The 144179-nt window shown below is 47.4% G+C and overlaps 1 protein-coding gene across 2 annotated transcripts; it reads left to right on the top strand.

Annotated features, from left to right (window-relative positions):
- Positions 1-5320: 5320 nt before the first annotated feature.
- On the top strand, positions 5321-80037 carry LOC142246079 (LITAF domain-containing protein-like). 2 transcript variants are annotated; one of them, XM_075319099.1, is made up of 5 exons: positions 5321-5398; positions 58141-58202; positions 69758-69817; positions 75047-75209; positions 79305-80037. In XM_075319099.1, the coding sequence occupies exons 2-5, from the start codon at positions 58157-58159 to the stop codon at positions 79411-79413; spliced, it is 378 nt and encodes a 125-aa protein (XP_075175214.1). In that variant the 5' UTR covers positions 5321-5398; positions 58141-58156; the 3' UTR covers positions 79414-80037. The 2 variants fall into 2 exon arrangements, with proteins under 2 accessions (XP_075175214.1, XP_075175215.1); XM_075319100.1 differs by lacking the exon at positions 5321-5398 and adding an exon at positions 16325-16345.
- The last annotated feature ends 64142 nt before the right edge of the window (positions 80038-144179 follow it).

The following is a 144179-nucleotide window of genomic DNA, read 5'->3' on the forward strand; positions in this document are numbered from 1 at the left end:
AAAAAATCTAAAAAAGTTAAGGCTCTTGGAATAAGGGGAGGGAAATACGAAAGTGCAACAACTAAAATTTGCTTAGTTCTTCTGGGGTTAAAGTAACACCTGCAATGACACTAATGTAACGCCCCTGGACTATCGGGTCGTCACAGGGTACTGCACAGTGCAGTATCCACCTCCTTCTTGATTTTGGGTCCCTAACTACATGGTGTTGCCTACATCAGCTAATCAAATCCTAGATACACCCTGCACCACACCCACCAAACACACCAGTTGACAGCTTGAGTGGAATAGAGTCGCCCACCTGGGGGGTTGGAGAGGAGAGGTCAGGAGTGTCTGAAGGGAAGAGTTGGGTCTGAGAAGTGAAAGTGAGAGGAGGTAAGGAGCAGGGCTCCTGGGAAGTAATCTAGGTAGCAGACGAATCTAGGATTCGAGCAGGACCCACTTACCTGGGTGACGTGCGCCTTAGAAGTCAAAACCGCGAGTCAAAAGTCCCGTTTCCTGCCATTTCCGCTATCTTCCGCCATCTTTTGGCACCAAAACGCCATCTTCTCCACAAAAGGGAGTTACCCCGGAACCGGAAGTTCCCAGAGAGCCACAGCACCAAAGTGAGTGGTGGGCGAAAACCGAGGGGTCGTGACGGCATGTAGTAGCGGAAGAGAAGCAGGGACGCCAGGACTCTGCCATAACGTTCCTGGATCCTGAAGAGGAAAGATGGTGGCTGAGCGGAGCTGGTCACCGGAATGTGCTGTTCCCGGGGTCGCGACCTGGATTGAGGAAGAGACGGAGCAGCTTTGCAGAAGGATGCGGACACAGTTCCTGTTCATACTTGACCACTGGAGGGAAGAGATGAGGAGCCTGGCGGTGGTGGTGCGAGCCCGTGAGATCGAAATCCCACATGAAGAGAGGGTAAGCGGTTACCCAGTCCCTGTTGATTATCCTAATCCGGCCAATGCAGCTGTGGGATCCGGACCGCCCCCGCTCCCGGCAAGCACTCCGCTGCCACCAACCCCGTCCTTGGCTGATGCCGAGCTGCCTGCTCCCATCATGGCAGCGGAACCTTCAGTCCCCGGTTATGAAGAATTATCTGCAGAGCCCCCGATTCCGTCACCCGACCAGGTCACGACAGCGGTCACCCCAACACTGGCCCGACTAGACCCAGCCGCATCACCGTGCCCGTCCTTGGAGGCGGAGGACCCGGATTCCGCAACCCCGGCTGTGGAGCAGTCGGTTCCTTTACTCATAATTGCGGAGGTGGAGCCTGGAGAGCTGCCGGTTCCGCCACCGCGCATCATTCCAACGGCTGTTGGGGCCGCAAGAGTACTACTAAAGCCTATGCCAGCTAGAGACCTGAGGCCGGACGCTGACGCGGAGAACGGAGTCTTCAAGAGCCGTTCCCACCCGCTCCAAAATCGGGGCATTAGCGCAATGAGGGGGATAGGACTTTCCATCCAAAATGGTCCAGAAAATCCCAAGTGTGAGCCCTGAGAGCAAGGTCCCACACTTAGCCATAGTGGGGAGCGGGACCCGGCAACTTTCACACTACCGGGACCACCAAAGAAGTAAACTTAGTGCCAGGAGGCAGGTCACGGATCACCAGGCAGCACCATTGGGGACGGGACCCGAACTAAGCTCCCTTCAGCGGCAGCGGTGTCCAGAGACTTGTTTGACCAGTTGTCGGTGTCAGCTTAATGGACTGAGTGAGTACAACAGTGACCCCTTGCATCCAACGGCACTCCCCCTACCATCACCGAGCCTCGGGGTATTCCCCTTACCCGTGGAGGGTCACAACACCTGGCTGCCCCATTCCATCATCCCCAGTTACTCCCAACTGCAGCGGTGGTACTCCTAATTACCACATACCACGGGTGGCGTCACAAACTCTAATACATCCCTTGTAAATAACCCCCTTCATTGAGTGGCCACACGACCCCCGGGTCCGGAGACCCTTGAGTCACTGAGAAACCTGGATCCGAGCAGCTCGGCTGCTGGCACACTAACATTTTTAGCTTCATGTTTGTGCAGTTCATTTATTTATTTAACTTGTTTATGTAGCACCCAGGGAGCAGGGGGAATCAGACACGAGGTGTCTCATACCTGCGTTACTCATCACTTGGGCTGGTGTGATGATCTGGGATGTCGCGGTGGCCTGCCCGGCTTCGTGCCCTGAGGTGTACACCAATAAGGAAGGTAGATGATGGGGGTAGTAGTAGGACGAATGTCGGGATGCCACCTGTGGTATGTGGCCAGGGATTTAGCCACCACTGGTGTTGCTATCCTCCGGGGCGGATGGTAGTAGCAGCCAGAGATGGTATCGCTCCCCACAGGAGGATGATGAGAGGCGTAGTGATGGCATTTGAGAGCAGAGGCGCGAGGCGGCGGCGGACAGTAATCAAGAGTCAGAGTCAGTGGCTGCGGTTCTAGGTGTCAAAAAGAAAAGGCAAGGTGGTGTGCAAAATGAGGGATACACCTTTAAGTACAAATATTGGTCTTTATTATAAACAAAGTGGACACAAACACATTAAAATCACTTAAAAAGGCATAAAAAAGCCTCCAATTTCCTTGTTTGATCCCTGTAAGGGACAAACACCCCCCTGGCTGTATACAGAGGTCACACTATACAGGTAAATTTAAACGGGGCTATGTTAATATGTATACAACCAGAAGTCACCCAATAATAACTGGATCATAGGCATGAGTATAAACTTTACATCAAACATAGAGAAATAACAATTACCACATACCCATAGATCATTAGCAGCACATATAAATAACAATCATATATGCAGTCCAGATAATAGAGAGATCCCTGAAAACAAAGCCCAGATACTACCAGCCTTAGCTGGATTTACCAAATAGTAGGATAACAGGTTCCCCACGCGTATCGCTGTCACATGGGACAGCTTTGTCAGGGGTTTCTACATTAACCCCCTCCTTACCCGAGGCGAATATCACACCTAAAGTAAGGTGCAATACTCTGTGGCGACTAAAGCTTCAGGGGCACCTCATTTATATAGCGCCATCATATTCTGCAGCACAATCAGAGACACCAAAAGCATGAGAAAAAACAAGTTACAATTGATTTACTTTTTATATCTGCTGTGACTCTCCTGTAATGGGAGCTTTTATATTTATAGTATACAGCAGGTTGAGAATGTGCAGTAGTTATAATTCAGGACAGTAGTTAATTCTTAAGATCCCAGTTCCCATAGACTACCTACCATTATATGTGGCACTCGAGTCTAACACGTCCGAGTGTCCAACCTGCTCGTTTTGAGTACTGAGCACCCGAACATGGTAGTGCTCGCTCATCACTACTCTAAACTGCTCTAGAGAGAACTTGAGTATACCTCTTTAATGAATCAGGAGCTTTGTACAAGTTATGACTGGAGTAAGACTTCTGGTATGACACATCTGGTAATTAACTAGATGGGTGGGCATTATTACGAGGGGCTGCTGATAAGTCTTTGGCTTTGTGATCTTTTTTTGTTTCTATGACAACGAATGTTACATCATATGAAAGCCTTATGTGTCTAATATATGTTTTCAAAATTTTGTGTCTTTTGCTTAGGGCAACAGTGTTCTACGCACGCGGGAAAACAAAATGGTCTAATGAGTTTTTCACAGCAACTGGGAGCAGAGAAGTGATAAAATTCTTGTTTCTGCAAGGAAAGTTTGCGAAGGATATTCATGGTGATATGTCGCAGACATTGGGGTATCAATGCCCTTCATATTCCACAGTTAAGAACTGGGTTGCCAAATTTAAAACAGGCCACTTCAGCACCAATGATGAGGACCATCCTGGTCGGCCAAGAGTGGTTGTTATTCCGAAAATTGTTGATGCTGTGCACAATCTCATACTGGAGAATCGACGAATTTCAGCTAAAGCAATAGCAGACATCATGGGGATTTCCCGTGAATGTGTTTGTGTCATTATCCATGAACATTTGGACATGAGGAATCTATCTGCAAACTGGCTCCCCAAATTTTTGACAACAGATCAGAGAAGCATATGAGTGAAAACGTCCCGATCCATTTGTCAGCATTTCCAGACTGATAAGAACTCCCTGAATCGACTGGTCACTATGGATGATACCTGGATTCATTTGTGTGATCCTAAAAACAAGGAGCAGTCAAAAGAGTGGAGGCACAGTGGTTCTCCTCATCCAAAGAAGTTCAGGGTGCAAAAATCAGCCACTAACTTTTATGGTATCTGTGTTTTGGGATAAGGAGGGCGTGCTGCTAGTAGACTACCTTTAAAAGGGTTCCACCATCAATGCAAGGTATTACACTAAACGTTTGGACCAATTGAAGGCAGCGCTGAAGGCCAAAAGGTACGGCAAGCTGCCGAAAGGAATCTTGTTCCTGTAATACAACACCTCCACTCACACTGCACAAACGACCATGGCAAAACTGTCTGAGCTGGGCTTCCAGCTGGTTGACCACACACCTTATTCACCAGATCTACCTCCCTGCGACAATCATCTGTTTCCAAACATGAAGAAACACCCCAAGGGTACCAAATTTCACACTATTTCTGATTTCATGGCTGCTATGGAGGCCTGGTTTGAGGCACAACCGAAATCCTTCTTTTTGCTAGGCTTAAGGAACTTGGAATACCGATGTAAGAAGTGTGTTGACATCAGTTTTATCATCCTATCTCGTTTCTTTCTGGGTAAAACCAAAGACTTATCAGCAGCCCCTCGTATGCCCCTCTCCTCTCCTAGTTCCTCCTCATCTCCACCCATTTTGTTAGAGATGGCTGAGACTATCGTAAAAATGCCAAAAGTCGTTATTTGTAAAAAGTGTTTTATGTCAGAAATCTGCCTTAAAAATATTGCTGTATTAGCCCTATAGTGTTTTTAGGGCCAGCTGAGCCAAATATTGGCTGGTTTAGCTCAGTAAATTCCTCGCATCTGATGTTGTATCCTGGAATCTCATAATTTGTTATTGTTTTTTTGTTTTATTTTCTAGTTTTTCAAGATTATCATACCGCAAGGTAACGCTGTCTAAAACGTAGGACTAGAATGTCTGCCTCATGAATGATCTGCCTGCACTCAGTTTAGGTACCTCAGTTGTCGCAGGTTTTGGTTTCACTGCCCTAATATATAGTTCCTCATTTATCTGTTGGATAAAGCAGGTGAATTCCGTACAGTTCGATTTTTCAGTTTTGAAGAAGTAGTTGTTTGTTTTTCCTTAGAAATAATCATGGGGTTGCCGGTACGGTCATGTGAATAGATAGATCATATTCTCAGGACTGCGTGCTATGACTGTAGACGTTACAGAGTTCACTGTGGGCTGTGGTCCAATTTGTGACATCACATTACAATTACAGGACACTTCCCCTCCATTCTTGTTAGTTGCTCTCCAATCTTTCCTGAGCTGCAGTCTCAAGCGTCTGTGGGTGAGTTGCTCTCTTATGTTGTAGACTTATTATTTTATTTATACTGAATGAGCTTTACTTTTTATTTCTCTTAATATATCTTTTTTAGCACGTTCCAGTGGTATAATTGCAGCTACTGTATGTTTGTGTGTAGTCACAGTGCACGGTTATCATTATAGCACACAGTTTTGTTATCGTGTAATCATATTAGTACTTGTGGATTCTAATGGAAGGTCGCGAGAGATCATCATGAATTTACCTAGCTTAAAGGGATAAGCAGAAGAATAAAAAACACTATTTTGCTTTAAAACACGGAGCACATATCCTTTACCAGATGGCAGATTATGGAAATCTGTATTACACATCGTTACGATGAATTTATTATGCAAATATCTATGTGTCGTGTACGTTCCATATGTAATGATTAATGTTTACAAACAATGGTACCTGTGTTTTCCAAAATAAGCTAAAAGAGCTTGACCAGGTTTGGGATGAAAGTCTGAAGTTACTCTGTGACTATAGACTTCTGTATCCCCACAGAGCACATACACTTTGATCCCAAGCCTGGACAACCCCATTAATGGTAATTGCAAGGATTTTAGAACGTGACTTATAATTAGCTATTTATTACTAGTTGACTTTTTATTAAGAAAAAAACAAAAGGATCTAAATAAAAGGATCTAATAGAGAGGGATATATATATTATTATGGCTTCAGCTTTATTTGGCCACCCAGCAGCAACGATGGGGCAGGGAAGGCAGTTGTGCAACTTATCTACAGAAATCTCCAGAAAAGGATTTATCAGTATGACTATGTAAAGGAAGGGCATCCGGTAAAGGACACATTTAGACATTGCTGGAAGAACCGCATGGCAAAGAAGCAGAATTCTCTTTTTTTTATATATTTACTGTTATAAATTTATAATATATATATATATATATATATATATATATATATTTATATTTATATCTGGCTGTGAGTGTGGAACGCCCAGGAAAAACTCTGCAATTAGATATAAAATCATGTGCGTTTTTGTCGTATTAGACGATTTACTGTAGAGGGATCCAAAAAGGATTTTGCCTTTAAAGGAAGGGAATCTCTCAGCAGGTTTTATGCTATTGTGTCGCCCTGGAAAATACAGGTAGTCACACAATAGGCCCCTGCATAACACCATCCCTCACCTAGGTCACACACAGCCGACCTGAAACCCTAGTCACCCCCCTCAGGGCAAGACAGGCACACCAGAGGGCGGGACCAGGCGGTTAGGAAATGCCCACCTAGGGGTCTAGACAGCCCGGGGCGGGAAAAACAGTAGTTCTGAGTAGAGTTCAAGTTGAGAGGAGTGGAGGCTGGAGCTAGGTGTAGCTCCAGCAGAGGAGTGAGTTCAAGTTGAACGGTGCCAGGGTTGGAGCCCTGGTACCTTGGCTAGGTGGCAGACGGTGGTCTCCGTCAGCAGGAGATGGGAAGATGGCTCGGCAGAACCAAGGTGGACCGGGCCAGGGTTGGAGCCCGCCGGTACCTACACTGGACACCCGACCGGAAACCATGCACAGAGGGGGTACTCGGACCCTGAAGCCAGGACCGGAACCAACGGTCTAGCTAATCAACCGATTGAGGGCAGGATTATAGGTCCTGTCCCAACCAAAGTCCCAAAAGCAGACAACCACCCACAGAGAGGGATAGGGAAACCGCCAGGGCCCATAGATCCCACGGGTCAGCGTCAGCGGGCATGGCTCCTCAGGCACACAACACAGCCCGGAGCGGACTCCCGTGTTCCATACCGGGAAGTCTAAAACACAAACACAGTCAGTGCAGAGGAGAAGATGGCGACCATCAGCCTGGGTGAGGGACCACAGTACAATGGGCCACGGCGGCCGGCCACCAGCACCTTGGTTTACCAAAATACTCGTGTGGTTCATTTACTCGTGAGTAACCCAGCATCCCCCGGACCATTCGGGCGCGCGAGCCCCAGCCATCGTCATACCCTGACAGAGACATTGGGCCCTGGGGCAACCATCCCTACCCACGGAGGGGTTAACATCCGGCTGCCATCACATCTTCCCCCGGGGTGTCCCGTAACAGCAGCGGTGGTGTCTCACTTCACCACACACCGTGGGTGGCGTCACGGACAATCTCCCTTTTTAAACAACCCCCTTTTTCACTTGTGGGCGGCAAACCGCTGCTCGGGCCCGGGTCTGGCTCCCGCTCGAGCCACAGCCAAAAGCCCCGGATCCGAGCACCCCCGAGCAGCCCCGTAGCTGCGGTCTGGCCCCCGCCCGCAACACTATGTCATCTGAAAGCAGCATAATATAGGCAAAGAGACCCTGATTCTAATGATGTCTAACTTAGATCAGTGTTCACCAGCTGCAGTCCTCCAGGCCCACCAACAGTGCATGTTTTCAGGATTTTCTTCGTATTGTTGGAATCATCACCTGTGCAGGTGATTAAATTATCACTGGGCAATACTAAGGAAATCCTGAAAACATGCACTGTTGGTGGGCCTGGAGGACTGGAGGTGGGGAACACGGACTTAGATTACTGGCTGCAGTGGTTGTGACACATCAGAGTTCTTAGATGTAGCATATAGCAGTGCTCAGAAAGCTAACCCCGCCCACACTACAGCTCTCTATGTACATTGTCTGTTGACCCTGATGAGGAGGGGTGTGGTCGGACTATTGCTCAAGAGCCCTGAAGTCCTAGCAGTGATAATCACCTGGTGATAAAACCTTCATTGTAATTAAACAACATCACACAGCCTGATAAGTGACACATCACTGAATTCAGTGTTTTAACCCCTACATCATTCTATCCTCAAATTACACAACAAAAACCTGCTGATAGGTCCACTTTAACAACCCACCTGTTCTCTTTACGAGCACAACACTATTGGCTTTAAAGCACAAATAACTTTTAATAGCAGTTAATATTTGACATAAAAAAGTGCATATTAATGTATGACCCAAGTTGACATTTTTAGAGATTTGTTTTAAGTCCCCACTATACAGTGATATGCATGTGGATTTCTGTATTGTGATATAGTGCTTTATGTTGCGCGCTAATGCTGCTATCTTGTAAAAAATGAACTTATATTCTTCAGCTATGGATGTAAGGAGGCATTAGTCTGAAGGGCGTGTCTTCCCCTAAGACAAGACCTTTACAGAGTCGTGTAATCACCCCCCTATGGGCATGATTGACAGCCTGCTCACAGTACTCATCATGGCAGAACCTTTGGAAATCTTGCTCATGTGTGTGAGTGCCAGTGATCCTGGTATATCCAGTATTGCATGCAGACTGTCAGTCTGAGGAGAGAGTTTTGGAGAATATATTTTCTTCTGTACTAGCGCTGCGTCATATGCGAAGCTGCAGAATAAAAAAATAATTTTACAAGATGGTGACTTTAGTGTAAATACTTTATTATAATATACAAGTTCACATCCATAATGCTATATTAGAGCTTTGGAACAGTCAGAGACCTGAGTAGGTTCCCTTTAAGATGTGTTTTTAAAAATCTTATTAAGTACAGGGTGCGGTAAAGAGTAGGTTTATATGGCCGATTGTTCCTTTTTCCTATTAAACTCACGTGAAATCCATTGTAATGGTTGGCCCTAATATCTCTGCCTCAGATTTACAGTGTAAACTGGCGCAGGATTAATGTCTCTGTGGCTTCTAGCCATGGTCCTGTAGAGGAAGTGACAGTAAGTGACATGTCACTACATCGGTCAGTACTGTTGGTGGTCATTTTGTGGGTGTTTTTCACAAAATACATGATGAAATTTGTGTGAAAAAATACTGTTACAGTTATAACCTGCTGCTTACAGTTATTTACCATTAAATAGCCTAATTTTCATATGTTTGGAGCATGTGAGAAGGGGTGTAATACTCTACTATAAGCTGTTTATTGTTCCATTTACTCAGTATTAAGGAGGGACAAAGAAGTCCATCTCTGTTTCACCAATAAACTTGTCATGCTGGGAAGTATTGTGAAATGTTAGCTTCTTTGTGCTCATTAAAAATATAATAGCTTTTATTACGTGTTCCCGTACAAAGCATGTTAGTTGAAATGTTTTATGTGCTGGAGCTTGGCAGGCTGGCTTTGTGTTTGTTGTTACATTTCATCTGCTACTAGGAAGGAACTGAACACTGGAACGGTATAAAAATAATATTTGTCCATCACTCAAGGAGCATTGAGTTACTTATTAAACATAAAACTGAGAACATGAAGAACATGATGGCAAAATGTATATTGTATTTGCATACAGTAGGGTACCCAAAAGTTCCTGATCCACAGAACCACACAACACGCCGTGTGCCCTGTACTCCATATTCTCCCAGAAAATAAAAAATGGGGAAAATGCTGAAACCAGCCCTAGATATGATAGTCACCCATACAGGTAGAAGACTTTTCTTTTGAGCCACATTCAGCAAAGTGGCCACATTTTGGTCTAAAGGCCCCGTCACACGCAACAACATATCTAACGATATATCGCCGGGGTCACGGATTCCGTGACGCACATCCGGCATCGTTAGCGACGTCGTTGCATGTGACACCAACGAGCGACCGTTAACGATCAAAAATACTCACCTTATTGTTGATCGTTGACACGTCGTTCATTTTCAAAAAATCGTTGATTGTTGAGGTCACAGGTTGTTCGTCGTTCCCGAGGCAGCACACATCGCTACGTGTGACACCTCGGGAACGACGAACTATAGCTTACCTGCGGCCGCCGGCAATGAGGAAAGGAAGGAGGTGGGTCGGATTTTATGGCCGCTCATCTCCGCCCCTCCGCTTTTATTGGGCGGCCGCTTAGTGACGCCGCTGTGACGCCGCACGAACCGCCCCCCCTTAGAGTGGAGGCGGTTCGCTGGCAACAGCGACGTCGCTAGGCAGGTAGGTCCGTGTGATGGCTCCGAATGATATCGTGCGCCATGGGCAGCGATTTGCCCGTAACGTAGAAATGACGGGGGCGGGTACGCTCGCAAGCGATATCGCTAGCGATATCGCTGCGTGTGACGGGGTCTTAAGTCTTCCCATCAACAATCCAAACAATAAAGTTCCTACTGGCAAGCACAGAGGCAACTTTTTTTCCACTTTAGGAATCGTTAAACTGATTTAAGCCATGTGCACACAGTGTGTTTTTGATGCTTTTTTGATACGATTTTTGGTGCAAATTTTTCACAAACTTGCGTGCCTATCCTTGAGCCAGCAAAGTCAATGAGAATTCTGAAGTGCTTTGCACATGTTGCTTATTTTTCCCTTGCAGATTTGGTGCAGAAAATAATCTGCAACATGTCAATTCTTGGTGCGTTTTTCCCTGTGTTTTTCATTATGAACAATGCATGGAAAAAAAGCTCAAAAAATGCACCAAAAATGCACTGCATTTTTGTGTGTTTTTCTGTCAGAAGATGCAGATTTGGTGTAGAAAATTTCTGCACCAAATACTCAATGTGCGCACATACCCTATAAGTACCACTCCAGCATTTTTATTTTTTCAGCACTGGAGCTGTGCTTTTAATATAAAGCTCCTGCCCGTACTCTTATCTATTATTTTCACTTGTTATTGGCACTGCTCCGGTCCCGTGGCATCATCCTGTAACTAGAGATGAGTGAACCCGATCTGTAAAGTTCAGCATTCGTACTGAACATAGACTTTCCAAAAGAACAGTAGTTGAGTTCGGAGTTCGGGTGCTGTACGCATGCTAACCCCTTGATCCAGCATTAGGGAGCTCGGCTACACTTGATGCTCGGCCCAGTGCGACCCACTTCCAGTCTCTAAATGGCTTTCATTGGGGGTAAAAGAAATATTTTCAAATGTAGTGTGTACAAAAAAATAAATTTAAAAACCTCTGCTTTTATCTCCACCTCCACAACTTCTAACTGTGATAGAAATTGTTGTAAGGGGGCAAAGTTAGTAGCAGTGAGTGACACCAGTGCCAGGCGAAAGAGACAGAATTCTGTCCTTTGGCCTAGGGTGTAGAAATGTGTATGTGACGCCCTTGTGGCGCCCGTAAGGCTTCCGTTGCCACAGAGGTACTGCACCTCATCCAGAGGTGTGGTATCCCATCCGGGTAAGAATGGGGTCATCTACCGGTTCACAGACAAAACCTACACACACCAATTAGTAGACATACACCGGGTCAGGGATTGAGGCAGTAACCCTCATTGATGATCCGGTCATGGGGCCGTAAGTCCCTTCCACTGTCCCAACGGTGAGGGGTAGGGCCTAGCCAGGGAAGGGTGTGGGAGGAGTCAGGGAGTAGAAAGGGGAACTAGTAAGTTCAAGTACAGGCAGTGAGTGAGAAGGAGTAGAGGAGTGAGGAGGTGGGCTGTCAGGAGAGGGACAGCGGAAAGGAAGGACAAAGACAGAAGGAGGTTCCTGGTGGAGATCCTGGTGTCTTGTTAGGCCCAGGTGACACCGATAGAAGGGATTCCAGGGTGCCATGGAAGTATGAACGTCCCGTGGCCCTGTTCCACTAGAATACCGGGTGGAGGGATCCGGCTGCAATACAGGGACGGTCCCTACACTCAAAGAAGAAAGACATTACTTTTAGTGAAACCGTAGACCTGGGAGATCATTGCAGGCACCCAAGGCCACAACACGCCACAGACCACCGGTGAAGGGGAGCAAGATACGACTGACGTCAGCCACCTTTGTACAGGCCCTGTGGTGGAGGCGCAAGACAGTCCAGTACAGTTTAGCGCTAAAGAGACAGCCAGAAAGGACACACAGAGGGGTGCACCGGTACTGACCCTTGAACTATCCGGGATCGGCGGAGGTCCCTGACAGCGGATCCTGGCATTCCGTGGGTAACCGGTCAGCTGCAGCATTGAAACTGAACAGTGAGTATACAGTTAGGTCCAGAAATATTTGGACAGTGACACAAGTTTTGTTATTTTAGCTGTTTACAAAAACATGTTCAGAAATACAATTATATATATAATATGGGCTGAAAGTGCACACTCCCAGCTGCAATATGAGAGTTTTCACATCCAAATCGGAGAAAGGGTTTAGGAATCATAGCTCTGTAATGCATAGCCTCCTCTTTTTAAAGGGACCAAAAGTAATTGGACAAGGGACTCTAAGGGCTGCAATTAACTCTGAAGGCTTCTCCCTCGTTAACCTGTAATCAATGAAGTAGTTAAAAGGTCTGGGGTTGATTACAGGTGTGTGGTTTTGCATTCGGATGCTGTTGCTGTGACCAGACAACATGCGGTCTAAGGAACTCTCAATTGAGGTGAAGCAGCACATCCTGAGGCTGAAAAAAAAGAAAAAAATCCATCAGAGAGATAGCAGACATGCTTGGAGTAGCAAAATCAACAGTCGGGTACATTCTGAGAAAAAAGTAATTGACTGGTGAGCTTGGGAACTCAAAAAGGCCTTAGCGTCCACGGATGACAGCAGTGGTGGATGATCGCCGCATACTTTCTTTGGTGAAGAAGAACCCGTTCACAACATCAACTGAAGTCCAGAACACTCTCAGTGAAGTAGGTGTATCTGTCTCTAAGTCAACAGTAAAGAGAAGACTCCATGAAAGTAAATACAAAGGGTTCACATCTAGATGCAAACCATTCATCAATTCCAAAAATAGACAGGCCAGAGTTAAATTTGCTGAAAAACACCTCATGAAGCCAGCTCAGTTCTGGAAAAGTATTGTATGGACAGATGAGACAAAGATCAACCTGTACCAGAATGATGGGAAGAAAAAAGTTTGGAGAAGAAAGGGAACGGCACATGATCCAAGGCACACCACATCCTCTGTAAAACATGGTGGAGGCAACGTGATGGCATGGGCATGCATGGCTTTCAATGGCACTGGGTCACTTGTGTTTATTGATGACATAACAGCAGACAAGAGTAGCCGGATGAATTCTGAAGTGTGCCGGGATATACTTTCAGCCCAGATTCAGCCAAATGCCGCAAAGTTGATCGGACGGCGCTTCATAGTACAGATGGACAATGACCCCAAGCATACAGCCAAAGCTACCCAGTTCATGAGTGCAAAAAAGTGGAATATTCTGCAATGGCCAAGTCAATCACCAGATCTTAACCCAATTGAGCATGCATTTCACTTGCTCAAATCCAGACTTAAGACGGAAAGACCCACAAACAAGCAAGACCTGAAGGCTGCGGCTGTAAAGGCCTGGCAAAGCATTAAGAAGGAGGAAACCCAGCGTTTGGTGATGTCCATGGGTTCCAGACTTAAGGCAGTGATTGCCTCCAAAGGATTCGCAACAAAATATTGAAAATAAAAATATGTTGTTTGGGTTTGGTTTATTTGTCCAATTACTTTTGACCTCCTAAAATGTGGAGTGTTTGTAAAGAAATGTGTACAATTCCTACAATTTCTATCAGATATTTTTGTTCAAACCTTCAAATTAAACGTTACAATCTGCACTTGAATTCTGTTGTAGAGGTTTCATTTCAAATCCAATGTGGTGGCATGCAGAGCCCAACTCGCGATAATTGTGTCACTGTCCAAATATTTCTGGACCTAACTGTACCTCTTAACTGCAAGCCCTGTGTCGTCTGCTTTATCCTGCACCACATCAATAGATACCATAGACTTTAGCAAGCACCAAAGGTTGCCCCGGGGTACCCGCTCTACCTGTGGAGAGCAAGAAACACCTCAGCTGCCATAACATCAGCCCCGGAGGTCCCTTCCAGCAGCTGCGGCTCAATAGCTGCAAATTACCACAGGTGGCGTCACGAATCTTATATAAACTTTATTATCATCTACCCCCATACCGTCACATTTTAATTGACTCCACCAGGGTCACGGAGTCGGGCCCCACCACAGCTGACTACCCCGGACTAGTCCGGCCCGACACCGAGTCACCTAAGGCCCTGGGGCGGACGAGTCACCCTAGCAAAACCAGGTAGTCACAAATGTGTACATCCTCCTTGCTACCACCAGAAACCCACACTCAGGTACAACACATAGCCATTAAAGCCTAGCCACCCCCTCATGATAACTAGAACACAACAGTGGACGGGATCAGGCGGATGAGAACGCCCACCTAGGGGTCTTGAGGAGTCAGGGGCCGGAACACGTCAGTTCAGTGGAAGTGAGAGTTGAGTTAAGTTGGAGTGAGTGAAGTTCAAGTGGAGTCAAGTGCAGACTGTGAAGTGTAGTCAGGGGTAGGGGCCCCTGGACTACCCGGTTAGGTGGCATACAGTGAGCAGGGCCATAGGCGATAGAGATCTGGTCGCGGGAGACCTAAAGTGGACAGGGGCAGGGTAGTGGCCCACCGGTATCGACAGCGGGAATCCGGTCCAGAGGCCGTGCACAGTCGGGGTACCTGGACCCTAGGGTGAGGACGGTTGCAAGCCCCCTTGTTAATTAACCAGCTGGGGCAAGGTTTAGGCCTTGTTCCAGAGAAGCCCATAGAGCGAAACAGCAGCTCAACACGGGGGATAGGGTGTCCGCCAGAACCCACAGAATTCCCAAGGGTCAGATTTCGCGGGCACATCTCCCAAATACATATAGAACCGGGAGTGTACTTCTCCGTTCCATGCAAAGTCGTCCAACAGCAGAGACAAACACAGCGTGCAGGAGGAAGGGACACCTGTTCACTAACTTGGGTGTAGAACGCGAATACACCCTTCAACAGCAGCCGGTCACTGGCAACTTGGTTTACCACTGGACTTGTGTGAAATTACTGAACTGTGAGTACACCATTGTCCCCCGGTCCAACCCGGCACGCCACCTCCAGCAGCCATTACTCCCGTGTTCAGACCGCGGGCCCCGGGACTACACCTCCCCTACCTGTGGACAGGATCCCATCTTGCTGCCCCGCTCCATCAGCCCCGGTCGCCCCATCACCAGGCAGCGGTGGTGCTACCATCCCTCACCGCAACCCACGTGTGGCGTCCCAGACAAATATTCCCTGTAAATACCCCCCTTTCTGACGGTTGTGAGGACGGACGGCCGTGCGAGCCCGGGTCCGGTCACCACTCGAGCCGCAGCAGTAACCCGCATCCGAGCGGCCCCAGAAGCGTCAGCGGCCCCCGCCCGCAACATGTAAATCCAGTCCTGGATATGCCCTACATTATTATTGTAAAAATGGAGGCTCCTCCCCTACAGTATTCATGGACCTCCTTAGTGGAGAGACACACTTAAATGGGTTTTCCAGTCTGTGTGCTGAGAGGATTCGTTGGTGTCTGCTCTGGGAACCGCAGTCAAGTATGTGATATGCATACTCCCAGCCAAAACCCAAATAATGGCCGCAGCCTCGCTTGCTGCACTTGAACCTCTCACATACAATACCTCTACTTCTCTACTATCTGCTTTCTACTACTAAGAAACTGCTCTACCACTCAAAACGCTACAAAATATGTTGGTCATCAAGAGAAATATTCCTTCCCAGGGAAATAGAGGAACGGGTGAGAGCCTTGAAGTAGTGGAGATGGGGGACATTAGATTTGTGATCCCTCCTAAATTAGGGAGAGGAGAGATACCCATATGATAAGGCTATCACAGTATGATCATAAGACTGCATGTGAGACTGATGTAGAGAATAAAAGTAGTTACAGACTATGCATGCATTACTAAGTGAAGCAATCTAAGTTAACCATTTCCACACAATTTAAGAAAAAGACAAAAAACGGAAAACCCTTGTAATTGTTGAATTATCTGTATTTTCTATTATTTATGCATGAGAAGCAGAGAATAAACCCCCATGCAATTTTGGGAGCTTATAGGGTATTTTCACTTCTAATCAATTTTTTAATTGTGCTAATAAAAATTTCTCTGAATAGTGTCGACATTTTCTCTTAATATTTTTTTTAGCTCATAGTCTTCTAAACAGAGATTTACTCATTAGTTCCTACTCCAGTGCCAGCTCTCCTCCTCTTCTCCTGGTAATTGTTAACTGGATGCAGCAGTCATGTGGACTGTATTTGCAACATCACTTCTGGAACCTGTGAGCAATTACCGGGATCACAGGTGGAGAGCCTGTGCTGGAGTAAGGTGAGTAGACCCATAGAAGCTATAAGGATAAAAAAATATATATATAAAAGGAAAGCTCCTTTAAATTTGTTATTGTTTTGTGTATCCTGCTATAGTAAAGACCTACCGTATGTGTTAAATAATATTATCAAACCCCGAGATTCATCTGATTTTCCTGTTATGTGTACTCTTTTCTTTCTAACTCTTTTTTTGGCAATATACATTACAATGATTTGGCAGATAGAAGCGATTTAACATTATTGCAACATCAACACATACAGCGGGTTAAATATAATAATGAGAACTGACACAGAATAAAAGTATTGAACTTATTAAGAAAGAGAGATGTAAAAAGCCATGGAAAGTTATGACACCAGCTGAAATCTATCAGTAATTGGAAAGTGAAAAGCAATCCTTTCACTTAGCTAAAAAACTAATATCAGCTAGTTCAACTCATGGCTTATAAAAAGATGTCTCATTACCATGTTGCCAAACAAGAAACATCTCATGATGGGTAAAACCAGTGAGCTGTCTCAAGACAACTTTATTGCTGCAAAACAAACTGATAGCATTGGTTACAGAAAAATTTCTAAACTACTGAAGGTTCCAGTGAGCACTGTTGGGGCCATAGGGTGGAAATGGAAAGAACATAATTATACCATAAGCCAGCCACAATCAAATGCTCACTGCAAGATTTTAGTCAGAGGAGTGACAAGAATTATCAGAAGAGTTGTCCAAGATCCAAGGACCATATTTGGAGAGCTACATAAAAATCTGGAATCAGCAGATACAATTGTTTCAAAGAAAACAATAAGTAATGATTTACCGGCCTAGCAGAATAGGAGCTTGAACGTAAGATATCATTTTTATTAGAAATGTCTAAAACAAGAACTTAAAGTGTTCAATAAGGACACCACTAGTTATAAGTGCACACCTAAAAGTGAAATATGCATCTGAGTAGACGTATTTACCAGAGGACTGATATGCAATGGTAACAATAAAGCAGCCACCTTCAGAATATCTGCGATTCAATCGTGTTTGCATTGATACTGGATCATTTGGTATTTTATCCCCATGGTCAGGGTCAAGGAAAAGAATTGGTAGTGTGCCACAATAATCCTATCCAGGAATAACTGGGATTCCTGAGCAATGTGATTTAGATCCAAGATGTTAGAGGATACCTATTGTTTGAGGGACAACCTGTCAGAATTCAGGTAGATTTCAGCAGCATAACTGGGTCCTAGTGAGTTGGTTATTCCTATAGTTAATGTGCAGTCAATTAGATTAGTGGGGTAGGTAACCCTATTGAGAAGTCTTTGCGCTGCACTAGATAGGCGTGCACTAGTTAGTGCTGGCAGTTGTTGTTTGCCAGGATCAGCCGTATCAGTTGCTGGCAGCAGAGGCCAAGTGAGCTATTGATATCGATAAGCCTAATTCAGCAGCAGGTTATGGAAACCTGCCAGCACTCCAGTATGCTTTGTGGGGCTTACTGATTAATGTTGGAGGCATCTATAAAAATGCCACCTCAATATTTGGTTTGTTTTTAGATCCTGCTAGGTAAATATCATTCAGCATTAAAGTGATCTACAGTATGTGCTAATGTGAACCTAAAGTGCTGGTTCCCTACGCGTTTCGTCTGCATATTATTGTTGCCCAGATTCACCAGGGGTAAATGGCAACCTGTCATTATATAGAAATGATGATAGGTGCGGCATGTGTAACAATACCATGCCGGCATGATAGCTGGACGCATGGAGCGACTCTTGGGTGCTCCCTATATGGACTTTGAGTTCTCTCCCCTAGCGGCCACAGTGCTGAGCATGCACCAATAAGCTTCGATGATAAACTGTGATGGGGGTGAGCTGTGATGTGCAATTTAGAGCAAAGTGAAGCCACTACTGGGTTGATCGGCACTGGCCAATCAATATCAGGCAGAGTGTCATGTCTCCACCAGAGTCTGTGGCTGTGATTTGTGCTTTGGCCACCAGGCGCCACCGGATTCCCACGGTTGGCGGTGGTGGTGATAGAGGCAGAGTCAGTACTAGTAGCTCAGGGTTTCAGGGTTCTCGGGATCCTGCTGAGTGGGCAGCTAGCCTCTAGTCTGTCTGTGACAGCCATCCAGAGACTATGGTCCCGGGCAGACATTAAGAAATTACACAGAGTAATGTCAATGACATGTATTGCCAGCAGATTCCAGGCTGGCAAACTAAATGTCAGGCAAAGTTGCTGCATGTATGTAAAATAACTGTATATGGAATGAGCTGCCGCTATATTAAGAGGAGTCTGGACAACAATAATATGCAGACAAAACTATATGTACATTAACTATAGGAATAACCAACTCATTAGGACCCAGTTATGCTGCTGAGAGCTATTCTGAATTCTGACAGTTTGTCCCTCAAACAATAGGTATCCTCTAACATCTGGGATCTAAATCACATTATTCAGGAATCCCAGTTATTCCTGGATAGGATTATTGTGGCACACTACCAATTCTTTCCCTTGACTCTGAAGATGGGGATAAAATACCAAATGGTCCGGTATCAATGCAACAACGAGTGAATCGCAGAGATTCTGACAGTGGCTGCTTTACTGTTACCATTGCATATCAGTCCTCTGGTGAATACGTCTACTCAGATGCACATTTCACTTTTAGGGGTGAACTTATAACTAGTGGTGTCCTTATTGAACACTTTAAGTTCTTGTTTTTGACGTTTCTAATAAAAGCTGTATTTTATGTTCAAGCTCCTATTCCGCTAGGCTGGTGAATTAATTTAATTTTTAGAATCTCTTGCTGACTAGCATATACTGTGAAATAAAAAACAATAAATAATGCATTCAACCATTATGGCCTGTAGGCACGTTCACCATACAAGTCTCCATTGCTGAAAAAAAGCATCTTCAAGTCCGTTTATTGTTTGCTTAAAAACATTTAGACAAGCCTAAGAAATGCTGGGAGAATATAGTCTGGTCAGATGAGGCCAAAGTGGAAGTTTTTGGATGTCATAATACATACCATGTTAGGAGGCCAAAAGGCACTGTATATCATCCCAAAAACATAATACCAACCAGTAAAGTTTGGAAGTGGGAAGTTGGAACATCGTGGTGTGGGGCTGTTTTTTAGCATACGGCACTGGCAAATATCATATAGTTGAAGGATGAATGGACAAATGTACCAAGACATTCTTGATAAAAATTTGTTGTTGTCTACCAGGATGATGAATATTAAATGAGGGTGGACATTTCAGTAATACAATGATACACACAACCAAGCAAACTCTCAGTTGGTTTCATAGAAAGAAAATAAAGCTGCTAGAATGGCCCAGCCAATCACCTGACCTGAATCCAATAGAAAATGTATGGAAGGAACTAAAGCTCAGAGTTCATAGAAAGAGTACATAGAATTCACAGGATTTGAAGAGTGCTTGTTTAGAGGAATGGTCCAAAATAACACCTGAGCAATGCATGTGACTAGTTTCTCCATACAGGAGGCATCTTGAAGCTGTCATCACCAACAAGGTCTTTTGTACAAAATATTAAATACATTTTAGTAAGTGTGTTGAATACTTTTTCCCTGTGTCATTTTTCATTATTACACATCACTAAACTTATGGACATCTATGGTTTGTTTTTTTTGCCTGTGTGGATGAATTGTTAGTAACCAACATCTGGTGCGAAATTCATGTCAATAGCACCTTTAGAAATATATGTACTTAAAAAATTGGTGACGAGTTCAATACTTATTTAAGCAGCTGCACTGTTTCATAAGGGCTAAATCGTTGAATATAGGCAATAAAAATGATACTGTAGGTTGCATGTAACCTTTAGGATACACTGCAGATTTTTAAAGAATGAACGTGACATGTTCGTGGCTTTTTTTTTATAGTAATTTTGTGTTTTTTGGGGGGTGAAAAACATTTTGGCGAGATGGTTGTATTGAAATATAAAATGCGCTACATACAATGGGGCATAATGATTAATACTGGCTAATTCTTATACAGTATAGGCTTAGATTAGATAATGGAGTTAGTGTGAATCTTTTCCAGTGACTCGTCAGTAATCTGTGGCTGCTGGACAGAAGCCCATTGAGCGGCTTCCTATCTGAGGGCGTCCCTTACTTATCTTTTGATTAGCCAGCCTGGCGCAATGTCAGGCTGGCTAATCTAATAATGACATGTGATGTTGCACCAGGCCAGCTAATCAAAAGGACCGCCGTGGACCTTGGCAGTTAGGAGTTTGCTGGGCTCCCATCTGGCAGCCACAGATTTCTAATGTGGCCCTTGGACTGGGACCTGTGAATAAATTTACACCATCTTTACTATGTAATAATAAAATGTGCCAAATTTATCATTGTTTCATGGTGTTTGAGAAAGCTACCATATTATAAGACTGCCTAGTCTAAAGGCCGCTTTACACGCTACGATTTATCTGACGATCTCAGTAGCGATGTGACACGCCCAGATCGTAGTTACGATTTGCCGAGATCGCTCATAAGTCGTTTATTAGTGGTCACATGTAACAATCTCACAAGCAACACAAAATCGTTCAACGATATATTGTTTGACCAAGGCGGTCGTGTGGATGTCGTTCGTCGCTTGCAGGGTGTCAAACATACCAATATTTGTGCTGCGTTTCAAACGATGGACAATATTTTGAAAGTGAACGACGTGTCAACGATTAACGATTTTCAACCTATTTGCGGTCGTTCGGAGTCGCTCGTAGGTGTCAGATGCAACGACGTCGCTAACGATGCCGGATGTGCGTCACGGAATCCGTGACCCCGATGACATATCGTCAGATAAATCGTAGCATGTAACGCCGCCTTAAGTTTACACCACCAATTAGTTGGCTTACTTTATACCAGAAATTTGCACCTAAATTTTAGCTTTGCACATGGTGTCACACATTAGCTTATGCCCATTCCTCACTAACCACTTCCCTGCACAGTCGGTCATACCCTTTTATGAGAAGAAATGTATCTTAAACACTTAAAGGTGTTATCCCACAAACAAATTATATTTTAATGATTATATCTTGATACAAAAATAAGATAAAATGTAATATAAAAGCAAAATGAGCAAATACCCTGTAGAAAGTAAACGAATAAATAGTAATAGTACCTGTAAATAACTTGGGGTACTTATAACTAGAGATGAGCGAGCCTCTGAAGGCTCGAGTTCGGTTCGGTTCGTCGAACGGAGGCCCCGTTCAAGAACCGTTCGACGAACCGTTTGATGAACCTCTCGAACCCCATTGAAAACAATGGGAGGCAAACACAAACACATAAAAACACATTATACATGTACACATACAGTTAATAAACATTGCGATAACACTTACAGGTCCCCACGACGCGTCCTGCACTCTGTCTCCCACCGCTTTTCCTTCCGATAATCGCTGCGTCCTCCCGGTAACCAGCACTGATAATAGGACCTATCGTGACGTCAAAATAGCATGTATATAAGGTAAAGTCTGGCTCACTTATCAAAAAGTAGGTGCCTCCGAGGAAATATCACAATACAGTAAAGAACAAATAACTCGGGCACACAAAAAGTTAAGAGTCTGAGGCAGAGTAGTACTTGAATTACAGTTTGCTTGTTTATTGATGCAAAGGATCCAAAAATAAAAGTTCCAACGTTTCGGCCTTCACATACAGGCCTTCGTCAGAGAAAGTCTATGATATAGATATACAGAAAGAAAAAATTGAATTAATTGTTATATAAACTAAATACAATGCACATACCAAACAAACAAATTGATACACATACCAAATATGCTTAGTATCGAGGTACATCATTGAGAGCAAAGAACACAAAACAATATCAACAAGCTTTTTATACTGATAATTATTCTATGATGGACAAGGAGAATCCAATAATGTATCGTAATGCTCTGTCTTTGAAAAAATGTCCTCTAGAGGAGGTAACGGAACAAATGACCGCTATACAGGAAAACCACCCTAAACAGGGTTATCAGCAAAAATGAGACATACCTATATGATTGTAGGGAAAACGGTGCGTATACAATATACGAAATCGCCGTATACAAGAAAAGGATACCTAGAAATAGAGGGTAGTCAAATAACTGATCCGGCTGGACAATTTAGAAAAAATCTATACCAGAGAGTACAGTCAAAATATGAAAAATGGTAAATGATTAGGGAAGGATCATATGAGCTGCAAAGAGATGATGCAAGAAGAAGAAGGAAGAAGCAAGAAGCAAGGAAGAGAAACAAATGAAGAACAGTGTATAATTCTGAAGGTAAAGATAAGTAGGGGATACCTCTGTTGACATCAATGGTACAACTGATAGCAAACAAATGATGTAAAAGTCACGTTAGAGACGTGGAGTCCACTATAAGACACTATGAAAAGGGAAAATGACAAGCCATAATATCTGTAGTGCATAATATTATGAAGGAATGTATCTAAAGAATAAATTAAATCAGTGTGTACCTACCCAGTTGCCGTACATATAATGCAGTAAAAACTCTTAAGAGTAACCAGAAATTAGTCATCAAACCGGCCGATAAAGGCGGTGCTATTGTAGTAATGGACAAATCCTATTATGTATCTGAGATACAGGGGCAATTGAATGATTACACCACTTATAAGCCCATTGCACACGATCCGACATCAAGGATCAGGGATCTCATTAGACACCTTATTACTGAACATATACAACTTGGTACCATTGATAAAAAACTATCCGAATTCCTCATGAAAGATTTTCCCATTACACCGGTGTTTTACACTCTGCCCAAAATTCACAAAAACTTAAATCAACCACCTGGACGTCCCATTGTGGCTTCCACGGATTCCATCTTATCACCTTTGGCGATTACACTTGAGAGGATTCTGAACCCCCTGGTACCAACCATTCAATCATATATTAAGGATACTAATGATTTCCTCCTTTTTCTCAGGACATCTAGTAATATCTCCGGTGATGACATTCTGGTTACTCTAGATGTGACAAGTCTCTACACAAGCATTAATCATCAGCAGGGTATTGACGCTGTTGATTTATTTTTGGATAAACATGGTGGACTATCCCCCTATCAAAAGAAGTTGGTCATTGACCTTTTGACAATAGTGTTGCATAATAATTTCTCATATGATCCTTCCCTAATCATTTACCATTTTTCATATTTTGACTGTACTCTCTGGTATAGATTTTTTCTAAATTGTCCAGCCGGATCAGTTATTTGACTACCCTCTATTTCTAGGTATCCTTTTCTTGTATACGGCGATTTCGTATATTGTATATGCACCGTTTTCCCTACAATCATATAGGTATGTCTCATTTTTCCTGATAACCCTGTTTAGGGTGGTTTTCCTGTATAGCGGTCATTTGTTCCGTTACCTCCTCTAGAGGACATTTTTTCAAAGACAGAGCATTACGATACATTATTGGATTCTCCTTGTCCATCATAGAATAATTATCAGTATAAAAAGCTTGTTGATATTGTTTTGTGTTCTTTGCTCTCAATGATGTACCTCGATACTAAGCATATTTGGTATGTGTATCAATTTGTTTGTTTGGTATGTGCATTGTATTTAGTTTATATAACAATTAATTCAATTTTTTCTTTCTGTATATCTATATCATAGACTTTCTCTGACGAAGGCCTGTATGTGAAGGCCGAAACGTTGGAACTTTTATTTTTGGATCCTTTGCATTAATGCATCAATAAACAAGCAAACTGTAATTCAAGTACTACTCTGCCTCAGACTCTTAACTTTTTGTGTGCCCGAGTTATTTGTTCTTTACTGTCAAAATAGCATGTGACCAGTCACATGTCTATTATCTCATTGGCTACAGACTGGTCACATGGCTAGACGTCATTGCTAGGTCCTGTCAGTGCATCTCTCCGGTACCGGCGAAATGCTCTGGCACATGTTCGACTCCCCGTTCCTGCATGTGTGCGCTCTTTACAGAGTCAGCCCACATACAGGCACTAGCTGTCACAGCCGGTAAATAGCGGCACCGGGAATCACGTGATCGGAGCACTGTTGCTGTGGTAACTCGTCTGTCAGCGCTGACGTCACCGTGTACAGCTTGCAGCTGCTGCTCACTCACTGAGTGAATAGACTGCACGGGAAACAGCAGCGTCTTCCTCCCATGCAGTGCTGTCTGATGTAGCAGAGCTGCATGGATTGAAGGGGAAAGAAGACAGAAGAGCAGGATCGTGGAGGGCTGACAGGGAGTAATAAACATGGAGTCTCTAATGTGTCTGTGTATTTATTTCTATTAAAGTATTTTTCTCTGTGTGGTGTCTTTTTTTTAACCCTTTATTGGAGATTCTTAACGGCTGGGTCAAACTTGCCTGACATTAAGAATCTCTGGCTTAATACTAGCTAGTAAAACAAAGCTAGTATTAACTCATTATTACCCAGCAAGCCACCCGGCTTCAGGGCTGCTGGAAGAGTTGGATACAGTACCAGATGATGGCGCTTCTATGAAAGCGCCATTTTCTGGGGTGGCTGCGGACTGCAATTCGAAGCAGAGGCGCCCAGAAAGCTCGGGCCAACCTGTGCTGAAGATTCCAATCCCCAGCTGCCTAGTTGTACCTGGCTGGACACAAAAATGGGGCGAAGCCTATGTCGATTTTTTTTTTTAATTATTTCATGAAATTCATGAAATAATTTTTTTTAATTATTCCCTATTTTTTTTAGTTCCCAGGCATTTCTAGCTTTTCTTCATTAGTGATGCACAAACAACCTTGTCTAGTCTGGCTAACAGTCTGGCTTAAAGGGAACCTGTCACCACTTTTTTTGGCTATAAGCTGCGGCCACCACCACAGGGCTCTTCTATACAGCATTCTAACATGCTGTATATAAGAGCCCAGACCGCTGTGACAACATAAAAAACACTTTATAATACTTACCTAACGGTCGCGCTGCAGTGGACTTGGGTCACGGAGGCGTCTCTGTTCTCCGGTGCCGGTGCCTCCCCTTTCGGCCATCTTCGTCCTCTTTCTGAAGCCTGTGTGCATGATGCGTCTATGTCATACACACTCGCCGGTCCTACGCAGGCGCACTACAATACTACACTTACAATACTGCTTAGGACCTGAATGCGGGCGAGTGTGGATGACGTCGTACGCGTCATACACCGTGGCTTCAGAAGAAGGAGAACAAAGATGGCCGAAAGAGGCGGCGCCGGCACCGGACAACGGAGACGCCTCCGTGACCCAATTCCACCGCAGCGCGACCATTAAGTAAGTATTATAAAGTGTTTTTTATGTTGTCACAGCGGCCTGGGCTCTTAAATACAGCATGTCAGAATGTTGTATATAAGAGCCCTGTGGTAGTGGCCGCAGCTTATAGCCAAAAAAAGTGGTGACAGGTTCACTTTAACCTCCAATTCAGCGATCACAGATTACTGATCTGGTCGTTGACCCATTCTGAAACTGCTCAGCGCCCGCACTGAGAGGCCCTAATGCTGAGCCGGCTGTCAATCAGTGTTGAGAGAGAGGTTATAGCTGCTGCTCAGTATACACAGAGCAATGACTGAAATCATGCTGGCCCGCCCCTATGACTAAAAGCCTGGATGAATAAAATTAATCTCCTACCAGAAACAGGGCTCTCAGTGTGAGCAGCGGTCAGCTTCAGAATGCTATTAACCTGTAGATTAACCCCATATCTGCAGGTTAATAGCATTTTTTTATATGACCCTTTAAATGATTAAACATTGAAAAAAATTGTATTAAAGACATTATTGCACTTATTAAAGGTGTTTTTATGACAAGTGAACACACCCTTATGTATAATCTAGTAATTCAATAAAGCAAAAGTCATTACGATCATTGTTTTAGCCAGAGCGTTATAAATGCTGGAAATTCTTGGCATTTACAATAATTGCTCCATGTAGATTGGACACAGCTATTAACACACTAAGACCAATTAGCCTGGGCATGTGAAAGGAAATGATAATTACTGTTCATTTCCGATTTGCAACGGTTGAATCTAATGTACCAGTGAATCTTTCAGTGAGACAGCTCCATTTTACTTTTGACATCTAACAGATGTCAGGAAAAAAACATAAATAAGTTAAAGCATTAAGTCACTATATCAATTGCAGCTCCATGACGCCAGCTGACCAGATCCTCTACTAGCCACTTTCACTCAGTGTCCCTGTGTTATATCCTTACCTGATCCTATTCCAGCAACATTTGCCTTTTTCACCAGGCACTACTGTGTTTACTTTGTGGGCAGTACTGGTCATGTAGTTGGCTATATTACTGACATCACTAGAGGCAGTGTGGTACTGAGTCGTGGTACCACCCAACCAGGAGAGTGTATGTGTGTGCTGTGGTAAGTGGGGTATTACCACATTCTCTTTAAACTCCCAGCAATCTGTCAGGAAATATTGATTGCTTTACCTTATACATCTCTGATATTTGTCTGCTAATCTCCTGTTCCTGACCCAACTTGATTCTGACCTCTAAAGGCCACTTTACACGCTGCGATATCGGTATCGATATCGCTAGCGAGTGTACCCGCCCCCGTCGGTTGTGCGTCACGGGCAAATCGCTGCCCATGGCGCACAACATCGCTTACACCCGTCACACGGACTTACCTTCCCTGCGACGACGCTGTGGCCGGCGAACCGCCTCCTTTCTAAGGGGGCGGTTTGTGCGGCGTCACAATGACGTCACACGGTAGCCGTCCAATAGAAGCGGAGTGGCGGAGCTGAAAGGGCGGAATATCCCGCCCACCTCCTTCCTTCCTCATTGCCGGCGGCTGCAGGTACGATGTAGTTCCTTGTTCCTGAGGTGTCACACACAGCGATGTGTGCTGCCGCAGGAACGATGAACAACCTGCGTCCTGCAACAGCAAAGATAGTCGGGAAAGGAACGACGCATCAACAATCAACGATAAGGTAGGTGAGTAATTTTGATCGTTAACGGTCATTCCTGCGTTTTACATGCAACGACGTCGCTAACGAGGCCGGATGTGCGTCACAAATTCCGTGACCCCAATGACATCTCGTTAGCAATGTCATTGAGTGTAAAGCAGCCTTAAGGCTATGTGCACATGCTGCATCTTTGTGGTGACCACAAAGATGCACGTTTTTGGTCCCAAAAAAATGTACCCATGGCATGTATCTTACTGTGTTTTTCACCGCGTTTTTGCCCAGTGCATTCTTAAGTCAAATCTATTTATTGGAAGGGCTCAAATACGCTGGCAAAAACGCAGAAAGAATTGACATGCTGCATCTTTGTGGTCACCACAAAGACGCAGCCAAAAAAAAAGCTGCAACGTGCAGACAGAAAAACCGAAATCTCATAGACTTTGCTGGGGAAAGAAATGCATGCAATTTTGGGACCAAAACTGCACCCAAAAACGTGCAAAAATGCGGCAAAAAAAGCAGCGTGCGCCCATAATCCCAACTGACTTTGACTCTGGCTTGCATGATTTTGATCTTGACTGACCTCCTTATATCTGATCCCAGCTACTCCTCTCACTACAGTTTTACTGTATGTACTTATTCTGTCCCTATTTCTATCCCTCCAGCAGGGCTGTATTTTGCCTTCATGCTGCCCTAGGCACTTTAAGTGGTCGCGCCCCTTAGTGACAACGTAAAACTGAGTTTTCGCACACGACATCTGTTTAAGGCAGATCTACTCTGTAGCACACTTTAAAAAGTATCAATAAGAAACTAACCCCCCCCCAATGGGAATCACCACAGGCACATCAAAACATAGCATGAGTATAAAATATTCCCACCACACCGTCCCCACTTATATACTGTGACTGTGACACTGCCCCTAATAAACTAAAACACCACTCTGCCCTCCCTTATAAACTACTGTATATGCACCACACCTTCCTCGATTATGAAATATGATCTGTACATTGTGAGGAGGGAGCAGCATGATGTGAGGACAATGTCCCATGCATGCTGCCCCCTCCTCACAATGTCCCATGCATGCTGCCCCTCCTCACAATGTCCCATGCATGCTGCTCCCTCCTCACAATGTCCCATGCATGCTGCTCCCTCGTCACAATGTCCCATGCATGCTGCCCCCTCCTCACAATGTCCCATGCATGCTGCTCCCTCCTCACAATGTCCCATGCATGCTGCTCCCTCCTCACAATGTCCCATGCATGCTGCTCCCTCGTCACAATGTCCCATGCATGCTGCCCCCTCCTCACAATGTCCCATGCATGCTGCTCCCTCCTCACAATGTCCCATGCATGCTGCTCCCTCGTCACAATGTCCCATGCATGCTGCTCCCTCCTCACAATGTCCCATGCATGCTGCTCTCTCCTCACAATGTCCCATGCATGCTGCCCCCTCTTCACAATGTCCCATGCATGCTGCTCCCTCCTCACAATGTCTCATGCATGCTGCTCCCTCCTCACAATGTCTCATGCATGCTGCTCCCGCCTTACAATGTCCCATGCATGATGCTCCCTCCTCACAATGTCCCATGCATGCTGCTCCCTCCTCACAATGTCCCATGCATGCTGCTCCCTCCTCACAATGTCTCATGCATGCTGCTCCCTCCTCACAATGTCTCATGCATGCTGCTCCCTCCTCACAATGTCTCATGCATGCTGCTCCCGCCTTACAATGTCCCATGCATGATGCTCCCTCCTCACAATGTCCCATGCATGCTGCTCCCTCCTCACAATGTCTCATGCTTGATGCTCCCTCCTCACAATGTCCCATGCATGCTGCTCCCTCCTCACAATGTCCCATGCATGCTGCCCCCTCTTCACAATGTCCCATGCATGCTGCTCCCTCCTCACAATGTCTCATGCATGCTGCTCCCTCCTCACAATGTCTCATGCATGCTGCTCCCGCCTTACAATGTCCCATGCATGATGCTCCCTCCTCACAATGTCCCATGCATGCTGCTCCCTCCTCACAATGTCCCATGCATGCTGCTCCCTCCTCACAATGTCTCATGCATGCTGCTCCCTCCTCACAATGTCTCATGCATGCTGCTCCCTCCTCACAATGTCTCATGCATGCTGCTCCCGCCTTACAATGTCCCATGCATGATGCTCCCTCCTCACAATGTCCCATGCATGCTGCTCCCTCCTCACAATGTCTCATGCTTGATGCTCCCTCCTCACAATGTCCCATGCATGCTGCTCCCTCCTCACAATGTCCCATGCATGCTGCTCCCTCCTCACAATGTCTCATGCATGCTGCTCCCGCCTCACAATGTCCCATGCATGCTGCTCCCTCCTCACAATGTCCCATGCATGCTGCTCCCTCCTCACAATGTCTCATGCTTGATGCCCCCTCCTCACAATGTCCCATGCATGCTGCTCCCTCCTCACAATGTCCCATGCATGCTGCTCCCTCCTCACAGTGTCTCATGCATGCTGCTCCCTCCTCACAATGTCCCATGCATGCTGCTCCCTCCTCACAATGTCCCATGCATGCTGCTCCCTCCTCACAATGTCTCATGCATGCTGCTCCCTCCTCACAATGTCTCATGCATGCTGCTCCCGCCTCACAATGTCCCATGCATGCTGCTCCCTCTTCACAATGTCCCATGCATGCTGCTCCCTCCTCACAATGTCTCATGCTTGATGCTCCCTCCTCACAATGTCCCATGCATGCTGCTCCCTCCTCACAATGTCCCATGCATGCTGCTCCCTCCTCACAATGTCTCATGCATGCTGCTCCCTCCTCACAATGTCTCATGCATGCTGCTCCCTCCTCACAATGTCCCATGCATGCTGCTCCCTCCTCACAATGTCCCATGCATGCTGCTCCCTCCTCACAATGTCCCATGCATGCTGCCCCCTCCTCACAGTGTCCCATGCATGCTGCCCCCTCCTCACAGTGTCCCATGCATGCTGCCCCCTCCTCACAGTGTCCCATGCATGCTGCCCCCTCCTCACAGTGTCCCATGCATGCTGCCCCCTCCTCAGTGTCCCATGCATGCTGCCCCCTTCTCACAATGTCCCATGCATGCTGTCCCTCTCCATGAGCTCCTAATGCTGCCTTCCTCTTTTCCATAATGAGACCTTCATGTTGCCCCACTCATGCTAAGACCGCCACACTAACGCTTATGCTGAGACCCCACCCCCCACACACACTACCCCACTCTTGATATTGACTCCCCTACATTGCTCCACTCCATACTGATCCCACACATGCTGCCCCTTCTTCACAATGAGCTCCCAATGCTGCCCCCTCTTGTTCTGAGTCCTTACACTCCCCCCACCCATTCTATTTTGTTATTGCACTATCCCTCATCCCTTGTCCTCTGTCTCTAGCATTAGCCCCTCTCTCACACTCCCCCAGCATCAGCCTCTCTCCCCCAGCATCAGCCTCTATCTTCCCTCAGCATCAGCCTCTCTCCCCCAGTCTCAGCCTTTGCCTCCCCCCAGCCTCAGCCTGCCCCAGTCTCCGCCTCAGCCTCCCTCCAGCCTCCCTCCAGTCTCAGCCTCCCTCAAGTCTCAGCCTCCCTCCAGTCTCAGCCTCAGCCTCCCTCCAGCCTCCCCTCAGTCTCCCTCCAGCCTCCCCTAAGTCTCAGCCTCCCTCCAGTCTCAGCTTCTGCCTCCCTCCAGCCTCCCCCCAGTCTCAGCCTCCCTCCAGCCTCCCCCCAGTCTCAGCCTCCCTCCAGCCTCCCTCCAGTCTCAGCCTCCCTCCAGCCTCACCCCAGTCTCAGCCTCCCTCCAGCCTCACCCCAGTCTCAGCCTTCCTCCAGCCTCCCCTCAGTCCCAGCCTCTGCCTCCCTCCAGCCTCCCCCAAGTCTCAGCCTCTGCCTCCCTCCAGACTCCCCCCAGTCTCTGCCTCTGCCTCCCTCCAGCCTCCCCCCAGTCTCTGCCTCTGCCTCCCTCCAGCCTTCCCCCAGTCTCTGCCTCTGCCTCCCTCCAGCCTTCCCCCAGTCTCTGCCTCTGCCTACCTCCAGCCTCCCCCCAGTCTCTGCCTCTGCCTCCCTCCAGCCTCCCCCCAGCCTCTGCCTCTGCCTCCCCCCAGTCTCTGCCTCTGCCTCCCTCCAGCCTCCCCCAAGTCTCTGCCTCTGCCTCCCTCCAGCCTCCCCCCAGTCTCAGCCTCTGCCTCCCTCCAGCCTCCCCCCAGTCTCTGCCTCTGCCTCCCTCAGCCTCCCCCCAGTCTCTGCCTCTGCCTCCCTCCAGCCTCCCCCCAGTCTCTGCCTCCCTCCAGCCTCCCCCCAGTCTCTGCCTCTGCTTCCCTCCAGCCTCCCCCAAGTCTCTGCCTCTGCCTCCCTCCAGCCTCCCCCCAGTCTCTGCCTCTGCCTCCCTCCAGCCCCCCCCAGTCTCTGCCTCTGCCTCCCTCAGCCTCCCCCCAGTCTCTGCCTCTGCCTCCCTCCAGCCTCCCCACAGTCTCTGCCTCTGTCTCCCTCCAGCCTCCCCCCAGTCTCGGCCTCTGCCTCCCTCCAGCCTCCCCCCAGTCTCAGCCTCTGCCTCCCTCCAGCCTCCCCCCAGTCTCAGCCTCTGCCTCCCTCCAGTATCAGCCTTTGCCGCCTCCCCCCCCCCGCATGCGCAGATCTCGGGTCTGCATTAGAGACACTCCCATGCTCCTTATGAATCCACTTACCTGCTCCAGTGCCCGCCGCCATCTTCCTGGCTCACGTGAGTATCCTCTTCTGACACCGGCTTCCATCACGGCGTCATCCGCGGCGTCCTGCTGTGAGCTCTGCATGTGACGTCCACACAGCAGTGGATGCAGCGCAGAGGAAGGAGCTGATTGGCGCGCGCCTGTGACCCCGGAAGTGCAGGCGCCGGCAGTTCCGGGGTCAATCAGCTCCCTGTGCTCAGCAGCCACAAAAAAAAAATGTAAAAAAAAAAAAAAAAATTTTTTTTTTTTTTTGCTGCCAGAAGGTGCCGCCCCTCACAATCTGCCGCCCTAGGCACCGGACCACGGGTGCCTAATGGTAAATACGGCCCTGCCCTCCAGTAACTGACCCAGCTAACTTGACCATTCTTGCCCTAGTCTTGCTCTTTCAGCCAGCAGCTACTCTGCAGATGCAACCGAGGGGGTCATGTTCTAAGTCCAAATACCTTTGTAATGGTCAAAGGGTGAAAGACCGAGGTTCTTCTGGGAACTGTCACATGAAGTGACTAATTAATATGTATTCAGTGAAGACAGTGCTTCCTATTCCTGAGATAGGAGATGGAAGTTGGTGTTTATAAAAGTGTATGGAGGAAAAGGAGGGAGAACACAGACAACAATTACATTTTAACCATTTGTTGGTCAATGATGCTATTTCTCTGGAGGGCAGAGTTATGTGTAGGTACATGCATAATACTAAGGAAGTACAACCAATATGTTAGTGTTCATCTAGACTTCTAATTGTAGTGTATGAATAATTCAATACCTTCTGATGAAATAGTTTGTACTAAGTTTTAAATTTGTCCCTTATACATACCTGATTGCTAGGGTCAGACCACAAAACTCTGCAGAGACCAATCTAAATGTGGACAAGTGATATTTTTAAAGGGAATCTGTCAGCAGGTTTATGCTTTGAAAGCTGAAGCCAGCATGCTGCAAGGGTTAAAACATTGAATTCAGGGATGCCTGTCTTGTCAAGGTCCCATCTGTTGCTTATTTGCTATGTTTTTTTCAGCAGCAAGACACAAGCAGGAGTTATCATTGCTGGGACTACAGTGTCAAACGCACAGCCGTCTGGCATGCCACCTTCTCTGATTGACACCTCACTGTCAATGTACAATATATAGAGCCTGATGGGGGGACAGTTCTTAGCTATGCTACATATAAATCTAAGAATTTTGATTGTGTCACAATGACTGCACCCAGTGATCCAAGTGACATATTGTTGGATTCAGGGTCTCTTTGTCTACATCATTCTGCTCTCAGATTAGGTAGCAAAAACTTGCTGACAGATTTCCTTTAAAACATGATAGAAACTCTTTAAGTCAGTGTGAAGGCAATATCTTGATTTGAGTGTCCTCTTTGGAACTAGCTGAGTTTCAGACCACCCCTTGGTAATTTAGATGTAATGTCAGTCCTCTGTTTCCAAAACATGATTCTTTTCTTCTTCTCTTCATTGCTATGTTGCCATCATTTATGTATTTATTTGGGCTAGGGGTTTTACAGTTGACATGGTATTTAAGTTGTAATTTTTATAATCATGCTAAAAGGATATTTTACAGCTTTATTGTGTACTTACTGTATGTTGTAAAACACATACCAGAGATCATGAGCGCTTGAGTCACAGAAAGAAAAGTGGGAGGGTGTCAGCATCCGTGTGGCAGATCTAGAGGTGAATGCATGAAGAATGGCCTCATTCTTATAAAACGTTATCAAAGGAAAAACAAATAGCACCCGTCCAATTGAAATGATTTGCTTCCTGTTCAAACCAAACTGGTTTCCAGTATTTCATCAGAACTTGCGTAATCCCTACATAATCCTGTCCAGATTTTATAGGGCAGGATTTAAAAATAGGTTATTAAACCCTGATATTTTATGCAAAAATGTCCAGATTTATTTAAATGGACGTTTCATCCCGGAACAACTTTTTTAATCTGACAGTCCCAGTCATGTTGTAGTTAGATCACATTGTCCCTTACATTTAGCCACATTGTGGTAAAGAGTTATTATTACTTATTTATAGAGCACCATTGATTCCATGGTGCTGTACATGAGAAGGGGTTGCATACAAAATTCATATAGAAGTTACAATAGACAGACTGGTACAAAGGGAAGAGCATCCTGCCTCTGCGGGCTTACATTCTACAGGATAATGGGAGGAGATAGTGAAGGGGTGGTGGTGAGGCGGCAGCTCCGGTGGTGGTGAGGCAGTGGGGTCATTGGAGACTGTAGGGATGCTTGAACAGATAGGTTTTAAAGTTCCGTTTGAATCTTGCAAGTGTAGCAAGTGTAGTTGAGGCAACGAATTCCAGAGGACAGAAGAGGCGGTCCAGAAGACAGGGGATACACGGGAGAAGTCATGGAGGTGGTCCAGAAGACAGGGGATACTCGGGAGAAGTCTTAGAGGTAGTTGGATTAGGAACAGATAAGTGTGGAGCAGAGAACGAGATCTTGGGAGGACCGGAGATTACGTTTTGGAGTATATCGGGAGAGTTAAGTTGACACGACTTTTATTATTAGAATAATAGGTTAAAAATATTTATTATGTTAAATAGTATATATTTTTCTAAAGGTAAGATCATTTTTTTTACAATAACATTATCCTTTCTATAAAAAAAGGAAAAACTTTTTTCTTATAAAAGACATCTCCAGGTGTGGGTCATAGCTGGGGATGATGGCGTCCCTTGTGATTATTGTGAGGGGGGTTATCAGTGTCAGTAGCAACAATATTATAATAATAATAATAATATTGTTCTTTTTGTTGTTAATAATAGTAACAACAGCAAAAAAATATTAAAGGGGTTGTCCACTACTAGGACCCCCCTTCTGATTCCACTTGTTTCCCCCAATTAAAATAAAAGACCCTGTACTCATCACTCATTCTGGCGCTGTTAATCATGGTTTGGGGCTCACATGACATTCTGACGTCTAATCACCGCCTGCTCCTCTCACCCCGCCCACGGGACAAATTAGTTGATTAATAGGAAGTGATACTGCGGCTGCCACTCACTTCCTGTTGATTGCTAATTCAGTCTGAAGGTTTTAGTGGCGATTTAACTGGAGGAAACAAGTTTTGCATGTAATGCAATACATATCTATCTTAGTACATAGTGTAACCAATAAAACAATCGAAAGTTCAAGCCTTTTAAAAAAATAAAGCAAAAATAAAAAAGAATAAAAAAATATAAAAGTTTCAAATGCTTTCCTTTTTCAGTTCAATAATAAAAAACAAAAAAAATTATCTTTTTGTCAATAAAAGTCCGATCTGTGAAAAGATTAAATTATTTAAGTCAGACATAAACACACAAAATAAAATTAAAAGCCAGAATTGTCGTTTTTCAATCACTGCACAGTTCAACAAAAATCTGGCGACAGGTTCCCTTTAATGCATGACACGTCGACAAGAGACAAAAAATGTGATAAAACTCATGTTAAAAAATGCACTTAAAAACTCAATGAGAAAATGAATGTATCCTAATTTAAATAATAGATGCAGAAATGGTGCTGAAATTCTGCAACATCAAAAACTTACAAAAGCTCATTGTGGGAACGTAGCCAAAGGAGTGCAGACTGCACAATTGTTTTATAAGTGATCAATTTATGACATTAGCTTTTAAAAAACTTTTATCTTCTAAACTACTTATTGAGGAAATGAGCACAGCTTTGTTATGCATATTCTTAATTAATTTTTAATGAATTGCCTTTAAGTTATTTTTCCAACTTTACTGTATAATCAGTAAACCTCATATTCCGGAGCTGCATTCAAAATGTACCTACTGTAGTAAGTAGAAAAAAAATAGTTGACAAGCTTGTAAAGAAGGACACAGCAGAAATTTAGAATATCTCCGTTTATAGAATGCAGTGAGGCAGTTTTCCTACAAGTGTAGACTGTACGTCTGAGAATGGAATTCACCAGTAAAACGGCCAGCTCTGAAGACTACAGAATTGTAAAAACTGTAAGTGAGGATCAGAAATATATGAAAAGCAATTTATCTGCTGGGTTACAATTTATGTACATAATAGAGATGAATTCATCTTTTGAATTTACAATTCACCAACTTTGACAAATTTCTCCCAAAAATGTAATTCACTGTGAATCGCTAATCCTGCAAAGCATACAAATATCCATGAAAAGATGTGTTTAACAATGTGAGATATCCTAATATTGTATCTAACCCCTCTTTTTTTAACTCAAAAACAGTCATATTTTTGAGATAGGGGTCTCAAACTTATTTGTTTTACTCTACACCTTTGGATCACTGTTTTTGAACATTTTTTGCCTGTTTATTAAAGCAAACATGCACTTTTTTGTTTAAAAAAGAAATAAATTAAAAAAATAAATAATATATACATATATATACAGTTAGGTCCAGAAATATTTGGACAGTGACACAATTTTCGCGAGTTGGGCTCTGCATGCCACCACATTGGATTTGAAATGAAACCTCTACAACAGAATTCAAGTGCAGATTGTAACGTTTAATTTGAAGGTTTGAACAAAAATATCTGATAGAAATTGTAGGAATTGTACACATTTCTTTACAAACACTCCACATTTTAGGAGGTCAAAAGTAATTGGACAAATAAACCAAACCCAAACAAAATATTGTTATTTTCAATATTTTGTTGCGAATCCTTTGGAGGCAATCACTGCCTTAAGTCTGGAACCCATGGACATCACCAAACGCTGGGTTTCCTCCTTCTTAATGCTTTGCCAGGCCTTTATAGCCGCAGCCTTCAGGTCTTGCTTGTTTGTGGGTCTTTCCGTCTTAAGTCTGGATTTGAGCAAGTGAAATGCATGCTCAATTGGGTTAAGATCTGGTGATTGACTTGGCCGTTGCAGAATGTTCCACTTTTTTGCACTCATGAACTCCTAGGTAGCTTTGGCTGTATGCTTGGGGTCATTGTCCATCTGTACTATGAAGCGCCGTCCGATCAACTGTGCGGCATTTGGCTGAATCTGGGCTGAAAGTATATCCCGGTACACTTCAGAATTCATCCGGCTACTCTTGTCTGCTGTTATATCATCAATAAACACAAGTGACCCAGTGCCATTGAAAGCCATGCATGTCCATGCCATCACGTTGCCTCCACCATGTTTTACAGAGGATGTGGTGTGCCTTGGATCATGTGCCGTTCCCTTTCTTCTCCAAACTTTTTTCTTCCCATCATTCTGGTACAGGTTGATCTTTGTCTCATCTGTCCATAGAATACTTTTCCAGAACTGAGCTGGCTTCATGAGGTGTTTTTCAGCAAATTTAACTCTGGCCTGTCTATTTTTGGAATTGATGAATGGTTTGCATCTAGATGTGAACCCTTTGTATTTACTTTCATGGAGTCTTCTCTTTACTGTTGACTTAGAGACAGATACACCTACTTCACTGAGAGTGTTCTGGACTTCAGTTGATGTTGTGAACGAGTTCTTCTTCACCAAAGAAAGTATGCGGCGATCATCCACCACTGTTGTCATCCGTGGACGCCCAGGCCTTTTTGAGTTCCCAAGCTCACCAGTCAATTCCTTTTTTCTCAGAATGTACCCGACTGTTGATTTTGCTACTCTAAGCATGTCTGCTATCTTTCTGATGGATTTTTTCTTTTTTTTCAGCCTCAGGATGTTCTGCTTCACCTCAATTGAGAGTTCCTTAGACCGCATGTTGTCTGGTCACAGCAACAGCTTCCAAATGCAAAACCACACACCTGTAATCAACCCCAGACCTTTTAACTACTTCATTGATTACAGGTTAATGAGGGAGACGCCTTCAGAGTTAATTGCAGCCCTTAGAGTCCCTTGTCCAAATACTTTTGGTCCCTTTAAAAAGAGGAGGCTATGCATTACAGAGCTATGATTCCTAAACCCTTTCTCCGATTTGGATGTGAAAACTCTCAAATTGCAGCTGGGAGTGTGCACTTTCAGCCCATATTATATATATAATTGTATTTCTGAACATGTTTTTGTAAACAGCTAAAATAACAAAACTTGTGTCACTGTCCAAATATTTCTGGACCTAACTGTATATATATATATATATATATATATATATATATTCTTTGTTTACATTTAATTCCTTTCTTGTAAGTAATATAGTTTTACAATCAGCACCATATAGTAATTTTGGCCACATCTTTTAGTAATGTCCCCCATCCTTTTCCCCTTCTTGAAGTAATCTTCCCATCCTAGTCCCCATCCTGTAGTAATGTGCCTATCCTTTGTCACGCTGTACTCTAAGATGTACAATAGCAGTACAGCGCAGTAATGTGGGACTGAGAGGATTCCTGAAACTATCTGAGAAGGTAGTTAGCTGGTAAACCACTAGGGGGCATAAAAGTGGAGGAAACATATGAGCAGGGAATTCCCTAGCAGAGGTAATACTAGTCAAGCCCACCAGATGGCAGTAGAATCGTCAGAAAGCCGTGTCACAACATGAGGTCTTGTAAGACCACAAGGGCAAAGTCTAAACGTAGTCAGAGGGAAGCAAATAGTCAGTAGCCGGGAAATCAGAGCCTAGAAGCGAGGGGGAGTGGGAAGACAAGACAGAATAAAGGTAAACAGATAAGGAACGAACAGGGAGACAGCGGGAGAGACACTGATGGAAACAGACAACAGAGGAGGTTAACAGGTCAGGTGAACACGGAGGTCAGGAGGGGGCAGGGCAGACAACAGGTCACTCAAGAGCAGAACACAGCAGAGCCAGAAGTATCACTGGTGAAGTCCAAGAGAAACAGTGCCCTAATAAAGCAGCCTGACCTCCAGAACGAGGCAGAAAGGATTAACCCCTAACGTGACTTGCATCAGAAGTGAAACTAAAAAAAAGGCTCAGCTCCAGCTGAGCCAGTAGTCAATCATGACATCCTTGTCCCCATCCTGTAGTAATTTGTCTATTCTTTTCCCCATCCTGTAGTAATGTGCCTATCCTTGCCCCCATTCTGTAGTAATGTGCCCATCCTTGTTCCCTTTTAGAAATGTGCCCCAGCCTTGCCCCCATCCTGTAGTAATGTCACCCAGTTTTGTTCCCTTTATCAAATCTGCCCCATCCTTGTCACCATGCTGTAGTAATGTGCCCATCCTTGTCCTCTTTTACTAATGTGCCCATGCAGGTCTTTTTCTTGTAGGAATGTCCTGGTCCCCTATTGTGCCGTTACACACACACACACACACACACACACACATTACCAATGTCCCATCCTGGTTCCCTATATATTCTACACACACACTAGCAATTTCCCATACTGGTCCCCTATTGTGCCATTCTACACACACAAATACACACACTAGCAATGTCCCATCCTGGTTTCCTATTATTCCATTCTACACACACACCGACATGCACACACACGCACACACATACATTGTTCTCACACATCCTTCTCACTTGTCCTCCGTTACTTTGGCGTCCTCTTCTCTGCAGGCATGAGCCCCCTTGACAATCACAGCCACTGTCAGTGCTTCATCTAAAATTCAGATGAACGTTTTGCTACTGCCATGCAGAGTCAAGCTCTTTTTGCTCCATTCCAATGGCAGCTGCCATGAAATCAGAGGCAAGCAGGTGATGTCATACGCATCAGCTGCTTGCCTCAGATTGTCCAACGGCTGCCATTGGAATAGTGCAGAGAGAGCTTGACTCTACGCAGCACCAATAAAACGGTCATCTGAAATAAAGCAGTGATGGCTGCAACCCCTACATCGGCTGCAATTGTCAAGGGGGCATGTGCTTGCGGGCCACTAGAAGCAGCCTCAGGGGCCGCATGTGGTCCTTGGGCTGCGTGTTTGAGACCTCTGGTATAGACAGATTTTAACTAGTAGTAATTAACAGCCTGTTAATAACACAGCGCATTGACAGAAATTTAATGGTTTTTTTTTACAAATGGTCCAAAAATGAACCCTCCTAGGCCTCAATTCATCATGGTGTTTACTCTCGAATTCTGGCATAAAACACTTTCAAATGTCACAGAATATTTGTTAAACACAAAAAAATTGCGATCTTTGGCATTTAACAAATTTATTAACAGTAGTAGCGAGAGGAGCAACATTTTTAGCTACTGTTAAGTTTCACATAATTCATTAAGCTACTAATATAATAAACTTCTTAATGAATTCAGTGAATCTTACTCCTGCACGCACATCATTAAAGGGGTTTTCCCACAAAGTTATTTTAAAGTTCATTTTAATTAGTAGCTCTTGGAATAATAAGTTCCTGTGCTGAGATAATCTTATAAATGTGCCCCTGCTATGTGCTGTGTAATGGCTGTGTCTGACCGTACAGGGACATGGTCCGATCATACCACAGCTCCTGGGCAGGGGAGAAAGCTAAAGAGTATAAATGCCAGCACAACATTGACAGTTGATTCTTTTGATGAGTTAAAAAATGGCTTAAAAATTTGCCTGGTTTAAAAAATATTTTACCTCAAAGATAGAATTATTTATGATCTTGTGCTGTAGTCTGTATACTTTTTTACTTCTACACCAGCCCAGTAGCTATGGTGTGATCACACCGTGTTCCTGTGCAGTCAGACACGGCCATTACACAGTACATAGCAGGGACACATATATAAGATTATCTCAGCACAGGAACATTTTTCTTAAACACATCCAATTATGAAAATTATTGTTATGCCGAGTTCTATTGATTAAAATGAACTTTGTTTTGGGGAAAAAACACTTTGAGACCCGCACACAAAAGTTGGGTTTATAAATCGGGTCACAGTCTTTTGTGATCGGGGAAACCATACTTATTAACCAAGAGTCCAGGAGAATAATTGATTTCTTACATAGGAGACAACTAAAAAGTGCCTACCCCTGTGGTCATTGTAATATCTGATTTGACTCGTGCAGGCAGGGGCCAGGATTTGACTGTTCTATCAACTTGTTTTCTGTATCTAGTTATCTGCCAAGACCACAGGAAACATAGGGTTTCATTTCTGTCTAAATTACTCCATCCAATCATGTGAGTTAGTGACGAATTAAACTACAACCACATTGTATAGTCCCACACTTAGCTTGAGATCTAATCATGCACAGGGATCCACCAGGGGAAATCACACCAGCTGAAGCACAAAATTAAATTTTTACAAAGAATGAGGATGATAGTGAAGAAAAATGTAGTCATGGATTTTATTTTGAAAATGTTTTCGCCCTTTGTGTCCAGCACTGCCCAGTATCATACAAGGGAAATTCATCCTAGTGGACTTCCAGAAGATACTTCTTTTTACAAAATATGAGAATGATTGTAAAGAGAATAGTATTTAGGGACACACATTATTTTTATTTTTTTTAAAAATGTTTTTCTTTTGGGCCAATCTTGCCCAGAGTCCTGCGAGAAAAATACAGACCAATCAAAAGTCTTACATTCTCCCAAAATAAGGATTATAAATAATTATCATGGATGCATTGTCCTATTTTTTAAGCAGTGACAAAACAATTTTTTGTCCTTGCCCATCACATGCCCAATGAAAGCCTGAAGAAGCTTTTGACAATGTCTATAAACCAATATGGAAGAGCAGAGGTTGGCTTATACACTGTGAAAAATCAATGAGGACAACTATAGGCGCTAAACAGACCCAGGGCGGCGGCTCTGAAAGTTTGGAAATTGCTCTTCTTCCTCCATCCCTTATTATAACTTTGTCAGCATTTTTAAAAATATAATTCTGAGGGAAATGACATCCCTGATGCCACAACTGTCTCTTCTAACATATTTTCGAGCCTCTTCAAAGGGTCTCAGTTAGCATCACATGTTCACCATTTTCAACATATGCAACACTGAATCCCATCACATTGCAATGTCGCAAATCATGTGGGACCACAGTCATACCGCACTGTTGCTAAAAATTCTGGTGGCTGCTCTTGGCCACTAAGAAAAGGTGAATTGCCCACAAACTATTCTGGCAATAAGCACCACCTTGTTTAAGACACTGTCGCTTACTAAGTTGCCCAGTTGTAGTTGACGAGGAACCATCAAGAATCACTACACCCAAGATAGCCACACAGAGGACTGATATAAAAAAGAGCTTTCAGGCACTGTTTAGCCTTCTCCACTAACAGCAGTTATGTCATTACCTGCTCCCAACCTGACTTTAGAAGAAACAGATTTGCCCCTGGAAAATCTTTTGTACAGATGTTGACTCTGCTCTTTATTGCCCACACCTGCAATGCCATAATCTGATGGTATCACTTTCTCCTCACTTTGATCCGGTTCCCGGGTCCTGATATTTGTTTTAGCATTGGAAATGTCCGGAGTGCCATGTTTCCCTTCCTGATTTCCACCGCTAGAGTTCCCTGATTCAGAGGTCAACTACCTGAGCAGCTAGTCCCGCTACCTTCATGGTGAACAGAGCCACCAAAAACAGCTAAGCATTTGAATAATGTCCTACAGTTCATCCAAGTCCAAATGCTGACTGTTTATCTACTCTAATAAATAAACTGGAAAAAGTTGCAGTGTAAATTTCTTCCTTAAGCTCCAGAGTGCTCTGGGTTTAGACATAGAGATGTCATTAATGGAACTGAAAGTTCAGAATGTAAAGATTAGCTGAGGAGGCAGAGAACTGTGCAGAACTCTGAAACTGCTGCTGTGACTGAGACCAGTAATGTGCCATATCTTCCATAATGTCCTCAGCTTCTTCCCCACTAATACACTGGAGGCAAAGGAAGCCAGTTGGGACTTATGGTTGGTGGTACTAGTGCCCAAACAACTGTTACCAGTGGTGGTGGTGGTGTTACTGTCTCATGCAGCTCTTACAGTCTTACTGCCACATACCATGGTATGAGGTTTTTTTTCTTTTACATTAGGTCCATTGCCAATTTTTTTCTTTTATCACATATTTTTTTACTATACTATAGTTTATTTATGTTACTGTTTTCAACTCCAATTAAATCCCCCTCCCCATAAAAGACTGGACAAGAAGTGCCAAGTAGATACCAGTCCAAAAGAAATCAGCAAGAGCAACAGACTGCAGAATTTGTGTGGAGTATATGGATGTCAAATTTGACTATCAGGCCCTGTGCGCACTGGAAAACGGAATTTTCTTAAGAAAACTCCGCAGGGTCTTAAAGATTACCACACCCACGGTAAAAAAACGTGGCAAACCGCACCCGAAAACCGCATGCGGTTTGCTGCGGTTTTACCGCGGTATTGTTCGCGGTATTGCCACGGTTTTGCCGCATGCGGGTTGGTACAGTTAGGTCCAGAAATATTTGGACAGTGACACAAGTTTTGTTATTTTAGCTGTTTACAAAAACATGTTCAGAAATACAATTATATATATAATATGGGCTGAAAGTGCACACTCCCAGCTGCAATATGAGAGTTTTCACATCCAAATCGGAGAAAGGGTTTAGGAATCATAGCTCTGTAATGCATAGCCTCCTCTTTTTCAAGGGACCAAAAGTAATTGGACAAGGGACTCTAAGGGCTGCAATTAACTCTGAAGGCGTCTCCCTCGTTAACCTGTAATCAATGAAGTAGTTAAAAGGTCTGGGGTTGATTACAGGTGTGTGGTTTTGCATTTGGAAGCTGTTGCTGTGACCAGACAACATGCGGTCTTAGGAACTCTCAATTGAGGTGAAGCAGAACATCCTGAGGCTGAAAAAAAAGAAAAAATCCATCAGAGAGATAGCAGACATGCTTGGAGTAGCAAAATCAACAGTCGTGTACATTCTGAGAAAAAAGGAATTGACTAGTGAGCTTGGGAACTCAAAAAGGCCTGGGCGTCCACGGATGACAACAGTGGTGGATGATCGCCGCATACTTTCTTTGGTGAAGAAGAACCCGTTCACAACATCAACTGAAGTCCAGAACACTCTCAGTGAAGTAAGTGTATCTGTCTCTAAGTCAACAGTAAAGAGAAGACTCCATGAAAGTAAATACAAAGGGTTCACATCTAGATGCAAACCATTCATCAATTCCAAAAATAGACAGGCCAGAGTTAAATTTGCTGAAAAACACCTCATGAAGCCAGCTCAGTTCTGGAAAAGTATTCTATGGACAGATGAGACAAAGATCAACCTGTACCAGAATGATGGGAAGAAAAAAGTTTGGAGAAGAAAGGGAACGGCACATGATCCAAGGCACACCACATCCTCTGTAAAACATGGTGGAGGCAACGTGATGGCATGGGCATGCATGGCTTTCAATAGCACTGGGTCACTTGTGTTTATTGATGACATAACAGCAGACAAGAGTAGCCGGATGAATTCTGAAGTGTACCGGGATATACTTTCAGCCCAGATTCAGCCAAATGCCGCAAAGTTGATCGGACGGCGCTTCATAGTACAGATGGACAATGACCCCAAGCATACAGCCAAAGCTACCCAGGAGTTCATGAGTGCAAAAAAGTGGAACATTCTGCAATGGCCAAGTCAATCACCAGATCTTAACCCAATTGAGCATGCATTTCACTTGCTCAAATCCAGACTTAAGACGGAAAGACCCACAAACAAGCAAGACCTGAAGGCTGCAGCTGTAAAGGCCTGGCAAAGCATTAAGAAGGAGGAAACCCAGGGTTTGGTGATGTCCATGGGTTCCAGACTTAAGGCAGTGATTGCCTCCAAAGGATTCGCAACAAAATATTGAAATTAAAAATATTTTGTTTGGGTTTGGTTTATTTGTCCAATTACTTTTGACCTCCTAAAATGTGGAGTGTTTGTAAAGAAATGTGTACAATTCCTACAATTGCTATCAGATATTTTTGTTCAAACCTTCAAATTAAACGTTACAATCTGCACTTGAATTCTGTTGTAGAGGTCTCATTTCAAATCCAATGTGGTGGCATGCAGAGCCCAACTCGCGAAAATTGTGTCACTGTCCAAATATTTCTGGACCTAACTGTACATGTGCTTTAATGCATTCAATGCAATAAAGCACATTGAAAAAAAACAAAAAAGTAATTTCCTTCTGAGATAGATAGCAGACAGATAAATAGACAGATAGAAGAATAGAAGACAGATAGAAGAATAGATAGAAGGATAGATAGAGGGATAGATAGATAGAGTCACTGTGAGCACACACTGCATTTCTCCCGAGCGGTAATGTGTGTTCACATTACCGGCCGTGGGAAATGCCCTGTGGTTACCTCTGCTGTCTCGTTGCAAGGCTGCATTCAGCACTGCGTGTCAGTCGCGGCTGGATGCAAGCATCGCAGGACGTGGATTACGCCGGAGCTGTGTGTTTCGGGGGGGTAATAAAGGGGTGAACCAGGGGCTTTTTTGTGTTTTATTTAAAATAAAGGATTTTTCGGTGTGTGTTTTTTCACTTTGCTTACGGGTTGATCATGTCAGCTGTCTCATAGACGCTGCCATGATCAAGCCTGGACTTAGTGGCGGCGATCCGCCACCATTAACTCCTTATATTACCCTGATTTGCCACCGCATCACGGCAACAGGAAGAGCCGGGGACACTCTGGGACTGCCGCATAATGGATGCGACAGTCCCGGGGCAGCTGCGGGCTGATATTCTCGGCTGCGGGAGGGGGGGACATTAACCCTGTCCCTCGCCCTCCCCAGCCTGAGAATACCGGGCCACCGCTATGTGCTTACCTCGGCTGGACGGTAAAAATACGGCAGAGCTCACGTGTTTTTTTTTCTATATGTCCGTTTGCTTTCTATGTGTACTCTATATGTCTGTGTCTGTGTGTGAGTGTGATCTGTGTATTCTATGTCTGTGTGTGAGTGTGATTTGTGTGTTCTATGTCTGTCTGATGTGTGTGTGTGTGTGTTTACTCTCTGCTCCGCTTCCTCTTCCTGTCATAATGACATCACTTCCCTGCAAACTGCAGGGCAGCAATGTACATTACCGCAGGTAAACCGTGAAATACCGGAGGGAATAACGCAGGAAAACACAATGAACCGCACAGAATTTGCTGCCTGCGTTATTCCCTGTGGGATTTCACGATTACATTGCAGTCAATGGAGTGAAATCCCGCAGCGACGTGCGGAAAAGAAGTGACATGCAATTGTTTTTGCTGCGGGAATACCGCAGCAAAACATGCAGCTCTCAAAATCCGCATAGTGTGCACAGCATTATTTTTCCCATAAATTTTGCTGGTGAATCACTGCAGAGATGTTATGAACATTTTCTGCAGCGAAACATGCAGCAAAACCGCAGGAAATCCGCGGCAAAAACCGGCAAGTGCGCACAGGGCCTTAGACGGGTTCTAAGACAAAAGTATCCTGACACATAGATTTTGTGAGGTAGATAGGTGCAGTTCAACATAAGGATCTTGGTTAATCTTCTTTTGGATATTTTTTAGCACAATTTTTCCCCACATCCCAAAACTGATTGAACACAAAATACAAAAACTCAATACAGTCGCTTGTGACAAACACACTTTCTCTGACAGACAGTGTTGGGTTGCTGCATTCTTGTGCATAAAGAATGAGAAAAAGTAACTGAAATTCAGCAGGACAGCTGCCAAGTACAATATATTACTGTGTGATTAATGACACAGGGATTGCTGCTGCCAAATCTCCTATCTCTCCCACTATCAAATGAATTTCTGTATTATTTGCAGACTTTTGTATTATTTGGCCACAGTTTTTTGGATTACTCTCTTGATTTCTATTTCTGTTGGTTATCAAGATTCCCCTTTAAAATGGCTGCTACAGTCCCTGCTTTGGCTTTTATACAGGCTATAATAATTCCTTGAGATTGGTTGTGCTATACCACATGAAATTATATCTACAAGGTATCATGGAGAAGCCCAAACCGTTGCATCTGAGGTCATTTGAGCCTTCTCTGCTGGATTTAATCTTCTGCTTTGTGCAAAATGGTGGCAGGATTTGTTTTAGGTGATTTGTGCAAACCAAATTACAAATTGTTAGAATTTACCATATCTAGTGAATTTCCTAAAATGTTAAACTATAACAGGTCATATTGAATAGATTCACTCATATCTAATAGATAGAATATAAATACACTGTATGTACACTTCAACAATTGTTCAGAAGTGAACATACACTTTAATATTTACCCTATCCGGTTTTTCAGCCATATTTTGTGCACCTTATTCATTTTTGATGTGTGAGAATAGAACAGGAATGACTTTGTTCTAATTCAATGATTTTCACCTACATGCAAATGTTCCATAAATTCTGGCCTTTGTTGACTTTTTATCTGAGTATACACACCATTGTACAAAATGCTGAGCCACGCCATAACTCCACATGAAACTTCCTCTTTCTGTAGTTTGTAATCTCATATTGAGAATTTAGAAGGTCACACCTAGGAATTAGAGTCACAAAGGAAACAATAGTATGAGAATAGAATACAATTGTACGATTGCTAAAAACATGACCCTTTATATCAAACTATGATCATATACAGTAAAGTTCTCCAGCATCGAGTGAAACAAAATCAAGAAGCCGATGGCCATCACAGTTGGGTGGGGTCTTGGCCGCAGAGCCATATATACCGACTTATGTGACAGTGAGGTGCCTGTACATATTAGATAAATATCAACTTTCACCAATTTCACTCAGCATATTTTTGGGGTCACGAAAATCTTACCTGACAGTGGATGCTGGCATAAAGAGTTGTCCAATACGTTGGCATCTCAGGTTAGAAGCCACTTACAAAGAATGTCTCTCTCCGTATTGAAAAAAACATATCCAAAAGCTGAGAGGGGGTCACAAGAGTAGTTTTGATGTAGATATTGGAAGTTAAAACCAGAAGTGGATCCAACAGAAGGAAGAAATTTATTTTTTTTCTTTGTTCTCCCTTTTTATCCACTTTATGCTTTAACTCAAAAACTGTTTTCTGATTTCTGTGAAACTAATCTAACTTGTGCTCCATGTGATTACAAAAAAGGTCTGCTTTATCGCCAGAAATAGTTTTGGCAATGGCTGTATTTAGCATTATAGCTTAGCTCCATTGAACTGGATCCAGCTGGCCACACAGCCCACTGACAAATGTGGTTTGATTTTGAGTAGAATTCCGAATTCAGACTTTACACAAAATGTATTCACATTTTTAAAACCAATAATCTATTAACCCTTGCTTTTCAATATTGCTTGTTTTAATTTTTGGTGTTTTTAGCACACATAACAGGTTTACTTGTGGCTAAATTAACTGGTCTATTAGGTTATATTCAAATGTTCATGAAACACGGACCGAGTAAGGACTGTCTGTGACATCCGGACCAGCCACAGGTATCCTAACCAAACTCACCAGCCTCATGAGTATATATAAGAGGCGGTTGAGTTTGGGTCAAAAGACCCATGGCTGGTCAATACATTACAGTCCGTACTTGAACAGTCATGGCTCTCTGAATTTGGCCTAGTTTATTTAATGAAAGAAATAATAATCTCTATTTTTATATAGCACTAACATATTCCGCAGAACTTTACATACATCAGCAACACTGTTCCCATTGGGGCTCACAATATAAGTTCCCTATCTGTATGTCTTTGGAGTGTGGGACGAAACCAGAATACTCAGAGTAAACCCATGCACAAATGGATTAATTAGAGATGGGTGAACACTAACATGTTCAAGTGCTTGCAACTCGAGTCGAGCAGGTCAGGCGCTCTGAAACAGCTCAACTCGAGTAATGAGTATAATGGAAGTCAATGATTGGGCAGTTCGACTCTCCGTGCATATACAGACAGATATAAACAGCATTTCTGGGAGAGGAAGGGCAGGGTTTTATATCTACAGTGCCTACAAGTAGTATTCAACCCCCTGCAGATTTAGCATGTTTGATAAGATTCAAGTAAGTTAGAGCTTGCAAACTTCAAACAAGAGCAGGATTTATTAACAGATGCATAAATCTTACAAACCAACAAGTTATGTTGCTCAATTAAATTTTAATAAATTTTCAACATAAAAGTGTGGGTCAATTATTATTCAACCCCTAGGTTTAATATTTTGTGGAATAACCCTTGTTTGCAATTACAGCTAATAATCGTCTTTTATAAGACCTGATCAGGCCGGCACAGGTCTCTGGAGTTATCTTGGCCCACTCCTCCATGCAGATCTTCTCCAAGTTATCTAGGTTCTTTGGGTTCATTTCGGCGGTGACAATATGCCACCTTCTTCACGCTCTCAGTTTGAGACCATGAAGAAGGTGGCATATTGTCACCGCCAAAACGCGTAGTCTGCTCAGCGTGGTGTCTGCACCTTGTTATTGAACTCTGGAAATTTTTAATCTACTTGCAATAAATTTTTGGATTTTAACCACTACCTGAAGTATCCATTCCTGCTGGACCTCTCCACGTTGATTTTCCACATTGCTGGACTTGTTCCTAGTCCTGGTCCGGTACAACACAGAGTGAACAGGTACTTACTATCCAGAGCTTGGAGGACAGCTGGTCCACCTTGTTTGTTGATTTATATATATATATATATATATATATATATATATATATATATATATTTATTTATTTATTTTTTTTTTCTTTCTTGACCCACTACATCCAAAAAGGTTCTTTTATCCTCCGGGAGAGCCATTCAGACACTGCAAATGGCTCGTACTGGGGTCCTGGTTCCCATGATTGAGTGAAGGGGGCCGTCTCTTTGTGTTCTTGTTTCATGGATGACACATACAAGCACTCATGATACTTAGCTGAGCATCGCAAGAGCCCGAGCACCCTGATGCTTGAGTGACTATCAAGCAGTGGAAGCACGGTCGCTAATCACTAGGATTGATAGTTGATTTTAAAGAGCGACCATATTTTACGCAATGTTATAAGCCATTTATAAACATTTTTTATGTAGACACTAATTATTCAGAAGTATGTTTTAAATCCAAATATCAATTACGCAATCAATTTTAAAATATTAGATCTGGCATAGCAAACAATAGTAGGATTTTGTTTTTTCCACCTGTAGTTTTGATGTTAACCACTATTAAGTATGGCTTTATACTGAAACAATGGCACTCTACAAAGAACATTGTGACTGGCAAAGAACATGCGTGGATAGAAGTATTCTCAGCATAGACAAACAGGGTTACCATTGTGATTTGTTGCCATAGAGTGGAAAGCATGCAATGTGCAAACATCAGTCATCTAGAAGGCATTAAAGCGCCTTTACATACATGTTATTAGTTTGAGATATAAAAATCATGATGATACATTGCCTCTCTTATGAACCCGCTCTAATTCAACTACTTCTTAATTTCTCCTTGCCAAAAGTAGACATGGTATTCCACTTGTGCTCAATTTGTATACAGCCAAAACTAAGTTCTTCTTGACATGTCGATCTATATATTGCATATCATATCCTGCTAGAGTTGTAACATATAAACATTTGTGCTTGCTTTATTCATTTTGTTGAATTAATTAAATATAAAACACTAAAAATTAATCAATTGTTTCTAAAATTAAGATAAATTTCATAATGCAAATGCAAGTTCAAATGCATCCTCCTGGTTTAATCCTTGGCTGGCTGTATGTAAACCTGAGTACATAATCTGAACTAAAGATTTTATGTTTTTGTATCTGTCGCCCGAACCTTTTAGCTTATGTTTGGAAAGATTTCATACTACATTCCTCAATAATAAAAAAGGAACACAAAAAAGAAAAGTCTTGTAGTTCTGTAAATCATAGGTGGATATGTACCGCCCCGGGGCTCGGCTGGCTGCCGAGCCGCTCGGATCCGTGCTCGTCGGTGGGTGGCTCGAGCTCTTCACAAACCTGGGGATCACATCGCTCTGAAAGGGGGTTGGCGCTACACGTGGGAACTCCGGTGGGGAAGTCCACGGCCGGGGCCGCGGTTTTTTGTAGGGGATTCAAGTTCGTGACGCCACCCACGGGTTGTGGTGAATGGATGGACACCACCGCTGCCGTTGACTAGGCTCCCGGGGACGGTGTTGCGCAGCTTGGTGTTGACCCCCTCCGTGGGTAGGGGGATGATGGTCCCGGGGGCCCGAGGGAGGTGCTGAGGCAGGGAGATGGATGAGTCCTGGGGTGTCGGTGCGGTGCGGTGTGCGGCCCGAAGGCACTGTTGTACTCACTATGACAAAAACGCTGGAGTCTCTGGTAAACCAAACAAGATGGTGAACGGTGCCCGCAGCCGGCTGCAGTTTTCCCCTTATCAGGTTGGTGGTTTCCGCCTTTCTCCTGCACTTCACTTATGTGGAAATCATGACTCCTATGCCTGAGCAACGGTAGTCCACTCCCCGGCTTGATATGTGTCGGGAAACCCCTCTTTGCCCGCAGACGCTGGCCCCTCGGGTCTCTATGCCTGGGCAGTGGCTTTACCCCTATGGTTGGGATGTTGTCTTCAGTCGGGTCTTATGTGGGGAAAGGTTCTAAAGTCCAGTCCTCAATCAGTTGATTTGACTCAGCCCGGTTGTTTCTGGGCCTTGTACTGGGTCTGAGTACCCCTCCTGGTGCTCCGGTTTCCAATCGGTTCCCCGGTTTGATAGCGGCGGACCACCACCCGTCCCCGGTCCCTACGGTTCCACCGGCTGTAAGCCCAGCTCCTGCAGGTGGCCACCACCGTCTGTCTCCTTGCAAGAGGTGACTGGGCTCCAACCCAATCACCTGTGTAGACTATGGCAGACCTTGGCACAGGTCTGCCCTTGAACTTTGCTCCACTCCACTTCCCTGTCAAAGCTCATCTACTGTTTTTCCCACCTCCGTGCCTGTGAACTCCTCGGTGGGTGGAGCCAATTGCCTGGCTCTGCCCCCCTGGTGTGAACATCAAACCCGGAGGGTGGTAACAAGGGTTTTTGTAGTTTGGCTGCTGTCACCTTACTAAGGGGGGGGGGGGGCGTGTGTGTGCATGGGACTACCTGTGACAACCTGGCTAGTCCAGGGCGTCACAGATATACATGTTAATGATTTTTACATGCTGAAAAAATAGAATTAAATTTTCAAAATATGTTCATTTATTCAATAGTGAGTATAGGCGCTGAATGTAGAAATGCATGATGCACTTATCTTGTAATTAATGAGGTTATTAATAGTTCTCCCAGTATTATTCTGCCACAACAAAATGCACTTGGGCAAATAATCAAGATCCACTGCTGGCAGCTCCCTGTTTCATTGCTGACCAATAAATTCTCACATGTGCTTGATGGAAGACAAATCTGGAGAGGCTGCAGACCATGGTGGCACATTTTGGGATTCAGTCAAGAAGCACGAACAACATGCTGCCTGGTTTTGTTGAGTTGAAAAACGTCTCCTGTGATACTTAGGAGAAATGGTCGTACCACTGGTTCCATGACCAAATCAATGTAACAACAAGCTGTTATTGTACCTGAAGTGAAAACTAAAGGGATCTGGCTCCTGTCCATTATGCCACCCCACACCATAATCTTTATGACATTACCCACATGGTCTCCAGATTGATCCGGAAACTGGAATGGAGGTCTTTTGTCTTCAGTGATGAGCCCTACTTTTGTCTTGGATGCATTAGTCAAATATTTGTCTGGATTCCATGTGATTAACTCCACGAAGAGACCTTCATGCATAAGCATCACACTATAAGATTATAGTGTGGAGTGGCATAATGCAAGGTAGCAGGAACTCTTCATTCCAGGTACACTAACTGCTTAGCATTGCATATTTGGTGGTGGAATCAGTGGTATGGCCATTTATGGAAAGTGTCCCATGAGTCCCTTTTCAATATGACAACACCAGGTCACTGTTAGCAGTGTGCATGGCCTAAACATGCTATTATGACCTGTGGTGTCACTGTACTTGTCTCTAATCAATTACATTCGTGATGTCATTGTTTGGCAATTGCACAGAAAGCTGCCAGCAGAGGATCTTGATGATTTCTTTGCCCAAATACATTCAGTGTGGCAGAACGTTCCTCAGACAACCATTAATATCCTCATTGATGGCAGTCTAGCCGTATAAGTGAGGGGATTTCTGCATGTTGGCCATATACTCTACCCTTAATAAATTGAGATGTTTTGAAAATGTTATTTCCAGTTTTTCATCATTTGAATATCATCAAGCTATCTGTCGATCTGGTGAATTCCATAACTCCATGACTTTTCCTTCTTGTGTTGTAACTTCAATGTTGAGGACTGTGTATACAATGCATGAATAATACAAAAGCCTTGTATTTGTGTAGATAGGTGATTCATTGCTATGTAGCTATCATCTTGTCACTTTGCTTCACACCTTGTGAGCACATAAGAAGTGCAGTAAGTAGATGGTGTCACTTATTCAGTCATGTAAGTCCTGGATAGATTAGTGACAAGTGACTCCACCTATTCTCCGTCTCATGAGCCAGGAGTTTGGTGTAACTGTACTGAATTGCTGGGGAGCATCTTGGTGTGGGACTGCCGGAGAGAGCTGTGACTAGCAAGTTTTTAACCCTTTGAAGTGTTTGCCTGTATTGATCCTGCACCTTGTGTGAGATTTAACTGTTGTTACTTCACATTTAAAGCTTTATGAATGTTGTAGACAACAGATGAAGAAAACTTTTAGGGCAGCCCAGTTTTTCGATACTCTGTGCCTACTCTTGTATTTGCTTCTGCAAATGTCTCTTGTCGCCTGGCTTCTGGCTGGGTTGACATCATCTATCACATCGTGTCTCATGGTGAGCATCACCCAAGACCTAGTCAGCTGCTTAGGAGATACGTGTCATCACATCATGTTGTGTTGTCTAAGCATGTGTCATGCTATTATGATGTCTTAAGGCTCCTATATACATTAGACTAATTTCAGTCTCCTTAAGGAGAATAGTGTTCCCCCGTGGTCCCCACATAGCTTTCTCATGAGCCAGATCAGACACCCCATACTTTGCACTGACGAGGGGCAAGCAACCCGAAACACCGTGTCTGCAAATTGGGATTCTGATCTGGCATATATATCCTGAGTCATATTGCAAAGGATTGTTAAAAATCCACTTGTGACTTTCAGGATCGCTACTTCCAATAGGTGGCGCTGTGCTAGAGTTTGTCTCCTTTACTGGAGAGACAATTTGAATATTTCCTAGAGGGGCGTGGCAGCTATAAGTCCCCTTACTGGCAGCCAGACTGGCTTGCAAAGTCTCCTTAAGGAGAATAGTGTTCCCCCGTAGTCAAAACAGACAATTTTGACAGATTTGGCTAATAATGAGTATGGTGGCGCTGGCTGACTGATGGTTGGGAGACCTCTTAACCACACGTCTGTTGACGGCTTTTTCATAGAGAGGACAAGAGTGCTTGACTCAGCGAGCATTACTGTGTATGGTAGAGTCATCTGAGATGGCAGTCGGCCAAATGACCTGCTCAAGCATCAATCAGTCGGCAGCCATCAAATGTGTATGGGAGGCTTTAGACCTACTCGGCAACCTTAGCGCTGAGTCAATATAGTGGAAAAAGATGCGAGAGAACATGGAGTTGCAGTGGTGGAAGGGGTATGTGGCGATATGACTTTTTGGGGTTTTTTTCTGCCCTATGTCTGATATGCTGTGGGATCTTCAGAGACCTCAGAGCACAATAAGAAACATTTGATTCACATCGATTGACTATAATTGAATTTTCCTTGCAAAATTCGATTTATCTGCCAAATTCGAATTCCGGGAAATTTGGTCATGTCTTTGTTTTCTTTACTTGTGTATTGTTGCCTGGCTACTGGGTACTAAATTCTGTTCTAAAGCTCCTAATGGTATTTGTTTGCATCCTGGTCAAATTCTATTTTTTAAGCTGAAAAACACAAAATTGAGTGTAATGGTTTATGTATATTTTTCATCTTGAAATTAATGTACAACTGTATTGGTATATGCAAAGCAAACAGAGAAATGTGATGCTATAAGATCATATTTAATGCACCACTCCAGCATTTAGTTTATATTTAAACAGCACTGGAGTGGCGCTTTATATGTAAGCCCCCTGTCATTTAACCACCTTCCGGCAATTTTACCTTTTTGCTGCGGTCCCACGGTGCCACCTTGTGACCGTAACTTCTGATTGGCCAGAAGTCAAAAGTTACATCACAAGCTCCAAATGCTTCTCTATGAGAGCCAGAATGAGGCTCTCATAGACTTGTATTGAGTTGTGAGATGAAAAACAGGAGCTGCCGGCAGATATGAAGTCACAGAAGACTAACAGGAGCACTACTGGAAAAAGAGAAGCCAACAGGACAACAGGACAAAAAAAGACAGGTATCAGGGGGACTTAGATTTGAAGAGCCACTATAGTAATGCAATAAACAAACAACGCTGTAGTGATGCTTTAATGACATACCTGGTCATTATAGTAAAAATATTGTAATACAAAGTGTATTTTAACTATATTTTATAGAACTAGGAAACAATGCAATCCCAAGTGTTTGGTTGTTTGTCAAAATTTAAAATGACAAATTCAAAACATTTAAGCCCTTCTCCAGAATACGCTGGAAAAATGCACAAATTTGGATGTGTGAATAGCTTGATTGAATTGTATGGGTTTGTGTGCTCTGTTTTAAGCTAGTGTTCTATAACATCACATTTCCCTTGTGTCAATACAGTCCATTTTTTTTTACCCAACACAAAGGCCCATTCTCTGCTCTAGTGCCAGCTCCAGTAGCCAAGGCTCCGTTGTTCTTTCCCACCCATTTTGGCACACAGCGATTTTGGGTGTAGTTGCAGTCTGTAAACATCACCTTGGTATTCTTCAGATCTATGCTGTTACCATTCTTACCTTTCATATATAGTTTAGTGATTATACGTAAGGTTCCACAACTTCTTTCAAGAGTTTTCTGATACTGTATAATGGACTTCAAATATCCTCACAAAATTAGTTTAATTTTGCTGTCAATAGAAATAATTATACTAAAATAAAACTGCATATAATTACATGAGGTTATTGCTGTGCTTGTTGTGACTATTTTTGTTGCCACGTTTGATATCCTCTGAGGATATGTGCAAACATAGAACAAAAAGGCTGTCACGCTCGCTGGGTGTAGCAAGTGTGGCGTGGTGCGTTCAGACCTACGTGTGTCTGGTGCACAACAAAATACACACGAAAAGGGGGACACCGAGGACACAAAAATAACGGGAGGCCCTGGAACTAGTGAGAGGGGTAGGTCTGCAACTGTCCCTTCTCTCCTCACCAGTCCTTATACAGTCTCCGGAACTGTCGCCGAATAGGAACCTGTGACCCTTGGAAGATGCTATAGTAATCCTGACTAGTGAGGGGAAGGTGGGATTCACTAGACCTCACCACTGCATGAACAACACACCAGGGGGGTAAAGACAAACAGGGGGAAAATAAACAACCAAAGGGTTATTGCCTAAGCACAGGAACTTGACTTGCAGAACCTTCCTCAAAGGCGGCCACGTCACATATGAATTTGTATCTTCAGAAAGGAATGCTGGGATACACCACTATTTAAACCTAAAAGGCTTACTTTACTTAGTAAAAGCAGCTGATCACTCAGCAAGGAACTGCTTTAGAAAAGCTACAATTACAAAACTGGCACTTAACCACTTAGTGCCAAGTGAAATAAAACCCATTTAAATAAATAGAGCCAGATGAGAGTTTCCAGTCCTAAGGCTGTCACTGGTCTCAACATGCAGGGAGACGATCATGACAAAGGCATTGTGAAACCAGTCTAAAAAAATCGTCCAAACCTGCAATAAAATCCTCATGTGTTTCATGCTGCCTATGTTCTCAGGTTATGTGTGGAATTTATCTGCTGATTTCGCTCATGTTGCAAAGGATGAAAACCAACCTGAAGACCATTTGCATTTTTTTGCAAAGGAGACCACATGCTACTGATTAGAAATACTGCAGGGGGTGTGACAAACCCCATTCAGTACTTTTAGGCTATGTTCACATGCAACGTTTTTTTTTTTTTACATTTTTGCTCTGCATCCAAAACCTGGTCTTTAGGCCCCTTTCACACGTCATTTTTACTCACCCGGCGTCCAGCGATGTCCTCTGCAGCCCGTGCAGCTTGCTGCTTCTGAGCCAGCTCATTATTGTCGCGCATATTCATGATGCGCGACACAGCCGACCCGGAAGCAGCTGCTGTGGGGGTCAGCGCCGGCCGGATGCTGCACCGCGGGAGCTATCAGCACCATGGAGAGCAGGAGCAGGCACAGGTGAGTTGATTACTAAGTGCAATCACGGGCGACGGAGAACGGAGCCCGGATTGCACTTAGACAACCCACGTGTGCCGTGATTCACGGCACACGCAGGGACCTGTGCGCGCTCCCGCTGTCCTTGGTGCTGATCGCTCCCGCGGTGCAGCATCCGGCCGGCGCTGACCCCTGCAGCAGCTGCTTCCGGGTCGGCTGTGTCGTGCATCATTAATATGCGCAACAGTAATCAGCCGGCTTAGAAGCAGCAAGCTGCACGGGCTGCAGAGAGTGCGGCTGAAGCCGGGTGAGTAAAAATGTTTATTATTTTAAATGCACGTTTTTTTCTGGCACGTGTCTCACGGATCACACCACTGCGTGGTCCGTGGAACATCAGTGATGCCAGAAAAAAATGGACATGTCTCCGTGCAGCAATCACGCACACGCGGGTACGCCGCACGGAGACACGTGCAGTGAAAAATCACTGACGTGTGAGCAGACCCATTCATTATAATGGGTCTGCATATGTCAGTGATTCTGGTACGTTTAAAAAAAAGCACAAACGTTCCAAAATCACTGACGTGTGAAAGGGGCCTTAGGCTGTAAAAATACTGCGTTCAAAACTCACCTTTTATGGTTTTTCATATCATTTTTGCTGCATTTTGAGTCATTTTTGAAGCATATTTGGGTGCTTTGTCTACAGTACATGTTTAATAAAGTTAGTTTTAATCACCAAAAATGCTTAAAACATGCAAAAAACATTTATTGATTTTTTTTCAGTGTTTTTCATTCTCATATTGCTTCCTATTAGTGAAATTATGCCAAAAAATTGCTAAAAGAATTGACATGCTTCAGAAACGCTGCAGCTCTCAAATTCAATCAGGGAAAAAACAAATTGTGCATGAGATTTTTGAGATCTAAAAACTTTTGCTTGTACTGTAAAAACCAACCTTTAATTTGCATAAAAAAAACTCAGCCAAAAAGTCTTTGCAAAAACGCTACATGTGAACATAGCCTTACTGTATACTGTATTTGGCTGCTGAATTTCGGTGGGGTTCCAGAATCGAAAATACACATATATGTTATATTACAGTCCCTCAAGTTTGCCCTCTAAATTGCTGCTGAAATGAGACTGAGAAGCTGTAGGTAGGAGAAGTGCCGAGAAACAGGTGTGGCATAAACAAGATCACCTCTAGACCAGCAGGGGTAGTAGAAAAGATGGAGAAATAGATTTGATTGTCAGCAAATCATTGATCATTTTACAAGATGGGAATGATATGTGTAGGCACAAACTGCTGATTTTTCACATCCTTTTTCTTTCTTATGCAGGTGAAAAATAACTACCATGTATGACTCGGATAAGGGGTATGCTCCAGCAAACCCCCAACCAGGTGGGTAAAACAAGGTTTAATATTTCTCATGTTCATTTTTAAAAAAAGACTTCCATTAAGTGTTTTTTTTTTTTTTACTAAATATGTGCATGTGTGTATCTGTAGTGTAGTGTGTAGTGTTAGGCTATGTGCCCACTGGACTCTGTATCTGCGGATTTTTCTGCATCAAAATCCGCAGCTTTCCCCCGGAATCCGCACCTTTTCATAGGTGCGGATTTTGTGCGGATTTGACGAGGATTTGATGCGGATTTGACGCGGATATTGTTTTGGATTTTACGACTTTTTTTAATTCTATTGAATAGGCAAAATCCGCACAAAAATCCGCAATTAGGCTATGTGCCCACGGGACTCTGTATCTGCGGATTTTCTGCATCAAAATCCGCAGCTTTCCCCCGGAATCCGTACCTTTTCATAGGTGCGGATTTTGTGCGGATTTGACGTGGATTTGATGCAGATTTGACGCGGATATTGTTGCGGATTTTACGATTTTTTTTAATTCAATTGAATAGGCAAAATCCGCACGAAAATCCGCAATTAGGCTATGTGCCCACGGGACTCTGTATCTGCGGATTTTTCTGCATCAAAATCCGCAGCTTTCCCCCGGAATCCGCACCTTTTCATAGGTGCGGATTTTGTGCGGATTTGACGTGGATTTGATGCGGATTTGAAGCGGATTTAGTTGCGGAGTTTGCGATTTTTTTTAATTCAATTGAATAGGCAAAATCTGCACAAAAATCCGCAACAATAATTGACATGCTGCAGATTTTTACGGACGAAAATCCGCACGATTTCCGCTGCAGAAAAATCCGCAGCGTGGGCACAGCATGTCCCAAATGCCATAGAAATGGCTGGGGAGTAGCTGTGCTGCAGATTTCTGGAAAATCCGCTTCTTTTCCGCGAGAAATCCGCGGCAAAATCCGCGCATTTTCTGCAGCGTGGGCACATAACCCAATAATTGACATGCTGCAGATTTTTCTGCACGAAAATCCGCACGATTTCCGCTGCGGAAAAATTCGCAGCGTGGGCACAGCATTTCCCAAATGCCATAGAAATGGCAGGGAAGTAGCTGTGCTGCAGATTTCTGGAAAATCTGAGGCTTGTCCGCGAGAAATCCGCGGCAAAATCCGCGCATTTTCCGCAGCGTGGGCACATAGCCTTAGCGTGTTAATATAGCACCCACTACTCCGGGATTCATCACCATTCCGCTCCTCTTCTGAGTCAAGTGACGGCAATTCAGACTCTCTGGCTCACTCTATGCTCTATGAGTGAGCGAGAAGTCTATTTTACAATGTAAGTCTATAGAGCCTTGCTCTGATGCTCCATAGACTTACATTGTAAAAGTCACTTCCAGGTGGCAGAGAGCACAGTGTGACCCGGTTATGTCACTGAGAAGAGGAGCAGAACGGTGCTGGATCCCAGAGAAGGTGTCGGAAAGTGAGTATATTTACACACTCACTCTACACTTTATACACATACATACATTTAATAAAAAATAAAATTAATGGGAGTGCTTCTTTAAGCTGTAATATATTCAGCATTGTATTTTTTCTGTTGTGTTTTTTTTGTTTGTCATTTTTTTCTCTTAAAAAGTTGCATGCTCAAGTAATGGCATTTTTATTTAGCCATTTTTACCCGTGATAAAAAAAATGCATGAAATTTGTGCTGTTTTTATTTTTTACATACACCAAAAAAAACCACAAAAAAGTGGATATAAAGGTAGCCTTGAGCAAAATCAATAGTTGTAAATTTGTGAATTAAAGCTAAATGTTAACATATTAGCTCCAATCAAAGACTAAAAATGAAAAATTGACTTCAATTGACTGAATTCAGATGATTCATGGATCATCTATGGAATTCCACGTGCAGAAGCCATGTGTCTCCTGACCGAAACTAAAAGACTCATATATTTCTATGAGGCTGTTCATTTGGGTATGGAGATCTGCACTCATTTTGGACATTGCGACAAGGACTGTGAAACCCAGACACTTGTTTGCCTTACCCTATCCAAACCACACTCACAAGTGTTGAGAAAACTGAGACATTGTGGTAAACATTTAGCAACCATACACTTTAGAACTCTATATGTTCTTCAGCTGTCCCTGCATCTGCATTTGACATGTGGGCAACTAAAATAAAATTCTCTGCAAGGTCAGGACAATTTCTGAACATCCTACAGAGCAACCATTCAATGGTCAAGGTAATAAAGAACTGAAAACTATAGCATTAAAATAATTTTGTCAGCAGAATTTTGCTATGTAATCTGAGGACAGCATGCTGTAGGGGTTAAAACACTGACTTTAGCAATGTATCACTTATTAGGCTGTGTCCTTACAAAGAAGGTTTTATCACCAAGTAATTATCACTGCCTGGACTACTGGGCTCATGAGCAGTTGGACCACTCCCCGTCCTCTGATAAGTAGCTCACTGTCAATATACAATGTACACAGAGAGCTGTGCTGTGGGCGTGGTTAGCTTTCTGAGCTCTTCTACATCTATGAACTCTGATTTTGTCAGAACAGCTTCACCCAGTAAACTAAGTGATACATTGTTGGAATCAAAGTCTCTTTTCCTACATTAAGCTGCTCTCAGATGAGGCTAGAAAAACATCGTGTCAGAATCCTTTGCTGCCATTTTTTTTCATGCCGAATTGCTATGAGAAAAAAAAACGCTGATCAACACTGCCTCATTACATATCATTGGTCAAGGGCTGTCTGGGAAGAAATTGGATGTCACTCGTCCAATGTATATGCTCATGTGAGTGAGCCCTTACACTGACCATCCAATTTTTCTATATTGTGAGTGTATTAAATGCGCAAGCAAAGAACTGCCTGATCAAATTCCCTATTGGGGCTTAAATAAAAAGTAGAAAAGTAAAATAAAAAAAATAAGAAAAAAAATAACTAAAAAAGAAAAATTGATCCAATAAAATATAAGCTCGGCACTACTACATACACTGGATCAATTCATGGGGATAGAAGCGTTTTTTGTACATAAGCGGTGTTCAAAAGTCAAGAGTCCGATATGGCAATCATAAAGGCTAAATTGCCCCTCATCATGTGGATATAAATTGAAAACAGCTAGTTATACATTCCATAGAAAGTAGGGAGGAAAAATTGAAATGACATGGGGCGCAAATGATGTTTAATCCGGTGGTACCAAACAGAGTTTGAAAAGGTGCACTAACCTGGTGCAGTTGTGTTATAGACACACAACCACTAAGATCATGTGATAAGGATGGCTTCTGCAGAACCCAGGAATATAGGGATGAAAAAGATGGAAGACAAGGGTTAATCTGCGCTGCCAGAAGATCACTGAAGATCGATATTGTATTCCCCATCTCATTTTATTGTTCTACGTGTTTTGGAGCTGTATAACCCCTTCTTCAGGACCAAAATCAATAATATACATACATAATAATGTACATTATTGATTGTGGGGGTTATACAGCTCCGAAACGCGTAGAACAATAAAATCAAATGTTTTAATCCTCATCAGTCTTCAGTGATCTTCTTCTGGCAGCGCGGATTAACCTTTTTCTTCCATCTCCTCCATAGAAAGTAGGGAGGAATAGACAAATGTTCTGATCGGCAGGTAGTCATGACCATGGAGCCTAAAGCCCCCGTCACACATACCGATTTCGCTAGTGAAATCGCTGAAACGTCACAGGTTTTGTGACATATCAGCAACCTCGCCAGCGATGTCGCTGTGTGTGACACGTAGCAGCGAACGGGCCCCTGCTGCGAGGTCGCTGATCGTTACAAAACAATCAGGATCTTTTTTTTTTCGTTGGTCTCCCGCTGTGCAGCACGCATCGGTGTGTTTGACAGCAGGAGAACAACGAGCACCGACTCTGTGTAAGCAGCGTACGCTGGTAACCAGGGTAAATATCGGGTAACTAAGCAAAGCGCTTTGCTTGGTTACCCGATATTTACCCTGTTTACTAGCATACGCCGCTTACAGGCTGCCAGCGCTGGCTCGCTGCACATGTAGGCGGGGTAAATATCGGGTAACTAAGCAAAGCGCTTTGCTTAGTAACCCGATGTGTACCCTAGCTACTTATACAGGGAGCCAGTGCTGCCAGCCTGTAAGCGGTGTACGGTGGTAACCAGGGTAAATATCGGGTAACCAATCAAAGTGCTTTGCTTAGTTACCCGATATTTACTCTGGTTACCAAGCGCAGCATCGTTACACGAGTCACTGGTGGCTGGTCACTGGTCGCTGGTGAGATCTACCTGATTGACAGCTCACCAGCGACCATGTAGCAACGCACCAACGATCCCTGCCAGGTTGGATCGCTGGTGGGATCATTGCTGCGTCGCTAAGAAAGCCATGGACCCCATAGGGGGGAGGGGCGACATGACCAGAGGGAAGGGAGGGAGTGAGGGGTTAATAAAGTGAATTAAAGGGCATTATGGGCCCTTTTAGGGGATTGGTGGAATAGGGTCACTGTAGGGTGGGGAGGGGGCTAGTATATAAACTATAGGGGAGGGGTCTTACCTTCCTTGTGACTCCGGACAGCAAAGGATTCAGACCCAGGGACCTCCAGGAGCTCGATAGGCTCCTCAGAGCGGCGATGGCGGTGCACGGGGCCCAGGCAGTGCAGTCCCACGTCAGGGCTGCCTGGGCTTCCCCGTCGGCACCTGCCCCTTGCACCCCCACCATAGATGCGGGCGGCGTTCCAGGCCCCCCCCCCCCCCATCCGATATTCCCCAGGCGCAAGGGGGGCAAGGAGGCACAGCGAGAGCCCCCCTCGGGACCCTCCGCGGCGGGGCGGGAGCGGCAGCTCCCTGCGTCTGCCCCGGCCGCCGGGAGGAATCTCCGGCGAGGCCGCGGTGGCCGAGAAGGGGGCGTGGCCAGTCCGGGGGCCTTCTTCCGGTCTCCGGCCTCGGGCTGGAGTCCGAACCCCTGCGGCGTCTCCCGGCCGGGAGCGAGCCCGGCGATGATGTGAGGCCAGCGGTGGCCTGGATGGGGGTGGGCCCGGCCTGGGGCCTACTTCCGGTCCCAGGCCTCGGGCTCAATTTTCCAGGCCGGCGGCAGCCCGGGATCGGGGGCGTGCCCGGCGCGGGACGGAGGCCCGGGGAGGGGGCGTGTCCAGCCTGGGGCCCGCTCTGGACGCCAGGCCCCCGGCGGTGGGGCACGTCCCGGCGGCAGCTACCACACAGGAGCGTGCCCGGCAGAGAAATGAGGCTGGCAGTACCCTCCAAGGACCGTGAGGGAGCCGAGCGCAGGCAGCCAGCAGGGGGACCGGTGTGGGCAGGCGCCACCCGGATACCTGCAAGGCTGGGGAGAGTAAGGGGGGACGGCGGGAGCCCGGCGGTGACTGCCAGGTCCCTCATAGCAGCTGCACTGCGCCCGGCGGCCGCGGTCTCCCCCGGGCGGGGGAGGACCAGCAGGAGGTTCTGGTCGGAGGCCCTGGAGGGCGAGGGACGACGGTGGGGAGCCCCCTGAGTCCGGGGAGCGGCTCCTCCAGGAAGAGGCCTCGGTCAGCGGCGGCCCAGGGGGACAGGACGGTCTCGTGGGGCTGTCGCCGCACAGCAAGCGACGGATGTCGACCACCAGTGCCCACGCGGCGGCCCAGGAGGGCGGCCGTGGTGGAGGGGACGCATCGGCTGCGTCCTCTGGAGCTGGAATGGTGGAGGACGCCTACAGCGAGGAAGAAGAGGGAGCCCTCAGGTCGGGGGACGAATCTGACGAGTGGATGGCGGAGGACGTCGCGGTACCAATTTCCATTTCTGCGCCACGGTCGGGTGAGCTAGCCGTGGATTCGGCATTGCTTGCGGCGCGGGTTGCTAGTTTTGGGGAGGTGGCTGCGGGCACGGCAGCGCCAGAGGGGGGGGGTCAGCATTGTTTAGTCAGTTGCTGGGCTTGGTGCGGGGTTTAGCGCGCGCGCGCCGGCGGCAGCAGCGGCATGGACGGGTCGGTGGTGGATGGCGCAGCGTCGGTCAGCAGCGAGGCGGCGCCGATAGGGACGGGTGCGGTTGGTGGAGTAGTGGAGCCCGCGGGGTAAACAGCGGTAGAAAAGGTAAATGGGGATGAGGTGGTGCGTTTGGATGATAGGGCCAAGTTTACGTGTGCTTTGAAGGACCGTTAGGGGCCCACCTCAAGAGGGAGGTGAGGGACAAGATTTGGGAAGGGGGAGTATGTGAAGATATTTTCCCTGCTACCCCTGGAAAAAAAAAAAAAAAAAAAAAAAATTTTAATCTGGACAAGGTGAAGCCGAACGACTCCAAGAAGGAAAGGGAAGAGGAAGAAAAACGCCGTTATGGGCTCCTTCCTCGTTCCTTTTCCAATTGGCTGCAGGCGTTCGGAATTTTGGCAAGTGTAATAGGGGAAAAGGAGCCGGAGCACTGCTCGGCTCTGTTTGGTTATCTGGAGGTAATGGGGGAGGCGTATCGCACGGACAGGGGGCTTGCCGTGGCTGCGGTATGATGAGCGGTTTAGGCAGCGGAAGGCGTTGCGGCCTGGCATGCGGTGGGACCATGAGGACATTTCCTTATGGATGCGTTTAATGGCGGCCCCGAGCCAGCCCTTTCATGGCGGCGCCGGGGGGAAAGGGAGCCGGGCCCTCGGGTACCCAGAAAAAGGGAGTGTGTGGGCAAGTTCACGACGGCCGGTGCAAATTTGGGGCAGCATGCAGGTTCAAGCATGAGTGCTCCGGCTGCGGGGGGACGGGTTTGGTAAAAGGGAGGACGCCAGTGAACATAGGGGCAATGGCGCCATTTTTACATAGGTATCCGGACGGGGCAGCGGCGTCAATTTTGCGGTTGGGTTTTATACGGTTTTCAGATTCCGTCAGCGGGGGAGGCATTGCCCCCGGTTTTGTCGTACTTTACGGTCGGCGAGGGACCACCCTATGGTTGTGGGTGGGAAGTTGGGGACAGAGGTTGAGTTGGGCAGGATGGGGCGTCCATTTGAGAGCCCGCCGTGCAGTAATCTGGTGGTGTCCCGGTTGGGGGTGGTGCCGGAGACGGAGCCGGATAAATTTTGGCTCATCCATCATCTTTCATTTCCGGGGGGGGTCGTCAGTGAATGATGGCATCGCGCCAGAATTGTCGGCAGTGTACTACGTCTTGTTTGACAAGGCGCTGGACTTGGTGCGGGCGGCGGGACGCGGTGCATTGATGGAAAAGGTGGATGTAGAATCGGCGTTTCGTTGGCTGCCGGTGCATCCGGAGAGCCAGCACCTTCTGGGTTGCTGGTGGGGTGATGAGTTTATGTTGATCGTTGTTTGCCTATGGGCTGTTTCAATTTCTTGTTGTATTTTGAGGCGTTTAGTTCCTTTGCTGAGTGGGTGGTGCGGGCCGTGTATGGCTTGTCCTCCATTATCCACTATCTAGATGATTTTCTTGGTGTCGGTCCGGCGGGATCCATGGTTTGCGCTGGCTCGTTGTTCACCTTACAGAGAGTGGCGGATAGCTTTGGGATTCCTTTTGGCACAGGATAAATCGGAGGGGCCGGCGATGGTTATGCAGTTTTTTTGGGAATTGAGATTGCCTCTTTGGCTATGGAATGCAGGCTGCCGGAGGGGAAGATGGTGGACTTGTGGTGAGTGGTAGCAGCACTGCTGGCAGCACGGAAAGGGCGGCTGAAGGTGGTGCAGTCTTTGCTCGGGAAGTTGAACTTAACGTGCAGGCTTATGCCAATGGGGCGGGTGTTCGCCAGGATTTTGGCGGCAGCTATGGCAGGCGTACGGCCCCCCGGCGCACTTTGTGCGGGTCACGCGGGAGATCAAGGAGGATTTTCTGGTTTGGGATGTTTTTCTTGCAATGTTTTAGCGGCCGAGCCTTGTGGTTGAAGACGGTGGTGCCAATGGTGTGCTCGAGCTGTACAGGGACGCGGCCGGGGTCGGCGGGTTTCGTCACCCCTTTTTTCAGGGACATTGGTACGTTGGGAGGTGGCCTGAGGAATGGCGGCAGGTTGGTCTGGTAAGGAATCTGGCCTTGCTTTGGTTATTTCCGATCGTGGGGACGTTGGAATTGTGGGGGGGGTCGCAATTTTCAGGACGTAAAGTGTGCTATCACTGCGATAATCGGGCGATGGTGCATGCGATAAACAGCTTGTCAGCAGAGTCCGGACCGGTAGTGGCTTATCTGCGGCATTTAGTGCTCAAGTGTTTACTGTGGAACGTTCATGTAGTTGCGAAACATGTGGTGGGGGTGATACCGGGGTGGCGGACGCTTTATCTCATTTTCAGTCCGCAGGTTGTGGGAGTTCATGCCGGGGGGCAGACGAGATCGGAGCAGGGTGTCCAGAGGACTTGTGGAGCCTGGTGAGGCATTGATTGCGGGTTTAATTAGGAATTCGGTGAGTGGCAGGAGATGCTGGGAGTTATGTTTGGTGACGGGCGAGCAAATTACTTGTTGGCGCTACTGGCACTGGTGAGCGAGGATTTCAGGGCTGGGAGTCAACATCAGCAATGATACTTAGGGTGGCGGCTGTGGCCTTTGGTTGAAGGTCAGGGGTGAGTGGGGCGTGCCGCGGAATTTTGGGTGCGGCAGGCCTTGAAGGGTTTTCGTAAAGGGGCGAAGGAGCGGGACACTAGGCGGCCCGTTTCTTTGGTTTTGTTACGGCGATTGGTGGATGGTTTGCGGGAAATTGGTGTCTCAGTTTATGAGAGGGTGCTTTTGAAACGGCTTTTGTGTTAGCCTTTTTTGGGGCGTTGGTGAGCCCTTCCAGGTTCAGGGGGGGTGGTCTGATGTCCGAGGTTGTGGCAGTGGTGGGACGGAGAGTAGAGTGTCGGCTTAAGCGGTCCAAAATCAGACCAGATGGGTCGAGGCAGGTTGGTTGTGATGGATGCGTTGTGCCCGGTGCAGATGGTGAGGAAGGCGGTCTTCTGGGCCCGCTGTTACGACACGTGGATGGGTCTTGGTTGTCTCGTTACCAGTTTGCGGCCGTACTGAGGAGTTGTTTGCGCTGTGCGGGGGAATGCCCGGGAGATTACGGGCCTCATTCCTTCAGGATCGGGGCGGCTGCGGAGGCTTCGCGTTGTGGGTGATGACATGGTGAGACGAATCGGTTGGTCGGAGTCTTATCGTTTTCGGGTGTTATGTACGCCCACAGTTGTTGTCCCAGTGAGGGCGTTATTGAGTAGTTGGTTGTGGCTTTGTCGGGGTTCCTTGCTGCAAATTGGTGTTGGTGGGGTGTGTTTGTTAAAGTTTCTGTGGTTGTAGGAATCTGCCTGATGTGGATTCTGGGGCACTCCTTCGTGTTCTGGGGGGCCCGTCGGGCCGACGCTCGCCTGAATGGTCGGCAGTTTGGTGGGGACAGATCGCTTGCGTTGGTCAAGTGGTTCGGTGTGCGGGGCATGGAATGGAGCAGGGTCGTGACGGAGTTTGAATGCTATTGCAGGGCGGATAGACCTCCGAACGTGTTGGTTTTTTGCACGTGGGGGGGGAAATGACTTGGGAGCGCAGGCATCACGTGATTTGATCCGGGACATCATGATGGATCTATTGCATTTATGGACCGGTTATCCGGGTTTGATGGTGGTATGGTCGGATATTGTGGCCACATTGTTGTGGAGGGGGGCACGGGCAGTTGAGAAGCTTACTCGCGCCCGGGCTCAAGTGAACAGGGTGGTTGCGCATTTCGTGCGGAGAAACAGCGGTATTGTAGTGCGACATGCGGATCTGGAGTCGCCGAAGTGGCAGTTTCGGAGGGGTGATGGGGTTCACCTTAAGGAGATTGGGTTCTGATCTATGGGCCTCGGGTTTGCGTGATGGTGGAGCAAGCCTTGGGTGTGTGGCGGGTCCAGGCCACGTAAGGTGTCACGTGTCCTGTCCTGTGGCGGGGGTAGGTCTGGTCCAGAGGCGGTTGTAAGGGATTGGTGGCTGGACTGAGAGGCACTGTCTTGGTATGGTGTCTCCGGGTTCCGGTAAATTGCAGGCACGGGGTTCTGCAAAGTTTGGGGGGTATTAATCCACGGGGTGATTAATACCTCATCTCTGGGTCGGAGTGTTGCGGCCAGGGATATTGGTGGAGGAAGTGGTTTCTGGACCGGGCCTACATGGGGTTACATGTACAGTTATTATTTATGTGTTACCTATTATTGGTTTGGGGTCGCCCGTTGGACGGCGCCCCCTTGTGTTAGAATGTTAATAATAGGTAATAAAGGCTGCTGTGGCCAATTTGTTTAACCAAGTCGCATGCAGTCGGTGTATTATTTATTAGGTTAAGTTGGGGATACTAACCATCACGACCGGAGAATCCTTCCTCAGTGGTCAAGAAAGCCATGGACCCCATAGGGGGGAGGGGCGACATGACCAGAGGGAAGGGAGGGAGTGAGGGGTTAATAAAGTGAATTAAAGGGCATTATGGGCCCTTTTAGGGGATTGGTGGAATAGGGTCACTGTAGGGTGGGGAGGGGGCTAGTATATAAACTATAGGGGAGGGGTCTTACCTTCCTTGTGACTCCGGACAGCAAAGGATTCCCGCCCACCCGCCCTTGTGTTTTGCGAGTTCGTTTGGCTATGTTTTGGTTTGTTTTTAATAAAAAAAAAAAAAAAAAAAAAACAAAGAAAACAAAATGAGAAAATGGAATGATGCAGTTTTTAAAAAAGAAAAAAAAAAAAAAAAAAAGGAATACAGGTTAGAAAGAGTCGTATGTTCTGTCGCAGCAGCGGGGGTAGGTCTGGTCCAGAGGCGGTTGTAAGGGATTGGTGGCTGGACTGAGAGGCACTGTCTTGGTATGGTGTCTCCGGGTTCCGGTAAATTGCAGGCACGGGGTTCTGCAAAGTTTGGGGGGTATTAATCCACGGGGTGATTAATACCTCATCTCTGGGTCGGAGTGTTGCGGCCAGGGATATTGGTGGAGGAAGTGGTTTCTGGACCGGGCCTACATGGGGTTACATGTACAGTTATTATTTATGTGTTACCTATTATTGGTTTGGGGTCGCCCGTTGGACGGCGCCCCCTTGTGTTAGAATGTTAATAATAGGTAATAAAGGCTGCTGTGGCCAATTTGTTTAACCAAGTCGCATGCAGTCGGTGTATTATTTATTAGGTTAAGTTGGGGATACTAACCATCACGACCGGAGAATCCTTCCTCAGTGGTCATGTGTGACGGGACCCTTACACCGTTTTGCAAACAATATACTTTCTCAAAATGCCATTGATGTAATGCTACAATGTTTTATCACTTTCCAACTGGCTAATTTTCAATTACGGTACTTTTTTTTCCTCTTCTTCCAAGAGCCATAACTTTTTTCCTTCCACATTGCCATAGGAGGGCTTGTTTCTTTGCAGAATAAGTTGTAGTTTTGAATGGCAGTATTAATTTTAACATTCAATTAACTGAAAAACAGGCAAACATTTCCAAGAGGGGGTTAAATTGGGAAAAAAAAAATTCAGTTCCAAAATTGTTTTTTGAGTCTTGTTTTGACATCATTCATTATTACTACCAAGCTGTTTGTGAAATTAGAGCACAATCGTGAGGCATCATGGAAATAATGTACTGTAATTGTTTTAAAGAAATAGCATCATATATATGCATGTCAGTATAAGTAACCCTTTGTTGTCCACTGTGCTTTAAATGTTTATATTTGTTTTCTATACAGGTGTTGGAGGAGCCTATCCACCCCCACCACCATATGGCGGTGGAGGGCCACAGCCCACAGGTATCGTTCACTAATTATGTGTCCATATTTGTATTTTTTGTTTGGGAGTGAATCATTTTTTCATGAGTAAATTTACAGAACAGTGTTGCACGCAATATTTTATAATATCATTAGTCTTAACTACTTGCACTACATTTTCATAATGAGCTATTAATGGTAAAAGTAAATATAAAATGGTCACTGCTAGGTCCAGAATGTGCTAATGAACCCAGGATTTAACTAGAAAGACACAATGATGTGGCCTTCCCTGCAGAAGACTGTGGCTTTCCATTAAAAAGTCGTACATTTTCTATGTCATGGAGCGTACTGCTGTATATGGCTCTAAATGAAGAACTCTGTACCAAAACATAGAGAGTGATAATATGAACGCATGTATGAAGGCTAAGAAGCAGGGGTTATAGTACTTTTCTCACTTTCATTCCGAAATAATAAACAATATGCTATATAAAATGTCTGAAATTGTCTGAAGATCGCTAAGTGTAGTACAGACAATAATAAGACCTCTCTAATAGTGGAAGAATTATTCCATAGGACCATCAGTCCCTTTCACAGAGAATAGTATTGATCTCAGGCCCCTGATGAAGCTCTAATGCACGGTGAAACATGTTGAGGGAATCATGTTGCAGTGCATTTTAATTAATGTTAAACTTTTCGGTGGTTGTAAGGAACTATTATACTGGGCAAAATTATATTATTCAAAATAAATAAATATAAATATGATAGCCTGAATAAAACCCTGGCAAAATAAAGGCACAATTATAATATATCAATATTAAATAACAATTATACAAATCAGAAATCTAAATTTAGAGCACAGAGAGTAAGAAATAAAAGTAAACTTGTGACTATGTAATTCACCATGGTAATGTGGGTTTATCTAGTGGACTTCTCTGTAGGAAGCCTTAAAGGGATGGTCTGAAATTAATATTGATTTTAATCTTAAATTGCAATCTATTGTAATAATCTGTCCTTTTTTTCTAATACACTTAAAGGGAACCTGTCACCAGTTTTGGTGTATACGCTGCGGCCACCATCACTGGGCTCTTATATACAGCATTCTAACATGCTGTATATAAGAGCCCAGGCCGCTGTGTAGAATGTAAAAATCACTTAATAATACTTACCTAAATGGCCGCTGTTGTGGAGTTGGGTCATATGGGCATCTCCGTTCTCCGGTGCCGGCCCCTAATCTTTTGGCCATCTTTGTCCTCCTTCTTCTGAAGCCTGGGTGCATGACGCGTCCTACATCATGCACACGCACAGACTTTGAGGTCCTGCGCAGTGTGTATGACGTAGGATGCGTCATGCACACAGGCTGCAGAAGGAGTACAAAGATGGCCGTAAGAGGAGGTGCCGGCACCGGAGAATGAAGACACCCATATGGCCCAACTCTACCACAGCAACCGTTTAAGTGAGTATTATGAAGTGATTTTTACGTTCTACACAGTGGTCTGGGCTCTTATATACAGCATATTAAACTGCTGTATAAAAGAGCCCAATGATGGTGGCCGCAGCTTATAGGCCCCAAAACTGGTGACAGGTTCCCTTTAATTAAAAAGTCCCTATTATTCCTTCCCTACTCTCTCTAACTGCTGTTTTCTTAACCTACTTCAGTTTTTATGACACTTCAGTTGAGAATCCTTAGTGCGTGCTGGGATATTCAAGCGGGACATTATCAACGGGAAGGGGTTATGGTCACTCATGACATCTTTAGTGACGTCCGTTTTAAGGGGCTGGTCTATTCCTTGTTTGACTGAGCATGTGTCATTTGTCAATTCCAATGTATGCTCAGTATGTGTTGCCTTTTCACTGTGTGATTTTGTTTTCATCGTACAATGATAGGGAATGGGTGAGGATACAGTAGGTGAGGGTAGAGCTGGTCATACAGCAGTATTGTGGACTGAGGGTTAGTGCAGGTTGTAGGCTTGTCGGAAGAGATGGATCTTCAGATTCATTTTGAAGGTTTCCATGGTAGGGGAGAGTCTGATATGTTATGGTAGAGAATTCCAGAGTATGGGGGAGGCATGGGAGATATCTTGTATGCAATTGTGGGAAGAGTAGATAAGAGAGGAAGAGGGGAGTAGAGAAGGAGATCTTGTGAGGATCGGAGGTTGAGTGCAGGTAAGTTCCAGGAGATTAGGTCACAGATTTATGGAGGAGGCAGGTTGTGGATGGCTTTGTATGTCATGGATAGGGTTTTGAACTAAAGTCTGTGGGCAATGGGAAGCCAATGAAGGGATTGACAGAGTGGAAAGGCCAGGAAATAACGAGGGGAGAGGTGGATTAATCGGGCAGCAGAGTTTACAATAGATTGGAGGGGTGCAAGAGTCTTAGAAGTCAGGCCACAAAGCACAAGGTTGCAATAGTCGAGGTGGGAGAGGATGACGGCATGAACTAGTGGTTTTTTTTGGCAGAATATTGGTTAGTGAATGTACGGATCCAGGAAATATTTTTGAGTTGGAGTCGGCAGGACGTAGAAACGGCTTGGATATTTGGTGTCAAGTAGAAGGCAGAGTCAAGGGTTACCCCGAGGCAGCGAGATTGTGTGACTGAAGAGTGTGAGCAGCAATTGACTCTGATGGATAGGTCTCTTGGGGCAGTTGAGTGAGATGGGGGAAAGATGATTAATTCTGTTTTGTCTACGTTAAATTTCAGAAGTCGAGAGGAGAAAAAGAATGACATAGCAGACAGAGATTGTGGGATTCTGGTTAGTAAGGAGGTGATAGTGAGTCCAGAGAAGTAGATCTGCATATTATCAGCATAGAGATGATACTGAAAGCCATAGGACTCTATGAGCTGTCCCAGGCTAATCATGCAGATGGAGAAGAGGAGGGGGGGTCAAAGAACTGAACCTTTGAGGACACCGACAGATAGGGAGCAAGATGAGGAGGTGGTGTGTGAGTGGGAGATGCTGAATGTCCGGTTTGTGAGGTATGAAGATATCCAAGATAAGGACATGTCTGTGAGACCTAGAGATGAGAAAATCTGTAATAGGTGGAAATGGTCCACTATGTCAAAGTCAGAGAGCAGGTCTAGGAGGAAGAGGAGGAGGACAGAGTAGTGTCACTTGGCTGTGGCGGTTAATAGGTCATTGGTGACTTTAGTTAGGGCAGTTTCAGATGAATGATGCAGTCGGAAGCCAGAGGGAGCAGGAGGAGAGGTGGGAGGACAGTTCAAGATGCACATGCTGTTCCAGTCGTTTTGAGGCTTAGGTGAGAAGTGATATGGGGCAATAGCTAGACACAGAGGTTGATTCAAGGGAGGGCTTTTTGAGGATCGGTGTGATCGAGACATGTGGAAAGCATGAGGGGAATACACCAGTTGTTAGTGATAGGTTGAAGAGATGGGTTAGGATCAGGATGTAGACTGTGGTGAGGTTGGGGATGAGGTGGGATGGGATCGGGTCAAGTGCACAGGTGATGAGATGTGATCTGGAGAGTAGGGAATTAAATTGCAGCATGCTCTAGTCTGGTGAGATTTATACACTACACCATGGTATGTATAAGGCCTAAAACACACTTCCGAAAAAAAAACGTCCGTGTGACACGGTCCGTTTTTCGGGTCCGTGTTCCGTTTTTTTGGGGCGTTTCTCCGGTACGTATGGCATCCGTGTGATGGCGTATGCGAGCCGTGTGCACGTGTAAAATGTCCGTGTTTGTGTGTAAAATACCCGTGTATGTGTACGTGGAATGTCCGTGTGGAATGTCCGTTTGTGTGTTGCACAATGTCGTTGATACATGTCGGCTGACAGCAGACAGAGTTGCGCGATGAGAATGAACTCGGGGGAACTTCACCCGACTTCATTGTCATGCCGCGGCTCTGTCTGTGTGCCGCGTACTGATTAGCGGTCACCTGTGAAGGATTCACCAGTGACCGCTAATCCCCCGAGTGACTGAAGTGAGCAGCCCTCTCTCATACTAACCGCTCCCCGATCACCAGCGCGGCAAGGAACAGCTGTGCAGAGAATACGCGGCAACAATTACTTTGAATATGCCGGCCGCTCATTAATCAATCTCGTATTCCCTGCTTTCCCCACCCACAGACGCCTGTGATTGGTTGCAGTCAGACACGCCCCCAATGCTGAGTGACAGCTGTCTCACTGCACCCAATCACAGCAGCCGGTGGGGGTGTCTATACTGTGCAGTAAAATAAATAAATAATTAAAAAAAGTGGCGTGCGGTCCCCCCAATTTTAATACCAGCCAGATAAAGCCATGCGGCTGAAGGCTGGTATTCTCAGGATGGGGAGCCCCACGTTATGGGGAGCCCCCCAGCCTAACAATATCAGTCAGCAGCCGCCCAGAATTGCCGCATACATTATATGCGACAGTTCTGGGACTGTACCCGGCTCTTCTCGATTTGCACCAGGGCAAATCGGGAAGAGCCGGGTACAGTCCCAGAACTGTCGCATATAATGTATGCGGCAATTCTGGGCGGCTGCTGACTGATATTGTTAGGCTGGGGAAAGCAGGGAATACGAGATTGATTAATAAGCGGCCGGCATATTCAAAGTAATTGTTGCCGCGTATTCTCTGCACAGCTGTTCCTCGCCGCGCTGGTGATCGGGGAGCGGTATGAGCCTGGGGAAGAAAAAAATCGAGCGCCAATGTAAGTATGATTGAGAACAGCAGAAAAAAATTTAAGTATACTGACTTTAATTTAAAAAAAACAAAAAATAATATCGCTAGTGTAAAAACGCACACGCACGAAACGTGCTGAACACGGACATACTCCGTGTGCGGTACATGCAGGCACGGACCCATAGATTAAAGCGGGTCCGTGCCTGCGTGCTGCTGGCCAAAAACGGACATGTCGTCCGTGTAGAAAAGCGCACACACGTACTTACCACACGGACTTACGTTCCGTGTGATTTTACGTGTGTGTGCCATCTACCATTGAATAACATGGGTCTCCGTGTGTACGTGTCTCCGGTACGTGCAAATACGTACCGCACACGTACAAATTAAACGGATGTGTGTTGCGGGTCTAAGGTAGCTAGCTCTTGCATCCATCTGCACACGGAGCCAGTCACGTTCGCCACTTGTTGACATGGTTAGTTCTCCAAGTGCGGCGCTCATCTGACCCTAACCTAAGAGCAGTTGAAGGAACATTTTTCTAGAGGTGTTTCCTTACTGATATTATGTGATTGTAGCTGCTATTACCCAAGTGTTATGCTTTCAATTTACAAAATTCTTTCATATTTATATTTTTCTTATCTTTTCCTTCGCAGTGGTGATGGCCCCTGTCACTTCAACAGTGATCTTGGGAACATCTTTTGCTGACACGCCAGTATCATGCACGTGTCCTGTGTGCCGTCAGAATGTAGTGACACGCATAGAGTATAATACAGGGCTCCTTGTCTGGCTGATATTTGGCATCCTGTGTCTGCTTGGGTAAGTACTGAAATAAAATAGACTATAATTAATTTTGCATAGGTAATAAAAAAGTGAGAGAGGTACACCTGGCTATGTTCCCACAATGTGCTTTTGATGTTGCAGATTTTCTGCAGCATTTCTGCATTTATTTGGTAAATTTGATAGCTTGTGTTTTTTATGGCATTTTCGAGTGCTTTTTTTTATGTTTTTTTATGGAGTTTTTGATGCAGCATTTTTGGATTTTGAATTTTATACACGTACAAAAGGTCAGTTTACACAGTGTGAAAGAAGCACAGAGGGCAGTAGATGTCTAAGTCCCATCCACTTTGCTTGAAAAGAAAGGCGGTGCGCTTTTTGCTCAGTGAAAATAAGCATTATCAAAATCTCACCAAAAATGTAACTCTAGGGTTTTTACTCTAAAAAGTGAAATTATTTAATAGCATTTTATAGCCCAAATCAGTATTGACTCCAAATTAAAAGAAGCGTTTAATACTACACACTTGTTTTCTCGTTTGGATGCACTAGACTGAGAAATATATATATATATACTGTATATATTACATACACCACATTAGTACCGCATTTCTACAATAAACTCATGAATTATTTCAACAATTTGTCCCTATATCAAATTAATAGACCGCACTCCCAACTAGATACATATCAAAAACATTGACCTATGTGAATGGACAAAAATAGAGTGACAACGTCAAACATTAAAACAAATTTTTATTGTAGAATATTTTTAAAAACATAATGAAATCAACAATAAACTCATGAATGTATCACTGGAAAATTAAATCAGGTTTTTACATTAAACATGTTTTTGAGGGGAAATTTTTTTCTCCATATCACAATTTTTATTAAAGGCTGCTTTACATGCTTCAATTAATCGTGCGATCACATTTGCGATCGCACCCACCCCCATCGTTTGTGCGGCACGGGCAATTTGTACTTACCTTCCAAACGACCTCGCTGTGGGCGGCGAACATCCACTTCCTGAAGGGGGAGGGGCGTACGGCGTCACAGCGACGTCACACAGCGGCCGGCCAATAGAAGCGGAGGGGCGGAGATGAGCGGGAAGTAAACATCCCGCCCACCTCCTTCCTTCAGCATTGCCGGCGGGATGCAGGTAAGCTGCAGTTCATCGTTCCCGGGGTGTCACACGGAGTGATGTGTGCTGCCTCGGGAACAATGAACAACCTGACGTTTGATTTTTTGAAAATGAGCGACGTCTCAACGATGAATGAGAAGGTGAGTATTTCTGCTCGTTCATAGCTGTCACACGCTCCAATATCACTAACGATGCCGGATGTGCATCACTTACTATGTGACCCCGCCGACATCTCGTTAGATATATCGTAGCGTGTAAAGCCCCCCTTAAGATAAGAATGAGAAATCTTGCAATTTTCACATTGGGATTTATGAAGACTCTGACTTCCTCTTGTTTCATGAAATCTACAAAAAATATTATCAGCAATGAATAGACTCAGACCTTATGTTTCATATTTAAGCATCTAACGGGCAGCACGGTGGCTCAGTGGTTAACAATGGACTGCAGTGCTCGGATCCTAGGTTCAAATCCCACCAAGGACAACATCTGCAAGAAGTTTGTATGTTCTCCTCTTGTTTGCGTGGGTCTCCTCCATGTACCTCGATTTCCGCCCACATCCAAAGACATACAGATAGGGACTCTAGATTGTGAGCCCTCTGTAAAGCGTTGCCGAATAAGATTACTATGCAATCAATGTGAAATAATATTGCATAGGTTGTTGAGAAAGTAAAGGTACCATCACACTAAGCAACATCGCTGGCAACATCGCTGCTGATGCACAACTTGCTAGCGATGTTGCTTAGTGTGACATCCAGCAACAACCTGGCCCCTGCTGTGAGGCCGTTGCTTGTTGCTGAATGTCCTGGGCCATTTTTTAGTTGTTGCTCTCCCGCTGTGAAGCACACATCGCTGTATGTGACAGCGACAGAGCAACAACTAAATGTGCAGGCAGCAGGCAGCAGGAGCCGGCTTCTGCGGACGCTGGTAACCACGGTAAACATCGGGTAACCAAGAAGCCCTTACCTTGGTTACCCGATATTTACCTTCGTTACCAGCGTCTGCCGCTCTCAGCTGTCAGTGCCGGCTCCCTGCTCTCTGCACATGTAGCTGCAGGACACATCGGGTAATTGACATCTCACCAGCGACCTCCTAGCAACTTACCAGCAATCCCTATCAGGTTGTATCGTTGTTGGGATCGCTGGTAAGTTGTTTAGTGTGACTGGGCCTTAAGGCCCCGTCACACTAAGCAACATCGCTAGCAACATCGCTGCTAACGAACAACTTTTGTGACGTTGCTAGCGATGTTGCTGTGTGTGACATCCAGCAACAACCTGGCCCCTGCTGTGAGGTCGTTGGTTGTTGCTGAATGTCCTGGGCCATTTTTTAGTTGTTGCTGTCCTGCTGTGAAGCACAGATCGCTGTGTGTGACAGCGAGACAGCAACAACTAAATGTGCAGGCAGCAGGAGCCGGCTTCTGCGGAGGCTGGTAACCAATGTAAACATCGGGTAACCAAGAAGCCCTGTCCTTGGTTACCCGATATTTACCTTTGTTACCAGCCTCCGCCGCTCTCACTGTCAGTGCCGGCTCCTGCTCCTGCTCTGTGCACATGTAGCTGCAGGACACATCAGGTTAATTAACCCGATGTGTGCTGTAGCTAGGAGAGCAGGGAGCCAGCGCTAAGCATTGTGCGCTACTCCCTGCTCTGTGCACATTTAGCTGCAGCACACATCGGGTAATTAACCCGATGTGTGCTGTAACTAGGAGAGCAAGGAGCCAGCGCTCAGTGTGCGCTGCTCCCTGTTCTCTGCACTTGTAGCTCCGTGCACTGGTAACCAAGGTAAATATCGGGTTGGTTACCCGATATTTACCTTAGTTACCAAGCGCAGCATCTTCCACGCGGCGCTGGGGGCTGGTCACTGGTTGCTGGTGAGCTCACCAGCAACTCGTGTAGCGACGCTCCAGCGATCCCTGCCAGGTCAGGTTGCTGGTGGGATCGCTGGAGCGTCGCAGTGTGACATCTCACCAGCAACCTCCTAGCAACTTACCAGCGATCCCTATCGTTGTTGGGATCGCTGGTAAGTTGCTTAGTGTGACTGGACCTTTAGGGAGCACGGTCAGGTGTGACATCTGTAAATGATTGATCCTCTGTTATCAACTGTGTTTAAAGTCATAAACAAGCCTGGGATGATAAGGAAACTGATGTAAATTTTTCCTGAAAGGACAGATAGTATGAGTCTAAAATAGCCTCTATGGTCAATGTGAAAATTGCAAGATTACAAATTTTATTTTTTATAAAAACAGTGATATATATATAAAAATAAAAAAAAAAAAATAAAAAGTGTCAAATTTTGAAAAAATACATGTAACACAAAAACCTAAGTTAAACAATATGTGATCTTCTCACAATACATTCCCTCTAATTGTGGATCACAAACTGGAGGAGAATATAAAGAGATCTTCCGGATTTTGGGGATTCTTTCCTAACCCTTGGCTTTTAATTTGTAAATCTGCACTATGTGAACACGCCTACATTTGTTTGGAACAGGCTGCAGATTTTCCTAAACCGTATATAGTTTGATGAATGATGGCAGTCGGCAGATTACTTGGATTCAGCAATAAATTAAGAGAGTACAAATAATGAAATTGCCCTAAGATTTCTTCCCAGGAGATTTAGCTCCGGTCATTGGGATGTCACAATTTGTTGTTTCTGTTGGTTGGTTCAGACCTCAGACCGAACTTGAAGCTATTGGTCCAGAATGTAGAATGTGTACCAAGGCCTTTGCACTGCTACAGTATTATATGCTATATCTGTATAACACTCGTGTCCTTTGAGGGCAGAAGGTCTTTGGAGCGTCTTCAGGCTCCAGCGCAGGTCTCTAGAAAACTAGTCACGCTTACTTATTAATCTGTCATTTTCTTTGGCAATATTGCAATATGTCTAATCAACAATATGTAACAAATGATCAAAATCTTCATGGGAATCCCAAACAGGACTGTGGCTGCTTATTTTCTATGAAATCTGTATTTTTGTATTAACTGATTGTGTTTTCTTCCATAGTTGCTGGTTAGGATGCTGCCTGATTCCTTTCTGTCTGGACAGCTGTAAGGATGTCGACCATTACTGCCCCAACTGCAATCATCACCTATCGAAATACAAAAGGCTTTGAATAAGATTCGTTAAAGGGACTGTTCAGGACGTGTATATTGATAGCCATTCCATAGGGTAGGTAATCAATATCTCATTGGTGAGGATGCGACACCCAACAGCCCTGCCGATCAGCTGTCCCTGGTGCTGGCGACAGCTGGATGTGATCAGTTGTTGAGTTGCTCCATTTCCAGTATACTGGTTGTGACTATGTACTACACATTCACCTCCTATTGATTCAAATAGGGGGATGTGTAGTACTCGGCTGCGGCATCTATACCGCTGATGATGCTGTGCAGCTTCACAACTGAGCACTTCCAGCTGCTGATAGCACCGGGAGCGATCGATTGTCAGGAGAGACAAATGTCGCAACACCAGTGTTCACAAGAAACATTAATGTAAAAGTCCTGGACAATCCCTTAAACTGTGCACAAAAAAAGAATATTTCCTCATTCCAGTAAAATATAAAGATATTACGTCAATAATTATATTCAATATAAAAATGATCTCCTGAGAATGTGATCTGGTTTACTAATCATATGCCTTGTGGATTTTATATTGCACTGTTTTTGTCCTGTTTATATTCCTTTACATGTTCATTTGGAAAGTTTACCCAACTTTTATAAAGAATTATTATTTCCAGCGATCTTGTCTGGTTTCTTATTTTGGCTCGGCTAAATTATTGGAAAATAAAATTGCAATCGTATTGTACTTATAATTTTACACTATAAAATAACTGCAATTAGTAACAAATGGCCGCTTGACAAATTAATGGCTGAAAGAGGGGTCTGTTTTTTAACACTATTTTTATTTGGTTTTTCAAATAAACATACAGAAAAAAAAACATACTGTATATACACACGAGAAAGCAAGATGGGTCTATATGGAATCTACTTCACATAAGTTCCATGGATTGGCATTCCTCGCTTGTTATGGGCCGATACTTTACCTTTGCATGACTTTGCTGGTTTTTTTTAATTTATCAATTTAGTAAAACTTGTATCCTAAAGGCCGCTTTACATGCTGCGATATCGTGACCGATATCGCTAGCGTGCGTACCCGCCCCCATCGGTTGTGCGACACGGGCAAATCGCTGCCTGTTGCGCACAACATCGCGCGGACCCGTCACACTACTTAGCTGCCTACCGACGTCACTGTGCCTCCTTTCTAAGGGGGCGGTTCTTTCGGCGTCATAGCAACATCACAGCAGCGTCACTGAACCGCTGCCCAATAGAAGCGGAGGGGTGGAGATGAGCGGGACGTAACATCCCGCCCACCTCCTTCCTTCCTCATTGCCGGCGGCCACAGGTAAGGTGAGGTTCCTCGTTCCTGCGGTGTCACACATAGCGATGTGTGCTGCCGCAGGAGCGACGAACTACTTTGTACACCGATCAGCAGCGATATTTGAGAATGGACCCCCATGTCACCGATGAGCGATTTTGAACGTTTTTTCGACGATTCAAAATCGCTCATAGGTGTCACATTCAAAGACATCGCTAAAGCGACCAGATGTGCGTCACAAATTCCGTAACCCCAACGAGATCGCTCGGGCGATGTCGCAGCGTGTAAAGCCCGCTTAAGGCTAAAAAAGCCACTGAAGTTTGTGCCAAATTAAGAGGTGCATAGTTCTTGATAAATTCAGTGTCCACTAATCTCAATAGACTTTTGAAATTGTGGGCTGGTGTTGTGCAATTATTATTTTTCTCGCTCACTATCTACCGTATTCCCTATCATCAAAATGTGGGAAGGGAGATATGTATATGAATGTATAAAATAAAATAAATGTAGCCTTTTTTTTAATGATAATAGGCTGTACTATTAATTCTAACAAAAGTAAGTAAAATTAAAATAACTTTCCACAACTTCAAGCTGCAGTGAGTCACTAAACGTAGTCTGACAGCTATTAGACATACTTATAAAATTGTGAATCAATATAATTTTCACCACTTTATTACCCTATCCACTAAGACATACTCACTTTTTAGAAAAATTGCATCTTGAACAAGAAACCCTAAAAATTGCCTTACACACATTAAATCCCCCTTAGCTGTATTGTTTTATGCCACATGGAAGCACCATACACATTTGTGTGCCTACTGCCTGTAAATCTGCATTGCAACATTGAGTATTACTTATTGTTGTATATTTATAAAGATAGGCGTGTTTGTCAAATAATTGCTAGCCAAACATCCCAATGCCTCACTTCTTAATTCCCTTGTAAATATTTGTAAACTAGAGGGTGGCCCGGTTCTACGCATCGGGTATTCTAGAATTTACGTATTGTGTAGTTCATGTATGATTTTTGTTATATATATAGATGTTGTTGTGTGTAGTTACCAAGTGTTTGTGTAGGGCGCTGTACATGTTCTGGGTGTTGTCTGGGTGTGGCGGGGGGTGAGAGCGGTGTTGTATTTGTGTCGTGTTTTGTGTCGTTATTTATGGAGCGCTGTGTGTCTGTAGCGTTGTGTGTGTGTGTGTGTGTTGCGCGGTTTGTGTGTGTGTGGTGTGTTTTGGTGGAGGTATGTTTTGTGCAATGTGTGTGTTGTGCGGTATGTGCGTATATTTATGTATGCCGCGGTGTTTGTGTGTTGGGTGTTGTGTGTTGTCACGAACCACCGGGGGGGGTCACTCAGAAATCCCCCGCGCTGGCTACCAGTACGTCACAATCGGGGGGTAACAAGTGGGTGTCACCCCTCCTTTATACCTCCCGACCGACAGACAGAGCACGTGACGTGCTCTCTAGCGCCCCTCTTATAGTCAGGCCAATTATGGAATTGCCCGACAATAAGCAAGGAGGCCGCTATACTACTTATGCCGATTATTGAAGGGTCCCCGGTGAGAGTAGGGTATATATTCCCCCGACCTCCGCGGGCGGAATATATAAAACCTCCCCGAATCTCACTGGCCTCCCCACAATAATCCTTGGCACAACTCGCTGCCACCAACCGCTTCACGGTAACTATTAGCCGAACACACAGACGTGGGATTCAAGATCGAGATAACAGAACAGCCCAAGATTAATTATATAATTTAATCAGCCTAAAGCACACTAGAAACTACAATATATACAATAGGGAATCTACAGAATATACATATGTCAGAGTACAGTTACAGATAAAGCATGGTTTACAAACAGGCATACACAGCTCCAGCAGTTACCTTGTGCGTCTGGCCACAGGGGGGCGCTGTAGACCAGGTTTCTAGGATCCTTCCCACAGATGTTTCCTACACGTGACCCCCGGCGAAAGAACACTGGAAAATGGCCGAAGTAGGGTTATCAACCTGGGCAAATCCAGGTCCCCTCCTACCTTAGTGACCTCACAGGGAAGCACTGCCACTCCCCCTGCATAGAGTCAGAGTAATATCCCAAAAGGGGCTATTACCTGCAACTCCGGACTGGGAGGTCCGATCGGGATGGTTCTGGTGCCATCAGATCCGCCCGGGTCCCCTCTGCATTTTGAGTCCACGCACGACTCATTTACCGGACTCCTACTAGCAGTTCTCTATATCTCGCCGCCCCAGGGTGCCATATACACTCCGAGGATATGCCCAGATTCGGCTCGAAGTCCCGATTTTAACGATGTAGGGGGTGTATGGCTGAGACGCACGGTAATATCATAACTGGGTATGATATTACGGAGCCAGCAGTATGCTCTCCTGTGGTGATTAGTTTCCTTTTGGTTTTGCCAGGTCACTGTCCACTTTCTTTGATGAGCGGACACAGCTCCCAGGGGCTCTTCCTCTCTCTCTTTGTTTTAGAGGCCTGAGGGAACACTAATCTCCATATCAGAGGAGATGGCTGTTAAAGGTGTAAGTGGAACACAGACCAGTTCCTTTGACACCTATCTGCTAAACAAACCGTTTATCCCTGTGGTAAATTTCTGCTTGAAGGAGTTGTGTGAAGGAAAGGGGGGGTGACACCAGGAGAGGGCTTCCTGACATAACTTGAATATCATGATTTATCGTCATATCTCCGGATTTACCTCACACCTCCCCCCTTTTGAGGGCGCTAGGGGGCAGCACACTCCGGTGTTCCCCCGTGCGCCCGTCCGCGACCTCTCCTTGTCGGGACAGCCCGTCTGCGTTACCGTGGTCACGGCCCCTTTTGTGTCGAATGGTGAAGTTGTATTGCTAGAGCGCCAGGCTCCATCGCAACAACCTGCCATTCGTCCCGGAGACAGTGTGTAACCAGCTGAGGGGATTGTGGTCCGTCTCCACGATGAAGTGGCGCCCGTATAGATAGGGTTGCAGACGCTGCAGAGCCCACACTATGGCTAGGCATTCCTTCTCCATTGTGGAATAGGCCACTTCCCTCGGTAACAGCTTCCTGCTCAGGTACAAGACTGGGTGCTCTTGGCTCGCAGAGTCCACCTGGCTGAGTACCGCACCGAGGCCGAAGTCACTGGCGTCGGTCTGTACTACAAACGGCCGCGTGAAGTCGGCTGCCTGTAGCACGGGCGGGCTGGACAGGGCGTCCTTTAGGGCCCGGAAGGCTGTCTCGCAGTCCACTGTCCAATCGACTGCAGAGGGCAGCTTCTTCTTGGTGAGGTCCGTCAAGGGCTTTGCCAGGCTACTATAGCATGGAACAAACCTCCTATAGTACCCAGCGGTCCCCAAGAAGGACATCACCTGCTTCTTGGTCCTGGGGGTGGGCCAGGATGCGATGGCTTCCACTTTCTCAGGCTCGGGCTTCAGTGTTCTCCCGCCTACCCGGTGACCGAGGTACTGGACCTCGCTCATGGCCAGCTGACACTTTCCCGGCTTGATGGTCAAACCTGCCTGGTGGACCCGCCTGAGCACCTGTGCTAGATGCTCTAGGTGATCTTCCCAGGTGGGACTGAAGACGGCAATGTCATCCAGGTACGCGGCCGCGTACCCTTCAAGTCCCTTGAGCAGGGTGTTGACCATCCGCTGGAAAGTGGCAGGGGCATTCCTCATCCCGAATGGCATCACCGTGGACTCGTACAGTCCAAATGGGGTAGTAAAGGCGGAGCGTTCCCTGGCCTTGCGAGTCAGGGGGATCTGCCAATATCCCCGGCTCAGGTCCATGATGGTCAGGTACTGAGCCCCGGCCAACTGATCGAGCAGGTCATCGATGCGTGGCATTGGGTACGCATCGGCGACCGTGACAGCATTGAGCCCCCTGTAGTCCACGCAGAACCGAGTGGTTCGGTCCTTCTTAGGGACGAGGACTACAGGCGAGGCCCAAGCGCTGTTGGATGCCTGGATCACCCCCAGCTTCAGCATCTCGTCAATCTCCTGGCGCATGTGTTGCTGCACCTCCAGGGAGACCCGATATGCTGAACGCCGGATCGGGGGATGATCCCCAGTGTCCACGTGATGGACAGCCAAGTCAGTCCTTCCGGGCTGGTTGGTAAACAACCCCCGGAAGGGGTGTAGGGTGGCCCACAGCTGGGACCGTTGGTCCTCCAAGAGCTGGTGGCCAACCTCCACATCCTCAATGGATCCGCCTGCCCTAACCTGGGCTAGCATATCCAAGAGGGTTTCCGCTTCTCCCTCCTCGGGCAAGTTGCACACGGGGAGCGCACATGCCTCCCGCTCATGATGTGCCTTCATCATGTTCACATGGAAGGGCTTCCGCCTTCCACGGGCAGGGTCCAGGGTGACCAGGTACGTCACAGGGTTGAGCTGCTGGTACACGAGGTATGGGCCTTCCCAGGCTGCCTGAAGCTTGTCCTGTGGTACGGGGACCAGTACCCACACCTTTTGACCCACTTGGTAGGTCCTCTCACAAGCGTTCTGGTCGTACCAACGCTTCTGATCGGCCTGGGCTTGAGCCATATTGTCGTGTACCAGTTGCGTCAAGGCCTGCATTTTGTCCCGGAAGCGCATGACATACTCGATAACCGACACTCCAGGGGTGGCCAAATCCCCTTCCCAAGCCTCTTTCACCAGAGCCAGGGGGCCCCGCACACGTCGCCCGTACAGGAGCTCAAACGGTGAGAATCCTGTTGAGGCCTGTGGAACCTCCCGGTAAGCAAATAACAGGTGTGGGAGATACCGCTCCCAGTCACGCCCATGGGAGTCGACCAACATCTTAAGCATCTGCTTTAAGGTGCCATTGAACCGCTCGCACAGGCCATTAGTCTGTGGATGGTACGGGCTGGCCACCAGATGTCGCACCTGGACTTGCTTACAGAGGGCCTCCATCAGCTGGGACATGAATTGGGTCCCCCGGTCAGTGAGCATTTCCTGGGGAAAACCCACTCGGGAGAAAATCTCCAGCAATGCGGTGGCCACCTTGTCAGCCCGAATGGACGACAAGGCCACTGCTTCTGGGTACCGGGTGGCATAGTCCACTACCGTCAGTATGAAGCGTTTCCCGGAGCTGCTGGGGATGGCCAGCGGGCCGACCAGATCCACAGCCACCCTCCTGAAAGGCTCATCGATGATTGGCAGAGATACCAGTGGGGCTTTGGGGTGTGGCCCCGCCTTCCCCACTCTCTGACAGGTTTCACACGAACGGCAGTAGGCAGCCACATCGGCCCCCATTTTTGGCCAGTAGAAATGCTGGTTTAACCTGGCCTTGGTCTTAGCGATCCCTAGGTGTCCGGCCATCGGAATCTCATGTGCGATCCGCAACAACTCCGTCCGGAACGGATAGGGTACCACCAACTGTCGGTCCCTGGGCCACGCCTCCGGTGAACCCTGCTGGACCGTGGCCCGGTACAGCCGTCCTTGGTCCCAGACCACTCGCTCCGGGTCCGAGTCCGAGGGAGGCTGTGCCGCCTGCTCCTTAAGAGCTTTCAGGCTGTCGTCAGCTTCTAACGCTGCCTGAAACCCCTGACTAGATGTGGCCAGAATCGACGAGACTGTCACATCTTCGGTCAGTACCCCGGGACCTGTGTCCTGGCCTCCACCTGACTCGGCTGCCACTGGGTCAGAAGGGGAAGAGCTATCGGACCTCTGGGAGGCCCCTTGGCTTCCAGCACTCCCACTGCGGGTGACAGCGGCCACAGCCGCTGCGACCGTGGGTCGTGCCTGCTCCTCCTCCGTTCCTGACCAAGTCGCCGGTTCAGGCAGACCTACCTGGCTTCCTGACACCCCGGTTGTGGGGGAACCATGCACCGAGATCTTACCTGGGAGCACTTCCGCTCCTGGACCGGCCCCAATCTCACCTGCCTGTTCCCCTCCTGCAGCAACAGAACCCCGCTGTGAAATCTCTGGGGACCCCACATTTGCTGTGGTAGCCCCCACCCCACACACTGGTCCTCCCCCTGCAGCACCCTGCTCTCTGCTTATCCCTGCAGAGGGCAGCAGATCCCAGCTCACTGGCTGATTACTTGTAGAGGCATGGTCACACCTTTCTCTGACCCCCTCCCCTGTCACAGCTGCAGCTGTGTGTGTGTCTATGGTGTCTATGCAAGCAGAAATATCAGAGTTCACTCCCTCCTCCCTTACATCATTCATAGATAACACATTAACATTGTCCGGAGGCCTGTCAGTACTGGCTGAAGGTTCAGCCCTTGGGGGGGGCCCAAACTGGGAGGTTATCTGCCCCAAATCTGTCCCAAGTAGCACGTTTGCAGGGATCCGATCAGTTACCCCCACCTCTCTCACCCCTCGCCCTGCGCCCCAGTCCACATAAATGCCAGCAACAGGCAGCGCCGGGTCAATGCCTCCAATCCCGGAGACAGCGAGGGTTTTTCCAGGGATCAAGTCTTGGGGGGACACCATCTCAGGCCGCACCAGAGTCACCTCCGAGGCGCTGTCTCGCAGTCCTATGGTCACAGACCGGCCGACGGTGACAGGTTGGAAGCTGTCCAGGGACCTACCACCACCCCCACCCACACAATACACCTTGGGCGGCCCTTGGGACGGGGACGGAGCCGGGGCCTTGGGACGCTGAGGGCACATGGCCTTGAAGTGTCCAGGTAGGTTGCACTGGTGGCACCGTCTTGGTTCTGCCACGGGCCTGGAGAGGGGAGTTGAGGGGGACACCCCCTGCAGTCTAGGGGCAGGTGGGGCAGTCGCAGAGTTCATCTTACCCCCTCTCCAGGTGCTGCTGGTGGCTGCTCTCCTGGCCTCAGGAGCCCGATTGTTGGTGTAGTCATCGGCCAGGGCAGCTGTAGCCGTGGATCCCTTTGGCTTCTGGTCTCGGATGAACTGGCGGAGATCCTCAGGGCAGTTCCACAAGAGTTGCTCCGTGATGAACAAGTCCAGGATCTCCGGTCCGGTGGAAAGCTGCAGGCCTTGGGTCCAGTGGTCGGCAGCTCGGGCAAGTGCCCGCCGGTGGTCAGCCCAGGAGTCCTTTGGTCCCTTCTGCAGGGTCCGGAACTTCTTGCGGTAGGACTCCGGAGTGAGGTTGTACTGTTGGATCAGGGCCCGCTTGATTGTGTCGTAGCCCTGATCTGCCTCAGTAGGCAAGTCCCCAAGGATTTCCAGGGCCTTACCCCTTAAACGGGGGGTCAGGTATTTGGCCCACTGGTCCTTGTCCAGATGGTGCTGCAAGCAAGTCCGTTCAAAAGCAGTCAGGAAAGAGTCCAAGTCTCCATCCTTCTCCAGCACTGGGAAGTCCTCAACACGGACCTTTGGAAGTTTGGTGTCTTGAAGGTCACGTGTGGCTGATGAGGGCTGGAGCTGAGCTAGCTGCAGCCGGAGGTCACGCTCTGCCTGTCGCTCTCGCTCCGCAGCCTCACGTTCTGCCCTGCGCTCCGCCATGAGTTCCTTGTAGCCCTCCCGGTCTCCAGCCTGGAGTAGGGCCATAGCCATTTGAAGAAGGCTATCCGAGCCTGCCAGGCTCGGTGGAATGGCACGTGGTGATCTGCGGCCCGCTGCGGAGCCTGGTGATTCACTGTCCATTTCAGAGCGGAGAACTGGCATCTGGCTCGTTGAGGACCCTTGGGCGAGCTCCTCCTCATTTTGTCCAGCAGTCCCAGGTTGTGCGATGTCCTCTGCAGAGCTGTTCTCTGGCGTCGGGCTCCTGGAGGGCTCGTGGACAACCTCCTCATCGTCTCTGGCCTGAGCATCGGCCATTCCTTTGGCTTTGCTCCTGGTGCCATCAGCCATTCTTGCAGACTTTTGGTCACTGACACAGAACTGACACCTGATGCGCCCACACACCCTACAGTATCTGCACTCTGACACTCTAGTGTTGGTCTGGTCTGAAGACCCCAGCAGCCACAGCTGCTGCAGGCAGTCTTTAGTGTCTGGGAGTATGGGTCTCACACTCACACACACTATTATCTCGATCCCACCGCTATGCCACCAATATGTCACGAACCACCGGGGGGGGTCACTCAGAAATCCCCCGCGCTGGCTACCAGTACGTCACAATCGGGGGGTAACAAGTGGGTGTCACCCCTCCTTTATACCTCCCGACCGACAGACAGAGCACGTGACGCGCTCTCTAGCGCCCCTCTTATAGTCAGGCCAATTATGGAATTGCCCGACAATAAGCAAGGAGGCCGCTATACTACTTATGCCGATTATTGAAGGGTCCCCGGTGAGAGTAGGGTATATATTCCCCCGACCTCCGCGGGCGGAATATATAAAACCTCCCCGAATCTCACTGGCCTCCCCACAATAATCCTTGGCACAACTCGCTGCCACCAACCGCTTCACGGTAACTATTAGCCGAACACACAGACGTGGGATTCAAGATCGAGATAACAGAACAGCCCAAGATTAATTATATAATTTAATCAGCCTAAAGCACACTAGAAACTACAATATATACAATAGGGAATCTACAGAATATACATATGTCAGAGTACAGTTACAGATAAAGCATGGTTTACAAACAGGCATACACAGCTCCAGCAGTTACCTTGTGCGTCTGGCCACAGGGGGGCGCTGTAGACCAGGTTTCTAGGATCCTTCCCACAGATGTTTCCTACACGTGACCCCCGGCGAGAGAACACTGGAAAATGGCCGAAGTAGGGTTATCAACCTGGGCAAATCCAGGTCCCCTCCTACCTTAGTGACCTCACAGGGAAGCACTGCCACTCCCCCTGCATAGAGTCAGAGTAATATCCCAAAAGGGGCTATTACCTGCAACTCCGGACTGGGAGGTCCGATCGGGATGGTTCTGGTGCCATCAGATCCGCCCGGGTCCCCTCTGCATTTTGAGTCCACGCACGACTCATTTACCGGACTCCTACTAGCAGTTCTCTATATCTCGCCGCCCCAGGGTGCCATATACACTCCGAGGATATGCCCAGATTCGGCTCGAAGTCCCGATTTTAACGATGTAGGGGGTGTATGGCTGAGACGCACGGTAATATCATAACTGGGTATGATATTACGGAGCCAGCAGTATGCTCTCCTGTGGTGATTAGTTTCCTTTTGGTTTTGCCAGGTCACTGTCCACTTTCTTTGATGAGCGGACACAGCTCCCAGGGGCTCTTCCTCTCTCTCTTTGTTTTAGAGGCCTGAGGGAACACTAATCTCCATATCAGAGGAGATGGCTGTTAAAGGTGTAAGTGGAACACAGACCAGTTCCTTTGACACCTATCTGCTAAACAAACCGTTTATCCCTGTGGTAAATTTCTGCTTGAAGGAGTTGTGTGAAGGAAAGGGGGGGTGACACCAGGAGAGGGCTTCCTGACATAACTTGAATATCATGATTTATCGTCATATCTCCGGATTTACCTCACATGTGTGTGCAGCGTTGTCTGTGTGTGTGGGTGTCTGTGTAGGGCGGTGTTTGTGGTTCCCAGTGTGTGTGTGTGTTGTGCAGTGCGCGTGTGTGTGTGTGTGTTGGGGGCAGGTGTGCACCTCCCATCTTGCTCCATCCCCCATGCTGCGCACCCCCCATTGTGCTCCATCCCCCATGCTGCGCACTCCCCATCGTGCTCCATCCGCCATGCTGCGCACTCCCAAACGTGCTCCATCCGCCATGCTGCGCACTCCCAAACGTGGTCCATCCGCCATGCTGCGCACTCCCAAACGTGCTCCATCCGCCATACTGCGCACTCCCCATCGTGCTGCATCCCCCATGCTGCGCACTCCCCATCGTGCTCCATCCGCCATGGTGCGCACTCCCAAACGTGCTCCATCCGCCATGCTGCGCACTCCCAAACGTGATCCATCCGCCATGCTGCGCACCCCCCATCGTGCTCCATCCACCATGCTGCGCACTCCAAAACGTGCTCCATCCGCCATGCTGCGCACTTCCAAACGTGCTCCATCTGCCATGCTGCGCACTCCCAAACGTGCTCCATCCGCCATGCTGCGCACTCCCAAACGTGCTCCATTCGCCATGCTGCGCACTCCCAAACGTACTCCATCCGCCATGCTGCGCACTTCCAAACGTGCTCCATCCGCCATGCTGCGCACTCCCCAACGTGCTCCATCCGCCATACTGCGCACTCCCAAACGTGCTCCATCCGCCATGCTGCACACCCCCCATCGTGCTCCATCCACCATGCTGCGCACTCCAAAACGTGCTCCATCCGCCATGCTGCGCACTCCCCAACGTGCTCCATCCGCCATGCTGCGCACTCCCAAACGTGCTCCATCCGCCATGCTGCGCACTCCCAAACGTGCTCCATCCGCCATGCTGCGCACTCCCAAACGTGCTCCATCCGCCATGCTGCGCACTGCCAAACGTGCTCCATCCGCCATGCTGCGCACTCCCAAACGTGCTCCATCCGCCATGCTGCGCACTCCCCAACGTGCTCCATCCGCCATACTGCGCACTACTAAACGTGCTCCATCCGCCATACTGCGTACTCCCCATCGTGCACCATCCACCATGCTGCGCACTCCCAAACATGCTCCATCCGCCATGCTGCGCACTCCCAAACGTGCTCCATCCGCCATGCTGCGCACTCCCAAACGTGCTCCATCCGCCATGCTGCGCACTCCCAAACGTGCTCCATCCGCCATGCTGCGCACTCCCAAACGTGGTCCATCCGCCATGCTGCGCACTCCCAAACGTGCTCCATCCCCCATGCTGCGCACTCCCCATCGTGCTCCATCCCCCATGCTGCGCACCTCCCATCGTGCTCCATCCTCCATGCTGCACCAGCATCAGCCTCTCTGCCCGCAGCATCAGCCTCTCTGCCCGCAGCATCAGCCTCTCTGCCCACAACATCAGCCTCTCTCCTCCCAGCATCAGCCTCTCTCCTCCCAGCATCAGCCTCTCTCCTCCCAGCATCAGCCTTTTCTGTCCCTAGCATCAGCCTCTCTCCTCCCAGCCTACCCCAGCCTCAGCCTCCCCCAGCATCAGCCTCTCTTCTCTCAGCCTCCCCCTCCCAGCCTTCCCCAGGATCAGCCTCTCTCCTCCCAGCCTCCTCCAGCACGCCGTGCTCCTCTGCCGACACAGATCCGATCGCGCACACACACACACACACACACACACACACACACACACACCCGATCGCATACACTCACACACACCCGATCGCATACACTCACACACACCCGATCGCATACACTCACACACACCCGATCGCATACACTCACGCACACACACATTGACGATATTGCACATACGCGCTCACACTCACAACATCCGGAGATACCACATGCTTCTGGCCATGTGATCCTCCGGCAGGTCCTGGAAGTTCACTGCACAGTATCGCCGCCGAGAAGCAAGCGATATCCCAGGATGTTGTGAGTGTGTGGATGCGATGTGATGTGTGTGTGAGGTGTGTGTGAGAGTGAGTGTGATCTGATGTGTGTGTGTGTGCGTGCGTGTGTGTATGTTCCGCCGCTGCAGGACCTTGCTGCGCTGGTAACTATGCTACCATGGTTACCAGCGTATCCCATCCCCCGCTCGCACGGGAACCACACCAGCATACGGCGGCAACCCCAGCAATGCGAGGGTATGTGTCGGCTGGGTCGGCGGCGTACACTGATGTGGGCTCCCGGGGGTACAGTACTCACCTGGGAGTCGTGGCTCCGTGTCTGTTGGTTCGGGGAATGCGTGCGGGGGGCGGGGCCAGAGCGAGCGTGCATTGCGTGAGGGGGGCGGGGCGTGGGCGAGCGGCCAATCCTCGCCCATGAGTGAAAAGGGAGGGGAGTTGGATTTTTGGGATGGATGGAGTGTTCGTGACGCCACCCACGGGTTGTGGTGGCGGTGGGCACCACCGCTGCTGGTGACGGGGTTCCCGGGAGCGATGGCGGGGAGCAGCTAGGTGTTGGCCTCTCCGTGGGTAGGGGCTGGTGGTCCCGGGGCCTGGTAGGAGGTTGAATTCCTCAGGATGGGTTTTGGCAGGCTGCAGGGTCGCGGTGCAGCGCAGCGCGGTGCCGGATGGCACTGGTGTACTCACTCAGACACAGATGGACAGAGTCTCTGGTAAACCAAACGCCTGGATGGACGGGGCCCGCAGCCGGCTGCGGTGTTTTCCCTGGACGGGTTGATGGTGGCTGTCGTTCCCTGCACCTGTGTTTTGTGTTTTGACCCCAATGCCTGGGCACCGGGAGTCCGCTCCCCGACGTATATGTGCCGGAGGAGCCCATTTGCCCGCAGACGCTGGCCCTTTGGATCTCTGGCCCTTGGCGGTGGCACTTATCCGGAACGGTTGGGCTGTTGCGTTCAATCGGGACTTGGGTGGGAATGAACTCCTGAGGTCCAGACAGCAATCAGAGAATTTGACTAAAGGTTGACTTTAAGCCTAGTCAGGGTCTGAGTACCCTGCCTGGTCCTTGGCTCCAATCTGCTCCCCGGTTCGGTACCGGCGGGCCACCGCCCGACCCTGGTCCTACGGTTCCGCTGACCTTCGCCAACTCCTGCAGACGGCCACCACCGTCTGCCGACCTTGCTGAATGTGCCTGGGTTCCGACCCAGACACCAACAGTTTTCACTCCTCACTCACTACAGACCACAACTGGACTGACTACTGTGTTTTTCCCGCCTCCAGGCTGTGAACTCCTCGGTGGGTTGGGCCAACCGCCTGGCTCCACCCCACTTTGTGTGGACATCAACCCTGGAGGGTGGCAACAAGGGTTTAATATTTGACTGGTGTGCCCTGTCCAGGGAAGGGGGTGTCTGGTGTTGTGTAGTGACCTGTGACCCCTGGGGTCCAGGGCATCACATTCCCCCTTGGTTTAATGCAGACCATCCGCGGGCTGCCCGTACACCACCGGTTTTATTTTTCTGAAAAGATATAAACACGGGAACAAAACATGTAAAAACATTAAGCATTTCTTTAATTTCTTCCCTTACGGGAGGCACATTCTTAAACTGTTACAAACGGAACATTTTTATTAATAACAGGGAACGGGTCCATGTCCTTCCGCTTTCCCACCCAAGCAACCTAGATCTTGATGCTGCCCCTAAGAAATGGGCAGCACCCCTTTTCCCCAGTCCGGAAACAGGAACCTGGCCCAGGCTACCCAAGCGGGAACCGGTACGGTGTCTCGCACCCGGCAGTCACTCAGGGGCCCCACGTCCAAGGGGACACCTGACCCGGAGGATGGTCACCGGTCCTGGTGGTGACCGGACCCCAGCCTGCTCTGCTGCGGGTCCTTCCTCCAATCAGCCTCTCCGGAAACTGGCAGTTGCGGGAAGGGCAAGTGGGACAGATTATTTACAAACTCAATAGTTTTTGGGTGGCCTGCAAGTTCTCGGCCGTGTTCTTTGGGGAGTAGGGACAACAGGGGCAACACCAGTCCCAACGGGAACGGGCGCTTCAACAGCTCAGCGCTGCCATAAAATAAACATAGGTGGTCCCAACGGGGACTGTCCTTTAGCCTTAACTTTGCAAATCAGGTGAAAGCCTCGGGTGATTAGTGCTCATTCATCCAGCTATTTACGCTATTTACGCTATCAACATCTTGCACCCCTAAATGTGGACCTCCTGGGCCCAGTGTTGTCAGTGGGAGGTGATGTGACAGAGGAGACAACTGCTCCCTCTTCCCGTGTGTCAGGTGTGGCAGGTAGAGACCTACGGGGGCATAGGATAGGTGCATCCCTGGGTGCCTGTTCGGGTGGCTCGCTGGCAGGCGTCTCCGTCTCTCTTTCTTTCACAGGTTGTGGGAACGTTATCACGGAAACTATCACCACGCCATTCTGCATAGGCCAGTCCGCCCATTACGTGAAGTCGCCCATTACGGTATGAATCACTTCTTCCCTCTTTTCCCCACTCGGCACGGGAGCCGGAGTCTCATCTACCAGCCTTAGGGGATCTGGACATCTCTTCAGGTGGTCCCTGGAGATGGTAGCTGTGGTCTTCCCCTGGTTGCGACTGATCAAATAAGTTTTTTCATTTTCCCATCCAGTGGGTTGTACAGCGTATGGGGTCCTCTCCCACTGGTCATCGAGTTTATGTGTCCTTCTTTTGCGCTTTAGCACCACATCCCCGGGTACAAAGGGGGCAGCCAGAGCCCGCTTGTTAAAGTGCTGCTCTTGTTTTTCTCGGCTCTGGCACAGATTCCTTTCCACATATTCATGGACTTGTCGATACTGCATCTGTCACTTGGCATCCCAGTGGTTAGTGGAGGAGAGGGCTTCTGGTTCTTCTATGTCCATCTCCAGGTCTACGGGCAGCCGTCCCGGTCAGGCTCTTATTAGATATGCCGGCGTGCGCTTGGTGGAGCCACAGGGGATGTTATTGTACATGTAAAGCAGGTCAGGTAACTTCTCAGGCCACAGGTTCCTCTCCTCCAGCGGCAGTGTCTTGAGGAGGTTCAGGACCAGGTGGTTCATTTTCTCACACATCCCGTTGGTCTGGGCATGGTATGGCGTAGTCCGAATCTTCTTACACACATACAAGTGACAGAACTCTTGGAACACCTCCGCTTCAAAGGCCGAGCCCTGGTCTGTGAGCACCCTTTCTGGGTAGCTGTGCGGTCGGCAGAAGTAGGCCTGGAAGGCTCTAGCTGTGGTACGGCCCGTCAAATCTTTAACTGGGACAACCACCATGAACTTGGAGTAATGGTCTATGATGGTCAGGGCATATGTGTACCCGCTTCAGCTGGGCGTGAGCTTGACGTGGTCCAGGGCCACCAACTCCAATGGCTGGTGGGTGATCACTGATGATCGGCTGAAGAGGGGCCTTCTGGCTGGCCTCATCCCGCCTTCTCAGGGTGCAGGGGCCACATTCTCGACACCAGGCTTCCACAGACTCCTGCATCCCACTCCAGTAGAACCGCTCTCTCAACAGCATCTCCAGCTTCTTCCAACCGAAGTGTCCTGCACCATCGTGGTAGGCTTTCAGGACCCTGGGTACACTGGTTTGGGGGACAACCACTTGGCGAACCTTTTCATGGGTCTTTGGATTGATCATTTCCTGGTACAGCTTCCCCTGATGCAGGTGTAGCCGATTTCTCTCCTTCCACAACCTTTGGGCTTCTGAGGGGGCCGCGGGATCCATCCGGGAGGAGCCCTGTGCAATCATGGCTTTAACCAGCTGGACCGCCGGGTCCTGATCCTGGGCTTCCTGCCACCCCTGATCGGGCAGCGCGTCAAGGTTCACCTACTGTTGGTTAACGCAGGGCCTCTCATCTCAGGGCCGATGGAAAGCGGGCAGCTCAATTTCTTCAAGGTCGTCGTTCTCTACCCCGTCATCAAGTAGGTGCGGCATTCGGGACAGCGGATCTGCATTAGTGTTCCTGCAGCCGGCCCTGTACTTGATAGTGAAATCGTAGTTGGACAGTCGAGCCATCCACCGCTGCTCCAGGGCACCCAGCCTGACCGTGTCTAGATGTGTCAACGGATTGTTGTCCGTGTATGCAGTAAACTTTGCCGCGGCGAGGTAATGCTTGAATCTTTCAGTTATTGCCCACAGAAGGACTAAGAACTCGAGCTTGAAGGAACTGTAATTTTCTGGGTTCATTTCTGTCGGCCGCAGTTTTCTGCTAGCGTAGGCGATCACCTTTTCCTTTCCATCTTGCACCTGGGACAGGACCGCGCCCAGGCCCACATTACTGGCGTCGGTATAGAGGACGAACGGGAGACCATAGTCTGGGTAGGCCAGGATTTCTTCGCCCGTCAGGGCCGACTTCAACTGGTGGAAAGTCTCCGCATGTTTCTCACTACAGACAAATGGGGGGCCGGAGGCCCTTCCATTCTTGGTCTGTCCCACGAGGAGGTCTTGCATGGGAGCGGCCATCTTCGTGTACCCCTTGATGAAACGGCGGTATTAGCCACCAGCCCTAGGAACTGCCTGACTTCTCTCAGCGTGGTCGGTCGCGGCCAGCGCTGGATGTCAGCAACCTTCTCCGGATCCGGGGCTACGCCTTCGGCGATCACCACATGCCCGAGGTATTGCACTTTGGGTTTCAGCAGATGGCACTTCGACGGTTTCAATTTCATCCCGTACTTGGAGAGGGCTGCGAACACTTCTGCCAGGTGCTCCAGGTGTGCCTCATACGTCTTGGAATACACAATTACATCGTCCAGGTACAATAGGACCGTCTCGAAGTTGAGATGCCCCAAGCAGCACTCGATGAGCCGTTGGAAGGTCCCCGGGGCATTGCACAGCCCGAACGGCATACTATTGAACTCGCAGAGTCCCATGGGAGTAGCAAATGCAGTCTTCTCGCGGTCTTCTGGTGCAACTGCCACCTGCCAGTATCCACTGGTAAGGTCAAGGGTAGAGAAATAGTTAGCAGTTTTTAGTGCAGACAGCGACTCTTCGATGCGGGGGAAAGGGTAGGCATCTTTGTGCGTTATCTGGTTGATCTTCTGGTAATCCACACACATCCTCATGGTACAGTCTTTCTTCTTTACCAGCACCAATGGAGCTGCCCAGGGACTACAATTATCCCGGATGACCCCAGCCTCTTTCATGTTCCTCAACATGTCTTTGGCGCATTGATAGTGTGCTGGTGGTATCGGCCTATACCTCTCTTTGATGGGTGGATGCGTGCCTGTGGGGATATGATGTTGAACCCCTTTAATCCTCCTGAAATCTAGCGGGTGCTTGCTGAAAAGCTGCTCATACTCCCGTACTACCCTGTATACCCCATCCTTGTGGTGTACCGGGGTGGACTCAGTGCCAACATGCAATTCCCGGCACCACTCCTCTCGTGGCCTAGCTGGGGTGTCACTGCTCATGTCGGGTGCAGGGGTAGTGGGGGTGGTCTCATGGATGGCGTGGGGGGTCGATGGTAAAAAGCCTAGCTATGGTGGCGTAGCGGGGGAGCCTAACCTCTTCCTCCCCGCAATTCAGCACTCTCATAGGCGATCTCCCCTTTTTGACGTCAATCATCCCCCGGGCTACCATTACCGTGGGCCAGTGCTCTGAAGGCGAAGGTTCCACTAACGCCGGGTAATCCCGTCCCTGGGGGCCTACTGCTGCCCTACACCAAATCATCATTTCGCTTCTTGGTGGTACCACCAAAGGAGCTGCATCCATCACTCGCACACCACCAATCTCTCCACTCGTCAGGCTCACTTGCTGCTGGTGCAGGAGGGCCCGGATCTCACGCTGCAGGGCCCTCTGCTGACCCCCTCCTGCAGTGGCAGACAGTTGCTGCAGTAAGCTCAACACCTCTCCCATACAGTGCTCAATCACATTGGTCCCAAGGACCACTTTTGGGTTACGGTCACTGGACTCATTCAGCACCACAATCATCCCTTGGCGTTTCAGCTGGGTTCGTCCCACAGTCAGGGTCACCTCCCTGAGCCCCACTTGGGTCATAGGTAGCCCATTGGCCGCAATAACGGTCATCCTATCATTGGGAGGGACAAGTTCACTATTGGCCCAATATCGCTGGTACAATGAATAAGGCATAGTAGTTACCTGCGATCCAGTGTCCAACAGGGCCATGGAGGCCGCCCCATTTCCACTGCCAGGGAAATGATGGGGCGGCCTCCTACACCCCGGTCTCTCCAATCATCCGGGCCACGGGGGTCTACTCCTGAGGACTTGCCCTTGGCCCCAGGGGTTGCTCGTTTAACGGGCATTGCCTAGAGTAATGGCCAGGCTTGTTGCACCGATAGCACACAGGTGGCCCATACCGTGGATCGGTGTTCTTCCTCTGCTGCATCCAAGGGACATCCTCCGGGCTGTCGGCGAGCTGGATTTTCTCCGGGGGCTTGACTCTCGTCGGGAGCTGGAGGGCGGCGAGGATTCGGGTGAGGTCTTCATTCATGTGGCGGACTTGCAGGGCCAGCGCCTCTATTGTCCCGAGCAGGGGCCGGTAGAGCTAAGGGAGGGGGTGCCACCGACACAGGGGCAGTTTCAGCCGGCCAAGGGACCACGTCAGTAGCGCTAGCAGTTGGTGCCTGCAGGGCTTTGATGGCCCGCTCCTTTAGTACTGTAAAGTCTAGGTCGGCATGCTCCAGAGTCCATAGCCGCAACTGCTTGCTGTCTTCGGCAGACCCCAGTCCCTGCAGGAACTGCTCCACTAGCATTTTGTTGCTGTCGGCCTCGCTGATGGTATCGCTGATGGTATCCACCCACCTCAGGGTCCGAAGGGCCGTCTGCAAGCGTAAGGCAAAAATCCCTGATGTTGTCCGCGGGCCGTTGCCGACACTGATAGAACTGCATCCGCAACTCAGCCTCGGTACGGTCTGGATTTTTCAAAGAGTCCGCGTCGGTCCAGGTCTCCATCTCCTGCTCAGCCGCGCCGGTCAGCTGCCTGAGCACTACCGTCGCACCTTATCTGCCAGTCATGGCATTCCAGTCAAGAATCGGGCTGATCTTTTTCCGAAACACCTGTAAGACGTCGGGCTTCCCATCGTACTGGGGTAGCCAGGTGACACCGGGCACGTACGGCAGGGAGATCGGCATTATTACCTGGACGACCGCTGGACCCACAGCCTTCCCCGCTCTTGCGACCGAAGCGAGGGTCGCCACGTTCCCCTCTTCGGGCGCCGGTGCTCCTGCAGCTGACACCCCTTCAACATCTCCGGTAGGTGCGGACATCTTCCTCCCGTCCCCCTTGGTCTTTTCACAGCACTTCGCCTTCTCGGGGGCGGAGCTTCGCTTTTTGCGCCTTTACTGCTCGGGAAGACGACTCGAGCGGGAAATCTTCGCGCCCAAAATGGCGGATCTTTAGATTTTTTCCAGCGGGACGCCGCTGATGGGGATTACAAGGGGCACTTCTACTGGCAAGTAGACTGGTTCAATCCTGTTCGTGACGCCAAGTTGTCGAGGGCGGGGGCCAGCTTTCCCCGTCGCGGGGGCTGCTCGGAGAGGTCGCGCTCGGATCCGGTGCCTTCTCCTCGGTGGCTCGAGCGGACAGGACCCGGGGCTCGAGCAGCGCTCCTCGGCCACGAGTGAAAAGGGAGGGGAGTTGGATTTTTGGGATGGATGGAGTGTTCGTGACGCCACCCACGGGTTGTGGTGACGGTGGGCACCACCGCTGCTGGTGACGGGGTTCCCGGGAGCGATGGCAGGGAGCAGCTAGGTGTTGGCCCCTCCGTGGGTAGGGGCTGGTGGTCCTGGGGCCCGGTAGGAGGTTGAATTCCTCAGGATGAGTTTTGGCAGGGTGCAGGGTCGCGGTGCAGCGCAGCGCGGTGCCGGATGACACTGGTGTACTCACTCAGACACAGATGGACAGAGTCTCTGGTAAACCAAACGGCTGGATGGACCCGCAGCCGGTTGCGGTGTTCTCCCTGGATGGGTTGATGGTGGCTGTCATTCCCTGCACCTGTGTTTTGACCCCAATGCCTGAGCACCAGGAGTCCGCTCCCCGACGTATATGTCTCCCCGTTTGCCCGCAGACGCTGGCCCTTTGGATCTCTGGCCCTTGGCGGTGGCATTTATACGGAACGGTTGGGCTGTTGCCTTCAATCGGGACTTGGGTGGGAATGAACCCCTGAGGTCCAGACCGCAATCAGAGAATTTGACTAAAGGTTGGCTTTAAGCCTAGTCGGGGTCTGAGTACCCTGCCTGGTCCTTGGCTCCAATCTGCTCCCCGGTTCGGTACCGGCGGGCCACCGCCCGACCCTGGTCCTACGGTTCCGCTGACCTTCGCCAACTCCTGCAGACGGCCACCATCGTCTGCCGACCTTGCTGAATGTGCCTGGGTTCCGACCCAGACACCAACAGTTTTCACTCCTCACTCACTACAGACCACAACTGGACTGACTACTGTGTTTTTCCCACCTCCAGGCTGTGAACTCCTCGGTGGGCGGAGCCACCGCCTGGCTTCACGCCCACCTGGTGTGGACATCAACCCTGGAGGGTGGCAACAAGGGTTTAATGTTTGACTGGTGTGCCCTGTCCAGGGAAGGGGGTGTCTGGTGTTGTGTAGTGACCTGTGACCCCTGGGGTCCAGGGCGTCACATGTCCTCATACTAGGGCCCATCCTGGTATATATGTCAACACATCCTGGTATATATGTCAACACATCCTGGTATATATGGTCCCCATCCTGGTATATATATCCTTGTCCTAACCTTTGTCCTGGTATATACAGTCCACATTCTGTCTCTAACAAATAAACCCCCCAAAACATTCTACTCACTTCCCTTCACTCCCACAGCACACACTGTCCGGCAGCTGACATCGGAGGGTGCGCCATTCATTTAACATCACTGTCATGCACCCCCAGTCACAGTACCACCAACGTCAGCTGCCAGTCTCTGTTTGGTGGCTGGTAGTGGCTGGTAGCTTGTTTTGCAGCGCATGACCCAACGCCGGGTGCTGCAATGCATTTCAGCTGGATGTGTGCCCTCGAGCGCACATCCAGATGAAGCTACCCCTGGCCCAGTCGCGGTCACGACCTCTACAACCACAATTGTTAAACCCCTACTGCATTACTATAAACATCAATGCCCGAAGGACCCACTAAGTTCTAAGAAAAAGCGCTCCAAAAGGTTTTAAGAGGAATATGGGCACTTACTAAAAGAGATGTCATGGAAGATAGGTTCCCTTTAAATGGGAATCTTTTATGGCTGCAGGATTGAAGTCAGAATAACTAAAGTGTTTAACTGTGCTCTTACACAACCTTAACAAGCTGGGTCATGCCTTATACAAAGTCATCAGGTGTGACGGCTCATGTATTAGTCACACATACAATCAACAGCAGATCAAATTCCATTTGTGATATAACTGTTACCAAGAAAAAGGCATAGCTGATGCCATAAACACTCACACAGGAATTATGATAACTAGGTTGGGCCACACTCATTTTGAAATAGGATTTTCCCCATGTCACCTATTAACTAATTTACAACTTGCATATTTTAGTCCTTTGGGACATACCAATTTTTTACATTTCTCCATTGTCACACTCCAGGAGCTGTAATGGTTTTATTCTTTTGTGTTGATTTTTCTGGATGAGTTGTGTTTTTCTGGGGCAGCATTCTGGGGTACATGTAACTTATGTAACCAATATTTTATTCTTCAAAGACCAACCCTTGGCTTGGCATACTGCCCTGTAAATGCAATATATACAGAGACAGACTAAGGCTATGTGCGCACGTTGCGTACAGTCACTGCAGAATTTTCTGCAGCGATCTGAAGAGCACATGTGCGCTTTAAATCGCTGCAGAAATGTCCGTAGTGAAAAAAAAAAAAGCCGATTCCATGCGCTCTGCCTGCAGCTCCTCCCATAGACAGAGCAGGAGCTGCCGGCAAAGTGCACGGAAGAAGTGACATGTCACTTCTTAGAACGCAGCGCTTCGGCAGTAGCCAAAGCGCTGCGCTCTAAAACGCCACGTGCGCACGGCCCCTGCACAATCTCCATAGACTGTTCAGGGGACGCAGGACGCATGCAGTTACGCTGCGCTACAAAGCGCAGCGTAACTGCATGTATTTACGCAACGTGCGCACATAGCCTAAGAACTAACTCTGTTCGAAACGCGTCGTCTCACCTGTATTCCTATGAATTCATGATGGAAATTTTTTTAACTTGAACATGAAATAAAGAAAGAATGAATTTTTAACCTATTTTGGCACAGATTGCTGGATTTCTACCCTATTCATGCCCTGTGAATGCAATATATACAGTATATCACAAAAGTGAGTACACCCCTCACATTTTTGTAAATATTTTATTATATCTTTTCATGCGACAACACTGAAGATCTGACACATTAAATGTACAGTAATCAACGTACAGCTCGTATAACAGTGTACATTTTGTGTTCGCTCTAAATAACTCAACACACAGCCATTAATGTCTAAACAGCTGGCAACAAAAGTGTGTACACTCCTAAATGAAAATGGCCAAATTGTGTCCAATTGTGCCATTTTCCCTCCCCGTTGTTATGTGACTCATGAGTGTTACAAGGTCTCAGGTGTGAATGAGAAGCAGGTGTGTTAAATTTGGTGTTATCGCTCACACACTCTCCCATACTGGTCACTGGATGTTCACCATGACACCTCATGGCAAAGAATTCTCTGAGGATCTAAAAAAAAGAATTGTTGTTCAACATAAAGATGGCCTAGACCAGTCATGGCGAACCTTTTACAGGCCAAGTGCCCAAACTGTAGCCCTAAACCCAATTTTTTTCCGAAGTGCCAACCAATCCTATTATATAAAGAATTGATTTTAATCTTACCTTTGCCGTCTTCTCTTCAGCAGGGGGCATCACGCTCATGCATGCTTACCACACATTGGAGCTGAGCCCCTGCCCTTTCCAGACACAGCAGTTGGATTGATCTTTCTGGAAAAAAATTGCAGCATATTAGACAGAGACTTTAGCCTGGAATGCAATCAGATGTCGCCCTGTAATCCACATCTACATTTCAAAGTCTGAACATCTTGAAATCCCATAAAGACGTACGAGTGGCTCCCCTCCCCATCATTGTGTAGTTATGTCCCCCTTCCTCGGCCACTTCCTGGTAAACATGTCCCCCATCCTGATATATATTTCCTACATTCTGGTATATTTGTCCCCATCACGGCCCCATCCTGGTAAATGTCCTCCATCCTGGTAAATGTTACCCATTCTGGCATGTTCCCCCATGCTGGTAAATGTACCCCATCCTGACATATTGCCCATCCTTGTAAATGCCATCCCGGCATGTACCCCATTCCTGGTAAATGTTCCCAATCCTGGTTAATTTACCCCATCCAGGTAAATGTACCCCTTCCTGGTAAATGTACCCTATCGTGGCATGTTTCCCCCATCCTGGCATGCATGTTTCCTCCATCCTGGCATGCATGTTTCCCCATCCTGGCATGCATGTTTCCTCGATCCTGGCATGCATATTTTCCCCATCCTGGCATACATGTTTCCTCCATCCTGGCATGCATGTTTCCCCATCCTGGCATGCATGTTTCCTCCATCCTGGCATGCATATTTTCCCCATCCTGGCATGCATGTTTTCATCATCCTGGCATGCATGTTTCCCCATACTGGCATGCATGTTTTCACCATCCTGGCATGCATATTTTTCCCATCCTGGCATGCATGTTTCCTCCATCCTGCATGCATGTTTCCTCCATCCTGGCATGCATGTTTCCCCATCCTGGCATGCATGTTTCCTCCATCCTGGCATGCATGTTTCCCCATCCTGGCATGCATGTTTCCCCATCCTGGCATGCATGTTTCCTCCATCCTGTCATGCATGTTTTCCCCATCCTGGCATGCGTGTTTTCCCCATCCTGGCATGCATGTTTTCCCCATCCTGGCATGCATCTTTCCTCCATCCTGTCATGCATGTTTCCCCATCCTGGCATGCATGTTTCCCCATCCTGGCATGCATGTTTTCCCCATCCTGGCATGCATGTTTTCCCCATCCTAGCATGCATGTTTTCCCCATCCTGGCATGCATGTTTCCTCCATCCTGGCATGCATGTTTCCTCCATCCTGCCATGCATGTTTCCTCCATCCTGGCATGCATGTTTTCCCCATCCTGGCATGCATGTTTTCCCCATCCTGGCATGCATGTTTTCCCCATCCTGGCATGCATGTTTCCTCCATCCTGGCATGCATGTTTCCTCCATCCTGCCATGCATGTTTCCTCCATCCTGCCATGCATGTTTCCTCCATCCTGCCATGCATGTTTCCTCCATCCTGGCATGCATGTTTTCACCATCCTGGCATGCATGTTTCCTCCATCCTGCCATGCATGTTTCCTCCATCCTGCCATGCATGTTTCCTCCATCCTGGCATGCATGTTTTCCCATCCTGCCATGCATGTTTCCTCCATCCTGCCATGCATGTTTCCTCCATCCTGGCATGCATGTTTTCCCATCCTGGCATGCATGTTTCCTCCATCCTGGCATGCATGTTTCCCCCCCATTCTGGCATGCATGTTCCCCCCCCCCATGCTGGCATGCGTGTTCTCCCCCCCATGCTTACATGTGTGTTCTCCCCCCCCCCATGCTGGCATGTGTGTTCTCCCCTCCATACTGGCATGTGTGTTCTCCCACCCCCTGCTGGCATGTGTGTTCTCCTACCCAATGTTGGCATGTGTGTTCTCCCACCCCCACCCCACGCTGGCATGTGCGTTCCCCCACCCCACGCTGCCATGTGCATTCCCCCACTCCCACCCCACGCTGCCATGTGCATTCCCCCACCCCCACCCCCCACTGCCATGTGCATTCCCCCACCCCACGCTGCCATGTGCGTTCCCCCACCCCCGCGCTGCCATGTGCGTTCCCCCACCCCCACCCTGCCATGTGCGTTCCCCCACCCCCACCCCACGCTGCCATGTGCGTTCCCCCACCCCACGCTGCCATGTGCGTTCCCCCTCTCCCACACCACGCTGCCATGTGCATTCCCCCACCCCCCGCTGCCATCTGCGTTCCCCCTCTCCCACCCCACGCTGTCATGTGCGTTCCCCCTCTCCCACCCCACGCTGCCATGTGTGTTCCCCCACCTCCCGCTGCCTTGTGCGTTCCCCCTCTCCCACCCCACGCTGGCATGTGTGTTCCCCCTCTCCCACCCCACGCTGCCATGTGCGTTCCCCCTCTCCCACCCCACGCTGCCATGTGCGTTCCCCCTCTCCCACCCCACGCTGCCATGTGCGTTCCCCCACCCCATGCTGGCGCTGCCGCACACGAGTTATAAAAAAAAAACAAAACAACACACAACTTACCTTCCGGCACCCGCTCCACCTCTGTGCGCTGCTGGGTCCTCAGTTCCCACGCGGCCAGCAGACGGCGCTGGCGCCGCTCTCTGACGCTCCTCCGTCTCCTAGGCAACACACTGCAGCCTGGGGGAGGAGGAGTGTCAGAGCGGAGGAGAAATGTCTCCTCCGCTCCAACACAGATTTGATCTGCCGGCGCGACTGCACTAGCAGACCAAAGCTGCAGCATCGGGCGACAGCACGCGTGCCAGCAGAATGGGCTCAGCGTGCCCCTGTTGGCACGCGTGCCATAGGTTCGCCATCACTGGCCTAGACTATAAGAAAATTGACAACAACCTGAAATTGAGCTGCAGCATGGTGGCCAAGACCATACAGCTGTTTAACAATACAAGTTCAACTCAGAACAGGCCTCACCATGGTTGACCAAAGAAGTTTAGTGCATGTTCTCAGCATCATATCCAGAGGTAGTCTTTTTAAAATAGAAGTATGACTGCTGCCAGCATTGCTGTAGAGGTTAAAGGGTTGGGGGGGTCCGCCTGTCAGTGTTCAGACCATATGCCGCACACAATTGGTCTGCATAGCTGTCAAACCAGAAGGAAGCCTCTTCTAAAGATGAGGCACAAGAAAGCCCACAAACAGTTTTTTGAAGAAAAGCAGACTAACGACATGGATTACTGGAACCATGTCCTGTTGTCTGATGAGATCAAGATAAACTTATTTGGATCAGGTGGAGTCAAGCATGTGTGGCAGCAACTAGGTGAGGAGTTCAAAGATAAGTTTATCTTGCCTATATTCAAGTATGGTTGTAGGAGTGTCATGATTTGGAGCTGCATGAGTGCTGGTGGCAATGGGGAGCTACAGTTCATTGGGTGAACCATGAATGCCTCAGACTAACTAAGCACAAGCCGCTCTGTTTGGAAGAATCCTGAGAAACCCTTACACCCTTTAACCCCTATACAGGGATCAGGATTTACAACAAGGTCAAGGAGAATGGTGTATATGGATAGGCTGCATTCCAGAGACAAAAATAGTTGCCAAGCAGGGTCATGAACAGGACAAAATAAGAATCTTTTAGAGTAGACGTGGAGTTGGGTCAAAACTGAGATATCAGTATGATTAGAAGTATGCCTCAGTGTACTTGGATGATATTATTATCTATAGTAGCAACTAGCATACCCACTTGTCCCACGAGTAAGCAGTAGTGGATTTGCTCAGAGCCACAGGCTTGGTGGTGAACCCCAAAGATGTGCAATAGGCCTCAAAAAAGCCCACTACGTATGTGATTGGCCGAAGGGTCATCAAACCCCAAATAAACAATATTGAGGCCATTTAAATTTGTCCCTAGGCTCTTATTATGAAACAGGTAAGAACATTCCTCAGCATCGTTGGGTATTACAGATGCTTTATACCTAATTTTGCCAAGAGGTAGGTACCCATGATCGATTTCCTAAAGGGAAGAAAGTCAGTTATGATTTGGTAGAACACTCAGGCAGAGGAGACATTCCAGTGCCTGAAATTGGTGTTGTGTCAGCCTGTCCTCATTAAACCCAACTTTAGGGACAAGTTTATCGTTCAAAAGGATACACCTGAAGTAGGCCTGGGAGCAGTTCTGTCTCAGGAGGTGAACGGAGAGAAATATTCAGTCACCTAATTGAGTAGGAAGCTCACCCTGGAAGAGAATTATAGCATAGTGGAGAAGGTGCTTGGCCATTGAGTGGGCCTTAGAGTCCTTACACTATTACTTGTTGGGGCAACATTTCTGCCCTGTGATGGATCATTCATCACTGCTATGGATCAGAAATTCCAAGGAGAGGAATGCTTGAGTCACCAGATCTTTTTTTTATCATTATAAAACTTTAGTTTCATGATAAAACATCAAGCTGGGAAGTGGCAAGTAAATGTGGATGCCCTGTCACGAGCACCTAATATGGTAACAGGTGTTCAACCCCACATGTTTGACAGGGGGCATGTATGCGAGGTAGTAACGGACATCATATACGAGAGTCGATATGTATCACCAAGGATGTGTCAAGTAACATACCGAATCCCGCTGGGGTGCATTGTACTCACAGCTGTATCAAAGAGAGTGTGGGTTGGGTCAACCTATTTGACCAAGTCAGATTTAAAAAATATGAAATGGGATTTTATTTTGGAAAGATCTGAAGGAAGGTAGTTTCCAACAAGGCCAGATTCTTGAAAAGGCCCCCTCTTACCCAGCTCTCTGGCCACCGACCAGTGCACCACTGACCCTGAAAGTAGGCCCCAAAACCCGTGCTGCCTGCTGTGTCCGTGTAAAATTCCAGCTCAAAATTGTCCACTACATCATCCATCAGCAGCGAGCAACTGTTGTACCGCTCAGAAAACTCACTCCAGACTATAGGTCCGCTCTATGTTCCTCAAAGAAGCATATGTAGTGGTGTGGTGCTCACACCCTCACTGGGGCACTAGCTAATCTCCTAGGAAAAATCCAGCCTATAGGCATTACCCGACATGCAAAATTGAGCTTTCCCAAAGGAGACTGAACCTCCCTCAACTGCAACTTTTTCACTCGGCATGCCCTAGCCACCTTGGCCTTAAACAAAGCCACTTTTTCATCTGGGAGAGGTAATTCCCAGGTCACTGAGTCAATCACAATACTCAAAGAAAACCCTGGGCTGTCCAGATCACAGCAGACTAAGGAGATCGCCGCCATCTTTGTAGAGCCCACAGCATATGCTGCACTTTCCCCTGTCACCTGTCAGGGAAGGGGTGAGTGCCGATGCCGTTCAACTGTTCCTGGTGTGCTGCTCACCCCCCTCTGCCACTCCCCCTTTTTTTTTGACGACGACACCTTCCCTTTATGGGCAATGGTACCAAATGCTAATGACATGTATGTAAACTTTTGACTTTTCAGAAAGTAATAAAAATACATTAAAGCATTCTCTCTCTCTCTCTCTCTCTCTCTCTCTCTCTCTCTCTTTCTCGCTCTCTCATTATTCTGGCATTTGGCAAATCTAAATAATTTTTGTTCCTCATTGACCTACAATGGGAAAGGTTTATTCTGATTTCATGTCAGATAGTGCGAAAAACATGCAGATGTCTTTCTAAATAGTGTCTGTAAACTTCTGGTTTTAACTGTATATACAGTATATAGGAGAGTAAAGTTCTGACTTGCTCGGATGCAGGTTTGAGACAAAGAGTTTTCATTTACGTTCAGAATTGTTATTCCACTCTCAGAAACAGCTCCAGAAACATAGGAACAAAAACAGCCTTTTTTTTATAAAGTAATAATAGAAAGTACAACTTTGTGCTTTAGTTGTGCCTATTACTTGGAGCGGTTGTGGAGTTTATTCCTGTTGTTTTGTACTTCCTTGCTGCTGTTGTTTTTCCTCCTGAATTTCTTATTGTCTTTACCTTTGTGTGTATACTGTGTGACAGAAATTTGATTTTTCTCTTGTCTGTCTTTATCTGTGGTTTTTAACACACTCCTGTCCCCTCCCTGAGGTGAGGGGAGGGGAAATCAGATCAGGACTGGTTAGGAGCAGGGACAGGAAGGAGACTCAGGCCTCTCCACCATTAGGAATATCCCTGAGGTTAGGGACAGCATAGGGCCCCCTAGTTTGAGGGTCAGCTTAGGAGCCCCAGATCCCTGCTATCTCGTAGTTTTCGTGACCGTCTTCTGCCCTTTTTTTCCAAAAAGGAAATCAAGACAAAGAAAATGAAAGACAAAAGAACTATCAGCAATTGGACAGAGGCTAAACAGCCTGTGGTTCAACAGAGAGGAAAACCAACCTCAAAAACAGAGGTCACCGGATCAAGCCCTGGAGTTGAGGCCCAACACATCAATTCTCAAAATGCAGAAAAGCTCTCCTTATTGTTCATAGCAACCACTCACAAATCTGCTATCATTGTTCCATAGAATTTTGAGAAATGGAGTCTGTGCTGTGATCCATTGCTAATAGCAACAGTGATATTTTTAGTATTAGATAGTTTTGATAAACAAGCCAAAATATTAGACATTTCCGGCTCATTTACATATTTCTGTTTATAATTGTAATATATGCTCTGGAGCAATATTTGTTAACCCCTTCATGACTGGGTAAGCTTTCATTTTTTTCTTCCCTCCCTTCCTTGCCATTCAATGTTATAGAAAACGGGAAAAAATCAGTGCGGTAAAATTGTGGGGAAAAAAGGGATGCCACCATTGATTTTTGTTTTTTTTATTGTACTTATTGAGTGGTAAAATGACCTCACAAAATGATTCTCCATGTCAGTTAGAATTTTGCTAATTTCGAACATGAATAGTTTTTGGTTTTTTTTAAAGTAGTAAAAGCAAATTACTAATTTTATCTAAAAAATTATAATTTTTTTCTCTCCATACCCTGACACATGTACATTTTTTTCCTTTAATAGCTCGATGGAGCTGTGTGAAGGATTGTTTTTTGCATTTTGAGTTGTAGCTTTTAATTATACTATCCTTGGGCAGACAGGATATTGTGAGATCTCTTAATTGCAATTTTTTTAGGTTGATATGGCGTCTTCAAAATAACACAATTCTGGTGTTTCATTTTTTTTTTCTAATATCAGTGTTTACTGTTTGTGTTAATTAATTTTATACTTTGTATATTGGACTTGTACTAATGTGGTGATACTAGAAATGATTACTCTTTATATAGGGGTTTGTTTACTTTTAATGTGGAAAGTTGGGTGATTAAAAATATATATTTTTTAATTATTCTCTTGTTTTTTAAAACTTTTTTAAAAATTACTTCTTTTTTAATCTCCTTAGGGTACTTGAACTTATGATTTTTTTTCATCGCTTGTACTATATATTGTGATGGAACTCAATTGCTGTATATACCTAAATTAACAAAAGACAAGCTCCAGCTCACCACTCCTCTGCATAGAATTCCATTTGGGTTGGTGCATGGTATCCGTGGTTGGCATCCACAGCTAACATAATCATTAGAAGCAAAAACAGGGGGGGAAACAAATCCAGCACCATTGTCTTTAAAAATCTTGACGTTCATTAGGTCACATTAAAAAAATGTTAATGGATCAACAAAATCTCTCCATATACCTTTCCATGCCTTACGCGTTTCAGAGAAAAAAATTCCTTAATCATAGGCAAATACTATGCCTATGATTGAGGATTTTTTTCTCTGAAACGCGTAAGGCGTGGAAAGGCATATGGAGAGATTTTGCTGATCCATGAACATTTTTTTAATGTGACCTAATAAACGTCAAGATTTTTAAAGACAACGGTGCTGGATTTGTTTCCCTCCATGTTTTTCCTTCTAATTATACCTAAATTAACATTCTCAAATGCAATTATGCCAGGCTGGTCTTAATTCAAGGATGAAAGTGAAAGACAAGGGCTTTCAGCAGGCCCAGGAAGTAATTTTTAACAATTTACCCATGCATTCATTTGATGGGTGGGCTAACGGGTGATGTTGCATGCAAATCGTCAATCACTTAATTTAAATACCACTGTCAGGATTAAATTGAATTATAGAAAGGTCTTGGAGAGGGAGGCCTCAGAAAAGGAAATGTGAATTTAACCTCTGTCAGAAACGGCGATCAATACGGATTACAAGAGATATTGCACACTCAAGAGAAGGTGGCGTTTCATACATCACCAACGCCTCCTTCATCCTCTCTAACACAGCCTGAAAAACTGTTTTTTGACTGCGCTGTCATTCCACTGAGTGTCCACAGACCAGTGTCGGAATTCAGCGCAATAATTGTTAATTACACTCAGCTACAGAAACATTATAAGGGTCATTGTAGATAAGACCAAGTACAGAGAAAAATCCGTCTACGGACACAAAAACAGGTGCCTCAGGGGGCAAGGAAAACACCCAAGCTTGTAGATTTACACTCAGGAAGAAGACTACAATTTGTCTCACTAGCGGAGGAGTGGGGACGAAAACGGAAATACTATTTGCACTCTTCTCTGAAGGAAACAAACCAGTTGTGCTCTCCAAAAAATCTCTATGGGAGCGGCAGTTTAGGTTCGACAACTAATGCGGATAGCGCCGGAGTGGTGGACTATGATTCTTGTTGTACAGCCCTCTTTAATTACACCAACCGGTGGACAAGAACCGCAATTGTCTAGATAGCGCAGAAACTGGGTCCATGTCACAGTTTAAGTATGGGCCGACTATAATGTCACAGGTTGGCAGGAGATAATAGGGGCCTATACTGGCCCTCAGGCTTAGGGGGGCCCCTTGCTGTCCCTGATCCCAGAAATACGTATGATGGTGTTGATGTTCGGGCCACCTTTGTACCCTTGCTCCTGACCAGCCCCGATCTAGTACCCACTCCTTCCCTACCCCATGTATGGGGGGACGGGAGCAGGACAGGAGTGTGTATACACCAACAGTGATAGACAAACAGGTGAAATTAAAACTCTACACACAGAGGTAATCAGCCAACAAGTGATAATGAGAATAAAGCAGAGAAGAAATAACCAGACAACAGGAGGAATTCCAAGGCACACCAAGAAACATGCAGTAAATCACCAGACTACAAAACAACAAGACACAGACAGGTGTAGTATAAAGCTATAGTCAGCAAGGAAGATAACTTACTCCATTTTAAAAAGGAGGGGAATATCTGTAATAGGTCTAACGTAATATGTGATCCAGAAGGTAACCAGCAGGCTAGCAGAAATTAATTCCTGCTAATCTGATCACTAATGAGCACCCAGCTGGTTGAGGCCTGAGCCTGCCTATGCATCTCAGAAATACCAAAGAAAGTATAGTGAGGAGTGTCAGAGTCTGTGGTCTGAACAGCGTCTGACACTGCCATGACACTTGGCGAGTCTAGAGCAAAATGCCATTGGACATATACATATTCATTACAGGATATTCATATGCAAATTGTATTTTCAGTGAGGAAGTAGACAAACTCTAGTGCTATCAATAGGAAATAGCAATCCTAAAAGTCAAAAGTGACCCTTTAACGAGCCTTGTCATTTGACTTAGGATTTATGCCAGATCAGAACCTCAATTTGCAGACACGGTGTTTTGGGAGGGTTGTCCCTCCTTAGTGCAAAGTAAGAGATCTGATCTGGCTGTATGAGAGGCTAAGACATTTATATTCTTGTGTAACTGATTTTTTGCCCACATTAAATCTTTATTGCAACCACTACATAGCACACTCACTGGTCATGTGTCTTCTTTACTTCTTTCCCTCTCTGCACCTGTGACGTGCGTCCGTGGTCGCGACGAGTCTGCGCATGTACCGGCTTGCATTCCACAGCGCGGCCATGCAGTCCAGGCACAGGAAGTCTGGGTAGCGTGGCCATACAGCACTCCACCACATACCTCTCCACGGGAATCACCACTGCCTACACCATCTGACAACAGGTAATGTGCCACCTCTGCTCTAGGTTCATCCCATGATTTCAATCTGTTTGCACACAGATACTTATGTCTTTTATGTCCATAGGAACTTCGATTTCAGTGAAACAGGGCTTCCTGGCCCCAATCCCCTAGCCACATAAAAAGGTCAGTTACATTATGTACAGTATGTTTTTGGAGATAAAGATGTTAGGAATGCTCTATTTATATATCTGTTAGGCCTGAAACACACATCCGTGAAACACGTGCGTGTTTGGTCCGTTTCCGTGTATACTGGAGACACGGCCAAACGTGCACCAATGTTACTATATCTCAGCGGTTACAATTGCGTTTTTGGTTATGTCCGTGAGTCCGTCTCCGTGATGCGTTTTTTGGTCCGTGTCTCACGCCAGCATGTCCGTTTTCTGCACGCAACACGCAGCACGGACCCAATGAAAGTCAATGGGTCTGTGCGCACGTCTGAGTGACACGGACGCATCTCTGTTTGCTCCCTGTACGTTTTGTGCTTTTTTCATGTGATGTCGGTCTTTTTTCTTTTTCTGTTTCGTTCTCTCCCTCAGCCCGTCGGTCGGTCTCTATGTCTGTTGGTCGGTCTCTCTGTCTTATCTGTCCCTCTAGCTGTCTGTCGGTCAGTTCCCCCCCCTCTCTCATACTTACCGTTCCCCGATCTCCGGCGCGGCGCTGCACGGCTGTTATAATAACTCCGGCGGCTTTTACTATTTTGAAAAAGCCGGCCGCCCATTAATCGATCTCGTATTCCCTGCTTTCCCCGCCCACCGGTGCCTGTGATTGGTTGCAGTCACACACGCCCACCACGCTGAGTGACAGCTGTCTCACTGCACCCAATCACAGCAGCCGGTGGGCGTGTCTATACTGTGCAGTGAAATAAATAAATAAATAATTAAAAAAAACGGCGTGCGGTCCCCCCCCATTTTAATACCAGCCAGATAAAGCCATACGGCTGAAGGCTGGTATTCTCAGGATGGGGAGCTCCACGTTATGGGGAGCCCCCCACCCTAACAATATCAGTCAGCAGCCGCCCAGAATTGCCGCATACATTATATGCGACAGTTCTGGGGCTGTACCCGGCTCTTCCCGATTTGCCCTGGTGCGTTGGCAAATCGGGGTAATAAGGAGTTATTGGCAGCCCATAGCTGCCAATAAGTCCTAGATTAATCATGTCAGGCGTCTCCCCGAGATTCCTTCCATGATTAATCTGTAAGTGACAGTAAAAAAACACACACACCCGAAAAATCCTTTATTAGAAATAAAAAACACAAACAAATTCCCTCATTACCAATTTATTAACCCCGACAAACCCTCCATGTCCGGCGTAATCCACGGACTCCAGCGTCGCTTCCAGCTCTGCTGCATGGAGGTGACAGGAGCAGCAGAACACACCGCCGCTCCGGTCACCTCCACGCAGCTAATGAGATGAGTAGCGCGATCAGCTGCTGTCAGTCAGGTAACTTGCGGCCACCGCTGGATCCAGACATCTATCGAATATGTTATAGCCATGGACTGTATACCTGTTTGGCCACCTTCCAGATTCAATGCTGTATAACATAGAGACAACAAGGTAAATGTCTTATACTGAATTAATAATCTGCTGCCCATACATTGTATTCCTAGATCAATTGACAAAGAGAACAAGAGAAATGAATTACATCAAAAGGACCCGTATGTAATCTCCTGATGTACTCTGTGTGATTGTGTATGTAACCATTGATCCATCCTTTACTTTTTACTCCATAGACTCTTTGCGGTAGAAATGGTGAGTGGACAACAATGCCTGCATGTACATGACATTATACACTGGTAATCGTTTTACCTTCATAAGTCTGTCACCTGTAACTCTCTGCTGTGTCCTTACATACAGTATCTATTGTAGAAAGTTATTTTCATGAATTATCCTCACAATCAGTATCTGAAGCGATCCTCCTCCAAGACACATCAAAATCTCTGACTTTGACTTATCAGCTATGAATGTGTCTGAAGATGATATACTTGATTACTTTGTTGGGTCTAAGGGTTACATTGCTATCAAGGTAAGGACCATCTCTGTGTGATTGATGTCGATAGTAGGAAAAGGGATAATCCGATCTCGTATTTTGCTCATATCGAATCACAGATCGGTTATCATAGCTTCTGTGTGTAAATCCCCTTTCCGGTATATTCAGCTCCTCTACAATCTCATGATCCCACAGATAATGGGCGGTGAAGGTTACAGCCATTTAGCAAACTAGTTTTCCTTCGGTGTCATCCTATTTATGATGAGTGTAGGTGACGAACCATTCTATAGCCAAATATCAGTTTGAGAAATACCATCAGCCTCTGCATGAGGACATCCCTTATTTTCTACCCAGAATCTGCACTGATATTATAGAATGGGTGGCGGATCAGATGGAGAAGGATGATGGAGGATTATAAGAAAAGATAGTAGATAACATGTGGACAGTCCATAAACTACCGTAATCACAAATAATACATATTATAATGACTTATGGTCTATTTTATTTACTAGCTTCTCTGCAAAACCCATTTGTCTGATTTGCCATTACATCATCCATAATATCACATTATAACATTCACCAAGTCTAAGAGCGTTACGGTCGAAACGCGTCTGGTGTGAGCCTTACATCTCCTATGGACCTGCTATATTACTCATGAATCATGTGATATTTTCTTGGATGATTTTAAAGAAATTACCAATAAAGGTGAATTTTATTATAAAGGAAAAAATCTGGAAGCTGGACCATTTCTTATTTTTCCATCATACATAATATCCCAAACATTCTTCTACTAGAATAAATTAGAGCGATGCGGAGTCAGGCAGAGCTGACCCACCATTTCCATATTACTATGTGAGTTTAACACATATGGACATCCATAGTGATATCACTTCAGAAAAAGGTAAACCTTTTTGTTCGAAACGCGTAGACCGGACAGTGTCTAAGTTTTAACTTTAGAAGAATAAAGTAAAGGTTTTTATAAAATTATCTGCGGATGCTGGTTTCCTTTCTGGATTCCTTCTGTTCAGGAACCTGCCTGATTATCTCCGTGCACCGCTCTCATTGAGAGGTTCCATCTACTATGATGAGCTGAACTGGCTTCTTTGTTCTATAGTCACATCACTACCCAAAAACACACTTACTCACTATACACTTTATTGTTATATCCCCCCCACTGTATATACAATATATGAAAAGCTGATTCTCAGATATGTATATTTCTCTTGTTACAGGAGTATTAGGTTAATAAAAATCAGCTCCATTTCAGGAATGAAGCTTTACATTAATTGGATGAGACAACTAAACTGGAATATGTGACAAACCTACTGAGCTACACTACGTAATATTCACAAAGATTTGAGCACCAAGTCTCCAGGGATTTATTCCTATTGCTATATTTGGGGTTAGGGAGGAATTTTTTTCCTTTGATGATAATCCAACAACGAGTCCTAGGGTTATTTTAACCTTCTTCTGGAGCAACATACAGTAGTAAGTAATTATAGGTTGAAATTGAAAGTCTTCTTTCAGCCATACTTGCTATGTAACCATCTGGACAACTCATCTACAATGTGATGGTAAGGAGACGATTACCAGTTATGAACAGAGAGAAAGCAGTGGCTGCTTCTTCACCCACTGAATATAGACAGACTGAAGGAAGCGGTAGCTCCGTCACTTACAGGAAATGGACAGACAGAAGAAAGCGGCAGCATCCTTCATCTACTTGGCCATGTACAGACAGAAGGAAGTAGGTGTTCCTTCACCTACTTGGTCAGGTACAAACAGTAGGAAGCTGCTGTTCCTTTATGTACCTGACCATGTAGAAGCAGAAGGAAGTGGCTTCTTTATCAAGTACCTGCCCATGTTCAAACAGAAGAAAGCAACTGCTCCTTCATCTACTTGGCCATCTACAAAAAGAAGGCAGGTGTGCTTCTTCCCATGTACAAATGGATGGAAATGGCATCTCTTTCTTCTGCTTGGCCAAGGGCAGAAAAAAGGAAGTGGCTGCTCCTTCACATACCTGGCTATGGACAGACAGAAGGAAGCTGTTACTCTTTCATCTTCCTGCCGATGGGAAAACAGAAAGTCATATGGTTGTGATGCTGTAAGAATCCAGAAAAACTCCAACTATGCAGACCACATGTCACAAATTCTTGCTCTATTCCTCTTTGTCATGTGTGATAAAGACCAGGATGTCCAAAAACAACCCAAGTGCAAGCTAAGGCCTGAGGAACAGAATCATCATCATCTGTTCCTTTCTATAGAAAGTGACTTTATCTACACACTTTCTTTTTTTATCTTTGCATGTTATTAACTTTCATGCACAAATAAATATATACAACATCTATGGTGCATTTGGTTAGATTCTTCTCATACATATAACAGTTTTTTAGTATTTTTATTAATATCATGATCAGAGCCAGGATAAAGTATTTTGGTTCCTTATGCAAATTAATCCATTGCTGCCCCTGTGATGCCATGGCAAAACCAGGTAGTCACAGATGACTGTACCCCCCACCAAGGGTACAGAAATCGCCTCCTCCTTGGGAATTTACACCAAACACCCCACACACGGGAACACCAGCCACAAATCCTAGTCGCCCCCCCATGACACCCAGGACACACCAGTGGGCGGGACCAGGTGGATGAGAACGCCCACCTAGGGGTCTTGAGGTGACAAGGGGCGAGAACCACTCAGTTCAGTTGGAGAGTGGAGTTCAGAGTTGGCAGAGTTGACCCACGCCCCTATTTTCCCCAGGAACCGGCCGTTCCGGCTGAGGGATCCAGCCTGCCCCTGTCCGCCACGTCGCCTCCCTCGCCACCCGTGTCCGCGACTAGTGCCCCAATCGGCCCGCTACCCCAAATAACGGCAGCGGACCCCGTCTTGTCTAAAGAAGAGGACCCAGCAATGGGGACCTCGGGCCTGACATGCACCACTGACCCGGCACCCGTCTCGGCCTTGAGCCAGGCCGCAACCCTGACGAAATCCCATCCGGCCCCGAGCCAGGCTGCAAGCCCGATGACGACATCCCCGGCCCGGCAGTCCGCCCGGCCGCAACAAAAATGACGATGGTTCCGGCAGTCCGCCCGTTTGTCTGGTCCGCGCTGCCGGCCGCTCCCAAATACCCCGTCCCGGCTGTGGAGCAGCAGGCATGTACCTGCCAAGAGAAGGAGCAGGCCACTGAGCGATGGGGCCCACGGCAGAGAGAGAGTAAGGTTGTCGCCGGCACCCAGGGCATCCGAGTGGGTCTGGCTCCCGAGCAGGAGGCGGAGCACGAAACCCGTGCCTCGTACTGGGAGCGGCAGCAACAACAGCTGCAAAGGGAGATTGCTGCCCGAGAAAAACGAAAGGCGGATGTGCATGCCCACACTTGTAGAGAAAAGGACAACCTGCGCCAAGCCACTTTCTGGGTCAGGGGCCCGACCTACAGAGGGCAGTTTTGCCATTTTGACCCCCAGAAAGGGTGGTGGTTCATCTATGAGCCGGGACTGGATGCCGAAATATTCGTGTCCCGGAGGGATGTAGCCCCGCATTTACCCATTGGCCATCCAGACCGTAATCTGGAGCCAGGCGATATGGTCAGCTACACCCGACACTGTGGAGAGCGGGGTTGGTTCGCCCTTGATGTAAAGAAGTGGGTGGTAGTAAAGGAAACCCCCTGCCTCGCCTCCCACCATTTTTTATATGAAGATAAAAAGTGAGATAGCGTTTCCCGGCTGCCTTTATTTACAGTTGTTATGAAAATTGTTTTATCCCCCGGTTTAATAGTTAAAACATGGACCATGGTGTCAGAACTGGCGACACTGCCCCAAAAACTTTCTTGGGTCATGTAAATAACCCCCCATCTACCTTCTTGTTACTCACCGCCAGAAGGCAGCACCCGCTGGAGAGGAAGATTGGAGGAAGGGCCTGCGGTGGAGTCGGCCGAGGCCCAGTTGCCACGAAAACTGGTGACTACCCTCCAGGCCAAAGGGTTCCGGTCCAAGGGACCCTTTGGGGTGACAATGGGTGCAGTACTTTGACCTGGACACCAACAAAGACACCCACCAAAACCCAGGATGGTGTGACACCTGACTAGCGGTGGCACCAAGGGAGGCTACAGGTGTTTTGGGTGGGGAAAAAGGGGTAGATGGCAACAGTTATGTAACGTTTAAGATTTGTGCCTCCCATAAAGTGAAGAAATGTTTTTATATGTTTTAAATATTGTTTTTTACCCTTTTTTCCAGTTCCTGAAAAAAATAAATACCGGTGCTGGACAGCCAAGGGGGAGTGTGACGCCCTGGCAAAACTAGGTAGTCACAGATGACTGTACCCCCCACCAAGGGTACAGAAATCACCTCCTCCTTGGGAATTTACACCAAACACCCCACACACGGGAACACCAGCCTAGTCGCCCGCCATGACACACAGGACACACCAGTGGGCGGGACCAGGCAGATGGGAATGCCCACCTAGGGGTCTTGAGGTGACAAGGGGCGAGAACCAGTCAGTTCAGTTGGAGAGTGGAGTTCAGAGTTGGCAGTTGAGCTGAGGAGAGTCGGAGTGCAGAGTGGTCAGGCTTGGAACCCTTGGACCACGGGAGGACCGACTAGGTGGCAGACGGCTCTGTAGGGCCACAGGAGATGGCGACTCAGTTGCGGGAGACCGAAGTGGACTGGGGAAGGGTCGTAGCCCGCCGGTACCGACGGAGGGAATCCGGTCCAGAGGCCGTGCACGGACAGGGTACCTGGACCTTAGGACGAGGCAAGCTTCAAACCCCTTGTTAATTAAAAAGTGGGACAAGGTACCAGGCCTTGTTCCCGAAGAGAGAAGCCCAGATAGAGCAGAGCGGCAGCCCAACGCAGGGGACAGGGTGTCCACCAAGAACCCATTGAAGTCCCCCGGGTCAGTGTCTGTGGGCAACGGCTCCCTCTGCGTCTAAAACAGCAGGGGAGCGGATTTCTCACAATCCATGCGGGGTTAATCCATACACCACAAAAACATGAGTGCAGGAGGAAGGGCCCCTACACTGCCAACCCGTGTGCGGGACCAGCACATCCCTCCAGAGACAACCGGCATCCCGCCTTGGTTTACAATACTGACTTGGCCCCGAGAGGCAGAGGCGGTGCCACTATCCCATCACCGCAACCCATGGGTGGCGTCACAGACAATCTCCCCTGGAAATACCCCCCTCTTTCACTGTGTGCCTGGACGGGCGGTTGCGCGAGCCCCGGGTCCGGTCACCACTCGAGCCCCAGAGACGATCCCGGACCCGAGCGTCACTCGAGCAGCCCCGGTTGCCACAGCAGAGGCGGCACCCGTCCGCGACACCCCCTCCCAAGCAAATAAATGGATCAGAAAGTAAGGTAATGTAACGTGGCGCGGGGGGTAGTCATGGGTGAGGTAGTTGTCTTTTATGTCCCAGAACGTTACACATGACGTTGTAGGTCCTGGCTTGGTGTGTGGCCCTGTGCTACTGGGGCAGTACAATGGCTTCAGCTGGCCAGGACCACATGTTCTACAAATCAATAAGGGAGACCAATAGTTTTTTGAAAATAGTGTTTTATTAAACAATAACTTGACAACAACTATGTACAGTAGATGGTGGGTGCATAACTTTTTGTATGGTTCTTCTTCCACATAGAACATTTCTATTCTCAACCTCTTCATTTTCCCAACTTCACTTATTCCTGCTTCCTTCACTACAACCCAGCTTAGCACAACAGTCTAGTACTGAAAGTTATATCTTCAGCCCACGCTTCCGCATCCTATCTTCCTCTCAAAGGGATTGATTCACCAATTTGGATAAACTTAGTTTCTAGCTTGCTGAATCTTGGGGAACTCCCGCTTGGGGCACTCACTTCATCTCATGTGATTTGGTTCATCCTGGCCCGTTACGTCTTTGAGATGGAAATTTGAGGCCACTAGGAGTCCTGTTACAGGATCTGTCTCCAGTCACTCACTCTGTGGTATGGTCAATTCTCTCTCAGTACTCTGGATCACACTATCTTGTACTTCGGTCTCCTCTTAAATCAGGGACACCCACGTCATGCGGCTCTGCTCCCTAGTCAGACCTTAGGTGCTTCACAACTGCACACTTGACCCAATCTACCCTTCTGACAGAAAACAGTCACTGTTCCCTCACTCCAGTCCCTGCCACTCTGGGCTAATCTTAAATATTGATTCCATCTCTCCCTATTGTCAATCAATACACACTTCAACATTATTAACACACACTGCAGTTTGTCAATCTCCTTACAGTAATAGGACCCCTAACGCAGCACCTTCCTCCGGCCTTTAAATTCTTTATACTTTTCCTTGTGTTAAAGCCAGACTGAAGCAACCTAGAATACTGTGAAAGTGATGTTGTAATTCATTATGCTTTAGTGGTGGTAAACAACATGCAAAGCCTTTCAAGCTAAAAATTGGCAATCCATTAACCAATTCACGTACATATAAAGTCTGTATTCTGTTCTTTGCTCAGTAACTTCAGAGCAATATAAGTACCACAACAGTAGATAAAAGCACATGATGTTCCTCTGTACTTGAATTCACTGTAATAATTATTGCTGTTCGTAATACTCTGGGACACACCCAATAATTTAACTCTGTGGAAGGGAGTCCAGGGTCCCAGAGATTGGGATATATATGTGCAATGTAACGTATCGGGCTTGTTTGGTACACAACTAATAGCGCTGAAAGCAATGTAATTACATACTTGTAGTTATTTCCACACCAAAACGACCTCTAATGTATGAGGCTATACTTTCATATGGATGTCACATATAAATATACAGGTACATGCCAATTTTCCAGAGGGACAATTAGGACATTCTGAAGGGGAAAAACGGCAAGCATAGTACAATTATTTTCCCTTAGACATTGGTCATTTATGCACCGTGCAACTTATGCAATTTGAATCACAAATTGTGCATTTGACCCTATTTATCATGTCCCAAAATAATATATCACACCTCATCCTCTAAACCAGGGGTGAGGAACCTTTTTTCTGCCAAGGACAATTTGAAAATTTCTAACAACCTTCGGAGGATGCACAAAATTATAAATGAAAATAATCCTGCTATATTTGGTCAAACATGAATTAACTCACCCGTACTGTGATGCCTGGAGCTGCTTTTCTTTGATGCGTCTATGATGTTAGGTGACATTGATCATGTTGCTTCTGATAACTGCTTTCTCTAGTTTGTCTTGGTCTGCAGCGCAGTCATCTCTTTGTGATAAAATATTGATAAATCATATACATCACATAGAAGACACTGGGACTGTTGTATATGTGACACCCTGGCCTATCAGGTCGTCACAGGGTATTGTGCAATCTGCCCTTCTGCACAGTATTTGCATCCTCCTTGGTTACGGATCCTTGTCCTTTGGTGTTGCTAAGAGCTTAGCCAGTCAAAAACCTAGGAACACTTTGCACCACACCACCAGACACACCATTAGGGGGCCTGAAGGGAATAGGGCCGCCCACTTGGGGGGTTGGTGGGAGAAAGTGAAAAAGTGAAAGGAGTTGAGTGGTGACTCTCAAAGGGAGAGGTCACAGGTCAGGAGCAGGGCTCCTTGAGTCTACTAGGTGGCAGACGTTGGTCTGGGCCTAGTAGGAGCTGGAACCCCGGTCGCAGGGAATCGTGTCAAGGGGCATGGATTGCCAAGGAGGGCAGCCAGCGGCCTTGAGCCATCTCTGGGCAGGGGCCAGGGCACGATGGGGTACGCGGACCCTAGGCCGGGAAGTAGCTTCAAGCGTCCTGGTAATTTACCCGACGGGGGTGAAGCCTTCAAGATTCATCCCTCACCCACTCCAAAATCGGGGTACTAGCGCACCGATAGGATAGGACTTTACCTACAAATGACTCGCCCACCCCAGGGCTATGGGACACCCGGTGCCGGGCCGGACTAGTCCGAGGCACGTCAGTGGTGGCGGGGCCCGACTCCGTGGCCCTGGTGGGTGTCAGTTTAATATGGCTGATGACTCGGGAGCAATTAAAGTATTTGTTTCATAACGCCACCTGTGGTCTGCGGCTATTAAGCCGCCGCTGCTGTGTGAGGCCTCCGGGGTGATGATACGGCAGCAATGGTGGTACTGCTCCCCACAGGTGGAGCGGAGCCCCGGGGACACTGTTAGTGCTCGTGAAAGTCTATGGTGTTGTGTGGCTAACACGGTGCAGGGCTGACAGGCAATGAAAGAACCAGGCACAAACAACAGTCTCTTTACCTTCTCCTCTTTTACTTTAGGAACAGTCCAATCCTGGGAGACCGTCACAGGTGGTGAAGGGGATCCGGTCGGCCTGGAAGTACTTGGGGTGATCTTTCTGGCCAGCTGAGTATGAGGCCTACTCCTGTTCCTTTCTTTACTACGATAGGACCCTGCTTCTCTGGATCCAGCAATGGCCCTCTTTGCTGCTGGGACCGGTGATACGTCCCTTTCCCTCTGTGGTAGGCTGCGCAGGCCCTCTCTGGTGCTTCTCTGCTGGAGTCCACACCGGGCCCTGATGCTGCAGCTGTACCTTCGGGCTGTTTATGGGCCAGGTGCTTGCAGCTCTCCTGCCCTTCGGATTCGGCTACCAGGGAGTATTTTAAGCCCTGGTGGCCACAGACTCCGATGTCCGAGTCTCTTCTCTGCCTCTCTGCTACTCCTGCTTCCCTGGGCCAAGCTGTTCCAGCTCCAGGCCCCAGATCCACAGGACAGCACACTCTGCGTCTGCTTCCTTTCACTTCTCTCTACAGACTGAACACTACTTCCTCCCTCAGGTCAGACTTAAGGAATGCTCCCTGGAATTCCAGGTTCAGAGCTCCCCCTGCTGGCCAGAGGGAGAACTGCGTTGGATGTTAAACTTGCTGGCCAATGGACCTCCCAATTACCTCCAGGCTCAGCATTAACCCTTTGGGAGGGCAATGCTGTTGTGGCGACCAGGTCCTGGGGCGCCACACTCCCCCTTAGTTAAATTCAGTACTCCCAGACTGTAGAAAACAAAACAAGACATACATGTTACAACCTTAAACAACTATAAGAGTCCAGTGTGGCTCCCTGCCGGGTGTCCATTACACTGCTCCATGGGGGACCCGCCACGATAAAACCCCCAACGTAGGCTCTGGGCGTGCGTCAGAGCATTGATGACCCCACTCTATGCACGCCGGACGGGTTTTTCTTCAGGGGTTGCTGAGCACACTGGTGCTAACTGTGTACAGCTAGGTGTTGGCCACCCATAGTCCAGTGCCCCAATTGTCCATTTTCTCAACCAAAAAAAAAACGTTTTATACACAACATTACAGACATTTCACATAACTATTTATATTCTAATAAGTACTCTTTCTTTTTACTCTCTATACCTTGGAGGGGGCTGTCCCCGAGTGCTGCGTTGGGACCTGCGTAGCTCTGGTGTCTGCCCCTGACTACCTGGTGTGTCTTCTACCTCAGCACTACAGGTAGGCCTAACCCTGATAGGTATGCGTGATGATTGCCTACGTGGTCTGAGAGTCGCCAAGGGTATGACAGGTTCACCACTGACAGGGGGTTGATTCTCCTGTTCCACTGCTGGCGTGTCATCTCGTGTTGGAGCGGACGGTTCTTTAGGTAGATCTGGAACCTCTTCTGTTTCTGGCTCGACCAACTGCGGGAACGTCAACACTGGTACCACTATGGCATTGTTTATTCGGGTCCAAGTTTTGGGGAATTTTCCAAGGATTGTTTGGATCATCTCTTCCTCTTTTTCTGGACTTTGGGGACTTTCTTGTACTTCTTCTACTTCTTTTTGGGTTCTGCACCGTTCGGGGCACGCTTTCAGGCGGTCTCGAGAAACTGCTTGATAGGTCTTGCCTTCATCTTTGCTTATGAGGCATACCTTACTATTGTCAAAGTTGGAGGGGATAATGGTGTAGGGTTCATTCTCCCACTGATCATCTAATTTATGCGCCCTCCGCTTTTTCTTGAGGACCTGTTCTCCAGGTGCTAAGGGAGTTGCTGGAGCTGTTTGATTGTAATGCTGCTCTTGTCTCGTTCTTGCTTGGGACAGGCTCCTTTCTACGCATTCCTGGACCTTGCGGTACTGCTGTTGTCGCTCTGTGTCCCAATCTTCTATCTCCTGAACCGCTTCAGGTGACACAGTCCCCATCTCAAAGTCTACAGGTAACTTGCCAGGTCTTGCTCGCATCAGGTAAGCAGGGCTGCAGTTGGTCGAATTTACTGGGATATGGTTGTACAGGTCTACCAGATCTGGTAACTTCTCTGGCCATTGGTTTCTTTCTTCCAGAGGTAGAGTCTTGAGCATATCAATAACCACATGGTTCATCTTCTCGCACAATCCATTGGTTTGGGGGTGGTATGGTGTGGTTCTGATTTTCTTACAACCGTACATGTTACAGAACTCTTGGAACACTTCTGCCTCGAATGCAGGACCTTGATCAGTCAGTACCCTTTCAGGGTAACAGTGAGGTCGACAAAAGTATGCCTGAAATGCTCTAGCTGCTGTTCTGGCTGTCTGGTCCTTCACGGGCACTACTACCAGGAAACGAGAGTAATGGTCCACAATGGTGAGGGCGTACACATAGCCTGACCGGCTTGGTGTTAACTTCACGTGGTCCAGGGCCACCAACTCCAGGGGCTGCTTCGTGACAATTGGCTGTAGGGGAGACCTCTGGCTGGCATCATCTTTCCGCCTCAGGTTACACGGACCACAGTCTCGGCACCACTTCTCGACTGTCTTTCTCATGTGCACCCAGTAGAACCGATCACGGAGTAGGGTCTCCAACTTCTTCCACCCGAAGTGTCCTGCGTTATCATGGTAAGCTGCTAGGACCATTGGAGCATCCCTCTGTGGGACCACTATCTGCCAGACGAGTTCATTCGTTCGCCAGTTGACATATCTCTTGCAGAGCTTGCCTTGGTATGTGAACAGTCGTCCCCTCTCCTTCCACAGCTGCTGGGCTTCTTCTGGAGCATCTGGGCCAAGATGGGTCTCAGCTTGTGCTAGCTTTTCTTTGACCAATCGCACGGCCGGGTCACCGTTCTGTGTCTCTTCCCAATTATGGTGGAGTAATGGGTTGACCGAGACCTCGTGCTGGCTCGAGCGCTTCACTCCTACAGCATGCTCACACTGGCAAACACCTTGGTGATGGAAAGCCGGTAACTCTATCTCTTCGAGTTCATCCAGGTCTTCTCCAGACTCGGGTAAGTGAGGCATTCTGGACAGCGCATCAGCATTGTTATTCTTCTTGCCAGCTCGGTACTTGATGGTAAAGTCAAAGTTAGACAGCCGGGCCATCCATCGCTGTTCCAACGCACCTAGCTTGGCTGTTGCCAGATGTGTCAACGGATTGTTGTCCGTGAAGATGGTGAACTTGGCCGATGCCAGATAGTGCTTGAAGCGTTCAGTCACTGCCCAAACAATAGCGAGGAACTCTAGCTTGAAGGAACTGTAGTTTTCTGGGTTCCTTTCTGTGGGCCGAAGCTTCCTACTGGCGTAAGCTATCACCGTCTTTCTGCCTCCCTGCACCTGGGACAGAACTGCTCCCAGGCCCACTTTGCTGGCGTCTGTGTACAGTACAAACGGCTGGCTGTAGTCAGGGTAGGCCAGAATTTCTTCTTTCGTGAGAGCCCCTTTCAGCCGGACAAAGGATGTTTCTATTTGGCTGCTCCATTCAAATGGAGGGCTCTGCTTCTTAGCCTGCTTTGGCTGGCCCACCAGGAGATCTTGAAGGGGCGCTGCTATCTTTGTGAAACCATCTATGAACCTTCGGTAGTAGCCCACCAGCCCAAGGAACTGCCGCACCTCCTTTACCGTGGTGGGTCTTGGCCAGTCCTTGATTACGGTGACTTTCTCCGGATCAGGTGCCACACCTTCTGCGCTGACCACATGACCCAGGTACTGTACCTTTGGCGTCAAGAGGTGACATTTGGACGGCTTTATCTTCAGGCCATATTCCGACAAGGACTCAAACACTTCTGCTAAGTGCCTCAGGTGGTCTTCATAAGTCTTGGAGTAGACTATGACGTCATCCAGGTACAACAGCACGGTTTCAAAGTTGTGGTGGCCCAAGCAGCACTCCATCAACCTTTGGAATGTCCCTGGGGCGTTGCAGAGCCCGAATGGCATACAGTTGAACTCGCAGAGGCCCATTGGCGTCGTGAATGCAGTCTTCTCCTTGTCCGCCTCTGCCACGGGAACCTGCCAATACCCACTGGTGAGATCCAAGGTGGAGAAATAGTTAGCTGACTTTAAGGCTGTTAGTGACTCCTCTATTCTGGGTAGTGGATAAGCATCTTTATGTGTAATGCGGTTAATTTGTCTGTAATCTACGCACATTCTCATTGTACCATCTTTTTCTTTACGAGCACTAGTGGAGCTGCCCAAGGGCTACAGCTATCTCTGATAACCCCAGCCTCCTTCATTTCCCGTAACATTTCTTTGGCACGCTGATACTGTGCTGGGGGTACAGGGCGGTATCTCTCTTTAATTCGATGATGATCACCCATGGGGATTTGATGTTTAACCCCTTTTACCTGCCCAAAATCTAGGGGGTGTTTGCTGAAGACCCGCTCGTACTCCTGTACCACCCGGTAAACCCCATGCTTTTGGTGTGAGGGGGTGGAGTCGGTGCCCACATGTAATTTTTGGCACCAGTCTTCCAGCTGCCCCTTGGAGCCATTGTTTTCCGCCTGGTCGGACGGGATCAAGGGTTCCACTGCTTTGATGGTATTGTTACTGACAGTGTACAGTTTTGCTATAGTGGCGTACCGGGGCAATTTGGCCTCCACCTCCCCACAATTCAGGACGTGGACGGGCACTCTTCCCTTGCGGACGTCTGCTACCCCTCTGGCTATCAGGACTCCAGGCCTACTGTCTGAATACACCGGTTCTACAAAGGCATGGTAATCCTGACCCTTGAGGCCTATTGCTGCCCGACACCATATCAACATTTCACTTCTTGGGGGTATTGCAATGGGGAGGGGGTCACTTACCCTCACACTGCCAATTTCTCCTCCGGCCAGCTCTACCTGCTGCCTCCTCATCAGGGCTCTGATCTCCCTCTGTTGGGCACGATGCTGCCCGGAGCTGGCAGTTTCAGACGCCTGTTGCAACAAAATTATCACTTCGGCAATACAATTTTCTATCACATTTGTACCAATGGTTAGCAGTGGGTCAGATTCTTTGCGATCAATTTCTACAATTATCATCCCCTGACATGGCAATTCTACCCGCCCCACTTTAATCGTTACTTCTTTATACCCAATTTGAGGTAAGGGCTGACCATTACTGGCCACAATTGTTAAATCATCATCTGGGCCATGGTCAATGTCTGAATCAGCCCAATATCTTTTGTACAGTTTATAAGGGATGGTTGTTACCTGGGACCCCGTATACAGGAGGGCATTCAAAGGGATCCCATCCAGCACAATAGGAAGGACCGGGCGTCCTCCCACATACTTGCTGCGACTGGGGGTTGAGCCGGGCTTCCTTACACCTGGGGGTTGGCTCCTGGCCCCAGGCTCGGCCCATTTAAAGGACAGTGTCTTGCAATATGGCCCGCCTGACTGCAGCGGCGGCAGATCGGTTGTCCCGTTGAATCATACCGGTCTGTATCTTTTCCTCGGGTCGGCGGAATCCTCCTCTGTCGCATCCATGGGACGTCATCTGGGCTGGAGGCCAACTCGATTCTTGCAGGCGATGGGGTCACTTGTAGAGACTGCACGGTCCTGGCAAGGGCAGCTACAGTCTTGGTCAGCTCCTGGACCTGCTGTCTGAGCTCTGCAGCGGGATCCTTATCCAGGGACAGCGCCTCAGCCCCCGCAGCGGCTTGTGTTGCAGGCACCACCCCGGGGTACGTGATAGCAAGAGGCCGGAGGGGTACTGTGTCATTCGGTGTAGATTCTCTCAGTACCCGGATGGCCTGGTCCTTAAACTTTGCAAAGTCCAGAGCAGGGTTCTGCAGGACCATGATACGCAGCTGGGTCCTGTGGGCATCTGACAGGAGCCCCTCTATGAACTGCTCAGTTAGGAGTTTGTCTTCTTCACGTACACTCTCTGGGTCCACCTGTTTAACTGCTTTCAGGGCCTCCTGTAAGTTTAAGGCATAGTCCCTTATGCTGTCTGTGGCCCGTTGTTTGCACCCAAAGAATCTCATCTTTATTTCTGCTGCGGTGCGGGTGTCGAAAGTACTCTTTAACTTGGCCAGTATCTGGGTTGCTGTCCCTTTATCTGTATCAGGCCAGGACTTCACTTCACGCTGGGCCGCGCCGGCTAGCTGCCCCATTAATATGCCCACCTTCTGGCTCTCAGTCAGCGGATACACCCGGAACAAGCTGTGCAGCTTTTCTCTGAAGTCACTCAAGGTATGGGACTCCCCGGAGTATTGCGGCAGCCATTCTGCTCCCGGGATGTACGGCATTGTGATCGGCATTACCGGCGCTACAGCGGGGGCTGGGGCGACGGCGACTGGGATTGCTTCGGCTGGTGCTGCGGCGTCTCGGGCTATGGCAGCCACCTGCCCTTCCTCCGAGTCGGACATCTTCCTCCCCCTTAGTGAACCTTACCAGGCTCCGTTCACTTTTCAAATTCCCTTCTGGGTCGCGCGGGGTTAACGGCGCTCTGCTCTGATGGCGCGCTCCCTTCGCGCTCTTTGTCAGGCACGCCCCCCTTCTTCCTGCGCTCGGCGAGGCTAATGGCGGTGGCAGTTTGCAAACAGTAACACAGTCTTTTAAGCACAGTTTCTGCAGGCGCACAGTACCCGGTGGGACCGGGCACGAAATCCTGTTCGTGACGCCAAAAGTTGACTCGCCCACCCCAGGGCTATGGGACACCCGGTGCCGGGCCGGACTAGTCCGGGGGACGTCAGTGGTGGCGGGGCCCGACTCCGTGGCCCTGGTGGGTGTCAGTTTAATATGGCTGGTGACTTGGGAGCAATTAAAGTATTTGTTTCGTGACACCACCTCTGGTCTGCGGCTATTAAGACGCCGCTACTGTGTGAGGTCTCCAGGGTGATGATACGGCAGCAATGGTGGTACTGCTCCCCACAGGTGGAGCGGAGCCCCGGGGACACTGTTAGTGCTCGTGAAAGTCTATGGTGTTGTGTGGCTAACACGGTGCAGGGCCGACAGGCAATGAAAGAACCAGGCACAAACAGTCTCTTTACCTTCTCCTCTTTTACTTTAGGAACAGTCCAATCCTGGGAGACCGTCACAGGTGGTGAAGGGGATCCGGTCGGCCTGGAAGTACTTGGGGTGATCTTTCTGGCCAGCTGAGTATGAGGCCTACTCCTGTTCCTTTCTTTATTACGATAGGTCCCTGCTTCTCTGGATCCAGCAATGGCCCTCTTTGCTGCTGGGACCGGTGATACGTCCCTTTCCCTCTGTGGTAGGCTGCGCAGGCCCTCTCTGGTGCTTCTCTGCTGGAGTCCACACCGGGCCCTGATGCTGCAGCTGTACCTTCGGGCTGTTTATGGGCCAGGTGCTTGCAGCTCTCCTGCCCTTCGGATTCGGCTACCAGGGAGTATTTTAAGCCCTGGTGGCCACAGACTCCGATGTCCAAGTCTCTTCTCTGCCTCTCTGCTACTCCTGCTTCCCTGGGCCAAGCTGTTCCAGCTCCAGGCCCCAGATCCACAGGACAGCACACTCTGCGTCTGCTTCCTTTCACTTCTCTCTACAGACTGAACACTACTTCCTCCCTCAGGTCAGACTTAAGGAATGCTCCCTGGAATTCCAGGTTCAGAGCTCCCCCTGCTGGCCGGAGGGAGAACTGCGTTGGATGTTAAACTTGCTGGCCAATGGACCTCCCAATTACCTCCAGGCTCAGCATTAACCCTTTGGGAGGGCAATGCTGTTGTGGCGACCAGGTCCTGGGGCGCCACACTAACACAGTCCATCAAATCTCAAGCGTGAAACCTGAGAGCAAGCTCACACTGTTAGCCATATGGGTGAGCGGGACCCGATTAGTGACACACTATTGGGTCCAAACAGTGAACAAGGTGCCACGGAAAAGGCTACAGGCTAATGTGGCGCCCTGGACAAGCCAGGGGCCACAGAGAACAACACCCACACACCCCACACTCCCGGTCAGGCACACCGAAGTCAGACACAAACCCTTGTTGCCTTCCTCCAGGGGCTGATGTCCACACCAGGGGGGTGGTCCAGGCGGTTGGCTCCGCCCACCAAGGAGTTCACAGTCGGTGGCGATCCTTTGGGGGTTTCAGGGGTCCCCCATGGACGTGGGTCCCCTGAAAAGGACATAACCCGCTCGGGCAACTTGTGCTGGACTGGGGTCAAGGGGTGCTGCCTGTTTGCTTAGGGGCAGCATCAGGGCCAGGTTGCTTGGGTGGGAGAGAGCGGAAGCCGTAACCGTTTTGCAACGTTTAAGTAAGAGTACCTCCCGATGTGGGAAGATGTTATTTTAATTGTAATGTGTTACCGTTTTTCTATTTTTCAGTTTGTGAAAATAAAACCGGTGATGGACGGGCAGCCCGCGGACGGTCTGCATTTAACTAAGGGGGAATGTGGCACCCTGGACAAGCCAGGGGCCACAGAGAACAACACCCACACACCCCACAGTCCCAGCAGGCACACCGAAGTCAGACACAAACCCTTGTTGCCTTCCTCCAGGGGCTGATGTCCACACCAGGGGGGTGGGCCAGGCGGTTGGCCCCACCCACCAAGGAGTTCACAGTCCTGGAGGCGGGAAAAACAGACAGTTCAGTGAGGGAGGTGAAAGTGGAAGGAAGGAGAGTGGTAGTGGAGCAACTAACTGACAGCGTCCAGCTGTGTGGCCCGGGTGGTACAGCAAGGTTGGCAGATGGTGGTGACCGTCTGCAGGAGTGGCCTATCGGAGTCTACCGTAAGGACCATGGACGGGCGGTGGCCCGGCGGTACCGGACCGGTACACAAAGAGAAGTCAGCACCATCTGGCAAGGGCTTACGGACCCCGGCAAGGCTAGGAGTCACCGTGAATTTGCCGAATTTGTTAGTGAAGGGAACCTCCTGGGTTTCCCAGCAGCCACGTCCCGACAGAAGGCAACAGTCCAACCAAGAGAGGGAGACACCGCCACCGCCAAGGCAACCGTTTCCCAGGGCCAGAGCCTGCGGACAAAAGGGGCTCCTCCAGCCCATATCCAAGCTGGGGAGCGGGTTACCGGCGGGAACCCATTGGAACCATCTACCGTACATAGGTGCAGGGAAAGGCAGTCACCATCAACCTGCCGGGAGAAACAACACCGCAGCCGTCTGTGGGACCCGTCCATCCAGCCGTGTGTTTTACCGAGAACTGTGTCCTCATAATTGGCTGAGTGAGTACCACCGTGCCGTGCGGCACAGCACTGCTCCCGCAACCCTGCACCTCACCAGGCCCTGTAACCCGCCTGCAATCCATCCCTACCCCATCACCGGGCCCCGGGACAACCAACCCCCTACCCACGGAGGGGAGAACTAACAACAAAGCTGCTCCCTGTCACCACTCCCGGGATCCCCGTCTAGAGCAGCGGGGGTGTCACCAATCTCACCACAACCGTGGGTGGCGTCACGGACAATAATCACATCCCCACAATCAAAATTCCCCCTTTCACTCACGGGCGAGGAACACCGCTCGAGCCACCACCGAGCAGCAGCGGCAGCCGCAGCAGCAGCAGCGGCCGGACCCGAGCAGTGGGAGAGCGTAGCGTCCCCTCCTCCGCCCGCGACATTAGTATGGACGCTAATGCTCTGGGCAAGCAAGCTCTGTCATCAAGCTAAGGGGAGGCAACACGATGCAATGAAAGAGCCGTCATTTGTATTTGAAATAAAAGGCTTTTCTGAAAACTAAACAAATACAATCTATACTACATGTACAGTATAATTTTTGTAAGGATTAAGTCCCTTATAGGACTTTGTAAGTAGTTTAAATTGAGTTTCAGCAGTGACAGGCCCCCGAATGAACTCAATCTATGTACATTTATGTACTAATCTCCTTCTATTATCTGATTTCTGTATTAGCTGAGTACATTTTCATCTGGGCTATGGGCCAAGAGGAAATTAACAGCTCCTTGGCTCCTGTCTTTAGTATACCTCTGAAGAATTATTATTAGCACATGGATAATATGGACCCTGAGTATTGTGTTGTAATGTTGTACTTGAAACCATACATCTCATTAAAGGGGTTGTCTGATGAATAGGTGTTTGATAACCTGTCTACATGATATGTCATCAATGGCAGTTGGCTTTGGTTTAACACCCGGTGCCTCTACTGATCAGCTCCAGTAGCAGCTGGTTGTAAACACTTTGTTCGGAGTTGCTGCTGTAGTTGGCAATGGCTGGTGGCTGCCACAACACTTTGCATGCAGCTGCTATGCCTGGACCAAAAAACAGTTGACTTGGTGGGGACACTGGGTGTCAGCCCCCCACTGATCTCCTATTCATTACTTATCATTAAATCCATATACCCCTTTAGGCGTCTTTCACACGTCCGTGAAAACCACGTATGTTTTGCATGGATGTGTAAAAGGTGCATATGGCCCTCCGTGTGCCGTGATTTCAGCACATGAATGTTCTCCGTGTGCTATCCATGATACCACGCGGAGAACAGGAATTTTATGCTCACCTGTCCCTGGCATTGTTGTCCGTGGTGCTGATGTCTCCCACGCTGCTGCTTCCGGTCCCCGATGCTGTGAATATGCGATAAGCATAATGAGTGGGGATCAAAAGCAAGTTACAGAAGCAGCAGAGACAACAGCACTGGAGAAGTTGAGTGTACATGTCACACTGATGTCACATGGAGCACAGCCGTGCGGTCCGTGTGACACCCGTGCTGCTGGAGAAAAACGGACATGTCAGCGTATGGAGCACACGGACACACGTATTCACCACACGGACACATGGTCCATGTGAAACCACGCACGTGTGCACAGACCCATTCATTTTAATGGATCTACGTGTGCCGTGTCTCCTGTACGTGTGAAAACGGACCTCACACGTACTGGAAACACAAATGTGTGAAGGGGGCCTTAAGCTGTTTATCTCACATATTAACAGATGAATAAGTTGTGCAAATTTTGTTAAAGTGAGTACAATTAGCACCTACTGCCACTTCTAAATGCAAGTGTACCACCCCGGGGCTTGGCCGGCTGCCGAGCCGCTCGGATCCGTGCTCGTCGGTGGGTGGCTCGAGCTCTCCACGGACCCGGGGGTCACGTCGCTCTGAAGGGGGGTTGGCGCTACACATAGGGACTTCGGTGGGGAGGTCCTTGGCACGAGCTGCGGTGGTTTGCAGGGGATTTAAGTTTGTGACGCCACCCACGAGTTGTGGTGAATGGATGGACACCACCGCTGCCGTTGACTAGGCTCCCAGGGACGATGTTGTGCAGCTTGGTGTTGACCCCCTCCGTGGGTAGGGGGGATGATGGTCCCGAGGGCCCGAGGTAGGTGCTGAGGCGCGGGGATAGATGTGTGCTGGGGTGCCGGTGCGGCGCGGTGCGTGGTCTGAAGGCACTGGTGTACTCACTATGATAAACACGCTGGAGTCTCTGGTAAACCAAACAAGATGGTGAATGGTGCCCACAGCCGGCTGCAGTTTCCCCTTAACAGGTTGGTGGTTTCCGCCTTTCTCCTGCACCTCTCTAGTGTAAAAGTTACGACTCTTATGCCTAAGCAACGGTAGTCCGCTCCCCGGTTTGCTGTGTCGGGAGAGCCCTGTGTGCCCGCAGACGCTGGCCCCTTGGGTCTCTATGCCTTGGCGGTGGCTTTACCCTAATGGTTGGGCTGTTGTCTTCAGTCGGGTCTTGTGTGGGAAAGGTCCTAAAGTCCAGTTCTCAATCAGTTGATTTGACTTAGCCTAGTTGTTTCTGGGCCTTGTACTGGGTCTGAGTACCCCTCCTGGTGCTCCGGTTTCCAATTGGTTCCCCGGTTCGGTACCGGCGGGCCACCGCCCATCCCCGGTCCCTACAGTTCCACCGGCTGTAATCCCAGCTCCTGCAGGCGGCCACCACTGTCTGCCTCCTTGCCAGAGGTGACTGGGCTACAACCCAGACACCTGGTGTAGACTTTTGGCAGGCCTGAGCACAGGTCTGCCCTTGAACTTGACTCAAACTTCTCAAAAACTCATCTACTGTCTTTCCCGCCTCCGGGACTGTAAACTCCTCGGTGGGCAGAGCCGACCACCTGGCTCTGCACCCTGGTGTGAACATCAAACCCGGAGGGTGGTGACAAGGGTTTTGTAGTTTGGCTGCTGTCGCCTTACTAAGGGGAGGGGGTGTGTGCATGGGACTACCTGGGACGACCTGACTAGTCCAGGGCATCACACAGGAATCTAAAAAGTTGCCTATACTAATACCAGGTGTGGTCATGCCATTGGTGCAACTTGTATAGCAACACAATGGTCCAAGAGGTAAAAGAGCCCACTTCTATTTCCAAAACAGTGAGCAGCTTCTATCTCAGACACATAAAGGGGTGCATTATGATGAGCTATTGGACCGCAAAGTGCCCATATACTGTTTATGTGCAGGGGCCCTCTTCAGTCTGTGTCTACTTCTGACTAAACAAAAACAGACTACTTAAGCAAGCATTGTTGACCTTAGGGAGATCAACATATCCACTGCGGAGACACCATCATGTGTTTCTCAACGCAGTGATTCTAGAGAATTGCCCCCTGGGAAGTATGCAAATAAGAAAGCCGTGGAGACACCATCACGTGTTTCTCAACGCTGGCAGGAAACTAGCCAGGTCTTTCACCGGGAAGGAACAACCACGGGAAGGGCAGTCTCCAGTCAAGGAGACCACCTATACCAAACATGGTATCCATCCACAGACAGCCCTTTCGGGGTATTTGCCCCTCATCAGTGTGGAGTAGGAATCTGGCTAGTGGGGGCAATGCCTAGTAAAAGACTACTTAAGCAAGCATTGTTGACCTTAGGGAGATCAACATATCCACGGCGGAGACACCATCACGTGTTTCTCAACGCAGTGATTCTAGAGCATTGCCCCCTGGGAAGTATGCAAATAAGAAAGCTGTGGAGACACCATCACGTGTTTCTCAACGCTGGCAGGAAACTAGCCAGGTCTTTCACCGGAAAGGAACAACCACGGGAAAGGCAGTCTCCAGTCAAGGAGACCACCTATACCAAACATGGTATCCATCCACAGACAGCCGTTTCGGGGTATTTGCCCCTCATCAGTGTGGAGTAGGAATCTGGCTAGTGGGGGCAATGCCTAGTAAAAGACTACTTAAGCAAGCTAAGGTCAACAATGCTTGCTTAAGTAGTCTTTTACTAGGCATTGCCCCCACTAGCCAGATTCCTACTCCACACTGATGAGGGGCAAATACCCCGAAATGGCTGTCTGTGGATGGATACCATGTTTGGTATAGGTGGTCTCCTTGACTGGAGACTGCCCTTCCCGTGGTTGTTCCTTCCCGGTGAAAGACCTGGCTAGTTTCCTGCCAGCGTTGAGAAACACGTGATGGTGTCTCCGCGGCTTTCTTATTTGCATACTTCCCAGGGGGCAATGCTCTAGAATCACTGCGTTGAGAAACACGTGATGGTGTCTCTGCAGTGGATATGTTGATCTCCCTAAGGTCAACAATGCTTGCTTAAGTAGTCTTTTACTAGGCATTGCCCCCCACTAGCCAGATTCCTACTCCACACTGATGAGGGGCAAATACCCCGAAACGGCTGTCTGTGGATGGATACCATGTTTGGTATAGGTGGTCTCCTTGACTGGAGACTGCCCTTCCCGTGGTTGTTCCTTCCCGGTGAAAGACCTGGCTAGTTTCCTGCCAGCGTTGAGAAACACGTGATGGTGCCTCCGCGGCTTTCTTATTTGTAAACAAAAACAGAGCCATGACCTAGAAATTATTGCTCTTATCTAGAGGAATTACAATTAGCAGTCTTGAGTTATTTCTCAGATACACCCTCTTTAAGTATTTTATGACTTGTTGGATTCTAGCCAGTTGTAGGACAAGGAAAAAAATATTTTGGTAGATGCAACATCAACCGTGGCACTTCTGTGAGTAATGCGGCCCAAGTTGGATACAATCTCATAATCAACTAAATTAAAACATAGCACTCAAAATCTCAGTGAAACAAATTAGAATTTCATTCAGGTGCTTGCAATAATAAACAGTAGATGTTTCGGACATCCAGGCTCTTTTTTAATGAATCATCCATAGTGGACAGTTCTAATTTGCTTGCAAGAGCACTGGAGGCTAGAGGCCTGATTGAGAGCGCTGGAGAAGACTGGGGTACAGACAGCACTGGGGGAGGCTGTGGGAACAGACAGTCCTGGTGGAGGTTGGGGGCACAGAGAGCGCTGGGGGTAGACAGACCTGGGGGAAGCTGGGGGCACAGAGAGCACTGGGGGCAATTGGAGCACTGGAGGGGCCTGGGGGCACTGAGAACACTGGTGGAGCCTGGGGACACTGAGAGCACTGGGGGAGCCTGGGGGCACAGACAGACTTGAGGGGTGCTGGGGCAACCACTCCTCTTCTGTGGGATAGGAGCGTATCTCGTATCTACCCAGCCTATATAGTATGTCCTCATGCTGGTACTGGCAAGCGTGGGGATGTAATCCTTTGGTGCAGGAACAGCAGTATAACGCTGGATGCAAGGTTTTAAGGGCCAGCAGCCAGTAAGACATGGCTACCGCCTGAGGAATCCGGTCCCTGGGAATCTACCTAGGGGCCACAGAAAAATACATTGCAGCCCGCATATGGCCCGCGGGCTGGAGGTCCCCCACCCCTCTTCTAGAACAATGATCACTAACCTTTCTAATCTTGAGAGCAAGATTCAGCTTGGTCACCCACCATATCCAGTGTCCCTTTACATAGAAGTAACATTCAACACTTTTACGCTACAGTAGTGCCATCCAGAGCCACACATTTACCCTATAACGACAGCCAAAGCTCTGCCACAGTCATAACACCAAAACCTTTTGCCCTCACTTCTCTTTTCATGTAGGATACTTATATCCTGAGCTATCAATACTAACCCTGGGCGGGTTGGATTGTATTTTAGGCTTCGGCCTTACTCCTCTGGGGATGACTAACAGTGAGTGGGGATTGTGATCTCCCTGTTACAGGGGATCCACAATCCTGGGTTTTCTCTTTGCCAAACAGCTCCAGAACTCCAAAGTCAGACACATACTATTTTAAAAGTCCATGTTCGAGTTTGAGCCCCCGACTCCTGGTGTCCGGTACGAACCCTGAACTTTACAGTTCTGGTTCGCTCATCCCTACTTAGAAGTGTACTCACTTTTGCTGCCAGTGGTTTAGACATTTACGGCTATGTGTTGAGTTATTTAGAGAGCACACAAAATTTACAGTGTTTTGCAAGCTATACACTGACTGCTTTACATTGTATCAAAGTATCATCATAACTTCAGTGTTGTCCATTGAAAAGATATAATAAAATATTTTCAAACATGTGAGAGGTGTACTCACTTTTGTCATATACTCTGTGTAAATGTGCCGCCCCCGTGTCAGCAGCCGGGCTGCTCGAATCCGAATCCGCAGTGGCTCGAGAGGCGTCCGGACCTGGGGGTTGTGCGGCCACTCAAATGAAGGGGGTATTTACAGGGGATTGTATACTTAGAGTTCGTGTTGCCACCCGTGGTGTGTAGTAATATGGAGTACCACCGCTGCAGTTGGGAGTACCCGGGGGCGATGGAGTGGGGCAGCTAGGTGTTGGAACCCTCCACGGGTAGGGGGGAAGCCCTAGGACTCGGTGATGGTGTTTGGGGAGTGCCGTTGTTTTTATGAGGAGCTGCTGATAAATCTTTGACTTTGTGATCTTTTTTTTGTTTCTATTGTAATGAATGTTATATCACATAAAAGCCTTAGGTATCTAATATATGTTTTCAAAAACGGGCCACTTCAGCATCAATGATGAAGAACATCCTGAACGACCAAGAGTGGTTGTTGTTCCGGAGGTCATCAATGTTGTGCACAACGTCATACTAAAGAATTGATGAATTTTAGCTAAAGCAATAGCAGACATCATGGGGATTTCCTGTGAACGTGTTTGTGTCATTATCCATGAAGATTTGGACATGAGGAAGCTATAGTGAAGGGGTCACTTGTGTACTCGCTCAGTTCATAAAGCTGACACCGACAACTGGATAAACCAAAGTTTTGGTCACCGCTGCTGCTGAGGGGAGCAAGCTTGGGTCCCGTCCCCAATGGTGTTGCCTGGTGATCCGTGACCTTCTTCCTGGCACTAAGTTCACTTGTCAGTTGGTCCTGGTAGTGTAGAACTAGTCGGGTCCCGCTCCCCAGTGTAGCTAACTGTGGGAGCTTGCTCTCAGGGTTCACGCTTGGGATTTTCTGGACCGTTTTTGCAGAAAGTCCTATCCCCCTCGTTGCGCTAGTACCCCGATTCTGGAGCGGGTGGAGAGCGGATCTTGAAGGCTCCATTCTCATCGGGTAAATTGTCAGGTTGCCTGAAGCTACTCCCTGACCTAGGGTCCACGTATCCTGTCGTGCCCTGGTCCCAGCCCGGTGATGGTATAAGGCCGCCGGCTGTCATCCTTGACAGTTCCGTGCCCCTTGTCACGATCCTCTGTGACTGGGGGTCCAGTTCCTGCTAGGCCCAGACCACCGTCTGCTACCTAGTTGCTTCCAAGGAGCCCGTCTCCTGACTTCCTCTCTCTTTCACCTCCTACACTTCACTCTCCCTTTCTCTGACTGACTCCTGACCTCCCCTTACCAACCACCCAAGTGGGTGACCCTATTCCACTCAGGCTGTCCACTGGTGTGTCTGGTGGGTGTGGTGCAGAGTGTACCTAGGACTTTACTAGCTGTTGTCGGCAACACCATATAGTTGGGGACCCATAATCAAGGAGGAGGTGGCTATTGCACAGAAGGGCAGATTGCACAATACCCTGTGATGAGCTGATAGTCCAGCGCGTCACATATACATATGCAAATTATATATATATATATATATATAGTGTATTTAGATGTATTTTAGAATTCTGTTTATTAAGATGCTACAATTTAAAGTCAGTGGAAATTTCTATTTAATTCCCAATATGTTATATTGCAGTGAACAAATAGGAACATGGCTGTGACTCATTGTTTCTCATGTGATCATAATGCCTTTGTTTTACACGGTCACTGCCAGTTGAGCAACCTCTGAAGAATCAATAGTACATGCAAATATATGAGACTTTGTATTATGTGTTATCAGATACATATGTTTTTTTTCCAGTGATGAGCCACTTCTCCCATTTCAATTGCCTCCTGATTTCACAATCCACTATAGGTCAAATAATATACGTATAATAGATCAAATCCATCTTGGTGAAAGTGAGAAGGACTGCCAACACAATGAGGTGTGAGTTTACACAGTATTTTGAAGTCTAAAGCCTGCTTTACACGCTACAAGATATCTTATGATGTGTCGGCGGGGTCACGTCGTAAGTGACGCACATCCGGCATCGTAAGGTATGTTGTAGCATGTGACAGCGACGTGCAATTGCGATTGAACGAAAAACCGTTCATCGCATGCACGTCATTCATTCCTGACGAATTGAACGTCAGATTGTTCATCGTACCCGAGGTAGCACACATCGCAGTGTGTGACACCCTGGGAATGATGAACAGATCTCACCTGCCTCCTGCGGCTCCCGGCCCACAATGCGGAAGGAAGGAGGTGGGCAGGATGTTTACGTCCCGCTCAGCTCCGCCCCTCCGCTTCTATTGGCCGGCTGCCACGTGACGTCGATGTGACGCCAAACGTCCCTCCCACTCCAGGAAGTGGACGTTCGCCGCCCACAGCGAGGTCGTATGGTAGGTAAGTATGTGTGATGGGGGTTAATCGTATGTGCGGCACATTCCACAAAATTGAATGTGCCGCACATACGATGGGGGCGTTGCAAATCGCATACGATATCATATGCGAAATTGCAACGTGTAAAGCAGGCTTTAGGGTTTTGACGGAATAAACTATACTGCATTAAGAAAAAAAGTTTTTGTATTTATCCTCCACTGTGGTGTGAAGAGATTGTTATTGTTAATGTTGCATTGAAGACATTAGGGAAATACAAATATATTTTAAAAAATTGTGACTTAAGAAAATAGACATTGTTGTGCCATGTTTTCTTTTTTTATTTGACTGTGAGCTGCGATACAGGAACAGTTGCTATTACGGCAAATGTGGATGTTGTTGAATTTACATTTTTAAACTACTAATTGTTATATGAAAACTGCAGAATATAAATTGTATAATGGCTAGAAATAGTGTGATTTCTCAGAGCAAGGGGAAGCTATTCTCATTGCGGAGACTGATAAACCATTCCAGCATGCCAGGGGTGAGGAGACTTTAAGCCGCAATGCTCCTCTGGGAAATATGCATTTATCTCTTCAGTGAGGAAGTAGATGAACCTATTAAAGTAGTAGTGCCACCTATTAGAGTTAGCAATCCTAAAAGTCAAGTGACCCTTTAACCCCTTCAGCCCCCGGGCATTTTGTGTTTTTCCGTTTTGTTTTTTTCCTCTCTTTCTTCCGAGAGCCGTACCTTTTTTATTTTTCTGTCAATCTTGCCATATGAAGGCTTGTTTTTTGCGGGATGAGTTGTATTTTAAATGAAACCATAAGTTTTACCATTTAGCATACTGGAAAACGGCAAAAAAATTCCAAGTGCGGAAAAATTGAAAAATAAAAGTGTGATCGTACAATAGTTTTTGGGATATTTTATTCACCGTGTTCACTATATGTTAAAACTGATGTATCTATGTGATGCCTGGTCAGTGCGAGTTTGTAGACACCAAACATGAATAGGTTTACTTGTCTTTAAGGGGTTAAAAAAAATTCACAAGCTTGTCCAAAAAAAGGGGCGCACATTTTGCACCATTTTCCAAAACCCATAGCGTTCTCATTTTTCGAGATCTAAGACTCAGTGACTGCTTATTTTTTGCGTCTCGAGCTGACGTTTTTAAAGGTACCATTTTTGCGCAGATGCTACATTTTGATCGCCTGTTATTGCATTTTGAGCAAAATTTGCGGCGACCAAAAAACGTAATTTTGGCGTTTGGAATTTTTTTGCCGCTACGCCGTTTACTGATCAGATTAATTGATTTTGTATTTTGGTAGATCGGGCATTTCTGAACGCGGCGATACTTTTTAACCCTTTAATTTTCAATGGGGTGAAAGGGGGGTGATTTGAACTTTTAGGTTTTTTATTTTTTTTAATTTTTTAAAACTTTTTTTGTAACTTTTTTTTTATTTTACTAGTCCCCCTAGGGGGCTATAGCGATCAGCAATCCAATTGCTTTGCCCTATCTGCAGATCATAGCTACAGAGCTGAGAACTGCAGATTTGGTGCTTTACTTTCAATGCTGCCTCTATTCCGGAATTGAGAGGAAGTGACTCATGTTAGCTACAGGCGTCATCACATGATCCTGTGCTACCATGGCAACTACCGAAAGTCACGTGATCATGTCATGTGACTTCCGATGGGGGCGGGGTAAGTCACTGTCATGGCGGCACGCATATACATCTCGCTGACAGATTTTGACAGCGAGATGTAAGGGGTTAATGGCCGCGGGTGGAAGCGATTCCACCCGCGACTAGCAGGCACACATGTCAGCTGTTAAAAACAGCTGATATGTGCGCGGATCGCCGCCGCCTGCCCATGGCAGGGTGCGGGGATTAACTTCACACGATCCATGACGTACCCAGTACATCATGGGTCGTTAAGGGGTTAATGAACCTTGTCATTTAACTTAGGATTTATACCAGATCAGAACCTCAATTTGCAGACATGGTGTTTCGGGATGGTTGTCCCTCGTCAGTGCAAAGTATGAGATCTAATCTGGCTGCATCAGAAGCTGACGGGGTCTAAAGGGGAAGCTATTCTCCTTGTGTAGACTGACACATCATTCCAGCATGCCAGTGGTGACAAGACTTTAAGCTGCAATGCTCCTCTGGGAAATATGCAAGTTGTCTCTTCAGTGAGGAAGTAGACAAACTCTAGTGCCATCCATTGGAGGTAGTAATCCTAAAAGTCAAAAGTGATCCATTAACAAGCCTAGTCATATTACGTAGGATTTATGCCAGATCAGAACCTCAATTAGTTTTTGGATGGTTGTCCCTCATCAGTGCAAAGTATGAGATTTGGTCTTGCTTTACGAGAGGCTAAAACAGGGTCTAAAGGAGAAGCTATTCTCCTTTCGGAGACTGACAAACCATTTCAGCATGCCAGTGGTGAGGAGACTTTAAGCAGCAATGCTCCTCTGGGAAATATGCAAAGTGTCTCTTCAGTGAGGACGTAAGATTCGTCTACTTCCTCACTGAATAGACATTTCTCATAGCAACACACAAGTACCAGCTTATTCTGAAGATTTGTAAAATTGCTCTGTTCATAGTTTGACAACTCTTAATTAGGCTTACATAATCAGTCTTTGCACAAGCCGCTCCATCTTGCGGGCTTCAATGGTACCTTTACCCGTTAATCCCTTGACAGGTATATGAACTTACAAAGGGCCCCATGGTTTGGGTTCATGGTGCTGCTGCTGGTTGGTGGGGTGGGCTGGCAGGATGTTCACAAAGTTGGGTCAGTAGCAAGAGATCAGAATCTTGCACAAAATCTTTAAACAGTAGAATAGTCAAAACAAAAGCCGAGGTCAGATCAAATCAGGTAATGCAGGGGCAGAGAAATGGCAGTAAACCAGGGTAAATAGAACATATAACTGGCAACAAAAAGCGGGGAGCTAGGGGTTTAAATATTGTGTGCCACGCCCAAGGATCACAGAAGGAAATTAATAAAAAAACATGTTCAGAAGTTAACCCCAAGCTTACTTCTAAATCTAAAAAATCCCAGACTATCTTACCAAACTGCAGCATTTTTACCCTATGTCACCTGCAATAAAGATATGGCACAAGCCAGTGACAGAAGCAAAAGGATTGACCCAGCCGTGGGTGTTTCTAAAGGTTTACCAAATATAGGTATGCTTTAATTTATTAATTCATTTATTGCAAAAAATGTAGGCTTAATTCTCTTTGCAGGATTATAAAACTGGTATTTATTCAAACAGGAGAAAAATAATCAAACCATCGTTAAACATATCTAAACATTTTTTCTTTTGGAGATGAAATTGAGTGGGTCAATGTCAAAACACTGATGCCTTCGCACTCCCTTTAAAATACTTATTTCTAAAGTTGGCCATACCGTGTTTTTCCAAAAATAAGACACTGTCTTGTACTTTTTTTGCCCCTCAAAAAAGCGCCAGGGCTTAATTTTGCAGGAGGTCTTATTCTTGGAGAAACACGGTTAGGGGATAAGTTTAAAAATTCACTGGCTGTGTGGACAGTACAATAAAATATAACCTTTATTAATAAATACTATTAAAACATTTTTGATAACAATTCCACACAATTTTGAAGCCTATCTGAAACACACAGTTAAAAATAACCGGGTTCAGATACAAGAATAGCAGGTAGACTGGTAGTTGTTATCTCAGTCAAAGCTGCTACAGTTAATTCTATAAAATATGTCCAGGCCTGAACAATAATTATCCTGATGCAGACTCATATACCGTATTTTTCGGACTATAAGACGCACCGGACAATAAGACGCACCCTGGTTTTAGAGAAGGAAAATAGGAAAATAAAATTTTAAGCAAAAAATGTGGTCATGAC

This window comes from Anomaloglossus baeobatrachus, chromosome 7, assembly GCF_048569485.1.
Source record: "Anomaloglossus baeobatrachus isolate aAnoBae1 chromosome 7, aAnoBae1.hap1, whole genome shotgun sequence".
NCBI classification, from domain to species: Eukaryota; Metazoa; Chordata; class Amphibia; order Anura; family Aromobatidae; genus Anomaloglossus; species Anomaloglossus baeobatrachus.

Bases quoted from the DNA above. Each gene is read 5' to 3' on its own strand.
- LOC142246079 (XM_075319099.1), top strand. From the start codon at position 58,157: ATGTATGACTCGGATAAGGGGTATGCTCCAGCAAACCCCCAACCAG. The intron at 69,818-75,046 runs GTATCGTTCACT...TTTCCTTCGCAG, and splicing joins TGGAGGGCCACAGCCCACAG to TGGTGATGGCCCCTGTCACT. The intron at 75,210-79,304 runs GTAAGTACTGAA...TTTCTTCCATAG, and splicing joins GGCATCCTGTGTCTGCTTGG to TTGCTGGTTAGGATGCTGCC.